At 31.7% G+C, this 144,179-nt stretch overlaps 4 protein-coding genes and 1 long non-coding RNA gene across 5 annotated transcripts; 3 read left to right on the plus strand and 2 right to left on the minus strand.

Annotated features, from left to right (window-relative positions):
* Positions 1-8,886: 8,886 nt before the first annotated feature.
* Positions 8,887-24,593, minus strand: LOC143045858 (uncharacterized). Its single transcript, XM_076218665.1, has 10 exons — positions 24,514-24,593; positions 23,140-23,242; positions 22,191-22,222; positions 19,745-19,873; positions 18,299-18,501; positions 17,530-17,700; positions 17,058-17,244; positions 15,745-15,899; positions 10,702-14,682; positions 8,887-9,167 (listed from the first exon to the last, which is right to left on the minus strand). Exons 1-10 carry the CDS (start codon positions 24,566-24,568, stop codon positions 8,940-8,942), a joined length of 5,244 nt encoding a protein of 1,747 aa, XP_076074780.1. The 5' UTR covers positions 24,569-24,593; the 3' UTR covers positions 8,887-8,939.
* Positions 24,594-32,469: 7,876 nt separating this feature from the next.
* On the minus strand, positions 32,470-52,480 carry LOC143045857 (NACHT domain- and WD repeat-containing protein 1-like). Its single transcript, XM_076218664.1, has 11 exons — positions 52,210-52,480; positions 51,527-51,573; positions 48,925-48,992; positions 44,711-44,751; positions 43,257-43,382; positions 42,712-42,914; positions 42,128-42,295; positions 41,372-41,555; positions 40,771-40,928; positions 35,873-39,856; positions 32,470-34,326 (listed from the first exon to the last, which is right to left on the minus strand). The coding sequence occupies exons 1-11, from the start codon at positions 52,253-52,255 to the stop codon at positions 34,099-34,101; spliced, it is 5,253 nt and encodes a 1,750-aa protein (XP_076074779.1). The 5' UTR covers positions 52,256-52,480; the 3' UTR covers positions 32,470-34,098.
* A 1,705-nt stretch (positions 52,481-54,185) lies between these two features.
* On the plus strand, positions 54,186-65,505 carry LOC143045859 (mitochondrial dicarboxylate carrier-like). Its single transcript, XM_076218666.1, has 9 exons — positions 54,186-54,465; positions 55,210-55,326; positions 56,091-56,251; positions 56,765-56,806; positions 57,182-57,296; positions 58,120-58,212; positions 58,944-59,015; positions 60,739-60,795; positions 62,554-65,505. The coding sequence occupies exons 1-9, from the start codon at positions 54,364-54,366 to the stop codon at positions 62,650-62,652; spliced, it is 858 nt and encodes a 285-aa protein (XP_076074781.1). The 5' UTR covers positions 54,186-54,363; the 3' UTR covers positions 62,653-65,505.
* Positions 65,506-68,261: 2,756 nt separating this feature from the next.
* On the plus strand, positions 68,262-74,068 carry LOC143045860 (uncharacterized). The gene is made up of 2 exons (XR_012969036.1): positions 68,262-69,014; positions 70,894-74,068. It is a non-coding gene; the product is annotated as an uncharacterized LOC143045860 (long non-coding RNA).
* A 2,508-nt stretch (positions 74,069-76,576) lies between these two features.
* On the plus strand, positions 76,577-134,819 carry LOC143045861 (protein HID1-like). Its single transcript, XM_076218667.1, has 21 exons — positions 76,577-76,734; positions 78,155-78,368; positions 82,924-83,033; positions 106,553-106,597; positions 107,165-107,218; positions 110,149-110,317; positions 110,799-110,856; positions 111,896-112,124; positions 112,768-112,824; positions 113,303-113,443; positions 114,284-114,374; positions 116,413-116,564; positions 119,322-119,400; positions 120,511-120,572; positions 121,261-121,363; positions 124,317-124,547; positions 124,845-125,035; positions 125,207-125,314; positions 127,125-127,216; positions 131,445-131,603; positions 133,078-134,819. The coding sequence occupies exons 1-21, from the start codon at positions 76,669-76,671 to the stop codon at positions 133,139-133,141; spliced, it is 2,475 nt and encodes an 824-aa protein (XP_076074782.1). The 5' UTR covers positions 76,577-76,668; the 3' UTR covers positions 133,142-134,819.
* The last annotated feature ends 9,360 nt before the right edge of the window (positions 134,820-144,179 follow it).

Here is a 144,179-nt window from a genome sequence, read left to right on the forward strand (position 1 = left end):
ATCAGTAGCCCGACAGATATGATAAACACCCTAAACTGGCCAACTCTACAGGAAAGAAGAACACGCACAAGATTAATAACGTTCTACAAAATAATACATCAAACCGTAGCTATACCATCTGCTATTCTCATACCATCAGACAGTAGAACCCGCAAAAACCATAATTATACTTTTAGACACATTTCAACCAAAAAAGATACATATAAATATTCATTTTTTCCATATACCATAACTCAGTGGAACTTATTGCCAATGCAAACACAAAAATATATGGAAATAAATTTGAGGTGCGTAATTTAACTTTTTAAAAAAAGGTGATTAAAACTATGTACATAGGCTAATAATGAGTTAGATGAATTTGTGGAGAACAGCTGGTGTGTTATGCATTTTCTACATCCAACTTGAAAGATACCCATGTCGTCGACTTGATAATGCAATCAAATGAAAAAAATCCAATGACAAAACACATCCAAAAAGCTAAGGTGAACTTGCTAAGCATCAGGAAGTTAAAACTTTAGAGAAACTTTAACTTAAGAGAGAAAATAATATACTTATTGGGATGCTCAACAATTTTTAATTCCATAAAGATTTATGTCATTCAGTTCTATTGCAGAAATACATCTGAAAACTATTGCATTTTTTTTCAAATACAAATAACTGAAATTAAAAGATTTGTATCTGAAATACAAAAGATAGATTTATTACATTCATTGGAATTTTTCTCGTTTGAATTGTTCTAAATTGTCATTTCAGGGACTTTTATAGCCGACTATGCGGTATGGGCTTTGATCATTGTTGAATGCCGTACGGTGAACTATAGTTGTTAATTTCTGTGTCATTTTGGTCTCTTGTGGACAGTTGTCGCATTGGCAATCATACCACATCTTCTTTTTTATATGTCTGGTTATCAATATTTATTAAAGTTTTGATTCATATCTAAGCAGCTACAATTGAGCAACATTTTCAGAAGAAGACTCATAATCTGTAAATGCTGTGACTTTCAGTAAAACTGGTTTAACCCCAACACATTTTATGATAGTACCATGTCAACCCATATGGACCATGCCTTGTTCCTTATTCTTTGTTTTTTGTTTTCTGTTAATTTTTAATTCATTGATGGTTGATGTGGTGTGCTAAACTGTGCAGTAATATTTTTTGGCAAATAACTTAAATTGAAAGACTTTTGAAGGGCCTACATGGAACATGAATTCATGGAAAATTGGATCTACTTTTGTTATGAGAAATAATTTTTGTTGTATGTCATATTTTATCTCAGTATTGTAAGCCATTCTCAAATCACAACAGTGACTTAATGCATCAATACAAGTGTGATGCAGAATAATATGAATTTGTCAATTCTGCTCAGGGGTCATTCTTTTTTTAAGTGATGGTACTGTTACTTGTCAGTTTTCTCCCACAGTCATGTTAACTGTATTTCTTTTCTTCGTTTTTGTGATGATGACCTCATCATCTTCATGTATTGAAATGGTTTGAACCCTTGTAGCACCTTAGATTTAAAACTTGAATTTTGCTAAAAATTATTGTCCTGAACATGCATGAAATATTTGCCACCAGACATTAAGAAAACACTAAAAATCGGGTCAACTGGATGCATTTTGTGGTAGATGTAGAAGCATTTATATTTAAATACCGTGGAGATTGATAAAAGTCTGTAGCTTGAAGGGGTATCACCAAAAAAAAAAACAAATATAACAATATCAAAATAAAGTCTTTTAATCATTAAATAGTTTTAGTGTAAATATCAAATTTATAACAAATAAATTAAATGTATAAGTAGAAAAACTTTAAGTCGAGCTAAAGTTAATATATCCACAACTCCAAATACTTTTATATACTGAATTATAAGAGCAAAAAGGTTAGCAATCCTGCAAATGCCTGAGAGGAATTGCCAATACAAGATGTCTCACCCTATTCATATAGATGTGAAGTTCTGTCTAAAAATAAATGTATTTCAGATAAAAATATGAAATAAGTTGCATTTTGTAATTAAGATTCAAAGAATGTTCCCCTTCACAATTTAAGATGCCTATCCACATCAGTATATGGGAAAGTCCAACCTTTGTTACGGGAAACCCAAAATTTCATATGTATAGAAAAGTAAGGAAGCATAGACTCATTAGGTCTCAGAAGATATTCTATAAATAGCTGTTTTTAGAGGAGTTGTGGATTAAGAGTGCAAACAACAAACGGAAAACAGATAAACACAAACAAACACAAACAATGATAAATACATATCCCCCACTTCACTGCAGTGGCGGATCCAGGGGAATGGTTCCGGGGGTTGAATCTCCCTTTTTTTTGGACCATCAATGCATTTGAATGGGGACATATAATTGGAACACCCCCCCCCCCCCCCCCCTTTTCAAATGGCTGGATCCACCACTGCACTGAATGGGGATATAAATAATATCACACGACATAAAAAAACAGTTATAAAAAATATAACATCTTTTATAAAATATGATCAGCCATATTCTTTTATCCATTTCTCAAAAAAAATTAAAAAATCTATAAAGTGCAAGTGAGTTTGCCACAATTTGTGGTGTACTAGAAGATATCACATTCACTACTGGTAAGCATTGCTGTAACCTTAACAATATCTATAATGGCACCATGATTAAATTTGTGTTTTTAAAATAACCATGACTGTACAGTCAGCAAAGTTGATGTAAAAATTACTGATAGATTGTTGCTTACTTATTATCAAATGAATATAATTGGATGCACTCACAGGATTAGAACAAAAATCATGAATTAGCAAGAAGAACAATAGTTAGGTTCTGGTAAGTGGCTTATTCAGGACATAAAAAAGAAGGAATTTTGGCACATAAATCGAAACATCAAAAGACAAAATGCTTAATAGTGGCAGAAATTTTGCCTTGCAACAGGCAAACTAATATCTCCTCAAAGAGTTTATGCAAGAAGTCTCATTTAAGAGAGAGGAAACATATAGCATCTAGACAAGCATACTTAATAAAGGAATGCACTGGGAGATGAATCTAATAGCATCAAGGTGAGCATTTACAAGTAATAAAGGTATGCATTGAATGAGTTGTAATAACATTTGAGTAATCCTTTTATGATACACATTTATAATGTGCAGTATTCAACAATGTCCAGAATCAGCCATTTCAACACACTTCCTTTCTGTGAAATGCTTTTGATTTTTTCTAAATATTAAAGTAATAAATGCACCATTCAGTACAATTGAATAAAACATATTAGAAAGAAAAAAACTACACACAAGACCATCCTTACTTTTCGTAATTCAAGAATTTATCTCCCAATTCTCATATCTTTGGAGTTTTGAGAGTCAAAATTTCAATTAAGAACACAAACAAACACATATTAGTATGATATAAATACAAGTACCAAACATCATTACAGTAACAAATGAGACATTAAAAAAATGTATATATAAAAAACTTACTTCTTAAGTTCTCTGAAAATACCTTCTTTTTCTTCTTCAAATTTGAAGGTTTACAGTAGTTATAATTTCAAATAACAAAGCAGTTTTTAATGTTAAGAAATGCAAATTTTCTTACCCATATTTAATAACAATTATTTTAGGAATTTCTTGTATTTTTTTTTTAAGTTTGAGTTCTTTACTAAAAAAATAAGGAAAAAAAACTTGTTGTTTATAATGAAAAATATATGAACAGATGATGCTTTTTAATTTATAATAAAACTAATAACCTTTGAAGACTTGATGTAAACTACAAATACAAAATATTAATGATGTAACACCCAAAGGCTGCCACCAGTCTCCTAATGTATTTTTAATTTCAGTATTATTTAATCAGAAACACAATTACTTGCAATTTTTGTAACAATGAATAATATTTTTAAAGAGTCTTGGCGTCTCTTTTCATTGTACATACAATTCTAATTTATTACCAAATGCATTGATTGCCCTCGCATCAGTTATCAAAGTACCCAAATTGGGATAAAATTACTCTAATTCAGGGATGCTTCAATAACCTTGATTCATTCACCTAAAAACAGATCAATTTTTGACTGACTGTCTATAATCAAAATGACTTGATGTGTTACCTTTTAGAGTGTTTAGCAATCACAAGGAATGCACCATGTCACTAAAGGATGAAATATTTAAAATAAGTAATAAAATATAATTGATTCAAATATTTGTTAAGCTATAAAGAAAAATATCCGATAGTTTTTTAAACAAATTCTACACAAAAGCACAACTGCATGTCATATAGTAGGCGATATTAAAACCATTTTAATATAACATTTACTTTGTTCTGGAGAGTAAATGTTTCCTGCACAACACTCACCAAGAACTTGTCATTGAGGTTATATTCTAGTATAACTTATAGCTTATCTTTTCATATCTAGTCACTACTCAAGGGAAAAATTTCAAAATTAAAACTGGAATTTTTATTTTTTAAACCAATTTACCAAATTTCGGAGACCATCTTAGTATCTATGGAAATCATCCGACAATAAAATGAAACAATGAAGACACTGTAGAAGCCCAATAGTATTCAATAAAGACAAAGTAGAAGCCCATTTTTATTGTAGTTAAACATCTGTGGAGATTTGTAAAAGATTTAAAAATGATATTTCCTGACTGGGACTTCAGGGTCATTAGAGGCTCTATAAGCACAGGCACTTGTCTATGAAAAAATATTAAAGTATACAGGAAATTTGTTTCCAGAGACAAGTGTTTGTGCCTAGTAGTAATAAAAAATAATATATTCAAAAAAATATTTTCTGCACTCAATTTGTACGCAAAATTTAAGTTTATATATACTATACTATATCTAAATTCTATATAATTTTCTATTATTTAACTTGACTATATGAAAGCTGCTTTGCATTGAAATTAATACATGTAATAGCAATTCCATGTCCATTGTTGTAATATTTAAGGAAAAACAGAGCTGTATTTGAAAAGCAGGCCACCATCAAATCAAAATCTAACATTAGCGACTCTTCAAGTTTAAATGGTCCGAGACCACAATTGTCGTCCCTTGATTTTTGCTGTTCACAAATATAGTCCCTAGTGTTGACAGTGGGTTACTTGCCATTAATTTTTATACCCCTTCCAAATTTATTTCTCCATGTTTAATGCCTCAAATTGCAAGTAGGGGGTGAAATTACACTAAAAAAATTTTGGTCCAGAACTTTAAAGGAAAGTAGTGATTTGGTCCAGCTGAAAAAGGTTTAAAATTAGCACTTCGGAAGCTGTCAAAAGATTTCAAGACGCCCTAAACATAAAATTGTCCATATTTTGAGTTAGAGCCGATGAAGTTTTCTATAATTTTGATATAATTTGTCCCAAAAGTAGTACAACACACTATAAAAGTTTCTTTGAGAAAGCGCAGGTGGGATTTTTTTTTTCATTTATGTCCTAATAGAAATGCACTACGAAATAATTGTGGTCTCGGACCAAATACTGTACTGCCATTCCTATTCTAATAGAATAAATACCTTTATTAAGTTCAAAATTATACATTTCTAATTTTCCATAATATGACTGCGATTGAGGAGCATTTGTGCCCATGATTCATACAGTCAACTGTGGAATTGGTTGCAGACAGCATCCAATCAAAATTGTTGTTACATGCAAAGTTTCATTAGAATTGGATATATCTTACCAACAAAAAAAACTTAATGTTAAGGATTCTAAATCATATTGGTTAAGTATATTTAAGTACATATACTACTAAAAATAAATCAAGTATCAACAGTCTACAACACATTCTTTATAAGCAGTACTTATTAGGTATCTAAAAATTTCAACCATTTATTAATTTGAGTCAGTAAAAATTATAATTTCAGATGACCCCTTACATAAAAATATGTTGAAGGTTTACCAGTTGACAGGCAAATATCTCAAATATTGTCTGTCAGTTACATTTAATCCAAGTGAAAACAATCCATATACAATTTTATTTTAATACTAATCAAATTTTAATTATATTGGGAATTGTACATGTACTCCCACTCAGTTCCACAGAAAGTGAATCCTTTGGACAGTGGTAATACAATGAACTACTGTTGCCTTTATCTATCCACAAGTACCTGAGTTTTCAGTTTGGACACATGGGTGCTAATGCAACATGTTACCAAATATATTCTTTTAAATAACTAAAATAAAAACTTGTATCATCTGAATATAACCATGACATGAATCAGGACATATTGTTCATATTGCATTTAAAATGTTAAGATGGAAATGGAAAATCAAGACAAAGAAAAACCAGAGGTAATAAGAAGTATTAACATTTTAAGTAGTCATAAAATATCCATATTTAATTGAGAACAACAAATCAGTGGAATTTCATATTTTATACTGTGGATTCATGTATTTTGTGGATATCATTTTTTTGTGGATTGAGAAAAAAACTTGTATTTTAATGGATATTTTATGTATTGGTTTTGCAAATCAGAAAACTGTGAAGACAATATCAATGACAAAAACTGAAGAATAGAGAGTATTTCCTTTAGTGTTGAAAAAAAGTTTTGATGGCACATTGAACTTCCCTTTATTATATCATTGTATGTTTCAGTTTGTTAAATATTTTATATGAAAATTATCATGCTTAAATAAATTAGTAAATTTGATAAATGGAAAAATTAACCAAAAAGAATGCAAGGTAACTAAGACTACTAGGATATAAACCTCTTGATAATACAATTTACTTCTTTTTGTCAGATTACTTAAAATTATTCTTAATTCTGAAATTACTAAAACACTACAGTTATTGTTCTTAACAATTAAAAGTAAAAATATTGAATTCATATTTTTATTATAAATTATCTGAACATCAAAAAATTTTACAAAAGGGGAACAGAGTAGCAGAATTTAGTTTTTACATTTTTTATATATTTGACCATTTTCTTATTTTTTTTATCAATAAATTTCATCAATTCTTAATTTTGATGGAGAAGACAAGTAAAATCCAATTCTTGCATCTATGAATGTTAATGCCTGTATTTCAAAAATGATGTCAAAATCATGGTATATAACATCTGTACTGCAAAATCCTTATAAAAAATGGTTGTATAACAATTTATCCTCCAAGAATTATTTTTCCCAACATATCTACCACAGCTGTGCCACAGACATTCGCATTGGACAAGATGACAAACTGTATAAAAATTCATAAAATTTGATATAAAACTATAACATATGTGACAACTACTGCTAATAATATAAATAAACAAGACTAAGTAAAAATTATCATATTTCTAATATATACCTGAGAATTCTAGGAAATAAGTTGGTAAAAACACTAAATCGCCACTGTCATGAAGATTTACATCTATTTTATATTTTTTTTAATATATCGGTACTTCAAGTTTATAACAGAACTATTCCTTATTCATTAAAGAATGACTGTTGATTTGAAATAACTATCAAGACATTTGGTCTTTAAAAAATCTAGATTTTCCTAAAGTCATTGAAGCATTAGATACAGTTTATTTTCAGTAATATGGGTTGGGCTATATAAGAGGGCTGAAAAAAATGATATACATGTAAAATTTTAGGTATGGTAAAAACTTTAAATATAAAATATATATTCAGAAATGGTTGACTTTTACTTGAGTATTTCAGGAGTGAAATTCATTGATATACCATATAGCAGGTTATTTTCGCAGGTGTAATATTTCACGATTTGAATTGAATAAGGTATACGAAATATTTTATGGTTATTATTTTGGCAGATTTAAAACTTTTATCAATACCTTTGCATGAACACTTTTAAATTGGCGGAATTTATTTTGGTGATTTTGTTCTATTGGCAAAAATAAGCGAAAATAACCCACTATACAGTAATACTTTGGGTATAAGGTATTAGAAATATTAACCAAAATAATGTTACTGAAACCATTAAAGCAAAGGGACAAATATTAAATTGATCAAAAATGGTATCACAAATAGCAAATGTTCTCACATAACTAAATCATTCAAAACTAAGTGTAAAAACAGCACACAAAAAACTGTGCTTAATCTTAAATAGTAAGTTGTGTAGGAAATAATGCAAAAAAAATCATGCTGTAATAACCAGCATATTGCATAGTTTTAAATGCACATTAAAATAGATATTCTAACAAAATAATATGTATTACAAGTCAAATAAATTAAACAAATAAATACAATTGTTTTTGTATATATTATATTCGAAATGTGGTTAATTAAACAAGAAAATGAGTTAATCATATGTAAAAGAGAAAACAGACATTTTTAGATTTTTTTTTAATTTTTTTTTTTTTTTCATTGCCAATACATGTGATCACAATTTTTTTGACAATGTTAACAATGAATAACATTTAGTTATAGATACAAGTTTATCTGGATAGATGGGTCTATCCTACATTCTTCAATATTTTTGTGATTCAAAAAAGAGTAAAAAAAATAAATAAAAGGCAAAAAAACCAAAGAAGACTATTTAATTACCTTTCCAGCAATGTAAAATAAATAGTTTCAAATTCAAAATAAAAAAAAAAAAGTCTGGTTTTATCAAATTTAGTTGTACCAACAATTTTCTCAAGTTGAACAATATATTACAATACTGAAAATCTGCAAACTTATATGTTGTATTTTTTTTTAAATAATAGTATTCCAAACTGACTATAGCAAATTACAATAGAAATGGACTAGTTCTGTAATAACCTGCTTGTCCCAAAATCTCTGATACAAGTGATAATTAAAAAGATTCTCCACATCTCACACCTTTTTATATCAACCACAGAATCCTCCAGCATCACTGTGTTAATCAAATTTGTGTCTATAAGCCCTTGAGTTTCAACACTCAAAGATTTCCTTTTTAGAAAATATCAAACTCAGACAACTGTTTGATTTAAAGATTGTGAGTTTGTAGAGTTTTAAAAAAAAAAACACAAACTTTTGAGCTAAATAACATTGTGTAAACTTTTCCTGTGTATTACTGTTGTCCGGGATGAAGTCTGTATACTAACATTCTAGTATTATGAACTCCTGTATTGATAACAAGGTGTTTAGAATCAGCTGTGAACTTCATCTGTTGGACATCTAAGGGTATCTTCAGTTTGACGACGTCTGTTCCTGTAGTGATGTCCCAGAGAATCAGCATGTTATTCAGACACCTAGAGGCAACCCATTTACTGTCTGGTGATATAGCAATGGTGACCACCTGCAAATCATATTACATGTCTTTTAAATTATGAAAAACATTTCTACATTATTTTTTCTGGCTCTTGAGATTTTTTTGACTCACGAGTCATATAACTCAATTATCTCTTCACATTCAAGCTCAAAATTACTCTTTAAAATTATATTATAGTTCAACGGTAAATATATAAAAATATATTGTTTGCATTTATTTATGATGACTGAGATGTGAACTTTACTCATGCAATTTAGATATATCTTTTACTAAACAAATGCTGAACTGAAAAACATAGGTAATCAATTATACAAATTACAAAGTGTTTCTTGTTCTGCACAGTATGTTAAGTAATTTAAAACCAGAAAAGCAAAACAAATATTGAGTTATAAACTCATATGGAGTTATAAACTCATATGGAGTTATAAACTCATATGGAGTTATAAACTCATATGGAGTTATAAACTCATATGCAATTCTAATTTCAAAGTCAATGGAGGAGCATGGACTATTAATCATAAGAGATATTAGATGGTAACCAGACCTACTCCACTGAATCCTTGTCATAGAATAAATTACTGGCAAAAATTGAAATGTAAATCTTGCATTATTGCATTAAAAAAATAAGGAGATGTGGTATGTAATAAATAGAAATTAATACATGGCCTTTTCCATATCAGCCTGAGTATCATCCCGAGACCCCCATATCAGCCCAAGACGGAGTCGAGGTGTTGATATGGGTCAAGGGATGATACCCAGGCTGATATGGAAAAGGTCATGTATTAATCGCTTTATCATATACTTCCGACAATAGTTTTATGTAAGGCAAATAAACAAATGCAATAACTAAAACAGTCAAAAACTTTATAAAGAAAATAAATTATGAATCAAATATACTATAATTGTCCAACAACAGCATCACTACCTCCTTATATATGTATGGAAACATTTCCTATAGAGGCATTTTGAAAAATTTAAAGTTTGGAAAAGTTTTATGATCATTACTACTCCATGTTTGTTGTACTCTAAAATGATTCATAATTGTCAATGGCATTTGTTAGCAAGTACTAAACTATCCCCACAAAAGTTCCCGTATAGTTTGACGTCGTCATAAAAAACATCTGACGTTACAATGGAAAAGTAAACAACCAATATCGGAAACACCGGAAGTAACTTGCAAGAGAGGCACTATTATGGGTTTTGTGCACGAGATGCACCTGATATGGTTTATCAGCCCGGGTGGGAAATTATGGCTTGTGTACTTTCGCTCATTACACATATGCAAAAGCTATCATATTAATGCTAAGTATATGATAAACAGTAATAAAAATGCATTAAAGTCTGAATTTGCAAAGTATTGATGATAATGCTTATATTTATATCAATTATTGCAGCTATATGGTAAATTCTTATACCAAACTGGACATTACCAGAAAAGAATATGCAACCACACTGACAACAATAATAATGTCAATCATACTTGAAAACAATAACCAAGTCTTTTTCTTGCACATAATTCATTGATTGCATGTGACCCAATTAAATAAAAAAATATTCTTACCGAAGCTGTGTGCCTTTTCTTTGGTTCTTTTCTTCCCACTGGAAAGCCAGTGTTGGCCTCCCACACAATCATGTAGCCATCTTCAGATCCTATAGCTACATAAAGTCCATCTTTACTTTGTTCCACTGCTAGACTTGTCCCTTCACACGATTTACTCAAGTGATCGGCTCGATACATAAATCCAAGTTTTACTCCCTTTGTCACTCTCTGATCAGATTTTCCAGTAGGAATATCCCAGAACACAACCCAACGACGAGTGGTGACCATCATGACATTTCCTTGATAGGGGCAGACAACTTCTCCTAGATGTGGACTCTTTGTCAGAATTCGATTACATGGCATTAGTCCTCCTGTAGCTTGTGTTTTGTCTATAGCATAAAACCTGTGTTTATGAGACTGTGGTAAAAATCCTCCACCTTGTTTACGCCATGATGTTTGGATATCAGCATATTCTTTTTCAAGAATTTTAACTCTTAGTATGAGATAGCGTTCTGAATCATTTATGGACAGGTCTATTCTCTCATAAGCCAGCTTCTGTTTCAACAGAAATGATGTTTTTACTTTGAGAAGACTGATATCTATTATTTCAATAAAATGAGTCTTTTCACAAGTTTTCAAGACATATAATGTCTTATGATCTTTTCCTTGGCAAAAACTTTCTACATGTCTGATGCTCATTTTCTCCAATCCTTCTTCAAAATCATACACTTTTAAAGTATGAGCTTGACTGTCTAAAACAATACACATTGAGTTTATAGTTGCTGATACTTTGTGACCAGTGATTCCCATGTAGATTTTATCTTGAAGTTCTACCTTATCCACGGACCAGATCCTCAAATTTTTGTCTTCTGAAGCAGTTATGATGCAGTGTCCTTTGAGGTCAACATCAAAACCAACAATATCCTTCTGTGCCAGTAACTCTGAACCCCCACCACTGACCTCTGTTCTAGATGATTGATCACCATCAGTATTAAGTAATGTTGTCAGCTCCCAAATTTTTGCTGTATTCTTTTTGCTCACTGTGACAACTTGATCTTCAAGCACTGCCACTTTCATGATTTCATTTTTTTCAGCCTTGAAATCCCCAAAGTGTTTCCCTGTCTGTGCTTTGTACATAATTATCTGCCCTTGGTTGTCTCCAATAAAGACTAAATCGTTGATCCAGCTCACTCCAAAGCTTGTTATAGTATTATTTATGTTTAACTGTTGGACAACCTCCCCATTAGAGATGTCATACACAGCTACAAAGCCTTGTTCCAACCAAATGGCAGCCAGTGCATGGGAATGTGCTACAGATAACTGCAGTAACTTAGAAGAGCAGTCCTCAGTGATAGTTATTTTGACCTCATCTAGGTCAACGACTGTCAAAGTTCCATCTGTTTCTCTATTACTACTTCCTACAAGCAGGTTCTCATTAAAACCAACTGCAGCAAGACCTCTGGTAAAAGGATGACTAGTTTTCACCATTTTTCCATTTTCTGCAGCACCAACCACATGGATTCTAATAACTCCATCTTTTTCATTTTCCTTTTCACTAACAACAGTATTTATAGTGAAAATAATCTTTAAATTGTCAATACTTGTAGTGATAATGTTAGAAACATCATTTGCCTCTTCTCTCAAGGTGATGAAGTCAACTTTCTTGAAGCTGTTTGTATCCAATATTAGAACATCACCATTGCTAAATAATATTGTCAAATGTAAGAAATCAGTACTGAGACAAACTATTGTGGGATACATCTCTTTCCCTAGATCTTCAAAAATATCAGCAAACTTCTTCATGTTTGTAAGTTGATTATGTAAATGGAATATCTGAAGGCTGTCCTTGCCTAAGTTTATTACTCTTTTCTCAGAATGATCCATTATGGGTGGCATTATTGGCTTGAAGTCTTTGTCATGGCTTAGTTGGTTAACATCATTATTAATGGCATCATAAACTAGGTACCCTTTTTCATCATCATCTTCCTCTTTCACATTTGTCATCAAAACTGACTCTGAACCACTTGAAATGATATCGTTGACATCGTCATAGATCTTCAAAAGAGCTGATGAAGCATCTTTTCTTGGTGCAAGACATGGGAATACTGGTATAAGTAAAGGAGTCTTACTGGAGTAGACTGTATCTTTAGCTTGCTGCAGTAATTCCTTTAGATATTTCTGATCCTCATCTACATGTAATTGTGAAAGTAGATTAATTGCAAGGTTTGTCCCACTTTCATTTCCTGATTTTGAGACAAGGAAGTAATTTCTTAATAGAGCCACCTCTTCATCATCTGTTTTGTCCAAATATTCTGTCATGTCGTCCACCAAGGTTGATAAAGGCAGGGCTTGCATTCTCATTGTCAAGAAATTCAAATTACAAAAGCATTCTGACTTGGCAATTGAAGGATCTATCTGATCTCCAGCATGGGTAATGTGATATGGGGCAGCTATCAGTTTTCTTTTATTCTTCACAACAAGTGGTTGTTTTGTGACTTGTCTGTCTGCATTCTCCACTGTCAGTTTTCGCCTGTGAAGAGTTATGTCCCTTTGAATACCATCATTGGCAATGAAATATTCTGCTAAAACCTTGTGTAATTTTTTGCCTGCACTCCCTGTTGCATATCTTCCACGAGCTGTCTCAATGAACTGCCTATGATACCAGTTCAGTGTTGTTTTACCAAATGATCTTCTCTCTACAATATATTCTCTGAGATCATATCTTATCCTTGCTACAATTACTGGTGGCATTCGTACAATGCAGGGGACTGGTGGATTATGATAGCGGTAAATATCATCTAGAACTTCATCATCACAAGATAACACATCCTCCCATTCAATATCAGAAATACCATTGTAGGCAACTGTAATGTAACCTAGAGCATGGCTTATCAAAACTTCTCCAAATTTCTTTTCCATGTTGTCAAACAGCTGGTTAATGGCCCCTTGTACAGAATCTTGCAAAACAAGAGCATGATCTAGTGTGTATGAGTTCCAGCTGACAGCCTCGTCTAAGATAAGTTTTAGAAACAATGGACCTCTGCAATTTCTGAATGCGCTAATTATCTGCTTAGTTTGAATTTGTGTAACAGCTCTCTCTTTTTTTGCAAGATATTTGTCAATCATTTCAAATCCTGTATCATCAGGTAAAGACGGAACTTCTACAAAGTTTGTAGTATCTGGAAACAGTTTCTGTAATGTGTCTAAAATTTCATGTTCCCTAGGTAATGTAGATACAATTATCCTCAAGTTTGATGGGAGGATTATAGGCAGCCAATTTAACAAGTAGGAATCATCTTTTGCTGTAAGCTGATCTAGAGAGTCCAAAAGAATAACAATTGGCTTTTTCACCTTGCTTGACACTCGACGTAAGAATCTTGGCATATATTCTATTAGGTTTTTCATGTTTTTGTACCCAACTGGCTCCATCAATAGTTTTGCACAGTCAGCAAGTTGTCCACAAATTCCATATAGTACATCATATATGTTCAAACTATAACCAGATGTGCCTAAAAATCTTATGATTCCAATGTGAGGCTCCATTTTAAACCATTCTGGCAGACTCTGCAAGATTTTGGCCATAACAGATGTTTTTCCAGCACCTGACGGAGCATACAGAATAAGAGGCCTTCTGGACTTGTCCTTTAGAATATATTCTTTGGCCTTCTCCAAAACATCAACTCTACCACAGAAAGTCTCGCATTTTAGTTTACAAAAGTGTTGATGATGCAGTACTTCTTGATAGTCTGAGTAATATTCTGAATCTCTAATCAGACCTTTCTGGTCTTCTCTGGCCTTATCAATAAGTTTGCAAATGTCTTCGATAAGATCAGCACAAAGACGCCTGACATAATCACGTTGCTCTGCATGTTTTTCAGGATCAATTCCACCACTATGCCATTTAACTTGATACTTATGGATTCGGCCAGATTTCTTCAATACAGATGGAATTTGTTGTCTTACTTTCTCTCTTAGCAACTTTGCTTCTTCATCAATTACCATCTAAAAGTAGAGTTTTCAACAATATTGTATTAACCACTTGTACTTTAACATTTTAAATACTTTGTACTAATGATTCTTAAAAGTTAGAATATTTCATAATACTGTGGATTCATTATTATTTGTTGGATATCAATTTTCGTGGATTTCGTGGGTAATGGTGAACCACGAAAAAGTTCAACAAATGACAAATGTTCTTTAGGCTTGTATGCAGACTTTCACAAAACCACGGAATCAAACATCAATGAAAAATGTATGTTTTCCTCAATCCACGAATATTGGTACCCAAGAAATTAAATGAGTTTTACTTAAATATTTTAATTACATGGTGCATTTGATGATTCATAACTCAGGTACAAAGAATTATTTGTCTTTGAAACTTTCAATATTTGAATAAAAAAGAAAATACATTACAAGTGAAATTGATATGTAAAATTGAGAATGAAAGTGGTGAATATGTCAAAGAGACAACAACCCAACCAAAGAGCAGAAAAGAGCCAAATGCTACCATGCATGTAATTTATACAGATATTTGATTTGTTTACATTACCTTTGTGGCAATAAGAACAAAAATATGAAGTTTATGTGCAAACATAGTTAAATTCAGTTATAACAAATAGTCTATTTGTTTAAGACATTCTTAAATTATAACTTAGAATGTTTATGAAACAGTTTTTAATTTCATTTTTTTTTCTTAGGTAAAAGTATAATTACATTTTTTTTCTTATGGATATCTACTCAAGATGCTTGGAGATCTATTAATTTCTGTTTTGCCAATATACATGTAGCTGCCAATATCTTTATATAATCACCCACTTGGTTGCCTCTGGGTTATGTGTTTGCCTCCAGTGCAGGAGGTTGTGATTTTCAAAACCACTGCTAGGTCTAATCAGACTTAAAATATTGTTTCTGATGCTTCTCCACTTAACATTCAGCATCCTCCAGAATATGCATATTAATTTGCCACTGAATGTTAAGCAGCCATCAATCATCACCATTTAAAAAAAAATGTAATTATTTTTTTTCCTGCAAAAGCATTGAAAGGTATTTCAATTGTATGAGTACCTTTCCATTTTTCATTTTAGTGTCGAAGTATCTTTTAGCTGTATCATCTGTGATATTATTGCCATCCAAACCACGTAAATCTCTCTGATAGGTACTGGTATGAAGATTTGGTTCTTTAGCAGTCAAGATTCCTTTATCAACTTCAATCTCAGTAACTGTAATGTAAATGGTTATCATATTGAAGAAAAATATGTTTAAGAAGTGTAACACAGGACACTGGGTCTGAAGGGTTACACAGGACACTGGGTCTCACCTGTTTAAGAAGGGTTACACAGGACACTGGATCTCGCCTGTTTAAGAAGGGTTTCACAGGACACTGGGTCTCACCTGTTAAAGAATGGGTTACACAGGACACTGGGTCTCACCTGCAATTGCAGAGTCCTGTTATCAGTTAAATACAGCAAAATATAAAAAAAAAGACTAATAAATGCATGAATTAAAAGACGGTTTGGGCAGATAAGAATGCTGCGCAAAATTTTCCAATTTGACTATCTGTACATTATTTCTGCTATGTCAAGGTTAAAACTGGAACTGTTGGTTCAGTAAAGGGTTTTCAATATGAATAAAAATTTAAAACTTTTATCTTTAGAGTGGGGTGCTCATTTTCGCCATATCTTTCCATGTTTTCTTCAGTTTATGTTCAGGTCCTTATGTTTTTGAAGTATACTGATATTTCTATATGAAGATAACTTCAAATGCAAAATATTCTTAGTTTTAAAACGTGTTTGTTTTGAGAAAAATCATTTAAATGTTGGATTAAAGGGTGTTTGAAATTTCCTGATGTTTTGTCAACCAGGGACACGTATTCGCCGTTGTTACATATCAATTTAAAATCAAATAACTGCAACTTTAAACAATATGTATCAAATAAATTTCATTATAGATGAATAGCAGACATTTGAAAGGTGTAAAAAAAACTGAAATTTAGGGCAATCAGTCAAAGAATTACTAAAGAAATACTTCTTTGAAATCGTTTTTTTCATTCAGGAAATTGGCTGAAAATCGTTGTCCGTTTTTTCGGTCCTTTGCGGTAAGTGCTGAAAATTGGTCTCATTTTCAAAAATTATCATATTTGTAATAAAAATATAATTTACCTGCATATTTCTTCAATTTCAACCATCCTTTCAAGTTTTTACACCTCAAAATCATAAAACAGCGAAATTGTGTCCAAGGCGAATATGAGCGCCCCACTCTACATGTTATATAAACTTACTAAAATAAATACTAGAAACTTAATTTTAATCTATGAATGCCTGGTACTTCTATGTTCTAAAATAGAAGTTTTTTTCATTATCAATTTAAAGGATTATAACCTGAATAAAAGTATTTGTGTAGTTTGTCCTTGTTGAGTTGTTTAGTATTACAGGCTAAAGTTGCTGCTTTCCTCAGAAGTGTCTGTAGAGATGTAAAGGTTTCCTCCCAACCCATTGTGTCCTTAGCTCTTGGTTCTTCACATCCAGCAGAATAATCTCCATAGAATGTAAACTGTGATCTGATTGGCTGAAAGTATTACAATTGTCTTGAAAACATTTACAAAGGTTAAAGAGTAAATAATACCTATTAAGTCACTGCCATTGAAAGCTTGAAATAAAGCAACCATTCAAGAGGCTTCACTCATAAATTGGTTACCTGTACCTCAACAAACAATTCTTATATCTAAATAAAGTCCAGAACAAAGTTTTAATACTGCAGGCAAAACACATTTTAAGCTGTAATGTGGAATTTAATCAAAACTGAGGTTATTCATATATGATTTTTTAAGCTCAATAGCAAACTCAACAATACCTGTAAAATGTAGAGAGGTGGTTTAGCATTTTCATCCAGTAAATACCAAACATCCAATAGTTTAATATCAGGTAGAGAGTTTTCCATAGAAACTTTCTTTATGATATCAAATTCTTCCATATCAATTTCTACTGGGATTGGTCTAAATCCATATCTATCACCTGATATAAACTAAAATATAAAAAACAAAATTGTAAAAACTATAAAGCTTAGCAAATAAAATTCCAATGCATTTTACATGTCTATTCCTACATTAGAAACCTGGGTAGTGATATTCTAAAGACCAATTCTGTCTCTTCATTTTTATTTAATTTAACTTAATTTCTTGCATTTCAATTTTTTTTTATTTTGCTTCTTACTTTAGGTATACAACTGAACTGAGACCTTTCATAGGAATATCTCTGTTTTCAAAAAGGAGTTACTTCCCCTCTCATGATATAATAATAAGTGAGTCCACATTAGTTATTGAACTGTTAAGTTGTGATATCTCTTTTTGTCATTATACAGTTACTTTCTTAATACTGCAAAAACTAATATAAAAAAAGAGAATCTATAAATAAAACTTTCACCAATAATGAAATAAACACTTGTCATAAACATCAAATGGTATCATTACACAAACTTTTAAGGAAAATGCACAAAAAAAATCAATTAGTTTGAGTGCCACCATCCCCTCACTTAATAAATTTTGGAAAGCCCTTTGTTTGTTAAAGCAAAAAAAAATTGAAATGTTGGTAGTAAAGTCTTGATTGAAAGTTATTCAACTTACAATGAAATTAGGTCCTAGAGAAAGGTTCTGACAATTTTCTACTTCTAGCAAACAAATTTTCTCTACAGAATGGTCGTTTTGGCTATCTTCTGTTACACCCCAACGCATATCTACTATCTGAAAGTCGAGGTCATATTTGGCACAATATTCCTTCAGGAGTGGATTCACATCTCTGACAATGGCATTTCTTTCTGCTCTCATATCTGAATAATAAACATTAAAATAATGATGTCTTCCTTTTGCATAAAATCTGAAGGCTATATACTAACCCTCAATGGATAAGTAGGGGCTCAACAGTAAACCATATGTAAACTTATAAGATTGTTCCTTCTGACTGTCAACTATTTTATACTAATGGTATTGCAGTGGGGTTTAAGGAGAACTTACGGCAATATTTCTGATAAACATTTATCACTTTCATTCAAGTATTTATTGATTACTGCATATTTATTTTTTAAAGCATACATGGAAGTATAGCATGAATTTAATAGAGTCATTGGTAAAATAGGTAGAAGCTTGTTAAGATGTTTTGACATATGCTGACATAATAAATCAAATGTCCATTTGGGGCCACATAAGTTTAATTGAGGTCTCTGTAAATTAGCTTTGGTGGTGATATTTTAAAAAGTAAATTGTCAAGTAGGACATAAAAAATGTTCTTACGATTTTTATTGACGAGCATTTTTTTTCAAAAATCTGGACATTTGGGTTATTTTATTGTTCCCAAGAACACACCTTTAACTAAAAGTCAAGCTCTTTTTTGACAAAATATTCTTTTATAAGTCTCTTCGTAAACGGCATTGTTTTCAGCCAGTATTTTTTATATAAGTGCATTTCTTTTTGTATAGGCAAACAGTTCAGTATTTAATTTTGCATTTTAGAAGAGGAGAACATATTTCATATTAATAAGGATTTTTATTTACATGATTTTCAAAAGAACAATAAATATAAACAGTAAATACAGCAATAGGAATCTAATACATGGTTCATATTCAAGTTGAGTCTTGTAATTTCAGAGATGATTTATTATTCTAGTCAGACAGCCATTTCTTCCATTCAATAGAAAGCATGTTCATATAGACCTTACAGACATTATTCATCTTCTTAGGTCAGACTTAAGAAAAGATGAATAGAAATTCTTGTAAGTTCTGTGCAATATATGAGGCGCCATGACTTACATCAAAGGTTGTTTAGTGCAATGCTCTAACAAGTTCTAACATCCACTACAAAATTTATAGCTTCTGAATGTCTTGACTAAAGAATGAAGAAGTCTATGAAACTTTTCCCTTAATAACCTCCGGCTGCTTTGCAGAAATACATATCAGAAAATAAGAAAGTTTCAAATATTCTTTTCTGATTATGAAAGGAGGAAGGTTTGACAAATTATTTATCCCTCCCCCCCTTTTGTTAGTTTTATTTTACAAGCTACATGAGTGAGATTCTTACCAGAAAATGTTGAGCTCATGAATATCCTGACTGTAGAGTGAGGTAAATTAGGTAGATCATCCAAACATCCTTCCAATAACTTCTCAAACTTAGCTTCAGCTTTCTTCATCTGTTCTTCTGTTGTTTTGTCTGAAATAAATCCAGCAAACTTATATTTGCATGTATTAAAGCATTACACTGAAGCTAATCAAAATCTAAAAATTACATAAATAGAACACAAATGGATTTATTTCTTCTTACAAGTATATCTTTTAAGAATATTCAATGTATATTTGGTCAAAAATACTAAAGTGCATTTTACTTTTTGGTGCCAAGTGAGATACCATTATACTCTCTCTGAGTGAGATACCATTATACTCTCTCTGAGTAAGATACCATTATACTCTCTCTGAGTGAGATACCATTATACTCTCTCTGAGTGAGATACCATTATACTCTCTCTACTTGTAACAAGCTGAGTGAGATACCATTATAATCTCTCTACTTGTAACAAGCTGAGTGAGATACCATTACATGTATACTCTCTCTACTTGTAACAAGCTGAGTGAGATACCATTATACTCTCTCTACTTGTAACAAGCTGAGTGAGATACCATTATACTCTTTCTACTTGTAACTACCATTATACTCTCTCTACTTGTAACTACCATTATACTCTCTCTACTTGTAACTACCATTACACCCTCTCTACTTGTAACAACATTTTGTATGCTTTCATTTTTGTAAATGGTGTTTTTTTTTACAACTGCACGTCATTTGTTATAATTGATGATTGAAAAGTCACTCAAATTCTTTATTTGCCTCAAGCTCTGTGCACTGATTTTCCTTCCTATGATAAATGGTACTGCTGATTTCCTTTCCAAACACTTTCAAATTATTGTGAACAGATTTGATAACTTGAGTGCATTTTGACAAATTTCAGATTCCCAGTGTAAAAATGGTATTATCTCCCCTTGCTACTATATCTCATACCTTTCAGCCACAGTTACATGATTGTTTGTTCTTTGAGTTATTGAGTCATAAATTTTTGATTATTACTCATTCTACAGCACAGGATCAAAAATTGAAAAATATTTTGTTTCTGTTTTGAAATAATTCTAAATTTTTGTAAGATTAGAGCATCCATTTTTTTTTATATTAGTGTAACTCTTTTACTTAATTCAAAGTTGATAGTATACAATGTAGGGATTTAGACCATTATGCTTATGAGATATGAAGTAAAATATTTTTTTATTGTATTGAATCTTTTATTATGAGGGGGGATGGACCTTTATCAGGTGTTTTCAAGCTCGGGATTTCGGGATTGATCCATTCAGGATCCAGGAATTCTTTTTTCAAATTTCGGGATGTCAGGAATTAAATTTCCCTCAATTTGAGACTTCAGGATTTCATGTTTTTAAGAACACGATTTCGGGATCCGGACCCCTATGACCTGCCCTCTATTATAACTTTCACAGAAAATTTATTCAACACAGGAATAACATAGATCCATGTGCTTGAAAGTAAGTTTATTTATATAGATGTTTATGTATGTATTTCAACAAAATCTGTCCTACTAAGACTTCTAACCTATACAGAAATTATTTTATCAAATTGACAAAAAACACTCAAGACTCAAGGTATCATCAAATGAAAGTAATTCAAATTTATATACCTTAATATATCTTTTTTCTTTTAATAGTTAAGAAAAAATTATGATGTTAGAATAGAAAACCAAATATACCATTTGTTCAACAAGTGAAGATAACACATAGTGTAAAACATTTATAAATGCTTTATTTCCTCCATTAACTAAAATAACACTTTTTATCTTAAGACATGAAATGAATCATAGAAATTTCATCAAAAAAAGGTAAAATCTTTGATCATAAATTATATTATGTAAGAAGAACTATATTTTAAAGTCTTGCTCCTGTTGATGTATATTGTGTAAGCTTTGGATAAAACTTAAACAATGTCAAAATTAAACAAGATTTTTTTACAGTTATATATAGAATAACTATGCATTTACTAGAAATATAAGATTTATTTGTACAAGGCTTAGAAACAAGTTGTATAGGAGGCTATGCCAAACATTTCAATTCTATTTCCAGCTGAGTACAAATCAAATTTTTATTTCAGGCCATGTACATGTAAGTTATTTCTCTTTATACTGCAACTCTTACAACAGTTTCAAATCAAATATTTTGGTGAAGATTTCAAAATTTGCTTATGAAGTGGAAAATTTCAGCAAACTTATTATATTCTTAATCAAACTTCATAAATAAAACTCTACAGAGTCAAAGTCATAAACAAGGGGATATAAGGTCAGTGACTGTATATCGCAAATTAATTTATGGTCAGTTGCATTTTTGAGAACAATTGTATATTGTTTATAATGAAATAGATTCCATTTCATTTTATTTTTTTTACAACACAATATTATTAGAAATATATATCAACTAACTTTCTTCCTTGCTTGCTGTGGGCTGTACATTTCTGCAAAAGAAAATATTTTATTTTTATTGTGGTAAAATTAAAGTAAATAACACAATATAATATACAAAATAAAGACAAGATGTACAGTAACTTATATCTATGCTCAATGTTGGGGACTAAATATGAGGATCTTTTTTTGATTTGCATAACACTTTAAATAAATTTTTTTCCTCTAACAGAAAGCAGAACTTAAAAAGAAGTGAAATTATCATATGTCACATTATATGGTTTAACCAGATGAAGCTTAGTGTCATAAATCACAAAGTTAAAACTTGTTAAACTATTACTGAACAGTGACATGACACTACAGTATTGTATTAAAAAAGTGTGTAGAAACCTTTCAGAGTCGTGGAAAAGAGTACAAGAACATTGATTTATTGTTGTTTGCTTTACATCCAGTGGCAAATATTTCATGTCTGTCAAGGACAAAATAATTATCAATTTATAAAATAATGAGGTTCTGTAACATGGGTCAACTTAGATGAAATCTCTCTATTCTGGCAGGATAAGGCTGAGAATTTATGCATCATGCACAACCAAACAGACCATATTTCTTTCATAAACCCAGTCACCCTTGGGTACGGTAAAAAGATGTGATGTAATATGAATTTGTAAGAAAAGAAAAAAGTTGCTGATGTGATTAATTTTCTTCAGTCTTCACCTTCTTGAATAGGCTAATTTTTATTTTAGTTTCTTGTGTATAATTCGGAGTTTAGTATGACATCCATTTTCACTGAACTAGACTAGATATTGGTTTAGGGGCCAGCTAAAGGACGCCTCCGGGTGCTTGAGTTTCATGCTGCATTGAACACCTATTGATGAACCTCTGCTGTAGTCTTTTCTATGGTTGGGTTGTTATCTCTTTGACACATTCCCCATTTCCATTTTCAATTAAAAAGTTTTTCCCCCCAACATACTTGGAAGTTTTTGTAACAGGTTTTGTCACTTTTGGTTTTGTTGGCTGTATCTTCTTGACCATCATATTTCCTGTATCCAAAAAGGATGACTGTCTTGTTATACCTTGACAAACATAGAACACAAATAAATATAAACATTTCATTTTTCAAGTTCAGATTGAATAGTGAAAAAATATTAAAAACATTATGTGATTCTTTATTTTTGTTTATCTACTGATAAATATTTTTAATACTCATAAACAAAGCAAAATAATTCAATTTTGGATGTAACACGTCTTCTGATTGGCTGACGTTTTTTTGTTATGAGCCCATAGACATAATGTTGTCATGTGACGGTGACGTCATCAACGTTTTTTCATAGTTTTCTACGGTTTAAAATGGAATTTAGAATTAAATTATAAGAAGTGACTGTAATATTTTTTCTGTCTATTCGAAATAACATAAAAAATGTGGTGCACACTGTTAAATAACCCGCTACACTTGTTATTCAGTGTGCACCACATTTTTAATGTTATTTCTTCATTGACAGAAAAAATATTAGTCATTCCTTTAAAAGTGAAACTTTAATATCAGGAAAAAAGGTCATTGATTTCTCTTTTGAATTGTTTTACATTCTGTCATACATGTGCCGTTTGAAGCTTTAATAGAAGAGAAAACAACAACACTGAAGCAACATAATCTATATTTTATGTATCTTGCAAACCAACATGGCATTTGTGATGTTTAATAATTTTCTAATTCAGATAGTGTGATAAAGGGAGAGAATCAAAAATTGAAATTAATTCCATTGCTAATATACATCTGGTACTTTGGTTAAGTATAAGTTAGCTTGAACCTCCAGAATTGCCTACTTTAAGGTATGGGTTTTATAGGTCATATGGTGACCTGTAATCGTTCACATCTTTGGCCTTTTGTCTTAATGGATAGTTATCTCATTGGCAATCATGCCATATCTTTTTGTTTGTGTTTTGTACATAAAAAATTCCAACTGGATAGAAGAATCAATCATTGTAATTACTGAACCAGAACACCTCACAAACAAGAAACATTAACTGAAAACATCATTTATGTGTGCAGCAAAGATTAACATCTCATACCAGTGACTTTTCATTTGAGCAATGTTCATATTAAATACAAAACAATGCAACAAAGGGAGATAATAGCATAAAAGATAGAGGCTGCTATTCTCTTTTCAAAGGCAATATAGACAAGTCAATTTGAACACATTTTAAAACAACTATCTTTCAACATATTTATGTCACCATAAAGATAAAAGTGAGTTTTAAATGGTAATATCATTTCTTTAGAGATACAATGTACCAATTAACAGTTTCTAAACTATCAAAATCAATATACAAAACATTAAGCTTATACCTTGCTTTTTTTTAGACACAGATGTCCTGTCTGTTTTAGCAGAAGTTGTAGCCATAATTAAATGTTAACCCATTACTCTGAAAATGAAAAAAAAAAATTATTTTAGCAAAATATTCAAAAATCCATTTGATTAGAATCTAATCATAAGGCCAATATTAATAATTATTTTTTTTTCAAAGAAACTGAATAATCTGGTTAGATAATTAAAAAAAAAAAAACTGTTTTTTTGGACTGAAGTCCATTAATGATTTCTTATCCCTAACCAACAAGCATTTTCAGTATATCAAAATTTGAAGTGAATATTGCATGATTGGACTCTACAATGTATATATATGTCATCCTTTTTGGATTTCCGACTTGAGTGATTATGTGGAGATCAACATAAGAAAACCCCACACAATTTAAGATGGGAATAAGCTATAATGAGCTTTTATTTCTTTGATGAAAGGGTTGCTGCTCTTCAAGGAAGATATCAAACCAAGAATTCCAAGTGGCCAAGTTGAAATCATCCCCTGAAAATTTTACAGATGCCACTACAAGTAGGTTGACCGTAACTTGTGGATTATCTCTTTCACAGATGGGAATGAATATGCTCCAATTGTAATTACCCATTCCTGTGTCAATGATGTGATCTGCAGAGTCAAATTTTCACAAGGTTTGTGTTAACTTGCCCAACACAACAGGTGACACTATATTATCTGCTTAATTACCCTTCCAGGGCACCTACATGTAGCTCAGATCACCCCAAGTTTTTGGTGAGGTTCATAAAGATTAGTCGTTAGTATTCTTGTTTTGTTTTGTTGAATGTTGTCAGTCTTTAGGTCTTATATCTTTTTGGCCATGGCATTGTCAGTGGGTTTTTTAATTTTTATTTAGGTCAGTTTGAATATCCCTTTGGTATTTTTACGCCTCACTTTTAATTATAAAGAGTAAAGATATTTCCTTTTAAATTTTACAAATTGAATTTAAGTTTCTTCATTAATACTAGTAAGAGCTGTCTTAAATTTACAGGCAATACAGATGAATATTTCTACATACACAATTTCAACTTCTATCATGAGTTTTTGATTTTTTATTGGTCCCAACCTGTTTAATGTTTAGTACTACTATCTACTGTATCCTTAGGTTTTTGCATATTTAGGACTTTATGGAAAATTTTAGAACTAAATAATTAAATTATAAGTGAATTGGTTGCTAAAGTTTCTTTCTTTCTTTTTCTAATGTGTTAAAATTAAAACCTTCCAAAGTTTGTTTACCCAGGAGACAGAAAAAGGAACTTGTTAATTTAATACACTTCTCCCGAACTCTTTAGTTTTACATATGTCTTTCACCTTTGAATTGGAAGCATATTTCTTAATGTAAAATGCAAAAAAATGAATTAATTCTTAGTTGGGAAAATTTAAAAAGATATTCGTTTAAAGATACGCTTAATATTGTTTATATCCTAAATTGTCCGGAACAGTTAGTCACAATTTATGGATTGCCAAAGCTGTGTCGGTGCTCAAAGGGAGATAACCAAATAGAACAACTTAAAATTAATCAAAGTCAGTGAAAGTACTATATGCATGTACATTAACAATATGAATCGTTTTGGTATTAATTTACGATATATTTAAAAATTCTTTGTTTTGGGATCCAGCTTAAAATTTGGATCATTTTGTTATGTTGATTTAGGTGAATGGATTATTTTCTTGGCATATGAATCAAGTATTTTTTTTAAATTTAAATTGGAGAGAATTAAAAGATTGAAATTTATACACACGAAAACTAAGTTAAGATTTTTTTCTGAAGTCACAACCACGGAACAATTTGCTTAACTAAAGTTGCATTTAAGGTGGTATGGGAGTCTAAAATAAAAATGATAAAATTTGTTCATACTTTGCCAAAACGTAGTATCTATTGATATATGTTGAAAAATATAATAAAAATTATAGGTCACCGCGCATTTTCTCAAGCTACAAGACGTGACAAAATGACACATTTTGTATGGATTATACAGGCAAAAACACCATTTTGGGATTAGAAACTGAACCAAATGATAGAATTGTTAACATATGATACTTAAGGAAAAGATAGCTTTCAGACAATGCTTTGAGAATATCAAAAGAAAAGATATGGTCACCGTACGTTTTTCCCGGCTAAAATACAAAATAGGAAAATTCCATGTAGATTCCTTCAGAAAATGCACTGTTTTAGAGTTACCTCCCCTTTAAATGCCAATAAAAAAAAAACCAACCAAAATTAATCAAAATTTGCAAAGATATTAATATTTATAAGTTATATTCTTATAAATTGGTTCTTTTAAATGAAAATTTTCATTAAATATCTGCATTCCTGCATCAAATTTTGCTGATAGAAAATCTGGACCTTTGGTTCTCTGTTTTTTACAATCCAAGATGGAGGAAGACACCCATACTACCTTAAATCAACAAAACTATACGTCTTAGCATAATGCATAAAGCATAAAAGATTTATTTTAAGTCGGGTATTCGTATAACAATACGTTTTTACGTAAAATATCCCTTTCTTTACATTTATCAATTGTTTGGCTACTAGCAACAAATATGCAAAATGAGTTCGCACTGGCTATATGGAATAATAAATGATAAGTTATAATAAGTAGAACATCTCCCAATCTGAAACTTGTATATCAAAGCAATTAAATGTGGTTCTTAGCAAGTCTTAGCTAGACAATTAGAAATATACATTTGTTGGTGCCAGTTTACATTTAAGAATATTATGTACCAATTTTGTTAGTTTCAATGAACATTTGCATATTTACAATAGAAACCGCATTCAGCAGATATAAAAACAAGGAAATGTGGGATGATTGCGGCAATTTGCCAATAAGACAGCTATCCGCCAAAGTTCAAATGAAGACATGCATATGGACGTCTGACCTCTAGATTTCTTTTGTTTTGTATATCGTCGCACTGACGTTAATCTTTGATAGATATTTACTCAACAACTTGTGTTATTATATGTATGACCGACACCATGCTGGACATTCAAATATATGGAAAAACTAAATAGCCATTCAGAAAAAGCATGAATATTTAAAAGCACGAATATCTGAGTCAGAAAAAGAACGAATTTCTAATTCAGAAAAAGCATGAATATCTAATTCAGAAAAAGCATGAATATATAATTTAGAGAAAGCATTATTATAAATCATGACACATGTAGTAGTTATTGAAACTTGACGACCTGCCTTTGGCCTGATGAAGTATTTCACACGATATTTATATAAAATTTGAATATTTCCGAATCAGTTCATACAGATAAAACCTTTTATATACAATGCATTTAGAAAATACTGTTTTAGTTAAAGAATTGAATGATAAAGTTGAAAGGAAAAAGGAAAAAACAACAACAACCGGAGTTTTTTTTAAAACCGGTATTATGTCATGGCTTATTTTATTGTTATTTTCTTTTCGTCTATGTCCTTTCATATATTTTACACATATATCTTTACAGAGTTTGTTACAAAAGATTTTATGTCGATGACCCCCATTTTTTTAGACTCCTTCGTCCAGAAGATGGAACTAAACAACTAAATGGGGCTCACTATTGTTTTATATGACTGACATACAAGTGAGAGGTTAAGGTAGCTATAATCAGTTTAATCCACCATTTTCTACATAAGAAAATGTCTGGACCAAGTCAGGAATAGTACAGTTGTTATCCATCCGTTTGATGTGTTCGAACTTTTGATTATGCCATTTTATTAGGGACTTTCCGTTTTGAATTTTCCTCTGAGTTCAGTATTTTTGTGATTTTACTTTTTATCTTTTATATTAAGGTAAATAAGGCAAACTGCCATATGTTTCCACTGAAGATTATAACGGTTTATTGAAGCTTATCATGATCTATCATGATTTCCTTGATTCATAGAGGGTTGCTGTTTACAAGGAAGCTATTGCACCAAAGGTTTCAAGTGATTAATTTGAAACCACTCCTTCGAACCCTATTAACGTTTTTATCTACTCTCCACTGATTAAAAATCTATGATGTCATGGTAACTAATACATATCATTTATTCGTAGACTTAATACAGAAGCTTCTTCATAACAAAAAAAAAAAAAATAAAGAAAAGAAGCTGGCTCTATCCTTTAATTTCACTTTCCTGTGTACAGATATGTTGACTTTAACACAGGCTTCAAATAAAGTATACCACAGATACATTTAAAGATACAATTATCTTGTCTATCGTACTTTGTAAAATATCACTCGGATTAAAACTAAAAATTATCTGAAACTGAACTCCTCTTCTTGTCGACTTGTTTCATATGATGCTAATTTCATGCAGAAACTTCAGTCTTCAGAAAAGTTAAAAGAAGCTAGCATGATATCCTTTAACTTCACTTTTTGCTGTCTTCCAACTAAATAATGTAAAGTTTGGTGACTATGTTGAACAAAGCTATCGCATCGAACTTGAAATAAAGGACACACGAGACACAGTTCAGTGTGCCACATATATTGACTAACATCCAGAATTGACGATCAGCATCGATTAAGAAGAAAACTTTATGACAAAAGCGTCTGCATATTGACTTTTATCCCTCTCAGATGAAACACTATTACTTCCGTACAGATATGAGCCCCACGACTGGTAAAGCGGGATCTGCTAACCTTCAGATCACACCCTGTTTTTGTGAGGTTTGTGTTACTCAGTTTTTCATTTTATATGTCGTATTTCGTATACTCTCTTTTTTTTTGGGGTTCTTTTTTTGGCCATGGCATTGTGAGTGTTTCTTCTTGTCGACCTGTTCCTGCTGTCATATGAGGCTGATTTCATGCAGGAACTTCAGTCTTCAGAAGAGTTAAAAGAAGCTAGCATGATATCCTTTAACTTCACTTTCCACTGTGCTCTTACTAAATAATTTAAAGTTTGGTGACTATGTTGAACAAATCTATCGCATCGAACTTGAAATAAAGGACACAACAGACACATTTCAGTGTGCCTCATATATTGACTAACATCTAGAATTCACGATGAGGATCGGTTAAGAAGAAAACTTTATGACAAAAGTGATGATTTCAATGAGTTTTTAATTTCTATATTGCAACATTCCAGCAGCGTCTGCATATGAAATATCTTTCTCTTAGATAAAACAATATTCCTTATAGAGTATGAGCAACAAGACGGGTAAAGCAGGATCTGCCAACCTTCAGATCACACCTTTTTGTTGGGTTTGTGTTACTCAGTTTTTTATTTTATATGTAGTATTTTGTATACCCTCTTTGGTCTTTTTATGTTTTTTTTCTTTTTTTTTAGCCATGGCATTGTGAGTTTATTTACGACTCAAGTTTAAAATTGAGAATGGAAATGGGGAATGTGCCAAAGAGACAACAACCCGACCATAGAAAAAAACAACAGCAGAAGGTCACCAACAGGTCTTCAATGTAGCGAGAAATTCCCGCACCCGGAGGCGTCCTTCAACTGGCCCCTAAACAAATATATACTAGTTCAGTGATAATGAACGCCATACTAATTTCCAAATTGTACACAAGAAACTAAAATTAAAATAATACAAGACTAACAAAGGCCAGAGGCTCCTGACTTGGGACAGGCGCAAAAATGCGGCGGGGTTTAACATGTTTGTGAGATCTCAATCCTCCCCCTATACCTCTAGCCAATGTAGAATTGAATGTTTAAATACCACAATACTGTATAATATTAAGCAGAGACGGACATAATTGAAAGAGATCAAGTTTATTCACTTCAATTTTACTAAAAAAAGTTTGAATGTTTAAATACCACAATACTTTGAATGTTGTATACCCTCTTTGGTCTTTTTATGTTTTTTTTCTTTTTTTTTAGCCATGGCATTGTGTGTTTATTTACGACTCCAGTTTGAATGTTGTATACCCTCTTTGGTCTTTTTATGTTTTTTTTTCGTTTTTTTTAGCCATGGCATTGTGACTCCAGTTTGAATGTTTAAATACCACAATACTGCATAATATTAAGCAGAGACGGACATAATTGAAAGAGATCAAGTTTATTCACTTCAATTTTACTAAAAAAGAAAAAAAGGCTATGTTTCTGTGTTGATTATCGCCTGCAAAACACATTTTCCCAAAAAATATCCATACCAATGCCTATATAACCAAAATGAAACAAAATAGTTTCAACTTCCAAGTTAAGTAAAACATAAAAGAGTATTAAAATTACAATAATAGGTTGTTATTGCATCAAACACTGTACTATATTTTTCATTCATGACAGCATTAAAACCCTTCAGTGAAAAAGGTGAATAGATTGAACAGAGAACAAGAGAACTAAAAATATCTGAGAAGTTTTGCACATATGAATGGGTTAAACTAGATTTTCAAGAAATCCAAAATGATGTAGAAATGTTAAAGTTCTATTCCATGTAACCTCTTGATCTACTCTTTACTGCAAGTTATATACATGATTGGTCGGATTCCCCTGATTGTGATAGCGTGTGAATGTGTTTTTCCAACTAAACTTGAAATACACATGAATTAAGAGACAATAGAACCATAAGCACATTTACCCAGATCCTTATATTACAGCGAAGGTATTGAGAATGAAAATCAATTACTGAAAAAAATAACTTCACAAATTCTCCAATGTGAACTTTTCATTTATATTTGTAACAACATTTCATAAGTACTTGAATATAAAAAATGTTATTTGATCAAGCCCAGAAGAAGAGCCACTATCATATAGTATGCCATATTTTATTCATAGTTCTGGCAATGATTCTTTTTTATTCAAGTAGTATGCTAGCTAGCAGTCATATGGATATAACACTCAGGAAGTTATTTGGACACTTTCTCCATTAACTATAGATGGCTTAAATGTAACACCAGAAGTCCTGTGAATTAGTAAATACTTTATTGGTAATAAAATATACCATAACAGTGGAATAAAACAAACAATGTTTAAATTGTGATGGAGGCAGTTTAAGTGAGTTATTTTTTAATAAAAAAAAAAGAAAATGTTGTATGATTGATAAATGAGATAACTGTCCACCAGACTTCATGCACTGTGCTAGGATTTTTTGTTTTATGGTATCATGACAACTAATTAATATCAGAGTTCCTGCTGCAAAATATGGACAAAATGATGAAAGATGTAAAATGGGGAATATCATATTAATTTTGGCAAAATTATTTGAGTATACTTCCAGTATCAAATATGATGAATTGATTTACAATACATGTTATATACAATTTCTTTACACATGAAAACTCTAACAATGCTTTTTTTTTTATTTTATCTAATTTTCATTTCTAAAAAACATAACTCCTGAAAAAAGTAATTCAGGAGAGTTGACTTTTGAAAATGTTCCAGACATTGCTGATATAAACCTTTAAGGATGGACACCCGTTTTCCTGTGATTACAGTCGTGTGAAGGAAAAAACATTTCAAAAACTGAACACAGTGTTATATATGTTGTGTACAAGTTGTAATGTTGTACAAATTATAATTTGTACAGACTTTTTGTACAAGTTATCAGTGTTTTATGACCTGCTGAACAAAAATGGATGATGTAAGCATACAGTCTTTTTTGCTTCGCATATTTCTGTCATATTTTCAGAACTTCATGATACAGTCTAATACTGAGCATTGATACAAAAACATTATAAGACCACACAAAGATTTTGTATGGATATGAATATGGTATATGGAAAATAATAAAATTAGAATTTAAACCATTCATGTATCATCATTTGCAGTTTGGAGACAAGGAGAATATCACTAAATGTTAGGTTGAAGTATATTCATTTGAATTTAAAACATTACATTGGTACATTTTATAAGACTAACCTGTATCACCTGTTGCAAGAAGGTAGGTGTAAAAAAACTTATAACTAGTACAAAAATCATGTACAAATTATAATTTGTACAAACTTACATCTTGTACACAACATATATACATACTATTGCTTGCTCATATAATGTGCATGATAACAAAAAAAAAACCAAACCAGGAGAGTTTAATTTTACTTAGGACTGCCTGAAAAAATGGAACATAATAATATTCAAAATCTTGCTCATTTTCATAGCTTTCTTTAAAGTTTCTTGTAGTTTTCTGCAATGGATGCTTCCAATGACTTATCTTAATATGACATAAAAATAAGATTACAAAACAACACACATTTCTGAGTTTAATGATGCAAATTTCATGAAAATAGATTTTTTTGGAACATTTAAAAAAAACTTTTTATACATTATTGATGAAAATACTGAAAAGGGAATAACATTTGTCAATGTGCTGTTTATCTATTTCTAGTAGGTGAAAACCATAAATAAATTGGACTGTGAAGGGTTTAAACTATCAAAAAAAACCAAAACATAAAAATATGACAGTTTCAAAATTAAGGAAGTTTGCTGGTCATGTTTTGGGATTTTTGTCAGATTTTCGAAATCCTCTGGTTTTATCCATTGGAATGTCTTAAAATAATTTGTCCATTGACACCATTTTTCTGTTTAAATATCTTTTACATGTATAATGATAAGCCATCTATTAAAGTCTTATAAAATTTTAATTATTTTTTAATAGGTTTTGAGAACTAGAACTTGATAAAGCTATGAAAAGTCAAGAGAGAATATTATCCAGCCCAAAATTCAATGGCTAATATCTCAAAAACAAGCACATTGACTTAATTTTTTTTTTGCTCTTTTGATTCCTTTATTAATCCCCTATCAATATAAACTAGTGTTTTGAAAGTTAATTATTTTGAAACTGAGAAGCAAACTCCCTTAACATAAAAATACTGGTTATACATGGAAGCTAAGATACTATGGAATCCTGTTGTATCATTTCATATGTATATCCTAGCCAAATACATGTATAAAAATAAATAACAAATTTGTTGCATTACAAAATTATTGTTATTTCAGCTTGAATGAATTAAACAAATTTCATTCCACAGATTCTTATCCTATACTAAGTAATATTTATATTTTTTTGTCATGTTTCGCCATTATGAAATGTACACTTACATTCTAGTAATTCTGTATTGATTATCAGATGTTTAGAGTCATGATTCACCGGTTTTAAGTCTGTACACTAACATTCTAGTATTAGAAAACCCTGTAGTTGAAAAACCCACAAACTTTAACATGACGTCCTGTGGACGTCGGTAAGGAACTTTTATTGTAACTTCAGGCGCGGATCCAGAGAGGTTGGAACCCCCCCTTTTTTTTGGACGATCAATGCATTTGAATGGGGACATGTAATTGGAACCCCCCCTTTGTCCTGGGTTAGGAACCCCCCCTTTTTAAAATGGCTGGATCCGCCCCTGAACTTCATTCTATTAAGCTGTTGTCACTCTATACCTGAATGTGGCTACTACAATACAATCATACAGCTTACAACTTTTGTTTCCTTCACAATATCATGGTGCCGTGACCAGGATATAGCCTGTATTTATAACCAGGTGTTTAGAGTTATGATTCACCAGTATGAAGTCTGTAAACTAACATCCTAGTATTACGAAATTCTGTATTGATTACCATGTGTTTAGAGTTATGATTCACCAGTATGAAGTCTGTAAACTAACATTCTAGTATTACGAAATTCTGTATTGATTACCATGTGTTTAGAGTTATGATTCACCAGTATGAAGTCTGTAAACTAACATCCTAGTATTACGGAACCCTGTATTTATTACCAGGTGTTTAGAATCAGCTGTAAATTTCATCTGTTGGACATCTGAGGGGATCTTCAGACTAGCCACATCTATTCCAGTAATGATGTCCCAGAGAATCAGCATGTTATTTAGGCAGCTAGACACAACCCATCTACTATCTGGGGATATTGTGATATGAACCACCTGCATAATAAACATCAAAACTTATCATTTGATAAATTAAAGGCACAAATGAAATTATTTATCTTATAATTAACATGAAAATGTGTCCAGAAGGCAGATCATGTCTCACTCACATCATCACACTTTTAGTTCAGTCAATCATTTAATTGGGACCAAAACCATAATAAATGGCTTAAAAGTAGTATTCTAGGGCAATGAAACCAATAAGAGTTTATTTTTGTCATTTTGACTTATTTGTAGATTATATTTTGGTGAGCTCTTGGCTTTTACAATTTCTGTCATAGTATATACTAAAAGTGCAAAAATATGTAAAAAAATCGTATTTGAGGGGAAAAACTCTTAAAGAAAGTCAAAGGTTGATTTTGTCCATGTGACTTGTTCGAAGATCTGATTGTCCTGGTCATTTTTCCTGTTCAGAATTTTTCTGTTTTTTATTTTTTTTTATCCAAGATAAAAACACTTTAAAACTTGGTAAAAATTGTTATATAGGACAAAGACTCAATAATGAACTGTCTAAAGTTTATGAAAATTTCAAAGAAAATAGAACTTTACCTCCTGAGTATTGTACGGATGTCAGTTATTTTTTCATTGAACAGTTTTGGTTTTTGAGGTAAAGCCCAAAATTATGAAATTTAAAAAATAAAATTACATTTCAGGGGCAATAACTCCAAAATTATTTCTCTAAAAAAGAAAAATTTTGAATTTTTGAGATATGAGCAGAAAAAAGCATTTTACCCCTATGTTCTTATTTAAGCAAAAGCAGCCATATTTGTTGATGGACCAAATCCTTGGATACAGTTTAATATAAGATACCCTAGGGACCATTCAGGTACAGTTAAGTAACATTTAAAGATGTTTTCATACAAAAATAAACTGTTATCACAGAGATATGTCTCACCTTTTTGTTATTTTGATAATGCAAATCTTGAAATTAAAATATTAATACATTAACATGTAAGTTATGCAAATATTCAAAGTCAATAAATCATGACAGTCACTGAAAGTACATGGCTACACAATCTCCATGGAAATGAGATATGCCAATGCCAATAAAAACAACTGCATACCAAATACAATTGACTTATTGTAAGTCGATCCCTTTAACAGTCAATGAGCCATGATGAGAGGGTAGGGATGTATACTAACCATAGTAATGATACTTGCAAATGCCAATAAATTTGCATACAAAATATCAGTGACTTAACATTAGCAGTTCATCTTAAGCTGATCTAATCACAAACTAATATATGTAAACTGAAAAAAATTTCAAAGTCAATAAACCATGACTGAGGTGGAAAGTCCAAATAATCACCATGCAAATGAGATGTGCCAATGCTTATACAACTGCATACCAAATATCAATGACCTACCACTTGTGGTTAACTATAAACTAGACCTAATCACAATCAAATACATTGTTGACACCCCACAGGAAACAGCATTATTCTATGTCTAGCTTTTTGACTCCATAAAAGCAAGACTATAAGAACCAGCAATTAGAAAATTATATTTTTAAAGTTATTCAAGATCAAAGAGTTTAACCTACCGAAGCTGAATGCCTTTTCTTAGGTTCATTTCCTCCTGCAGGCAGACCTGTTTTGGTTTCCCATATAAGCATGTATCCCTCCTCTGAACCACCTGCAACATAAAGACCATCTTGGCTACATTCCATATTTAATATATAGGGAGGTTCATCCAAATGTTTTGGCTGATACAAAAATCCAAGCTTTTCTTTCTTGATAATTCTATAGTCACACTTGCCAGTAGGAATATCCCAGAAACAAACAAAGCGACGTGTAGTGATCATCATTACGTTGCCTTTATATGGCTGTATAATCTGTCCTAAATGTGGAGTCTTGGTCAAAACTCTATTGCATGGCATTAGACCACCTGTAGCTTGGGGTAGATCAACAGCATAAAACCTGTGTTTATGAGATTCAGGCATAAACCCAGCATTGCGCCAACTTTGTTTTTGCCATGCTGCTAAAATGTCTTCATATTCTTTCTCATTAACTTTCACCCTTATTGCTAAAAAACGTTCAGAATCATTCAATGCGAGATCAATTCTGTCAGTAGTAATATTTTGTTTCAACAGGAATGATTTTTTAATTTTAAGAAGTCCTACATCAATGATTTTTATAAATTGGTTGTTTTCTGCAGATTTCACTAGATACAATGTCCTACAATCTTTTCCTTGGCAAAAATTTAACACATTGTGGGTGACCATATTTTCTGCTCCTTTTTTAATGTCCACTATTTTCAGGGTCTTGGTAATTCTATCCAAAACAATACACATTGAGTTAATTGTTGCTAATACTTTTTGACCAAGGATTCCAATGCGGATTTTATTTTGTAGTTTCACATTATCTACAGACCAGATCCTCAGATTTCTGTCTTCTGAAGCGGTTATTATGGAGTGTCCTTTTAGGTCAATATCAAAACCAACAATACCTTTCTGTGCCAACAAATCAGATCCCTCTGTACTGACTTCCACAATGGATAACTTATTGACATTAGCTGTAAGTAATGTTGTCAACTCCCAAACCTTAGCTGTATTTTCCTTGCTCACAGTAACAACTTGATCTTCAAGTACTGCGACTTTGATGATTTCATCCCTATCAGCTTTGAAATTTCCAAACTGTTTCCCTGTCTGAGATTTGTACATAATTAACTGTCCTTGGTTGTCACCAATGAAAACTAAATCATTCATCCAGCTCACTCCAAAGCTAGTTATAGTATTTATTACATTCAATTGTTGGACAACCTCCCCATTAGAGATGTTATACACAGCTACAAAGCCTTGTTCCAACCAAATGGCCGCCAGTGCATGGGAATGTGCCACAGATAACTGCAGTACTTTAGAAGAGAGATCTTTATCAATAGCTATACTGGTATCTTCTAAGTTTATAACCGTCAAAGTTCCTCTATTTTCCCTATTACTACTTCCAACAAGTAGACTTTCATTATATCCAACTGCAGCAAGGCCTTTAGTAAAAGTATGGTTAGTGTTTACTATCTTTCCATTGTCTGTACTTCCAATAGCATGGATTCTGACACAACTACTTGTATTCTTTCCCTTTTTTTCTGCACTTATACTCAAGATAACCTTTAGATTTTCTTCATTTGTAGTTATGATGTTTGAAACACTATCTGGTTTTTCTACCAGTGTGATCAAGTCAACCTTTTTAAAACTGTTTGTATCTAGCGTTAGCACATCACCATTGCTGAACAGTATTGTTAAGTGTAGGGAATCAGTACTGAGACAGCTCATTATTGGATAACATTTCTTGGTTCCAATATCTTTACTAACTTTAGAAAACATATACTGGTTTGACAGCTGATTGTGTAGATGGAAAGTCTGCAAACTATCTTTCCCTAACTGGATTACTCTTTTCTCTGACTTATCAAGTATGGGTAGCATTATGGGTTTGAAATTTTTATTTTGATCCAATTGGTAAATTTCATTATTGATTGCATCATAAATTGAATAATATGCTCCATCTGAATCTTTGACTCTAGAATTTGTCATCAAAACTGATTCTGTACCATGAGAAACGATATTATTTATATCATTATAGGTCTTCAATAGAGCTGTTGAAGAGTCTTTTCTTGGCGCCAAACATGGAAATACAGGGATAAGTAGTGGAGATTTACTGCAGGACACTGTATCTTTTGCTTGTTGAAGTAATTCCTGAAGATATGGTTGATTCTCAGCAATGTATAACCTTGACAGTAGATTTATGGCAAAGTTGATACCATATAAGTTTTCTGATTTAGAGACAAGGAAGTAATTTCTCAAGAAGGCCACCTCTTCATCATCTGTTTTGTCCAAATATTCTGTCATGTCATCCACCAAGGTTGATAAAGGCAGGGCTTGCATTCTCATTGTCAAGAATTTCAAATTACAAAAGCATTCTGACTTGGCAATTGAAGGATCTATCTGATCTCCACCATGGGTAATGTGATATGGGGCAGCTATCAGTTTTCTTTTATTTTTTACAACAAGTGGTTGTTTTGTGACTTGTCTGTCTGCATTCTCCACTGTCATATTTCTTCTGTGTAGGGTTATGTCCCTTTGAATACCATCATTGGCAATGAAATATTCTGCCAATACTTTGTGTAATTTTTTGCCTGCACTGCCAGTTGCATATCTTCCATGAGCTGTCTCAAAGAATTGCCTATGATACCAATTCAGAGTTGTTTTTCCAAATGATCTTCTCTCTACAATATATTCTCTGAGGTCATATCTTATCCTTGCTACAAGTACCGGTGGCATTCGTACAATGCCAAGGACAGGCGGATTATGATAGCGGTAGATATCATTCAGTGCTTCGTCATCACAGGATAACACATCCTCCCATTCAATATCAGAAATTCCATTGTAGGCAACTGTAATGTAACCTAGAGAATGGCTAATCAAGACTTGTCCAAATTTCTTTTCCATGTTGTCAAACAGCTGGTTTATGGCTCCTTGTACTGAATCTTGCAAAACTAAAGCATTATCTGAAATGTAAGAACTCCAATTTACAGCCTCATCTAGGACCAGTTTAAGGTACAAAGGCCCTCTGCAATTTCTAAATGCATTTATGATTTGGTTAGCTTGATTCTGAGTAACAGCTCTCTTCCTTTTTGCTAGATATTTTTTCGTCATTTCAAATCCTGTATCATCTGGAAGTTTAGGCAGTTCTATGAAGTTGGTGTTATCTGGAAACATTGTCTGCAGAGTGTTCAAAATTTCATGTTCCTGTGGTAATGTTGACAAAATCATCTTTATGTTTGTTGGTAGGACTGTTGGCAGCCATTTTAATATAAAAGCATCATCTCTTGAAGACAGCTGATCAAGAGAGTCTAGAAGAATAACAATTGGCTTTTTCACCTTGTTTGACACTCGACGCAAGAATCTTGGCATATATTCTAGCATGTTCTTCATATTTTTGTAGCCTACTGGTTCCATCATAATTTTAGCACAGTCAGCAAGTTGTCCACAGAGTCCAAAAAGTACATCATATATGTTCAAACTGTAGCGAGATGTGCCTAAAAATCTAATAATTCCAATGTGAGGCTCCTTCTTGAACCACACTTGTAAATTTTCCATAATTTTGGCAATAACACATGTTTTCCCACCACCTGAAGGAGCATGCAAAATAAGAGGCCGTCTAGATTTGTCCTTGAGAATATATTGTTTGGCTTGCTCTAAAACATCAACTCTACCACAGAAAGCCTCACATTTTAGTTTACAAAAATGCAGATGATGAAGTACTTCATTATAGCTCATGTAAAATTCCCGTTTTCTTATTAGGTTTTTCTGGTCTTCTCTAGCTTTATCAATAAGTTCAGAAACATCCTGAATGAGATCATCACATAGCTGTTTGATGTATGAAGAATGATCTTTATGTTTTTCAGGATCAACTCCTCCTTCATACCAATTAAGATTATATTGATGAATTCTTTTTGATTTCTTTAAGGCAAATGGAACTTTTTCTTCAACCATTTTCCCTCTTAGTAACTTGACTTGATCATTTATTATCAACTGAAAAGATATTTTTAATGCAGTATGTTAAAAAGGGTATTGAATGCTTTTTGAGATCTCATATACATACAAACAAGAATGTGTCCAAAGTACACAGAGCGTGACAGATGCCCCACTTGAACTATCATTTACTATATTCACAGGGTTGTAAAATTAGAGTCAAAACTCTAATTTGGTATTTAAATGAGAAAGATCATATCATATGGAACATGTGTACTAAGTTTCAAGTTGATTGGACTTCAACTTTATCAAAAACTACCTTAAAATTTACCAAAAACTTTAACCTGAAGTGAGACAGATGGACAAATGAATGGACGAATTAACAAATGAACGGACAGACAGACGAACAAATGGACACGCATAATGCCCCTAGGTGGGGCCTAAAAATTTGAAGACCACATAAAGGCATATATGTCTAAGCCAAACCCAGATACCAAATCAATATTGATGAACTTAAACAATGAATAAAAACAAGACATATCAAGCTAATTAAGTTAAGAATGAAGAATGATATAGGGATATACAGTTGATATTGTTTGTATTGACACCTTTAGCAGATGAACCAAGATAAACTAAATTGCTATAAAGATAACTGTAGCAGATAGACATTTGATTCATAATTTGTTGATATCTACTTAATATGGTCAATGTCATCGATATCAAAACTTTATGGTGTTTTGTACAAAGTCCATAAGGGTAACCTATTGCTTAATTTGTATTGTTTACTAAATAGATATGAATTATTGATAATGAAAGTGAGTTAAAAGTTCATTGACTTTCTCTATTCAAGAAATTCATCAAAAATGTACTCCTAATTATAAACATTGGTTAGTTTAATGTTATAACAGTAGAATTTACCTTGCCCTCCTAATTATAAACATTGGTTGTTTTAATGTTTTTACAGCAGAATTTACCTTGCCATTTTCCATGTTAGTATCAAAATATCTCTTTACAGCTGTGATATCTCTACTTTTGTCAATGTCTAATCCCAACAATATTCTTTGGTAGACACTTGTGTGCATTTCAGGTTTATCAGCAGTCAGAATTCCTTTCTTTACTTCTAATTCAGTAACTGAAAGAACAATGTTGATATAAACAAAAATAAATCTTCCCTGGTACATAAATTATTATAAGAGTTAAAAAAATAATTTTGCTTCTTGTACTTGACATAGTGACTGTTTGACTATGGAAAGTCATAAAAACCAAAGGTATTTGAATGAAAGAAAAAGATGACAAATGAGCAATTTCAACCCATTCTAGTTCATATTCTAATACATGTATAAGATGCCATAAATTCATCAAAAATTACATCTTCAATGGTTTTCCCTTTTGATTAGAAATACACTAGTAATTTTTGGGGCCCTTTATAGCTTGCTGTTCTGTGTGAGCCAAGGCACCGTGTTGAAGACTGTACTTTGATCTATAATGTTGGTTTTTTTTACAAACTGTGACTGGAGAATTGTCTCATTGGCACTCATACCACATCTTCTTATATCTATTATTGGAAATAATTACCTGATTTAAAATAATTATGAAGTTTCTCTTCACTAAGTTGTGCTGCATTACATTGCATTACTGCTTGTCTTAGAATATTTTGTAGAAGCATGAAAGTTTTCTCCCAACCAAGTGTGTCTTTAGCTTTCAGTTCTTCACATCCAACAGAATGATCACCATAAAATGTAAACTGTGATCTGATTGGCTGAAAAGGAAAATATTTTTCTCCAAATTATCTAATTAGAATAAAATAAGATGAGTTGGTACATTTTGTATATGTCAATGTGACAGCAACCCAATGACATAAAAAAAAACACCTAGAGGTCAACACACAGTTTTCAACAATATGTCTTTCTCTAAATTGTCCTTAGTCTAAGAAACAAGTGATTGCATTGAACAGATATGATAAAAAATTGCAATCAACAACAAATTCTACTAATGAATAAGCTAGAAGCTCTAAAGAGCCTGTGTCGCTCACCTTGGTCTATGTGCATAATAAACAAAGGACACTCATGGATTCATGACAAAATTGTGTTTTGATGATGGTGGTGTTTTGTAGATCTTACTTTACTGAACATTTTAGCTGCTTACAATCATCTCTATCTATAATGAACTTGGCCCATTAGTTTCAGAGGAAAATATTTTGTAAAAATTTACAATAAATTTACGAAAATTGTTAATAAAAATTGACTATAAAAGGCTGTTCACAGTATATCTCTATCTGTAATAATATTGAAGATAATAAACCAATAACTGCCACATTTTCTTATACACTACCTGTAAAATATATTTGGGTGGTTTAGCATTTTCATCAAGTCGATACCAAATATCCAGCAATGCAGCGTTCTCTGCTTCTTTCTCTGCAAATGTTTTTATAATTTCAAACTCTTCCTTCTCAATTTCTGTAGGTATTGGTGTAAAACCATATCTGTCTCCTGACAATAGCTATTATAAATAAAAGACAAACAACCAATAAAAATATACCTCCTATGCCCCCAAAGACAATTACCCAGTATTTAATTGGGCTGGATAAGCTAAAGTATTTTCAAAAGATATATGTTTTCTTGCATTTCTATATTCATGAAACTATATGCTTTAAACTCTATTTAATTATATTTAAAAAGGAGGTACAAGGCATTCAAGTGATTTTAATGAATGCTGAGTGATAGGATTCCTTTGTCAAATCAAATTATCTAAGTTATCTCCCCTTATATAGAATAGTTTTCAGACTTTTTGAATAAATCAAAACTTATTTCATAAAATCTCATAATTTTCTCATTCAAAACTAAAGCAAGGAGAAGACATGATAAGCCTTTCAGTGCGATATGATAAAATAAATATCTCTTCAGAATTTTACTTACAATAAAGTTAGGACCAAGAGAAATCTTCTGACAATTTTCTACTTCCAACAAACAAATTTTCTCAACGGAATGGTCAATTTGGCTATCTTCTGTTACACCCCAGCGCATGTCTACAAACTGAAAGTCAAGGTTAAATTTGGCACAGTACTCCTTCAGCAGTGGATTGACATCTCTGACAATGGCATTTCTTTCAGATCTCATATCTAGTCAAAAAAAGAAGATAAAACTTCAACCTCATGTCAGTTTTATTTAGATTATTAAATTATCTAAATATTACTTATCTATCAATCAAATTTTACAATTCAAGAGCATCAACTCTGAGTTAATGCAATGGAAAATGGTGAAAATTGAACCTGAAAAGATTTATGTGAAAAATAACAATATAACAAAATCATCAGATCTTAGCTCATAGCCAACTTAGTTATCATCCCAAAACCTTTTAATTATACCATGCTTACACAATTCTATAAAAATCTAAAGGTTATTTGAGGCAACACTTATAATTCAACTTGACAAAATCAGATATCAATATGGGAGTAACATACCAGAAAATGTTGAGCTCATGAATATCCTGACTGTAGAATGAGGTAAATTAGGTAGATCATCCAAACATCCTTCTAACAACTTGTCAAACTTAGCTTCAGCTTCCTTTATTTGATCTGTTAGTTTGTCTGAAAATGAAAGCATCAATAAATATGTAGGACTCTAAAGTGCGATGGGGACGCTAAAGTACAATGGTCACCTAAAGTGCGAAAGTCTACGCTTAAGTCTGATGCCTCCATACGCTAAAGTCTGATAGTCCACGAAAGTATAGACGTATGAAGCGTAGTTGTATTACGACGTTAACAGTCGCTTATACTAACCAAAAATGAACATGCCGGAAGATGAAATAAATAATGGAAGCAAACAGATTCAAATTAATGTTTACGTTTACGTTAAAATATTGTCGATTTTATTGAAGAGTATAAACGTTGGTAAAATAAAGGCACACGTTTTCAAGCGTAAATCATAAATTGTCCATTAAAACATCAATGTGTACATACATTGTAGTAAAATATAACATGAATTAATACTCGCTATGAAAAAGGGGAAAGCTTGAACAACAACCCCTTTCTCTTGCATTTAAATTAAAGCTTGTACAAATAGATTTTATTTATTCCGACAATGACCGAATTTTGTATTTGCAACTGACAAGGGGATGTGTTAACATTAATAGGATGTGTAAACGGCAAGCTACCTCAGTTATCCAATACGACCCTTAAATTAAAAGCGTATCGCATTATATGTTATATCATAGCAAAATAGATTTAGCAAAAAGACTTGTTTTTAACATTAGTGCCCTTGAACCTTTCTCTTTTGTTCTATCACACTTTAGCGTGCTATACCATCGCACTTTAGCAAACAAACAACCATCGTACTTTAGCGTAGACCATCGCACTTTAGCATGACTATCCCACTTTAGAGTACAACAAATATATTTTGGATTCTTCTTATGTAACAAGATTCAAGGGTATACTTAAGTGGTATAAAATAATACAGTTGTAGTTGTACATGTTCAAAATTATATGAATAAAAGACTATAAAAAAAATTATACTAGAATTTTGCATAAAAATGGAGAATCTGGGTTTCTCTGTGTTAAAAAATAAAAAAATAAATCTACATATTTGATATAATGACAGCTATAATATAGCCTATATCAGTATATATAAAACCATTAAAAAATACGCTTAAAAATTCCTTTTCAGTACAAATTTTGGTACTTTTTTCTAGTAACTATGATCTTCATCCTAGACATAGGGGTTTCAAAATCAATAGGGATCTTTTTCTAATCATACATTACTATATATTTAATTAAGGTTGCAATTCAATTAATAAAAAGCATTTTTTATTATCCAGAAACCACTTTCATACACACATTTTTTGTCTACTTTTAGTAACTTTGATTTTGGTGTTAGCCTTAGTTACCTCATAATTAAATTTTGTTAATATTGAATATACCTGATCTTGTTTCTTCCTTCTTTTCATTGTTCTGTAAGGATCTTTAAATACAGAAAAGATAATAAACAAATATTTTCAAACCATTTCAAAACACAGAAGAAAGATGGACTACTTGTAAATAATAAAGCTATCAAATATTTTATATTGGTCTTGCAGACAAAAAAAAGAAAGTATCCCAAATTCTATTACTTTGATTAAAAAATGGTAACCCATAAAACAAATTGATAGATGTGCCATTGTACCAATGAATTGAGTGATGCACCTTATGAATATGTGATGCATATTAAGAATTGAGTGATGCACCTTATGAATTGACGGATGCACCTTATGAATTGAGTGATGCACCTTATGAATTGTGGGAAGCACCTTATGGATTGTGGAATTCACCTTTTGAATTGTGTGATGCACATTAAGAATTGAGGGATGCACCTTATGAATTGAGGGATGCACCTTATGAATTGAGTGATGAACCTCATGAATTAATGGATGCACCTTATAAACTGAGGGATGCACCTTATGAATTGAGGGGTGCACCTAAGAAAATGAAGGATGCGCTTTATGAATTGGGTGATGCACCTTATGAATTGAGGGATGCACCTTATGAATTGAAGGGTACACCTTATGAAATGAGGGCTGTACCTTATGAATTGAGGGATGCAACTTATGAATTAAGGTATGTACCTTATGAAATGAGGGCTGCACCCAATGAATTGAGTGATCACCTTATGAATTTTGTGATGCACTTTATGAAATGAGGGCTGTACCTTATGAATTGAGGGTTGCACCTTATGAATTGGGTGATGCACCTTATGAATTGAGGGATGCACCTTATGAATTGAGGGGTGCATATAATGAATTGGATGATGCACCTTATGAATTGAGGGATGCACCTTATGAATTGAGTGATGAACCTCATGAATAGAGAGCCGTGGTGTAGTGGTTAGTGCATCGGACTACTAACACAAAGGTTCCTCGTTCGATTCCCGTTTGGGATGAAAATTTCAGGAACTCAATTTCCGGCTCTCCCTTGACACCATCTGCGAGTATGGTCTTGAGGAAACGATGATAGTCCGTCGGAAGGGGACGGTAAATGGCTGGCCCATGTTAAGAGAGAGCCATATCTCTTCCACGTTAAAGACACCCTTGTAGATTTCAAAAAAGAGTAGGCTAATGCCGCTACAAGGCAGCACTCGCACCAAAAATGGGAAAGGGATTAATATAAGTTGCAAAACTTGTTTCCCAATCCACTATAAATAAATATGTTTAAACTAACCTAATGAATTAATGGATGCACCTTATGAATTGAGGGGTGCACCTTATGAAGGATGCACCTCATGAATTGAGGGATGAACTTCATGAATTGAGAGATGCAAACTATGAATTGAGGGATGAACCTCATGAATTGAGTGTTGCACCTTATGAATTGAGGGATGAACCTCATGAATTGAGTGTTGCACCTTATGAATTGAAGGATTCACCTTATGAATTTAGGGCTGTACCTTATGAATTGAGGGATGCACCTTATGAATTGAGGGATGAACCTAATGAATTGAGTGATGAACCTCATGAATTAATGGATGCACCTTATAAACTGAGGGATGCACCTTATGAATTGAGGGGTGCACCTTAAGAAATGAAGGATGCATCTTATGAATTGGGTGATGCACCTTATGAATTGAGGTATGCACCTTATGAATTGAGTGGTGAACCTCATGAATTGAGGGATGCACCTCATGAATTGAAGGATGCACCTCATGAATTGAGGGATGCACCTTATGAATTGAAGGATGCACCTCATGAATTGTTTGAAGCACCTTATGGATTGTGGGGTGCACTTTATGAATTTATGGATGTACCTTATGGATTGTAGGGTGCACCTTATATTGAGGGGTGCATCTTGTGAGTTGAGGGATGCACCTTGTGAATTGAGGGGTGCACCTTAAGAAATGAAGGATGCACCTTATGAATTGGGTGATGCACCTTATGAATTGAGGGTTGCAACTTATGAATTGAGTGATGAACCTCATGAATTGAGAGCTGCACCTTATGAATTGAGGGATGCACCTTATGAATTGAAGGATGCAACTTGTGAATTGAGGGATGCACCTTGAGAATTGAGGGATGCACCTCATGAATTTAGGGCTGTACCGTATAAATTGAGGGATGCACCTTATGAATTGTGGGGTGCACTTTATGAATTGAAGGATGCACCTCATGAATTGAGGGATGCACCTTATGAATCAAGGGATGCACCTTATGAATTGAAGGATGCACCTTATGAATTGTTGGAAGCACCTTATGGATTGTGGGGTGCACTTTATGAATTTATGGATGTACCTTATGGATTGTGGGGTGCACCTTATGAATTGAGGGATGCACCTTGTGAGTTGAGGGATGCACCTTATGAATTGAGGGATGAACCTCATGAATTGAGTGATGTACCTTATGAATTGAGTGAAGCACCTTATGGATTGTGGGCTGTACCTTATGAAATGATGGATGCACCTTATGAATTGATGCATGAGGTAAAAATATTAATTCCCATGCAATTATGATGGTTCAGGTAAAAAAGAAGAAGAAGAAGAAGAAGAAGAAGAAGAAGAAGAAGAAGAAGAAGAAGAAGAAGAAGAAGAAGAAGAAGAAGAAGAAGAAGAAGAAGAAGAAGAAGAAGAAGAAGAAGAAGAAGAAGAAGAAGAAGAAGAAGAAGAAGAAGAAGAAGAAGAAGAAGAAGAAGAAGAAGAAGAAGAAGAAGAAGAAGAAGAAGAAGAAGAAGAAGAAGAAGAAGAAGAAGAAGAAGAAGATGCTTTATTTCCATAAAATGGGCTCACAAGGAGCATAATATAATATCATTGTAATATAATATTCTTTTACAAATATAATAAACAACACATAGTTACAAACACAAATAAGAAACAACAGTTATCACATATTAGTATATATATAAAACCTTTGTCTCAGGCACACCTCTGGAAAGTAACAAAAAAGAATACTGTGAGTAGGCTAAATATATCTAGCTGAACTGCAAGAGGCACCAAGGGACGGTGCTATATGGCATGGTGGGTGCATATTAAAATGTGTATCGGGACATTAATGATATTGTAAGATATTGTAAGAAGTCGAACATAAATGGTATGTCATCCTCGTGCCTGGTGCAGAGGAGTCAGTACTATTTAAAGTGACACAACTGCAAGAGGCACCAAGGGACAATGCTAATTGACATGCCAAAGTGCACAAATTACAAAAAAGATAAAATATTACCAGTTTAATAAAGAAAAATAATATCACAAACAAGAAGGTAATAGAACTTGTATGATGTGTCCTGTACCCCACCATGCCAACCTCGTGCCTAGTGCAGAAAGCCTGATTAAATATTTATCTTTTAAGTTATATTTTATCTTCATCAATTAACTCACAGACAGATATCAAAATATCAAGATTCTCTACATTAAGAAGCCATATCAGTTTTTGACTAGGAATCAAATGCTTAAAGTTTGGGCATAGTAAGTCAATAGTGGAATTCAAATAATTTCTCTTATCTTGTGATGATGTACATGAGACTAAAAAATGTTTTCATCATCAACTTCATTTGAGGTGCACCTGAGACATATTCTGTCTTGTCGGAGAGTACCCTGAAAGCGACCTTGTTCAATTCTTAGTCTGTGAGAAGAAATACGCAATCGAGTGAAATTTCTCCTCTGCTCAGGACTCAGGTGATTGTAATATAGTAAGGTATCTTTCAAGACCAAAATGAGTCTTAAAAGTGCTATAGCTACAAAGCTTCCCATCAGCACAATTATGCATTTGGTTTCTCCACTGTATTTCATAGTGCTCATACAAAAACTTTTTAATTAAAATTTTGAATCTAAAGTTGCTTGCAAAGGTTAGACTGTCAACCCCATTAATTTTTTTTTGCAAATAGTTTAAAGATCCATACCAAGAGGGAATTTTTTATTCAAATAATAGCTTTGACTCTAAATATGCATCTTTTAGTAAGGGAAAGGATGAACCCAAATTTTCAAGCCGGTGCCAGTATCTGATCATAGATTTGGTGATATCAAAATGTAAAGGAAATCTCCCAAGTTCTGAAAGAGTGGCAAGGTTTGTTGCTCTTTTCCCCACACCTAGTAATAATTTACAAATTTTCATATGTAATCTTTCTGAAAAAAGTTTAGGATAGGCTTGATCAACTGTAGAAGATATAAGTTAAAACATACTTCAAGATTTGTGGTGCAGGTTTTGTCACTTTTACTGTTGTTGGTTTCTTTATCATCATCGCTGTTCTCTATAACAGAAACAGTAGCATATTAATTTAAGATTTTTTATTTGTTTAATGACATCAATATAAAAGTTAGTAAATCATCTAAATCACTCATCTTTTGTGCACCTAAATGGGAATATTTTTTTCAACAGCAAAAATTATCCAATTCAAAATGAGGAAGCAACATGATCCATGTATTGACTTGTCAAAGATGAGACAAAAAATGATTTACACACTTAAGGTCAAGTTAGAGTAAATTGCTATGTCACAGATTTTGGCAATCTTTTTTCCAATTTATGCTCTTTCTCAACAAATGTTCACCTACTTTGAAAGAATTCAATCAATAATATTTTAGAAAAAAAAATAAAATAAATGCATTATTTTTCCAATTATCATGTGTGTTCACCAAGCATAAGTTGTATGCAAAATGTTACTAAATCATATCTCTTTATTTCATATCAATTAAATAAAAAAATAAAAAAAATAAGTAAAGATCACATGAAACTTGTGAGATGCAAACATACTTTTTTTAATGAACAAAAAATACCTAACCTCATTGGATGACTTCTATATACAGACTAAAGCCAAATAAACTGTTATCACAGAGATCACCGTGTATCATCGTACAGCGGATATAGGTACTAACCAAGCGGGCGTGAGCGATTTTGATCTTACAAGGTAACGAAAAATCTTTGTTTTGTTCACATAATATCAATGTGTACTTCAATCTAAACATAATTGCTGTTTTTAGAAATTATTTGGTCATAGGTTGATGATTAGAGATGTCTCATTATTTTCCAAAAACAAGAGGGATTACTAAAAGCATGTGCAAATACTTGTAAGAGAAGTTGGCCCTCGTCTCATCCGATATAATTCTATATTCATTGCAACTCTTTTTCTGATAGAAGCTAGGTCAATGTGTGTGTGTAATATAAAGTATGGCTGTTTCAATAATTGGCATTGAAATCTTTTATACATATGTTATTTTTCGATATTTTATCCCTAAAGAAGCGTTGTGTACAGTGTTTAGCTGACCACATAAATCCTTAAGTACGGTGCATAGTTAAGTTGTTGTACACCGTACACAAAACTTTATTTTCATACTCGTTTATTACCCAAAAAGTTTCAAGGAATGAGTAGTCGCAGGTAGTTTTATGATAGGTAACTATTACTTTTGCCCTGTATTAGGTTTCTTTCAGATAAAACATGTAAATTTCGCAACAACTGTATCGAAATTGAAAGTTGGTGTTGACATTCACAACTATTTGCGCATGTATAAGTTAATTGTTCTTATTAGAATATCAAAGTTGTTTTATGAATAGGAAAAAAATCGAAAATTATTTGGGAGCAGGAATTTCAAATGTTGAGAAATGTACATTGAATATTGATAAATCAAAACATAGATTTTCGTTACCGTGTAAGGTCAAAATCGATCATGCCCGCTTGCTTAGTACCTATATCCGGTGTACTGATGATACACGGTGGAGATATGTCTTGCTTTTTTGTAATTTTGATTATGCAAATGTCGAAATTAAAATAGCAATACTTCAACATGTTACACAAGTTAGGCAAATATTCAAAGTCAATGAACCATGACTGAGGTACATGGCTAATCAATCTCCAAGTAAATGAGATGTGCCAATTCTTATACATCGATACCAAATATCATTAATTATAAGTTGTTCTCTTTAAACAAACCAAAACATAAGCATTAACTTGTAAACTATGTAAAAGTTTCAAAGTCAATGAACCATGAAGAGGGGGTGGGGCTATATAATCTCCATGGAAACGATACTTGCAAATGCCAATAAATGTAAATACCTAATATCATTGACCTAACATTAGCAGTTCATCTTAAACCGATCTAATCACTAACGAATGCATGTAAACTAAGCAAAAGTATCCAAGTTGATAGACCATGACTGAGGGAGCGGGGCCAAATATACTCCATGGAAATGAGATGCACTAACGTTTATACAACTGAATAACAATCAATAATGGCCTGCCACTAATGGTTCCCCTTCAACTGACCTAATCACAAACTAATACATGTTAATTAAGCTAACTTTTGAAAGTCAATAGACCATGACTAAGGGGACGGAGCCAAATAATCTCCATGGAAATGAGAAATGCCCATTCTTATACAGCTGCATACCAAATATCATTGACCTTACACTAGTGGTTCCCAATAAACACACCTAATCACAAACTAATACATGTACATGTAAAATAAGCAAATGTTTCAAAGTCAATAGACCATGACTGAGGGGACATGGCCAAATTATCTCCATGGAAATGAGATGTGCCAATGCTAAGACAACTGTAAACCAAATATGATGACCTACAACTTGTGGTTCACCATAAAATAGATCTAATATCACTAACTTATACATTGTTGATGCTGTCGCCACCACCCTGGAAATAGCATACCTATGTCTCTCTTTTCGACTCCATCAAGCAAGACAAAAAAGTCAATGAATACAATAACCTTGGTCTTGGTTATGGATCTGAGAAATTCAGATATACATACATTTGTATCATAAAACATAATGGTATACCTTGCCATTTATAACTGCACCAAAAGATGATTTGTGCTTCAACACACCTGTAAGAACATAAAAAAAGTTTATCATGTGTTTTATCTAATTAACAAAAGGTTTTAATATTAGTTCTTTATACACATTATTTCATTCAAAAAATAAAGAATCTGAATTTCCAATGAAGTTCATCTCAGCAGAAAAATAAAAATGCTTGGAATACGAAATGTATTCATTATTTTTTAACAGTTGTGGTGTTTTTATTCTTAAGATAGATTCTCTCATATAGCTTTCTCATTTTCTTGCTGCAGCCAGTTTGTTTATTGAAATTACTATGCAGACCATACTCATATTTGTCTTTTCCTTAAGTTATTTCCTGCTAAGCTATCTAACCTATATCTTGATGTGACCTGTGGTTGCCTTTATGTTTGTTTTGTTTCTGTGGTTTACAGTAAAACAGTTGTTCAAATTATGACAGAACTTAATAGATTGGTTTGACGAAAAAAATAATACAAAATATGTTGATTTAATAATGTAGATATACCGGTAGCTAAGATAGCTTGGCAGGGGAAAAAATGGCAACGTAGATAGGTCAAGATGATTTTAAGATTTTTCAGTATTTTTCTTCTTCATAATTTCAGCTATGCATCTACAGGCTGTAACAAGTAAAGAAAAACCTTCATATTACATAATAAAAGTGTTACCTGGCATGTTGGCAGACACAGGAGACTTCTTTGAACCAGCAGACATTATGACCAAATTAAATTGTTAATTCATGCCAATTGTGTAGTTTCAGTGAACCTGCTTAAAAACAACAATATCAGCATTCAAATATAGTTATTACATTAGAACCAGTAATTTTTCAGATTGGTTCAATCGAGATAGTTATTAAATTACAAAATTTAACTATTGACTATTAAGATGGAATAAATCAGATAATCCACGAGTAACAATGTAAGAATCTGTTTCCCCAATGATTATCAAATAAATTTAAATTATTGATTATCAAAATAACAGTGTAGGGACTTCCACATTCCTGATTTCTATGTCATATGCTAATATAAATTTGTCAATTTCTCTAACACCTGTGAGCACAATTTGATTCATCCAGAGAGCTGATAAAGGTTATGAAATGTCAACTAAACCAATCATTCAATAAGATCATCTGTCAGGGTTATCCAATAATCATATATTGTGTATTTGGTTTATGTACTAGCCTCACTTTTGTGGTTTAAGGGTTTTAAAAAATACTTTATGTTCTATTGAGGAACGGATGGAAACATAAAATCTTAATATGATGTTATGGAAAAAGTGCTCAGTTAAAATCCCATAGTGCTCTAAGAAAAATACAGAAGTCTGACTGTTTTTCATACTTAATCTACTGAAACAATTTCATGCCCAAACATTTTGAATATTTTGATATTCATTTATTTAAAGAAATCTATTTATGCTTTTCTTTAATCTCACCAATTTGAGCTTCTAGGATTACATTGTGTGATCAGTCACCAGGCATCCAATCCAAACATATCTGTCCCACAAGTGCGGGAGTCATATTGACAATGGATGTTCATCTATAAATTTTAAAACAAAGCAATAGAGTTCAATTTTCTCTTACTTCTTTATCAAAAAAATGTTGAACTCACAAATCATTTTTTTTATTTTTTGAATTTTCTTCAACTATTAAAAAAGAAATTCTTGGCTGTAAAATCATTCAGAAATTTTGATACAAATTCTTATTGTGATTGTTAGTCAGCAGAAAAAAAAGATTACATGAAAAGATGTATTAAAAAAATAAAATGATAAAAATCAATTAATTATTTATGGCAATACGAATACTGCAAAAAATACCAATGCTAAAGCCCTGAACATTATCTGTTTAAATAGGAGGAATGAGGTATATTTGTGATCAATGGGCACCGGTGAGAGAAAGTACCTATATATGATTATTTCAGTAAGACTGTTCATAAGAACATGATTTGTTTATCCAGACAACAACCTATAAAAGCACTAATTTGTGTCCGATAGTCCCGAACATGTACATCTTAACCTATTATTATTTTAATACATAGATCTTATTAACTGAAACCTCCTTTTAATGTACATTTTATGCATATTAAAAAGCAAATTCAAATGAAACATAATTTTAAATATAAATAAAACTAAATCACATAATTAATTTAAATGAATATACTTGACTTGTATGGTAGAATAGTTTGTAATAAAAAGGTCCATGTAAATATGCCATGCATGACATTTCTATCGTTTATTTATATGTGCTGTACATATGTTGGAAAGTTTTGTTTTATCATTTTAAAAAAAATTTAAGTTAAGGGAAAACTCCATATATATTTGGAGGTGCTCCTAATTAAAGGAGGCTTATACCAAGAAGAAGAAGTACGTACTGTGATTTGCATGATTTGATGTTGTAAATGGATAGAAAATAATCAGATGAATACTTTAACAAAATTCTAGTCAAAGAATAAAGATATGATTTGGATGGTGACGAATAGTTTGGTAGTAAGAGAAAAGGAATGATCAGATTGGCAAAGACATAATTTAGGTATTTTCTCAAGGACAGGTGCCCGAAGGGAGATAATCAAAGGTTGTCTGCTATCTTCAGCCAGAAAAAAACAGGATGAAATAAATTGTATTTTGTAAAATTTGATACAATTTAAGCGTGACTGCCACTGTTTATTTATGTGATTCCCTTCATTTACTTAAAAAGAATACAATGAGTGATTCGTTATAAACTGATAAAGTCACATAAAAAATTGCAAGGCAAATTGTCACAGAAAATAATTTAATTGCTAAGATACGTGACCATTCACCTGGCATTCATTAAAATTGAATATTCAAACATGTCACAGGTTGACAAGACAAAAAGAGTTGGAAGATGGTATTTTGGAGGAGTTGCAAGTGCCATGGCAGCTTGTTGTACACACCCACTTGATTTGATGAAGGTTTGTTAGTGTGTACAATCCAGGATATAACTCTTGAGTTGGTCCTCTCAGTTGCATATATATTGAAATAAGTAAAACTGTGGAAAAAAATATTGTTAAAAGTAGAAATAGTGATTTTGGCCATAATGAAAGTAGGGTAGAAATTAGCCGTCATTATTTATTCAAGATTTAAATTTTGGCATGTTAATAGGGCTCTCGAAAGAAAAAGCACAGATAGATTGTTCTGGGACAAGCATATTTTATTAGAATAATAATGGTCTATAAGCAGTTTAATTTATTTCATGTTTGACAACGATTTTTTTTTCAACTTGACTTTAACTTAAAAATGCACTGTCTAGCCAAGGGGAAGAAAAATTGTGTTCTGAGGCTTAGGATGGTAAATGAGATGTTAAATTTGCTGATCACAGTTCACAGGAAATAAATTTTCCTCATTGCAGCTCACAACTAATTTGATAATCATTAAGCAGGTTGTTAACTCATTTCCTGGATAGTTTTAGTACATTTACAATATTTTAAATCAGTTTGAATGTACCTAAGAAAATTACTACTAAATATGATTCTTTTATGGAAAGGCTGACAAACAGCCAGTTGGGAATAACAATATTGGGGAAACATGCCATTCAGCAATTTCGTGGTCTGTCTTTTAATCAGCAAAAGTGGATAGATATTCATTTCACCAATAAAAACTACTAATTTTAATGATAAATGTATGATAAATATTTCACAAGTAAAGTTATTTTTCAGGTGCATCTACAGACCCAGCAGACTAAAGTTAAAGTCACAACATTAATAGGAAGACTGTATAAAAGTGATGGAGTTTTAGGATTTTACAATGGATTGTCAGCATCTGTTACAAGACAGGTACAATATGAAAATAAGATGATGTGGTATGAATTCTTATTAGACAACTATCCATCACAGTTCAAATAATGTTGAAGTAAGCAACTTGTGTAACAGCACAACATTAGAACAATTCTGTTAAAATTAGTTCCAAATAGCTCAACTAAATAGGTCAAAATGATATATAAAAAAAACCTGACATGAAATAAAACCAATTGACACAAAGCACCAATACAAGAGTACTCTCAATTACTAAAAGCTAGTTCAAAGCAAATTACAACTAATGAATAAATCATGTTCTCCCAGACTAAAGTTCATTTCTGTTGAGAAATTACCTCAGGAATAAACAGATATTATGAAAGTTGGGAAGAAACAGAATACTATAAAACATTTTTGAGTAAACCTAAGAAAAGCAGGTTTTTTTGCCAGTTTAGTAGTCTTCAAAAAATATTTATAATACAATTTTTGAACTGCTACTGGAAAAGCAGGGTATTTTGGAAAGAAACAGACATTTTGCTTTGCAACAGAAATCTTACCATCAAAGAGTGTCTGGTCTGGAAGTGGTTCTACATAAAAGAGAATAATGGAAAAAAATCTGCAGAATAAATTACAAGAAAAGAGAATATGCGGGTACTCAAATTTAAAGAATAGAGAATAACGGGGTACAATATATACTAAGGTATAAAGAATAGAGAATAATGGACAAAATATATCTAGAGTCCCAGACCCTCAGCAAGGAATAAATGAATATGTTGTTTTATTAATATTCATTATGTATTTGACAGCTTACATATTCAATGACCAGATTTGCTATATATGAAACTGTGAAGAAAAACTTAACTAGTGATGGGAGTGTGATGCCACTGTATCAGAAAGTAGGTGTTGCTGGTTTTGCAGGGGCCACTGGAGGATTTATAGGGACACCACCAGATTTAGTCAATGTTAGGTAAGTGTAGTATGATAACATTTATATATCAAAGATGTCTTTCACATCATTCAGTTTTTGACATACAAACCTCAAGGAGTTCTAAACTCAGTTATTGAATATGAAAAAGAAGATGGGTTGTGATTTCCAATGACACAGATATAAACTGCTATCGGTCATCATGCAGCCTCCAACAATGAGCAAAACCAATACCACTTAGTCCGCCATAAAAGGCCCTGAATAAGGATACTTTGAATAATTAAACCTATTTTTAAGTAAAAGTTTTTATTTTTTATCTCAGATTTAGTGCATGGAAGTAATAAATATAATTTTAGTTAAAAAAAATTAATTTAATACTGTTAGACTAAGTCCTGACATTGAATTATCAGAGGGAAATAAAAGAAAACAGCATATTGTTTCAAAAATTCAAAATGCACTCAATGAAATGTTATTAAGTTTTGATAACGAGATATAATGCAATATTCAGCATCAAAATGTCTTGTATTTCCCAGTAACCATTTCATTTTTTTTCAGAATGCAGAATGATGTGAAACTGCCAAAGGAACAAAGAAGAAAGTATGTATTCAGTATTTTTAATTGAGTTAAATAACTGTAGATAACCTCAGAAGAAACTCCTAGCACATTTAGGTGTAATACATGTACCACCAAATCAGGCTATAATGTGGTTTCATACCAAAAAGAGTTGAAAAATATTTTTGTTGAATTTGAAAGTTGTGGATAATAAATCCTGCATTGCAGAAAAAAAAATACTGAGTCATAAACATATTTCTTTGATATTTTAAAGCACTTATCTTTTTCTCTTCTAATATGGAAATTATACTACTTCACTCAAATATCAGCTGTTGTATGTCCAAACAGATTTTATACTTAATGTAGTTATCATAAGTTTAACGTTATCTATGTTTATGAAAAGTTTCCTTCTTCCTTTAGCTACAAACATGCAATTGATGGTCTAATCAAAGTATACCAGGAGGGAGGCTTGGCAAGGATGTTTAGTGGAGCTTCTATGGCCAGTTCAAGAGCTGTCCTGGTGACAGTGGGTCAGGTCAGTTAGTGATATATAGTAGTTTTTCAAATGTAATCAAAAGTACAGTTGACTGATAACAGTAAAACATTTTCCCCTTCAAAAGAGATTGTGTAAACATAATTGTTGTTTAAATTTTCCTGATAATTTTCTTTTATGACACACCTGCAATAGAAAAAGGGGAGGGTTTTTTTTCAGTTTGTGTATCCTTCGTTAAGTCTGTCCATCCATCTTTTTGCCCATCCCTTATCAAGTTAAAATTTAGTTTAAAGTAGTTTACTATGAAGTTATTGTTTCGTCAAATAGTTTTACTCCGGTACTTAGGATGCATATTCTTTTGATGTGGAATGATTGACATATTATATGCCAAATTAGGGTTTTGATCCAGATTTCAAAGTTTACAAAACACAGAAAAATGAGTTGGTCTTGAATCCTGTAGACATACACCAGTATGCATGTTATATTCTTAAAAATCTTAATAAGTTGGCATGAAAAATATAAGAGAAAGTGTCAATTCTAAAAAAAAAGTATATCAATGTTTGAAAATTGTAATATCATAAGTTTATACATGTATAACAATGATAATTTTAGTACTGTGAAAGATGTTTTCTTAAAATATGCTCTATTTCTGAAATTCCCTAATGATTTCTGAAAATTCAAAGAGCAGTCCTGCATTTACTATGACAATTCTCTTGATGACTTGAATACTTCTGTAAATGGTTTATTGAAACATAAAGATTTATACCATAATGCTAAAATCATTTATGAATGTCATAGTCATGATCATCAGCAATAACAATAATTTCAGAGCTTTCCTAAATTATAAATTTGTTATTATTTATAGCTTGCAGGTTATGATCAGATCAAACAGCTGTTAATGAAGTCTGGATACTTTAAAGATAACACAGTGACACATTTAACCTGTAGTACTATGGCTGTAAGTTTAATAGGTCAAAGTTTGTTCAAAAGGAAACCTCATTACGTTTTCCTATACTGTGAAATAATTATAAAACATTTTTTTTATTTTATTATTGCCTAGTCTAATATAAGAGACCATTCAAGTTCATGCATATTTATTTACTCTCATGTTATGTATCTTTAATTCTTTTTATTTTAATTTCAATTAATGTATTCGTCTCATTTTGAAATGTATTAGATGTTAACACACAAAAATGTCTCCCATGCTTTATTGGAATTTTTGAAGGTCATAGTCAACTATTGCTGGTTTGATTGCAAATATTTATGTGGGTATACTTGTAAGTAGGTTAAATTCAAAATATTTTAAATTTGTCAGTTATGAATTCTGAGAAACCGAACTGATCAGATCCAAAAACTGCAGCATATAAACAATATTTGATGAATTTTGGAATTATACAGAGACATTGTTCAACATGTAAATGTTTTTGCGTAATTGGCTTATCATTATTTTAAAATAAACGTGACAACTGACATGTAATACTAGAAATATTTGTCTTTTCCTTGTTAAGAGACAGCTGCTGAGCAATATATCTAGCACATATATGACACCCTTGTAGATTTCGAAAAAAGCAGGCTAATGCCCCTACAAGGCAGAACTATCACCAACAAAGTGATAAGGGATTGATATAAGTTGTTATAAACAGTTTCCTCATCCATTATAGATAAATGTTTAAACTTGTTTACTTTCAGGGATGTTTGGCGACAATGCTGACAATGCCATTAGATGTCATGAAGACAAGAATGATGAATAATCCATATCCTGTAAATATTGATTAATATCCAATTGAATAACCAATTAAATGAACATACACATATAGCATAGCTTGCTGTATGATATGGGTGGGTTTTGCTTCTTGTTGAAGGCTGTAGGGTGACCTATGGTTGCAACCTTCTATGTCATTTGATTTGTAACGATTGTACAAGGGCTGTATAGTCAGTCAATGCACTTTAAAACTCCCGTAATCATTTTGTCTCTGGTCGATAACTGTCTTTATAACAATCATATCACATCTTCTAATTTTTGTATTTGTAAATTTCAAGGAAAAAATCGAGACAAACCACACAATTTAAGAAAAGAAACACTTTTGTAACCATTATGACTTAACTATACATAGATGTAAGAAGATGTAGAATCAGTTCCAATGAGACAACTCCCTAACCAAGTCACAATTTTTAAAAGTAAACCATTATAGGCCAAAGTACGGTCTTCAACACATAGCCTTGGCTCACATCAAACAGCAAGCTATAAAGTGCCCAAAAATTACTAGTGTAAAACCATTCAAACCGGAAAACCATCAGTCTATTCTACATAAAAAATGAGAAACAAGAAACACTTATGAACCACATCAACAAATGACAACTACTGAACATCAGATTCCTTAGGACAGGTGCAAACAATGCAGCGGGTTTAAATGTGTTTTGATCATTTTTAAAGTCATAAGAAACCTCAAATTAAAAAAAATAATGCATATGTTTTTTTATAACTCAATGGATAGTTTTCATTATAAAACTTATGTACATATACTTTTTTCTGAAGAAAATTCGTTAATTTATTCATATTTAGAAGAAGTTTACTTTATTTTAATTGCTTCCTTCCAGGAAGCAATTCCCCCGACATATTTTCCGTATGCAAAGTGACCTCAGTGTGACCCATCTTGTAAAAACCCGGTGATCGCAATATGCATGGATGTCCTTAAAATAAATCTGAATTTACATGTTAAACACGTGCTCAATTTCCATGCTTTTTGTTGTTTTTTAGTCGATTGTTGACAAACAGGTGACAATCGTTAAACTTCGGCTTCAAAACACAAACTTTAATTACCTGCCATATTTTCACAACAACACTGACCGATTGAAAAAAAAATTGACGATTATACCAAATTTACACGAAAAAAATGATAAATTCGTGCACAGAAGACCAAGTTTATGATGTTTGTATGCATTGGTTCAAGAATTGGAAGAACATTATTTTTCACCGGGCACTCGTTTCTTATGACTTTAAAGATCATAGGGTGACCTACAGTTGCTTTCTTCTAACACATTCAGTTTGAGGTGTAGAGTTGTCTCATTGGCATTCATGCCACATCTGCTTATTTTCATATTTATGAATTTCAACGAACAAATCACTTTGAAACCATAATAAATTAACTATACATGAATGAATTAAACCTGTTACTGATATTGTGCAAACAACATCAGACTTATTTAGATATATATTTTCTGCCCCAAGTATGGTTGATAAGTTTCAGACTGTGAGTGACTATATGAATGTGAATAATTATAAACATTTCTACACCTTGGTTAAACAACCTGAAAGTGGTCAATATATTTTGCCAGTATTTATGAGAATTTAGGATGCAACAATGAAAACATAAAAGTAATGAAACATTTTCATTCGATGATTGTCTCATAAACCAGCATACCACATCTCCCTATTTTTATATTAATTACCCTATAATATAAATAAATTTTATGCTAATTACAGAGTATCTTAGCATGTGCAGTTGATATAGCAAAGCAAGGTCCTATAGGATTTTTCAAGGTAAGTTTTAAGAATAAGTATATATTTTTTTAAGAAATAGTTGTAAGGGTTGAGTTGACTGTAAGCATATAAGATTTGTTTGTTTATTTTGGTAAGTTCTAATAGATAAAAATAGTGATGATATGATATAATCAGTATGGGAATTTGTGTAAAATATAGAAATCCCTTAAATACCATTGTTCTTCTTAAAGCAATGTGATAACAGCAATAATCATGTAATAGGTCAACCATATTTTGTATATAGAATTATGTCAATGTCCACATGTATGTAGTTCAGACACTGTTCTCTTAATCTTGAATGAAACCAAAAATGGCATGAATGTTCCTTATGAGGTGCTGACCAAGTGTTGTTACTTTGTAGCCGATCCATCATCCAAGATGGCCGCCAGCGGGGACTAAGTTTTACATAGGACCCTATGGGAAATGCATACAAATAACTTCTTTTAGTGAACCACTGAATGGAATGAAACCAAACATGGCATGAATGTTCATTATGAGGTGCTGACCAAGTGTTGTTACTTTGTAGCCGATCCATCATCCAAGATGGCCGCCAGCAGGATACTTAGTTTAACATAGGACCCTATGGGAAATGCATACAAATGACTTCTTTTAGAGAACCACTGAATGGAATGAAACCAAACATGGCATGAATGTTCCTTATGAGGTGCTGACCAAGTGTTGTTACTTTGTAGCCGATCCATCATCCAAGATGGCCGCCAGCGGGGGACTTAGTTTAACATAGGACCCTATGGGAAATGCATACAAATGACTTCTTTTAGAGAACCACTGAATGGAATGAAACCAAACATGGCATGAATGTTCCTTATGAGGTGCTGACCAAGTGTTGTTACTTTGTAGCCGATCCATCATCCAAGATGGCCGCCAGCGGGGGACTTAGTTTAACATAGGACCCTATGGGAAATGCATACAAATGACTTCTTTTAGAGAACCACTGAATGGAATGAAACCAAACATGGCATGAATGTTCTTAATGAGATACTGACAAAGTGTTGTTACTTTGTCCCCATTGCAACATCCAAGATGGCTGCCAGTGGGGGACTTAGTTTAACATAGGACCCTATGGGAAATGCATACAAAAGTCTTCTTCTAAAGAACCACTGAAATGAATGAAATCAAACATAGCATGAATGTTCCTTTCCTTATGAGGTGCTGGCCAAGTGTTGTTACTTTTAGCCAAATTTTATATTTTTTTTATATGATTTCAAAAACCCAAGTAGAATCAGGTGAGCGATACAGGCTCTTGAGAGCCTCTAGTTTTATACCCCATTTTAAAAAAGTGGGGGTAAACTGTTTTTCCTCTGTCTGTCCATTAGTCCATCCATCCCCCCGTTCATCTGTCCCATGAATATTTTTCCTGACATATTTCTCAGGAACTACATCATAAGGATTTCTGAAATTTGGTTCCAGGGTTTATATAAGTCAGCTATACCATGATGTGTGTTTTCAGGTTCATCACTCAACAACTACCTGTATACGGAACACCTTATTATTTTACACATGATAGCCAAGTTGAAATGTTTTGTTGCATCTTTCTCTGGAACTACAATACAAGGATTTCTGAAATTCGCTTTCAGGGTAAATATAAGTCAGCTACACTGAGTGATGCATTTTCGTATTCATCTCTCAACAAATTTCTGTTTACCGAAATATTTGAGCTAGGGTATCATCAGTGACCAGTAGCTCACACTTTCACTTATTCTTTCTAATTAAAATGTTTAATAAATTGTTTATTTTCAGGGCTTCTTTCCAGCATTTGTGAGATTAGGACCACATACAGTGTTCACTTTCCTCTTCTTTGAACAAATTCGTCAGAACTTTGGAGATGACCCCAAGTAAATTTCTAGTCAACGAAAGAAACAGGATTTAGAAATCACAGTATTACCTCTGGTTTAAAAATCAGCTTGCTTTAATAAGTTGATTGTAGAATGTTTGTCAAATTTCATGTAAAATGGATATGAGGTGTTATTTGGTCAAGCTATGCATTCCTAATAATGGTTCTTAAAGTTCTGTAAGTTATGTTTGATATGTTTTTATTTTTATGGGTAAATAGTATTCAGTAATGTGCCATATATACAGCAGCATTTTTACAACAAACAAAAAAGCACTTCAGAACTTTTTTAACTAATTTATTATGTGATTGTCAGTATTTTGGACTATGGTTTTTATCAGTAAACATATCAGTTTTTGTGAATTTTCACATGGTTTTGTGTAACTTTTTTAATTTCTCTCTATACAGATTACAGATCATGTACAAATTTTGATTTTAAGCCATCTGGGAAAGCAACATCAGAAGTGTAATTTGTAAAATTTAGAATGTTGTTTTGAATATTATTTAAAGTGCTGTCAAAAAAATGTTTTTGTTTGTCCATTCATTGTAAGGTCTATGTGCAATCTGCCATCTAATATTTATTCCATTTGTTAGCAACTAGGTGATATATAATATGGTTATATATCACATATATACACTTTTTCAAGAGAGGACTACATGTGTCATATTATTGTTAGGCAGTATACATGCTTTGTCTTTATTGCTATTTGTTTATGCCAATCAGAGGTTTCAGCTTCACTTTAATTTACACTCCAATAATTCATTTAAATTTTCACGATTGACATAGTCTAATTCATTTATAACAAGATGTGGCGTTATTATATCAAACTCACAAATTTCGGCCTTGGACCAAATAAGAAATAATTAACTTTAAAAACTCATTTTTAGAGTAAATTAGATAAATACCTTTAGTAAATTTCACATAAAAATAATTAAAAAAAAAATATATTAAAAAACTTAATTTGTAAAATGTAATAATTTAGTCATTAATTATCATTTTAAAAGTGGACTGCAGATTTTGGAATGTATGTATGAATATGCTTTATGGCAATCAGTTATATAGGTATCCAAACTGGAATGTCCAGTCTAAACAATTACTTTCAATCAGGGACTGCACAGAAATGTCTCACCAATTGATTGCTTAGTTTGGTGTACATATTATTCTTGAATAACATTTGACCTGTTAGTGTAAACAATATTTTAATCAGAAACAGATAAATAAATGTGTACATAAATACAATACAATGGATTGGAAAACAAGTGTCAAGTCACTTATACAAATTCCTCTCCTTTTGAACGGCAAAATCAATTACAATGGACAGAAAATGTACAATTATATAATATAATGACATAATACATTTGACCTGTTAGCAATTGATTTGGTGTAAGTCTTGTGCCAACCCCTCCTCTTCAATGAGCCTTCCTTTGTATGAAATTATGGATGATAACTGAAATTCATTAAATTTTGTACTTTTGTGATGATAATTGGAAATAAGATGTATTGTTAACAAAAGTATAATAACAGGCTGTTAATGCAAGGGAGAAAAAAGATTATTTAATACAATTTATATTTGATATATTTAGTATTTGTACCTATTTATTGGTATGCTGGTCATTGTTAATTACATTTGTTAATTTATTTTCGAGTGAAAATATCTTTTACTGTTTCTTTTTAATATTTTAGGTGTATTTTGTATGTTGATTTTTTAAAATATTTATAAATGTGATACAGTAATAGTGCTTTATGTTTTAATTTTCTAAGGAGTAACTTAAATTAAAGTTTAATAGAACTTAAAACTTTTTCTCTTGACAAACTGCTACTTATGTTAGAATGATATTGTTTTCTTAAGGTAGTCCTATAGCCGATGTAATTTGCTTTTGACATTCAGCATGTCTGGGACATTAAGTTTGTCAGATATATAGATATCTATCTCAATAGAAGGATAAGGTATTTCAATTTGTGTTCATTTTAGTTGTATATTTGTAATTATGGATTATATAATCTTTGAAGATTACATTTTTTTATTGAGTAATATAGAAAAAAAACTTATTTTAGATTAAATTAGATATAAGAGGTTGATCCTGATAGAAAATATCAGAAAATGTTTAGTTTGTTTTAGAAAACCTTAGTGAACCTCTATCGTGGAGAAGGAATTATAAGGATGTACAATTTTCTTTTAATTCCTTTTTTGGTAGTCATTTATCTTTTGTCACATATATTTCACATTATTCAGAGCTTGTTTTAAATGTCAATAGCATGTTTTTTCTATTATATTTACAATTTATCAATAAGAATTGGATTATTAGAATTTTTCTAATTACTTTTGATAGTTCTGTAATTGAAAACAGATTATAATTTCTTTTTATGAGGCATATTTTTAATATTTTTTCAATATAGATTATTTTCTTAATTAGAAATTGCTAATAATATACAAAAATTGTGCAAAATTATAGCAAGAACAGATAGGAAATATTGTATAATAAGCCTAAAAGTGTATTTTCTGTAAGACTGAACATTCATATAATGGGAAGTAACTCTATATTCCTGAGAAATTGTTTTTATCAAAGTTTATTTGACATTTATAAATTTTGTATGCAGATAGTATTAATTACAGGTAATTGTCATAATCCATGTTCAGAAATTGTTAAGATTCAACTTGCTTTGTTTATGTAACTCACCAGTCTACTATTAACAAATCTGTTTGTATAAAAGATTTTCAGAGAATAGATACTTGATTAAAAGTTAATATACTGTACTATTTTGTATTAAAGTACTGAGTGCTGAAGTTAACCTATATTTGTTTAACGTTATGCAGCCATGCTGAACTTATATTTTTATCTTATAAAAAGTTAAACATTGAGAGTTTTTTCTTTTTACTTTGGCCTTGCTTTATTAGTCAGTGAGCATATTCCTCACAAAAAATAACTACAAAAAATAAAACCCCATGGGTAACATCTGAAATATGAAAATTAATGAAAACCAGAGACAGACTCTATAAAAAGTTGAAAAAGTCTTGAAATGTCAACATGAGAAACAAATATAAGCAAATTATACATAAGGTACAAAAACAACTCAGACAATCATACTGGCAATACATAGAAAATATTGTAACACCAAAACCTGATGAAAATAAATTTTCCAACATGAAGAAATTTTGGTCTTATATTAGAAGCCAAAAAAACTGACTTCAGTGGAATAACATTACTTAAGCAGAATGGGACACAAAACAGAAATCCAATGCACTCAACAGGCAGTTTCAATCAGTTTTCTCAGAACCTAACAAAATTACTGCTACTGAATTTGAAAACAATCAGTACATGCAGCAGAAAACAGTTTACCCTACCATGCAAAACATAAATATAACCATCCAAGGTATCTGCAAACTACTTTAAATTTAAATCCATCAAAGACAAGTGGACTAGACAAACGTGAGCCACGCATCATTAGGGATTTAGCACACGAATTATCACCAATACTATGCCTTATATATCAAAAATCATTAGACACTGGTGAAGTCCCCACTGACTGGTGAACCACACATGATTCTCCAATCTTCAAGAAAGGGTCCAAATATAATCCAGAGAATTATAGACCTATTTCTATGACATGCGTATGTTGCAAAGTTATGGAAAATGTTGTAGTTAGTCTAATCATGACACACGTAGACAACCATTACATCCAGTATCCCCTACAACATGGCCTTCAAAAAAATAGATCTTGTATTTCATTCAGGTAGTCTTGACCTATTTATTTGTACAAAAAAACATGCCAGTAGTCATTGGATACTGTAGATCATTTAGGTAGTCTTGACTCTTGACTTATTCATTTGTATTAAAAAAAAAGACCAGTCAGTTGTCATCTTCACTTCACACACTCATATACGAATATCAATTATATGCTTACGAGACATGTTGCAATGTTCAATTTATTACTGTATGTGAAAATCAAGACTTGCATAAAAAATATCCCAATATTAGAGGCAGTGGCGTCATTTTTCCTCAGAGCTTTCAGCTCTTTGATTAAAGTCATAAGAAACCTCAAATTAAAAAAAAATAATGCATATGTTTTTAGCTCACCTGGCCGAAAGGCGTCCGTCGTCGTCCGTCGTTGTCGTCGTCGTCCTGCGTTAACTTTTACAAAAATCTTCTCCTCTGAAACTACTGGGCCAAATTTAACCAAACTTGGCCATAATCATCATTGGGGTATCTAGTTTAAAAAATGTGTCCGGTGACCCGGCCAACCAACCAAGATGGCCGCCATGGCTAAAAATAGAACATAGTGGTAAAATGCAGTTTTTGGCTTATAACTCAAAAACCATAGCATTTAGAGCAAATCTGACAGGAAGTAAAATTGTTGGTCAGGTCACGATCTATCTGCCCTGGAATTTTCAGATGAATCAGATAATTGGTTGTTGGGTTGCTGCCCCTGACATGGTAATTTTAAGGAAATTTTGCTGTTTTTGGTTATTATCTTGAATATTGTTATAGATAGAGATAAACTGTAAACAGCAATAATGTTCAGCAAAGTAAGATCTACAAATAAGTCAACATGACCAAAATGGTCAGTTGACCACTTTAGGAGTTATTGCCCTTTATAGTCAATTTTTAACCATTTTTCGTAAATCTTAGTAATCTTTTAGAAAAATCTTCTCCTCTGAAACTACTGGGCCAAATTTAACCAAACTTAGCCATAATCATCATTGGGGTATCTAGTTAAAAAAATGTTTCCGGTAACTCGGCCACCATGGCTAAAAATATAACATGGGGGTAAAATGCAGTTTTTGGCTTATAACTCAAAAACCAAAGCATTAAGAGCAAATCTGACAGAAGTAAAATTGTTGATCAGGTCACGATCTATCTGCCCTGGAATCAGATGAATCGGATAATCGGTTGTTAGGTTGCTGCCCCTGAATTGGTAATTTTGAGGAAATTTTGCTGTTTTTTTGTTATTATCTTGAATATTATTATAGATAGAGATAAACTGTAAACAGCAATAATATACAGCAAAGTAAGAACTAAAAATAAGTCAGTATGACCAAAATAGTCAATTGACCCCCTAAGGAGTTATTGCCCTTCATAGTCAATTTGTAACAATTTTCTTAAAATTTGAAGATTTTCAATAACATTTTCCACAGAAAGTACTGTTATAGATAGAGATAATGGTAAGCAGCAAGAATGTTTAGTAAAGTAAGATCTACAAACACATCACCATCACCAAAACACAATTTTGTCATGAATCCATCTGTGTCCATTGTTTAATATTCACATAGAGCGACACAGGCTCTTTAGAGCCTCTAGTTTTATAACTCAATGGATAGTTTTCATTATAAAACTTACGTACATATACTTTTTTCTGAAGAAAATTCGTTAATTTATTCATATTTAAAAGAAGTTTACTTTATTTTAATTGCTTCCTTCCGCAATTCCCCCGACATATTTTCCGTATGCAAATTGACCTCAGTGTGACCCATCTTGTAAAAACCCGGTGATGGCAATACGCATGGATGTCCTTAAAATAAACTATTATCTGAATTTACATGTTAAACACGTGCTCAATTTCCATGGTTTTTGTTGTTTTTTAGTCAATTGTTGACAAACAGGTGACAAAATTAATCGTTAAACTTCGGCTTCAAAACACGAACTTTAATTACCTGCCATATTTTCACAACAACACTGACCGATTGAAAAAAAAATTGACGATTATACCAAATTTACACGAAAAAAATAATAAATTCGTGCACAGAAGACTAAGTTTATGATGTTTGTATGCATTGGTTCAAGAATTGGAAGAACATTATTTTTCACCGGTCACTCGTTTCTTATGACTTTAAAGATCATAGGGTGACCTACAGTTGCTTTCTTCTAACACATTCAGTTTGAGGTGTAGAGTTGTCTCATTGGCATTCATACCACATCTGCTTATTTTCATATTTATAAATTTCAACGAACAAATCACTTTGAAACCATAATAAATTAACTATACATGAATGAATTAAACCTGTTACTGATATTGTGCAAACAACATCAGACTTATTTAGATATATATTTTCTGCCCCAAGTATGGTTGATAAGTTTCAGACTGTGAGTGACTATATGAATGTGAATAATTATAAAGTTTCTACACCTTGGTTAAACAACCTGAAAGTGGTCAATATATTTTGCCAGTATTTATGAGAATTTAGGATGCAACAATGAAAACATAAAAGTAATGAAACATTTTCATTCGATGATTGTCTCATAAACCAGCATACCACATCTCCCTATTTTTATATTAATTACCCTATAATATGAATAAATTTTATGCTAATTACAGAGTATCTTAGCATGTGCAGTTGATATAGCAAAGCAAGGTCCTATAGGATTTTTCAAGGTAAGTTTTAAGAATAAGTATATTTTTTTTTAAGAAATAGTTGTAAGGGTTGAGTTGACTGTAAGCATATAAGATTTGTTTGTTTATTTTGGTAAGTTCTAATAGATAAAAATAGTGATGATATAATATAATCAGTATGGGAATTTGTGTAAAATATAGAAATCCCTTAAATACCATTGTTCTTCTTAAAGCAATGTGATAACAGCAATAATCATGTAATAGGTCAACCATATTTTGTATATAGAATTATGTCAATGTCCACATGTATGTAGTTCAGACACTGTTCTCTTAATCTTGGCAAAATTTTATGGGGTAGTGATCAAGGTTTTGTTTTCATGATGACAGGTCAGCAATTTTGCTATGATAAAGTTGATATGAAAAGTATAATAAAACCTTTATCTTTAAGACTTTCACATAATTTCAATCATGATAAGTATTGCAAACAAGACAATTCAGCCAGTGCCCTCTTTTTTAGCTCACCTGGCCCGAAGGGCCAAGTGAGCTTTTCTCATCACTTGGCGTCCATCGTCCGTCGTCGTCGTTAACTTTTTACATTTTGAACTTCTTCTAGAGAACCACTGAATGGAATGGAAACCAAACATGGCATGAATGTTCCTTATGAGGTGCTGACCAAGTTTTGTTACTTTGTGGCCGATCCATCATCCAAGATGGCTGCCAGCGGGGGACTTAGTTTAACATAGGACCCTATGGGAAATGCATACAAATGACTTCTTTTAGAGAACCACTGAATGGAATGAAACCAAACATGGCATGAATGTTCCTTATGAGGTGCTGACCAAGTGTTGTTACTTTGTAGCCGATCCATCATCCAAGATGGCCGCCAGTGGGGGACTTAGTTTAACATAGGACCCTATAGGAAATGCATACAAATGACTTCTTTTAGAGAACCACTGAATGGAATGAAACCAAATATGGCATGAATGTTCTTTTTGAGGTGCTGACCAAGTGTTGTTACTTTGTAGCCGATCCATCATCCAAGATGGCCACCGCGGGGGACTTAGTTTAACATAGGACCCTATGGGAAATGCATACAAATGACTTCTTTTAGAGAACCACTGAATGGAATGAAACCAAACATGGCATGAATGTTCTTAATGAGATACTGACAAAGTGTTGTTACTTTGTCCCCATTGCAACATCCAAGATGGCTGCCAGTGGGGGACTTAGTTTAACATAGGACCCTATGGGAAATGCATACAAAAGTCTTCTTCTAAAGAACCACTGAAATGAATGAAATCAAACATAGCATGAATGTTCCTTTCCTTATGAGGTGCTGGCCAAGTGTTGTTACTTTTAGCCAAATTTTATATTTTTTTTATATGATTTCAAAAACCCAAGTAGAATCAGGTGAGCGATACAGGCTCTCTCTAGTTTTATACCCCATTTTAAAAAAGTGGGGGTAAACTGTTTTTCCTCTGTCTGTCCATTAGTCCATCCATCCCCCCGTTCATCTGTCCCATGAATATTTTTCCTGAGATATTTCTTTCTCAAGAACTACATCATAAGGATTTCTGAAATTTGGTTCCAGGGTTTATATAAGTCAGCTATACCATGATATGTGTTTTCAGGTTCATCACTCAACAACTACCTGTATACGGAACACCTTATTATTTTACACATGATAGCCAAGTTGAAATGTTTTGTTGCATCTTTCTCTGGAACTACAATACAAGGATTTCTGAAATTCGCTTTCAGGGTAAATATAAGTCAGCTACACTGAGTGATGCATTTTCATATTCATCTCTCAACAACTTTCTATTTACCGAAATATTTGAGCTGGGGTATCATCAGTGACCAGTAGCTCACACTTTCACTTATTCTTTCTAATTAAAATGTTTAATAAATTGTTTATTTTCAGGGCTTCTTTCCAGCATTTGTGAGATTAGGACCACATACAGTGTTCACTTTCCTCTTCTTTGAACAAATTCGTCAGAACTTTGGAGATGACCCCAAGTAAATTTCTAGTCAACTAAAGAAACAGGATTTAGAAATCACAGTATTACCTCTGGTTTAAAAATCAGCTTGCTTTAATAAGTTGATTGTAGAATGTTTGTCAAATTTCATGTAAAATGGATATGAGGTGTTATTTGGTCAAGCTATGCATTCCTAATAATGGTTCTTAAAGTTCTGTAAGTTATGTTTGATATGTTTTTATTTTTATGGGTAAATAGTATTCAGTAATGTGCCATATATACAGCAGCATTTTTACAACAAACAAAAAAGCACTTCAGAACTTTTTTATCTAATTTATTATGTGATTGTCAGTATTTTGGACTATGGTTTTTATCAGTAAACATAGAAGTTTTTGTATTGAATTTTCACATGGTTTTGTGTAACTTTTTTAATTTCTCTCTATACAGATTACAGATCATGTACAAATTTTGATTTTAAGCAATCAGGGAAAGCAACATCAGAAGTGTAATTTGTAAAATTTAGAATGTTGTTTTGAATATTATTTAAAGTGCTGTCAAAAAAAATGTTTTTGTTTGTCCATTCATTGTAAGGTCTATGTGCAATCTGCCATCTAATATTTATTCCATTTGTTAGCAACTAGGTGATAAATGATATGGTTATATATCACATATATACACTTTTTTCAAGAGAGGACTACATGTGTCATATTATTGTTAGGCAGTATACATGCATTTGTCTTTATTGCTATTTGTTTATGCCAATCTGAGGTTTCAGCTTCACTTTAATTTACACTCCAATAATTCATTTAAGATGTTCACGATTGACATAGTCTAATGCATTTATAACAAGATGTGGAGTTATTATATCAAACTTACAAATTCCGGCCTTGGACCAAATAAGAAATAATTAACTTTAAAAAACTCATTTTAGAGTAAATTAGATAAATGCCTTTAGTAAATGCATACCTGCTATCTTTTCAAAATGCCCATGGGGGTTTTGCATGCAAGATGGCTGACATAGTCCTAAAAAACCTTCAAAAGGGGTCTGCTAATATATTTTAATGTTGTTTTTTGGCTTCTTCATACTTTTATAAGCCTAAACTCATTGTAAAATTAATTGTTTTGTTTAAAATTGTGGACAAATTTGCTCTTTCAAAATTTCAATTTGGGAGACCCCATGGCAGGTTTGTAAATGTCACATAAAAATAATTGTAAAATGTAATGATTTAGTCATAGATTATCATTTTAAAAGTAGAATGCAGATTTTGAAACATAGGAATGTTTCTATGTATGTATGAATATGCTTTATGGCAATCAGTTATATAGGTATCCAAAGTGGAATGTCCAGTCTAAACAATTACTTTCAATCAGGGACTGCACAGAAATGTCTCACCAATTGATTGCTTAGTTTGGTGTACATATTAATCCTGAATAACATTTGACCTGTTAGTGTAAACAATATTTTATTCAGAAACAGATAAATAAATGTGTACATAAATACAATGCAATGGATTGGAAAACAAGTGACAAGTCACTTATACAAATTCCTCTCCTTTTGAACAGCAAAATCAATTACAATGGACAGAAAATGTACAATTATATAATATAATGACATAATACATTTGACCTGTTAGCAATTGATTTGGTGTAAGTCTTGTGGCAACCTCTCCTCTTCAATGAGCCTTCCTTTGTATGAAATTATGGATGATAACTGAAATTCATTAAATTTTGTACTTTTGTGATGATAATTTGAAATAAGATGCATTGTTAACAAAAGTATAATAACAGGTTGTTAATGCAAGTGAGAAGAAAGATTATTTTATGCACTTTATATTTGATATATTTAGTATTTGTACCTATTTATTGGTATGCTGGTCATTGTTAATTACATTTGTTAATTAATTCTCGAGTGAAAAAATCTTTTTCTGTTTCTTTTTAAAGTTTTTAGGTGTATTATGTATGTTGATTTTTTAAATATTTATAATTGTGATACAGTAATAGTGCTTTATGTTTTAATTTTCTAAGGAGTAACTGAAATTAAAGTTTAATAGAACTAAAAACTTTTTCTCTTGACAAACTGCTACTTATGTTAGAATAATATTGTTTTCTTAAGGTAGTCCTATAGCTGATGTAATTTGCTTTTGACATTCAGTATGTCTGGGACATTAAGTTTGTCAGATATATAGATATCTATCTCAATAGAAGGATAAGGTATTTTCAATTTGTGTTCATTTTAGTTGTATATTTGTAATTATGGATTAAATAATCTTTGAAGATTACATTTTTTTTATTGAGTTATATAGAAAAAAAACTTATTTTAGATTAAATTAGATATAACAGGTTGATCCTGATAGAAAATATGTTTAGTTTGTTTTAGAAAACCTTAGTGAACCTCTATCGTGGAGAAGGAATTATAAGGATGTACAATTTTCTTTTAATTCCTTTTTTGGTAGTCATTTATCTTTTGTCACATATATTTCACATTATTCAGAGCTTGTTTTAAATGTCAATAGCATTGTTTTTTTATATCATATCTACAATTAATCAATAAGAATTGGATTATTAGAATTTTTCTAATTACTTTTAATAGTTCTGTAATGGAAAACACATTATAATTTCTTTTTATGAGACATATTTTTAATATTTTTTCAATATAGATTATTTTCTAAATTAGAAATTGCTAATATTATATAAAAATTGTGCAAAATTATAGCAAGAACAGACAGGAAATATTGTATAATAAGCCTAAAAGTGTATTTTCTGTAAGACTGAACAGTCTCATAATGGGAAGTAACTCTATATTCCTGAGAAATTGTTATTATCAAAGTTTATTTGACTTTTATAAATTTTGTATGCAGATAGTATTAATTACAGGTAATTGTCATAATCCATGTTCAGAAATTGTTAAGATAAAACTTGCTTTGTTTATGTAACTCACCAGTCTACTATTAACAAATCTGTTTGTATAAAAGATTTTCAGAGAATAGATACTTGATTAAAAGTTAATATACTGTACTATTTTGTACTCAAGTACTGAGTGCTGAAGTTAACCTATATTTGTTTAATGTTATGCAGCCATGCTGAACATATATTTTTATCTTATAAAAAGTTAAACATTGAGAGTTATTTCTTTTTACTTTGGCCTTGCTTTATTAGTCAGTGAGCATATTCCTCACAAAAAAATAACTACAAAAAAAAAAACCCATGGGTAACATCTGAAATATGAAAATTAATGAAAACCAGAGACAGACTCTATGAAAAGTTGAAAAAGTCTGGAAATGTCAACATGAGAAACAAATATAACCAAATTATACATGAGGTACAAAAACAACTCAGACAATCATGCTGGCAATACATAGAAAATATTGTAACACCAAAACCAGATGAAAATAAATTTTCCAACATGAAGAAATTTTGGTCTAATATTAGAAGCCAAAAAAACTGACTTCAGTGGAATAACATTACTTAAGCAGAATGGGACACAAAACAGAAATCCAATGCACTCAACAGGCAGTTTCAATCAGCTTCTCAGAACCTAACAAAATTACTGCTACTGAATTTGAAAACAATCAGTACATGCAGCAGAAAACAGTTTACCCTACCATGCAAAACATAAATATAACCATCCAAAGTATCTGCAAACTACTTTTAAATTTAAATCCATCAACGATAAGTGGACTATACAAACGTGAGCCACGCATCATTAGGGATTTAGCAAACAAATTATCACCAATACTATGCCTTATATATTAAAAATCATTAGACACTGGCGAAGTCCCCACTGACTGGTGAACCGCACATGATTCTCCAATCTTCAAGAAAGGGTCCAAATATAATCCAGAGAATTATAGACCTATTTCTATGACATGCTTATGTTGCAAAATTATGGAACATGTTGTAGTTAGCCCAATCATGATACAGGCAGACAACCATTACATCCAGTATCCCCTACAACATGGCCTTCGAAAAAATAGATCTTGTGAAACTGAACTTTTCAAATTTATAGATGATGTCACTAAAAATATTGAAAACTCAAAACAAACAGGTACTCATAATGGACTTCTCTAAGCTTTTGATAAAGTCAGTCATAACTTGTTAACACTCAAACTAAATTACTATGGGATACAGGGGAAAACAAATGAATGGATACAGGGCTTTTTATCATGTCATACCCATGCAGTTATCCTAGAGGGTGAGACTACAGGCTTTGTCCTTGTGAAGTCAGGAGTGCCTCAAGGATCTGTTCTGGGCCCCAAGTCTGTTTTTATTTTACGTAAATGACCTACCTGTTGGGTTAAATTCCACCATATGCCTAATAACAGACGACAATTTTTCATATCTGGTTATAAAATCAAATAGTGATAGTGAAACTCTTTAAAAAGACCTTAACACACTAGCCATTTGGGAAAATACATGGAAAATGGCTTTTCATCCTGACAAGTGTAATGTTATGTCCATTAGCCAAAATAAAAATTCATTCACATACAATTACACTCTACATGGCCACAGTCTTGAACATGTTGATAAGGCAAAATATCTAGGTGTGACAATTCAATCAGACTTAAAATGGCACAGTCACATAAACACCATCTGTAATAAAGCCAACAGTACACTAGGTTTTCTTAGAAGGAATCTTAACATCAGTTCCACCTCAGTAAAGGAACAGGCATATAAATCTTTAGTCAGACCATCACTAGATTATGCTTTTAGTCTTATGCCCTTACTTTACTGAAGATATTATTGCGAACCCAATAAAAGTTTTCCACAGTGCCATTTCTATCTGACCAGGCTATTTAAACTTTTGTAAGTTCACCTGTTCTATTGAAGGAATACAATAGGTATTGTTCTTTGTGTAGTTTTTTTGCTAGGACCTTTAAATTTCTTCTCAGAGAAATAATCAAATTTATCACTCATTGAATTATTTACCTGAGTAAATAACAAAATAGAAAAAGTGCAAAGAAGGGCTGCTAGATATGTCACTATACGACGCAGAAACACCTCTAGCGTTAGTGACATAAAGATCATCTAAAATGAAGAGACCTTGCACACAGAAGAACAGATGCACGACTGGTCATGTTTTATAAAACCACCTATCATCTCATTGCAATCACAAAAACAGACAGAATAATACAACCTCTCAGACAGTCCAAGAACATGCACACACTCTCATACCGAATTCCATCGGCCTGCAGAACACAAATAAGGCAACAATTATTTTTTCCATGCACAATTAAAACTATCAGCCTTCCCCTGAGTATTGCGATGAGCGACTTATAAAGTCGTTCAAAGCATATGTCTTAATCTAAAACTACAGTCAGTAAATTCATCATGTGTAAATAGTTTTATTGCAATAATAAAAATCTGAGACTACTATAAAACATGTGTTATAGTAGTCTCAGTAAAAATTAAGAGATTAAAAATATGCACTGCCATTATGTAAAAATGTTATTATCAATTTTGTTTATAATCATAATTTTGTTAACTTTCACTGTATATATGTCTTCACAAAGCAATGCACCATACATTTGATGGAAACTTAAACGTGTTGAAGGCGGTCATTACAAGGAAAGTAGATATTGGGAGAAAACAGTGTTTCAGTACTTTGATTATTTCCTCTACAGAGTAATCTCCCATTATTGCGGTTTTCATCATAATCTAATCGATTTTCTGACAACAACAACATTCTAAAATATGCCAAAATCTTAAAGAAACAGCCAACAATGGGAAATACAGACACTAAACTCAATTTCAGGAAAGCTGTCATACAGCTTACTACTAAGACACAGGTGAAACGATGAAACGAGTGATCAACACATAAAACACCATTCATACGTGTCACATATCGGAACAGAACAGCAAAAAAAAATCCTCTAAAACAACACGCATGACCAATTTTATTAATTACAATAAAAAGATTCTGTAAAATGAGTTTTTTTCTAAAAATTTTGAAGGCTGGTTGGAACCATTCATTGATAGGAATCCAATAAAACAAATTTACACCCAGTTGTTGCTCCTCAGGGTCTGACTTTCATAGAATTATCATATATCTTGTGTTGTCTTTTATGAATGAGTTCCACCAGTTACCCTAGTTCAGGGACTATAATACGTCATGTAACTGTCAGTATGATAGTACCTGTCAAGAGGTCTGTCAAGGTTGATCTGTGAAAAGAATACCATGATGTACATTTTTAATTTGCTTAAACATTGTGACAAAGGAAATGACAAATGTAGTCCACTGTGATGTAGTCTTGAGATTACTCTGATGTCGAATGAAATGAAAAATGAACAAAATGATGCCTGATTTATATAGATCTAAGGCTGTCAGTCAGTTCCAGAGGCAACGAAGTAGGGCATCTATTTTTGATGGGCAAACATCCACTTTTTTAAATGGACAAACTCTGACATCCCACGGCCCCAGCTTGTCTGGCAAAACAGCTGTTGGACGTCAGAGTAATCTTGAACTAATTAAAGGAATGTAAAGGAAATGCAGAAATATTTTTTTATGGTGACACAGGGCTTTGGTGGACGAGTGGTCAACTCTCCCCAAAGACCTGAAATTCACAACTATAGGTTACTGTACATGTATGGCCTTCAACAATGAGCCAAAACCACATAGTAAGCCATAAAGAACCCTGTTGACAGATGTAGAATAATTCTAAAAGTCAAAAAACAAAAACTAACGACTAGATTTTTGTACAAAAAAATGAATGAAAAAATGTGATATACATGTGCATCAAAATGCAGCAACCACTGAATTGCAGGACCTGACTTGTGACAGGCACATACAAAATTTAATGGGGTTCAACTAGTTTGCCGGCACCTAACCCTACTCCTAAACTTATACAGTAGTGTAAAGGTACAACATGAGAGCAAGCTATAAAAACCAGTTGGAAAGAGCTCAAGTTATCATATCAAAACAAAGCAGACAAACAACTAACAAAACACAGACCTGAAGTGGCAGGAAATTCATACATCCCTCACAGCAAAAAAGACATTATAAAGTACAGATGTGAGTGTACTCACAGTTACTGAAAATAAGTTCAAAGCCAATAACAACTGATAAAAAAATTTATGAATCTTAGACTTAAATATCAATCTGGACAGATTCACCATCTAAATCTAAAAGGCTGTTAGGACAATACTGAGAAAAATAGTTGCAGAAACACAGAGAACTATCAATCTTATTATTTATTTCTCTTTCAATAGCCAATAGAAGCCAGTGATGAATCATTTTGGGAACAGTTTTGGTCTGACAGTGTCACCTGTGTACAAGATGTGTTTACCCTAATACCTGCCGCAGAGATACGAGCTCTGCGTGAAGAATCTCCGTCAAATCTTGCAACATTATGTTACAAAGCTGTGGAGAAACTTGTAGCAGCTGCAGAAAGTGGTTGTCCTTCACAAAAAGAACAACAAATTGGTAAAGAGAGTTTATAAAGTTCAAAGTTCAAAGTTCTTTATTTTCAAATGAAGGGCCCCTGACGGGACATAATGACAACAATACACAATACATTCTCATTCTTAACACATAAACATATAATGAAGATAAAATTAAAATTATAATTCACATGAAGAGGATGAGATAATATCATAGAAATATATAATCATATGAAATATCACAACATAAATCAATTGTTATTGTTATTATTTATAAGTTATTTTAGTTCTTTCAAGTTTCATATCTTTGATTTTACTGCCATGCCAGAGTGCCAATAAAAATAGTTTAATAATTTATTAATTCACCATATTAAATTGAGAATGGAAATAGCTTGCTAACAGTTTATATGTTCTTATTTCTGTTAGAAATGTGATAAAAAACAAAATTTATAATCAATACATAAATACTTTTTGTGTAGATATAAGAAAATATATTTGAACATTCACATTAAGTGAATTGCATATTAGGTAAAAACAGATATTTTGAAATACATGTGCATGTGTAACATGTGTAAAGAAATTGAATATCTTTTAAGAGGCTTTGAAATTCTTTCTTTAATTCCTATAACTATGCATATGGTTTACTTTTACAAGTTGTGACTTGGATGCCAGGAGAGTTGTCTCATAGGCACTCATATCACATCTTCTTATATCCAGATATTGTATAAATTTTATTTTTTCTGTTATTTAGTGCCGATTTCATTTGGATGCTAATCCTGCAACATCAACTCTGTAATAAGCAATTTTAGTAAAAGTTATTAGTGCGGTGACTGAAGGCAGATTTTTTTGAATTTAATCTCCCCACCGAACACACACCTATATAATATATCATTGGAAAGAGGAAATCGTGTACTATAATAATATGCCTGTCGTCAAGACTTGATATGGTCACATTTTTTAAAAATTGAGGTCAAAGGTCATATGTAAAAATCTGTGAAAATTTGGGAGGGTTTCAATTTTGACATTTTTTTATATTTCTAAACTCTACCTAAATACAAATGATACTGTTTTGGCTTTAGCAATGTTTGTTATTATACATAAACCTTAATCATTGAGATTTTTTTATCAAAAAAATTCATAAAACGACGTTTTATAAACAAAACTTCAAAAATCAAGTTTTCAACCTAAAAAATGTTTAGAGCACCTTAACCTTATGACAAATTTCAATTTCAGGTAAACATCAAGTGTCATGCAGGACAATACTTTAAAATTATTTTTTAAACCATCATATTTGGTGAGGTATCAAACCAAAGCAATAGAACACTACAGTCAAATATGACCTCAAATTGAATTTGCTGATACTTTAGGTTTTTTTTAAAGACTACTCGTTGCTTTTGGTTTTTTTCACAATTATTACTGCTTCCATAGTATTATCTGTTGTTGTGTATTTTACTCTGGTTAAAATCTATTACATTATAGGTTTTGTACCTATATATCCCCCCTTTTTTTCCTTACAACAAAACCACAAACTTCAAAAGTATTCCATATAAAAAAAGAAGATGTGATATGATTGCAAATGAGACATAAATTAACTTACAATTATAGGTCCCGTACGGGCTTCAACAATGAGTAAAATTCATACTGCATAGTCTTCAATTCCCGAAACAAATAACGTAAAACAAACAAAAAATCTAACGGCCCGATTAATGAACAAAATGAATAAGAAACAACTAGAAACAAACGACAAACACTGCATTACCATCTCATGACTTGAAACTGACTCATACAGAATGTGGCCGGGTTAAACTTTTTTAAGGGCGCACCAACACTCCCCTAACCTGGGTGTACCAGTGCAACAAGCTTTATACCAAATCAACCGTTATCTTCATCATCTTCATTTTCATCAACCGTCACAAGACATGTTTTAATATTTCTACTCATTTCACTCATGGCCACATGTCTGCACATGAAAGGTTCTGCTCACAGCAAACACGTTATTTTGAGTTTTTCTTTACAAGTATAGACAAGGTATTGTAGGAAGTCCGAAGACATTTGTTCCTAAAAAAATACCAGCTTCAAACCATCCCTATCAATTCATCCAAGATTTAACAGAGATCTAAAAGGGGGTTTAGGAAGGTGTGATGACATCCATATGCGTGTCTGCAAAGATGCTGAGGAAACATTATACGAGATGTACACACTATATATCTTGAATTCGCTCAATTTCATGGTTGGCAATACATTAGATAGCGTCGCACTTTACTTTAAGAAGCATAAAGTCCATTGGCATTCAATGTTTCAACAAGGTGTTTTGAACCAAACTCATGGTACATTTGTAAAGCCAATCCTAAAAAAAAAGAGTAAAACAAAATTGGCCACACACACGATTGACTTAACAATTTCTTAGCATTTACGCAATTTCTCTGGTGCCATTTCCTGAGAATAGTCTTGGCTGTATGCAGTTTCATCGAGTAACTATAAAATGAATTGCAATAAATACGAAGGCATTGACTGAATTGAAGAAGGAAGAGACAATTCATCCGAAGTTGGGTATTCTTCTTTAGAGTTTCGATGTCTTTTCTAAGTATACTTGCAGCGGAATGAAATATCTGTCCGTTATTTGTGTCTATTACCGTTTACATTGAGATTTTGAGGTCAGTTTTCAATTGCTTAGCAGCTGATATTAAATCTCAAATAGTTATTTTGCTACTATAAATTATGTTATATTTGCCTTGAACTTGTTGTTTGACAACTGAATTTCTATAGAAATCAATAAGTTTAGACCACATGTTACAAGTACAATATTTTAAATTAGAGTAGATCTGTATTTATCAAGTAACAGTGTCACGAGGAATGACCATTAAATCGTTGTCAATAGCCAAAATAAAATTAGTAAAAGCGGTATCGTGATCTGAGATATCTGCTTCCACGGGTTTGGATTTTTTTGGGTCTTTTTTCGTTTTTAGCAAATGATTTGTAATGCAACCAAAATGACAGAGAGCTTGAAGTTTAAAAGATGGACGGAAAAACTATTTCAATTTTAACTTTGTCTGACACGGATAAAACATTCTTCATACGCTCATCTGATTCAAACTTGCGTAGTTTTTTTGATATTTCTAAAATGTTTTGTTGCAACAAAATGTACAAGCGCTCCAGTTGAACGACTGCATTCTAGAACGCATACAAATACTCGAAACTGTGGGACAACAGTCCGATAATTGTATGTCGTCATTAAATTCAGATAAGAAGCTTCCTCGCTCTAAAAGGGGGCACAACTATGTTAACTTGTGTAACTTTTGTAGCATGAACGATGGTAAACTGCCTGCACGGAGTTCTTCGAATTAACAGCTATCGCATGAAATCATAGGTACTTGTTTCTGTCAATATGGGGTTTACTATCCATACCCGTACGGGTGATTTTTCGTACGGGTATGGATAGTAAACCCATATTGACAGAAACAAGTGCCTTTTCATGAAACATGTTCACCTCATCCAATCTTTTATTCGATGCAGATACAAAAATCGACTTCCCTATATGGTTAAATTGACTGAGAATTCCAGTCGAGTTATTTTTTTGCATATTAAGCACTGCATAAAATTGAACGACTTTATTCTTTTCTTTGGACTTATTGGAGCAAGTTGCAACGGACTTCACATATCACGGAATATTTACTAAAACTATCCGTCAATTATTTTGATTTTACAATAAGACTTTTCTGACAAAGTATTTTTGATGTTTTGTAACAAAAAACATAGAATATAAACATATACAAACAAAGTATGTGGCATATATGTGCACTTTAATTGAAAATATGTGTATATAATAGCGAAAAAGGTAGTAATTCCATATATCAGTTGAGAGCAAATTATTGACTAATACACAAAATGTGACGGAAGGCAAGTGATTAAGTTCCGTGTTGAAATTGAAGTTTTTAGTCCATTCTTTTTCCATTGATTTCTTAAGGTTTTTTTCATATTTTGGTTCCGAAATTTTTATCACTTATTAGTTTTATGAAATACTATATGCTTAAATTATTATGGGATAATTTTTATTACTGCTATGAAGAAGAAACCAAAGTTTGTGTCTGAATTTGCAATTAAAATTACCTCAATTTTAAACAGTCCAAACTTCGCAAATTTTATAGATTAGAAGAAAATAGAATACTAAATAGAATATTTTGACATATAAAAATGGCTTCAGGAAAAACTATTTCAATTAAATGTGAGAAAACATACACATTTTTTCATTTTGAAAAAGGGGGGTTGAAACTCTCCAATATACTACTAGTCATTTAAACAACTTTTTAGAAAAATGTGACCGTACGAAATTCTGACGACAGGGCAAAAACTAAAGAAGACATATTTGTCTTTAAGTTAAGACCATTTTTAGCCGTGTGTTATTTGGAGAGATTAAACTCGCGATCTAGACGACTTTTTACACTTCTGTCACCGCACTATATTCCTAATCTTATAAATTTATATATATAATCTTTATTTTAAAGTTTGATTAGGGTACAAGATTCCAGACATAAGTTTTCACTGTTGAAATTTACATTTTTTGGCCAACACAACAGTTATTATTTCTTCATTATTTTCAGTTTTAAATTGTATACGGTTGTTGACAAGGGTACTACCATATATATTTGAAGACCCAGATTGGAGAGGATTCTTCTGGTCAACTTTACCTGGTCAGTCAGAAGACTCAGAGGTTTGTTTTTGATAAATTTTGACTCATCAATATTAGCTAATCAGTCAAAAAGCTGAACTTATACCAATCTTTGCTGCTTTTATGGCACTAAATCGACGATATGAAACAAAACATAATATGATAATAAGGGTTTGCCAACAGCTGGGTCGAAATAAACTAAAAAAAATTGCAGCTGCTATTACTGGTAATAGTAAAGCTTTATGAACGTCGGGTCAAAATAATGTGTCTAGGTAGGTAAACATGTACGCTTGTACATCAGGAATATTTTACTTTTACTAGTAGTCTTTAAACATCTGTTTCAATCTGTTTGGTTTGGTATAAAGCAGAGTAAATTCATATTACTGTAAAGTGTTGTCATTCTGAACATGCATGTAATATTTGTTGCTGGATGATTAGCCCACATTAATCAATCTAGATGTTTCTAATTATTTATACATGCCAAACAGCCAAAGGAATGCCCCTTTTTAGCTCACCTGGCCCAAAGGGCCAAGTGAGCTTTTCTCATCACTTGGCGTCCGTCGTCTGTCGTCGTCCGGCCAAATTAAATTAAACTTGGCCACAATCATCATTAGAAAAATGTGTGGCGTGACCCGGCCAACCAACCAAGATGGCCGCCATGGCTAAAAATAGAACATAGGGGTAAAATGCAGTTTTTGGCTTATAACTCAAAAACCAAAGCATTTAGAGCAAATCTGACAGGGTAAAATTGTTTATCAGGTCAAGATCTATCTGCCCTGAAATTTTCAGATGAATCCGACAACCCGTTGTTAGGTTGCTGCCCCTGAATTGGTAATTTTAAGGAAATTTTGCTGTTTCTGGTTATTATCATGAATATTATTATAGATAGAGATAAACTGTTAACAACAATAATGTTCAGCAAAGTAAGATTTACAAATAAGTCAACATGACCGAAATGGTCAGTTGACCCCTTTAGGAGTTATTGCCCTTTAATAGTCAATTTTTAACCATTTTTCGTAAATCTTATTTATCTTTTACAAAAATCTTCTCCTCTGAAACTACTGGGCCAAATTAATCCAAACTTGGCCACAATCATCTTTGGGGTATCTAGTTTAAAAAATGTGTCCGGTGACCCGGCCATCCAACCAAGATGGCCGCCATGGCTAAAAATAGAACATAGGGGTAAAATGCAGTTTTTGGCTTATAACTCAAAAACCAAAGCATTTAGAGCAAATCTGACATGGGTAAAATTGTTTATCAGATCAAGATCTATCTGCCCTGAAATTTTCAGATGAATCGGACAACCTGTTGTTGGGTTGCTGCCCCTAAATTGGTAATTTTAAGGAAATTTTACTGTTTTTGGTTATTATCTTGAATATTATTATAGATAGAGATAAACTTTAAACAGCAATAATGTTCAGCAAAGTTAGATTTACAAATAAGTCAACATGACCGAAGTGGTCAGTTGAACCCTTTAGGAGTTATTGCCCTTTATCGTCAATTTTTAACCATTTTTATACGACCGCAAAAATTTTAATTTTTTGGTCGTATATTGCTATCACGTTGGCTTCGTCTTCGTCGTCGTCGTTGTCGTCGTCGTCGTCCGAATACTTTTAGTTTTCGCACTCTAACTTTAGTAAAAGTGAATAGAAATCAATGAAATTTTAACACAAGGTTTATGACTACAAAAGGAAGGTTGGGATTGATTTTGGGAGTTTTGGTCCCAACATTTTAGGAATTAGGGGCCAAAAAGGGCCCAAATAAGCATTTTCTTGGTTTTCGCACTATAACTTTAGTTTAAGTGAATAGAAATCTATGAAATTTTGACACAAGGTTTATGACCACAAAAGGAAGGTTGGGATTGATTTTGGGAGTTTTGGTTCCAACAGTTTAGAAATTAAGGGCCAAAAAAGGGCCCAAATAAGCATTATTCTTGGTTTTTGCACAATAACTTTAGTATAAGTAAATAGAAATCTATGAAATTTAAACACAAGGTTTATGACCATAAAAGGAAGGTTGGGTTTGATTTTGGGAGTTTTGGTCCTAACAGTTTAGGAATAAGGGGCCCAAAGGGTCCAAAATTGAACTTTGTGTGATTTCATCAAAAATTGAATAATTGGGGTTCTTTGATATGCTGAATCTAACTATGTATGTAGATTCTTAATTTTTGGTCCCGTTTTCAAATTGGTCTACATTAAGGTCCAAAGGGTCCAAAATTAAACTTAGTTTGATTTTAACAAAAATTGAATCCTTGGGGTTCTTTGATATGCTGAATTTAAAAATGTACTTAGATTTTTAATTATTGGCCTAGTTTTCAAGTTGGTCCAAATGGGGGTCCAAAATTAAACTTTGTTTGATTTCATCAAAAATTGAATAAATGGGTTCTTTGATATGCCAAATCTAACTGTGTATGTAGATTCTTAATTTTTGGTCCAGTTTTCAAATTGGTCTACATTAAGGTCCAAAGGGTCCAAAATTAAACTAAGTTTGATTTTAACAAAAATTAAATTCTTGGGCTTATTTGATATGCTTTATCTAAATATGTACTTTGATTTTTGATTATGGGCCCAGTTTTCAAGTTGGTCCAAATCAGGATTCCATATCAAGTATTGTGCAATAGCAAGACATTTTCAATTGCACAGTATTGCACAATAGCAAGAAATATCTAATTGCACAATATTTAGTTTACATATTTTATTGAAATCTTTACATTTGTTAGTTTAAAACATCGATTACCGGTACCTTATCCCGGCCTCGTTAACATTAGTAATGATATTTATATATACAGGAGTTAGTGGTTGTTATTAATATTCACCAAATATATATATATAATATACCGGTATAAATACATGTAAGTTATAAATGCTAACAAATATAAAGATGGTTCGATATAAATGTCTAATGTCTAACAAACAAAAAATAAACAATTCTTCATAAATGACATATTATTTAGTTTTGGATTTTAAGGAATCAAACAAAGATTATAAATCAAGAGTAGTTTCATTTCTTTTTTCTCTTTCTTCTCTCTTCCCTCCCTTTTTTAAAGCAATAAATGTTTAAATGATTTTATTAAATTTTAACTCCTCCCTCACAAGAAAAAAATATAAATAAATAACTAAGATAAGCTTTAAAACACACTGAAAGTAATTAAGAAATAAGAAAGCCAAAAAAAAACAAAAAAAAAAAACGGAAAGGGTAGAAATTTATGAATATATAAATAAATATCAGGAAATACCAATGTAAAGAGGTAAATAGAAAAAAGAAATGAGAACCACTTGCCTTCACTTTCACTTTCTCTCAGTCTCTCATACACACATACAATTCTTACTTACATACACACATACATTACTTAATTATGTACATAATTATTGTTTACAATTATATGCATCAAAGAATAAACAAAAATTTGCTCACAGATTAATATCATACTCTATGGTGGAAATATATATTGTAATGGGGTCCAAAATTTTTCATACACATCAACATTATTATTTTTCTTTGCAATATAATATTCATATGACTGATATTGTTTTATTCTATTTTTAAAACCAAAAATATTAGGAGTAAGTTCCTTAAACTTACATTTATATATATAATTTTTTGCTACTAAAAATAAAAGATTCATGAATAAGCTTTCTGAATAGAAACCAAGGAATATCTGCTTTTTACTGATGGCAAAATCCCTGCTATACAATCTTATTTGCTGTAATAATGATGATCAAAATTGATATGTTATTGGACAATCATAGAAAAAATGTACAATAGTTTCGTCATCAAGTTTACAAAAAGTACATGAACTAGAATCTTTCTTCTTTATCTTGTACAAAAAAGAGTTTGTAGGAATTATTTGGTGAAGTATTTTGTATTGAAAGTTTTTTAAATAGGTATCTTTGCAAGACTTCCTTAGTAGCATACAATATTTTTGCCAATTTTCAATTTCTGAGTCTATCAACTGCTCCCATTTCTGAAATTTTTCAAGGGGAGGTTGAAATATATGATCAATAAGACTCTTATACACAAATTTTGGTTTCTTATTTACTTATATGTAATTTAAGTATTGTTTATACAAACAGAAAAGTCTTTTCAGTTTTCAAGTAATTAATTTTATGATAAAGATGCTGACATCATGGATGCAATTAATTAACATACACGGACCACTTGTTATATCTTGAGGTTAATTTGTCTAACATTTGACACTTTGAAGTTACAACTGGAATCTCACTAGGAGGCACACTAATCTTGTCTTAATCAGATACATGTCACAAACAATCACTGTGGGAGAGGAAGCAGAATATGATACCAGATCTCTTTAATACTGATTACACAATAATAGTATATTATTTGAGGGTCAGTAGGTCAGTCTCCTCCCCTGGATGTTAGATGTACCCAATCTGTGTGTAAAGCCAATTGCATGGTCTTTGTATAATCAGTTTCTTGGTTCATAGCAGCCTGACTAGTTGATGGAGTTTTACAGTGCTATTATTCAATTTATTCACTGGACTTCATTTGTTTTTTAACTTTTACCATTATTATGTCACAATGTGGCTGCATTATTTTTCAACCGCTACCATACTAATTTTAGATATCTACTTCTTGCGATATGAACTATCTTGTTTATTTCACCTTTGGATCTTATTTACTTATACACAGCTGAGTTTATATTGTTTGCAAACTTGTGTAGTTTTTCATGTGAAGTTTATAACCATGTTACTGTGCTAGAGAGTATTATGTGAACGAGCAGGATCTATATATCATCAGATCCTTATATATTTGTGACCATACAGAGATTTCCACGAGTGTTATATATTGAAGTGGCTTTACATTCTACACAACTGTTCTAGGCAAGTATATTTGTTTGAACTTTTATTTCTTATATACAGATGTATGGTGCTTGGAGTTTCTTTGCATTATTATTATCTGAAGGCAATTAAGAGACGAGCTTGAACAAATATTCACTTTTGTAATTTAAATATTATTCAGAAACAGCCACTTGGAATTTTACTTACCCTGATTTTTATTTTTTTTTTTAAATTTTTGGATTAGTATATAGTGATCAAAAAATGCTTTATTTTATTTTTATTTCTTTTTTATATTATTTTTACTTGCTGTCTTCTTCATGCATTCTGCAAATAATTATTTAGTAGTTCATGATCTTAGATAGATAAGATATAAGATACTTTTAGTATATTTAATTCAGTTTTTGAATTATTCTAAATAAGTCAAACTGTTATTTTCTTGTTATACAGTTTACATTTATAGAATTATTACATAAGTACAGCTTTTGATATTGCCTATTACTGACACCTTTCTTCATTTCTTATATTGCATATTTCAACACTGAGGAAATGGAGACATAGACACATCCTGTATGCACTTTGGTTTCATCAGGATTACTACAAAGGATTGGACATTATCAACATGATCAAGTTCTTCATTTTACTTTGGATGTGGCATTACAGCTTGACTTACTTGGCATGGATATACTTCCACTCTTGTTTTAAACTTTACATTTATTCAACTGTACCTCAGTCGTACCTACATATTATACAGAGCATGAACATTGCCAGTATTCTTATCATATTCTACCAGCTTATGTGGTTTAAAGCACATTCAGCACTAGTTCTCACTTTTATCAAGTTCAGAATGATCCCATGTTTTCAAACAGGATTACATTACAGACATGGCAGATATTCAACTTTGAAATGAGACTTTATGCATTTCAACATTGACATAAGTGTATTTATCAGTTCCGTTATCTGTGTGGACATATTATTTCTCCAACCTTCCAATGAGATCATGTAGCACATTAGCTATTGACTAAAAGGCAGTAGTACAGCCTCATCAGTGCCAGTGCAAACATTCCAGAAGTATGTTACTGATTGTGAACCAAAATTGTAAACCTACTCCGTAATTGTGATGCATCATAAAGGACAAACTACAGCCTCATCAGTGCCCAAGCAGTCTAGAAGTATATTATAGCGAACCTTATTGTAAACCTACTCCATAACTCGGGATGTAGCTATTCCAGCAATTTGAATTCTTAAAATTGGACAACATACACTTTTTAAATAGAACTTTACATCTAAAATATGTCAAAACCAAGGATCTATACAGTTTTCCTATTTATTTAAGATATTATAGAGATTGTTTATATCGTCTTATTGATGTTAAAGATATTTATACTATGGGATATAGTGATATTTTCTGTAGAGTATAATGTATTTTAAACTTTTATTTACTCACATAATGTTAAATTGCAGATGGAAGTATACATAGCTTTAATACTACATATACCCTAGAATCTAACTATACTTTATAGCTGTGAAATTTGATACACCTCGTTAAAAAATTATTAAATATATAACTGCATATAATAACATCATATTCAATGATGAGAATTTTTAAGCCTGAAAAGTATTATTTTATAATTGCCTTAACTGAACAGAGTGGCATTTTCTTCACAAATTTGTTTAGGAAAATTTATTATGTTTGAATTTTGGATTTATAGTTCTCATGCCTGTATGGTAATGTACTAGCATAGGGATATCCCCAAGCATTCCTTGCATACAAACATCTACAATGAGACGCCATGTCTCACTCTTCGTGGAGAATCCTCGCTCCACATTCCCTAAACTAGCAGATTGTTATACAGGCAGTTTCTCCCCCACTCTGATTGAAAACTGAATGCATTTCTTATAAGGTTCAAATCTTATCAACCATCTGGTGCAGCTGTTGCATTTCAGAAACTGATAATGACACACTCTATCATTGAAGCATTCTCATCATTGATATACTGAATATAATTTTTTATAGCATTCTCGTCATTGAATATACTGAGTATCGTTTTTATAGCATTCTCATCATTGAATATACTGAGTATCGTTTTTATAGCACTCTAATCATTGAATATACTGAATATCATTTTTATAGCATTCTCATCATTGAATATACTGACTATGGTAGTATAATCATGTTTGAATCTTTAAACATATAATTTTGAATTAATCTTGTTTGGACACTGGATTACATTTTTGTACAGCATTTTTTTTTTTAAATTGGAATACTGAATATCATTTTTTATAATATTTTCAAATTTGGGATACTGAATTCTATGTTAATAGCATCACTTAATGTTTCTAATACTGGATACCATTGTTTATAAAATTCTCATGTTTATTTCCTAACAAGTATGCAGTTTTGTTAAGAAATTTTTGTCATTAACTTCTTATCTTTAAATACTAAATATCATTAGTAATACATGTAGACATTATTATGAATCAGTATGTAACATATATTTTCATTATTTTTTTTTTATTTTTCTCATGACTTTATTGAAGGTGAATAATCCAAACTCCTAAATCCTTGGGGGCACTCATATGTTTCCATCTGAGTTTTTGGACCTTAATGGAATTTTATCACTGGTCATTTCTAAAATTTCATTCATCCCCAAGCATTTCGGGGACAAATTTTATCAAATTTATTCCAGTGCCAGTTTGATAGACCCCTGCTACTTCACGAGTACATGGGCTATCCCCCAGGCAGACCCTTGCACTACCTGGCTGCCGATGAGACGCCTAGTCTCATCACCTAAGTGGAGAACCCTCGCTTCACATTCCCCGGCTGGCGCATTGTCGGGCAGGCAGGTTCTTCCTTACACTGAAGGTTGCAAGCTGACTTGCTCAGGCAGGAACTCAAAATTGCGTTTGTATGCTGAGTGTTTCTCAAGGGCCAAAATTAAATGATTTTTTAATAAATATTATTATTATTCTAACTGTCTTTCTGCTTTAAGCCAGTATGATTTGCTGAGACTATGTTTTGGTTTACACACAGAAACCCCTTATATTTGCCTTGGTTGTAGTTTGTTTTGGGAGCAGTTATTTGGTCTTTTTTGCTCATTTATGTGGGCTAGCTATCATATTGCCATGCTGACTTTATTGAGATTTGCTATATCAGGATCCCTCAACAGTTACACAAACAAAGATTACACAAACAAAAGATTACACAACCTCCTACTAAAACTACAGAAATAATATTTCCATACGAGACTACAAGAAATAATATTTCCATATGAGACCACAAGAAATATATAATAAGAGTCTACAAGAAAATACAATAGATCACTACAAGAAAATACAATATGAGACCACAAGAAAATACATATGAGATCAGGATACAAACACCTTTGAAGTTTGTATAAATATTTACTTATATGTAATTTAAGTATTGTTTATACAAACAGAAAAGTCTTTTCAGTTTTCAAGTAATTAATTTTATGATAAAGATGCTGACATCATGGATGCAATTAATTAACATACACGGACCACTTGTTATATCTTGAGGTTAATTTGTCTAACATTTGACACTTTGAAGTTACAACTGGAATCTCACTAGGAGGCACACTAATCTTGTCTTAATCAGATACATGTCACAAACAATCACTGTGGGAGAGGAAGCAGAATATGATACCAGATCTCTTTAATACTGATTACACAATAATAGTATATTATTTGAGGGTCAGTAGGTCAGTCTCCTCCCCTGGATGTTAGATGTACCCAATCTGTGTGTAAAGCCAATTGCATGGTCTTTGTATAATCAGTTTCTTGGTTCATAGCAGCCTGACTAGTTGATGGAGTTTTACAGTGCTATTATTCAATTTATTCACTGGACTTCATTTGTTTTTTAACTTTTACCATTATTATGTCACAATGTGGCTGCATTATTTTTCAACCGCTACCATACTAATTTTAGATATCTACTTCTTGCGATATGAACTATCTTGTTTATTTCACCTTTGGATCTTATTTACTTATACACAGCTGAGTTTATATTGTTTGCAAACTTGTGTAGTTTTTCATGTGAAGTTTATAACCATGTTACTGTGCTAGAGAGTATTATGTGAACGAGCAGGATCTATATATCATCAGATCCTTATATATTTGTGACCATACAGAGATTTCCACGAGTGTTATATATTGAAGTGGCTTTACATTCTACACAACTGTTCTAGGCAAGTATATTTGTTTGAACTTTTATTTCTTATATACAGATGTATGGTGCTTGGAGTTTCTTTGCATTATTATTATCTGAAGGCAATTAAGAGACGAGCTTGAACAAATATTCACTTTTGTAATTTAAATATTATTCAGAAACAGCCACTTGGAATTTTACTTACCCTGATTTTTATTTTTTTTTTTAAATTTTTGGATTAGTATATAGTGATCAAAAAATGCTTTATTTTATTTTTATTTCTTTTTTATATTATTTTTACTTGCTGTCTTCTTCATGCATTCTGCAAATAATTATTTAGTAGTTCATGATCTTAGATAGATAAGATATAAGATACTTTTAGTATATTTAATTCAGTTTTTGAATTATTCTAAATAAGTCAAACTGTTATTTTCTTGTTATACAGTTTACATTTATAGAATTATTACATAAGTACAGCTTTTGATATTGCCTATTACTGACACCTTTCTTCATTTCTTATATTGCATATTTCAACACTGAGGAAATGGAGACATAGACACATCCTGTATGCACTTTGGTTTCATCAGGATTACTACAAAGGATTGGACATTATCAACATGATCAAGTTCTTCATTTTACTTTGGATGTGGCATTACAGCTTGACTTACTTGGCATGGATATACTTCCACTCTTGTTTTAAACTTTACATTTATTCAACTGTACCTCAGTCGTACCTACATATTATACAGAGCATGAACATTGCCAGTATTCTTATCATATTCTACCAGCTTATGTGGTTTAAAGCACATTCAGCACTAGTTCTCACTTTTATCAAGTTCAGAATGATCCCATGTTTTCAAACAGGATTACATTACAGACATGGCAGATATTCAACTTTGAAATGAGACTTTATGCATTTCAACATTGACATAAGTGTATTTATCAGTTCCGTTATCTGTGTGGACATATTATTTCTCCAACCTTCCAATGAGATCATGTAGCACATTAGCTATTGACTAAAAGGCAGTAGTACAGCCTCATCAGTGCCAGTGCAAACATTCCAGAAGTATGTTACTGATTGTGAACCAAAATTGTAAACCTACTCCGTAATTGTGATGCATCATAAAGGACAAACTACAGCCTCATCAGTGCCCAAGCAGTCTAGAAGTATATTATAGCGAACCTTATTGTAAACCTACTCCATAACTCGGGATGTAGCTATTCCAGCAATTTGAATTCTTAAAATTGGACAACATACACTTTTTAAATAGAACTTTACATCTAAAATATGTCAAAACCAAGGATCTATACAGTTTTCCTATTTATTTAAGATATTATAGAGATTGTTTATATCGTCTTATTGATGTTAAAGATATTTATACTATGGGATATAGTGATATTTTCTGTAGAGTATAATGTATTTTAAACTTTTATTTACTCACATAATGTTAAATTGCAGATGGAAGTATACATAGCTTTAATACTACATATACCCTAGAATCTAACTATACTTTATAGCTGTGAAATTTGATACACCTCGTTAAAAAATTATTAAATATATAACTGCATATAATAACATCATATTCAATGATGAGAATTTTTAAGCCTGAAAAGTATTATTTTATAATTGCCTTAACTGAACAGAGTGGCATTTTCTTCACAAATTTGTTTAGGAAAATTTATTATGTTTGAATTTTGGATTTATAGTTCTCATGCCTGTATGGTAATGTACTAGCATAGGGATATCCCCAAGCATTCCTTGCATACAAACATCTACAATGAGACGCCATGTCTCACTCTTCGTGGAGAATCCTCGCTCCACATTCCCTAAACTAGCAGATTGTTATACAGGCAGTTTCTCCCCCACTCTGATTGAAAACTGAATGCATTTCTTATAAGGTTCAAATCTTATCAACCATCTGGTGCAGCTGTTGCATTTCAGAAACTGATAATGACACACTCTATCATTGAAGCATTCTCATCATTGATATACTGAATATAATTTTTTATAGCATTCTCGTCATTGAATATACTGAGTATCGTTTTTATAGCATTCTCATCATTGAATATACTGAGTATCGTTTTTATAGCACTCTAATCATTGAATATACTGAATATCATTTTTATAGCATTCTCATCATTGAATATACTGACTATGGTAGTATAATCATGTTTGAATCTTTAAACATATAATTTTGAATTAATCTTGTTTGGACACTGGATTACATTTTTGTACAGCATTTTTTTTTTTAAATTGGAATACTGAATATCATTTTTTATAATATTTTCAAATTTGGGATACTGAATTCTATGTTAATAGCATCACTTAATGTTTCTAATACTGGATACCATTGTTTATAAAATTCTCATGTTTATTTCCTAACAAGTATGCAGTTTTGTTAAGAAATTTTTGTCATTAACTTCTTATCTTTAAATACTAAATATCATTAGTAATACATGTAGACATTATTATGAATCAGTATGTAACATATATTTTCATTATTTTTTTTTTATTTTTCTCATGACTTTATTGAAGGTGAATAATCCAAACTCCTAAATCCTTGGGGGCACTCATATGTTTCCATCTGAGTTTTTGGACCTTAATGGAATTTTATCACTGGTCATTTCTAAAATTTCATTCATCCCCAAGCATTTCGGGGACAAATTTTATCAAATTTATTCCAGTGCCAGTTTGATAGACCCCTGCTACTTCACGAGTACATGGGCTATCCCCCAGGCAGACCCTTGCACTACCTGGCTGCCGATGAGACGCCTAGTCTCATCACCTAAGTGGAGAACCCTCGCTTCACATTCCCCGGCTGGCGCATTGTCGGGCAGGCAGGTTCTTCCTTACACTGAAGGTTGCAAGCTGACTTGCTCAGGCAGGAACTCAAAATTGCGTTTGTATGCTGAGTGTTTCTCAAGGGCCAAAATTAAATGATTTTTTAATAAATATTATTATTATTCTAACTGTCTTTCTGCTTTAAGCCAGTATGATTTGCTGAGACTATGTTTTGGTTTACACACAGAAACCCCTTATATTTGCCTTGGTTGTAGTTTGTTTTGGGAGCAGTTATTTGGTCTTTTTTGCTCATTTATGTGGGCTAGCTATCATATTGCCATGCTGACTTTATTGAGATTTGCTATATCAGGATCCCTCAACAGTTACACAAACAAAGATTACACAAACAAAAGATTACACAACCTCCTACTAAAACTACAGAAATAATATTTCCATACGAGACTACAAGAAATAATATTTCCATATGAGACCACAAGAAATATATAATAAGAGTCTACAAGAAAATACAATAGATCACTACAAGAAAATACAATATGAGACCACAAGAAAATACATATGAGATCAGGATACAAACACCTTTGAAGTTTGTATAAATATTTACTTATATGTAATTTAAGTATTGTTTATACAAACAGAAAAGTCTTTTCAGTTTTCAAGTAATTAATTTTATGATAAAGATGCTGACATCATGGATGCAATTAATTAACATACACGGACCACTTGTTATATCTTGAGGTTAATTTGTCTAACATTTGACACTTTGAAGTTACAACTGGAATCTCACTAGGAGGCACACTAATCTTGTCTTAATCAGATACATGTCACAAACAATCACTGTGGGAGAGGAAGCAGAATATGATACCAGATCTCTTTAATACTGATTACACAATAATAGTATATTATTTGAGGGTCAGTAGGTCAGTCTCCTCCCCTGGATGTTAGATGTACCCAATCTGTGTGTAAAGCCAATTGCATGGTCTTTGTATAATCAGTTTCTTGGTTCATAGCAGCCTGACTAGTTGATGGAGTTTTACAGTGCTATTATTCAATTTATTCACTGGACTTCATTTGTTTTTTAACTTTTACCATTATTATGTCACAATGTGGCTGCATTATTTTTCAACCGCTACCATACTAATTTTAGATATCTACTTCTTGCGATATGAACTATCTTGTTTATTTCACCTTTGGATCTTATTTACTTATACACAGCTGAGTTTATATTGTTTGCAAACTTGTGTAGTTTTTCATGTGAAGTTTATAACCATGTTACTGTGCTAGAGAGTATTATGTGAACGAGCAGGATCTATATATCATCAGATCCTTATATATTTGTGACCATACAGAGATTTCCACGAGTGTTATATATTGAAGTGGCTTTACATTCTACACAACTGTTCTAGGCAAGTATATTTGTTTGAACTTTTATTTCTTATATACAGATGTATGGTGCTTGGAGTTTCTTTGCATTATTATTATCTGAAGGCAATTAAGAGACGAGCTTGAACAAATATTCACTTTTGTAATTTAAATATTATTCAGAAACAGCCACTTGGAATTTTACTTACCCTGATTTTTATTTTTTTTTTTAAATTTTTGGATTAGTATATAGTGATCAAAAAATGCTTTATTTTATTTTTATTTCTTTTTTATATTATTTTTACTTGCTGTCTTCTTCATGCATTCTGCAAATAATTATTTAGTAGTTCATGATCTTAGATAGATAAGATATAAGATACTTTTAGTATATTTAATTCAGTTTTTGAATTATTCTAAATAAGTCAAACTGTTATTTTCTTGTTATACAGTTTACATTTATAGAATTATTACATAAGTACAGCTTTTGATATTGCCTATTACTGACACCTTTCTTCATTTCTTATATTGCATATTTCAACACTGAGGAAATGGAGACATAGACACATCCTGTATGCACTTTGGTTTCATCAGGATTACTACAAAGGATTGGACATTATCAACATGATCAAGTTCTTCATTTTACTTTGGATGTGGCATTACAGCTTGACTTACTTGGCATGGATATACTTCCACTCTTGTTTTAAACTTTACATTTATTCAACTGTACCTCAGTCGTACCTACATATTATACAGAGCATGAACATTGCCAGTATTCTTATCATATTCTACCAGCTTATGTGGTTTAAAGCACATTCAGCACTAGTTCTCACTTTTATCAAGTTCAGAATGATCCCATGTTTTCAAACAGGATTACATTACAGACATGGCAGATATTCAACTTTGAAATGAGACTTTATGCATTTCAACATTGACATAAGTGTATTTATCAGTTCCGTTATCTGTGTGGACATATTATTTCTCCAACCTTCCAATGAGATCATGTAGCACATTAGCTATTGACTAAAAGGCAGTAGTACAGCCTCATCAGTGCCAGTGCAAACATTCCAGAAGTATGTTACTGATTGTGAACCAAAATTGTAAACCTACTCCGTAATTGTGATGCATCATAAAGGACAAACTACAGCCTCATCAGTGCCCAAGCAGTCTAGAAGTATATTATAGCGAACCTTATTGTAAACCTACTCCATAACTCGGGATGTAGCTATTCCAGCAATTTGAATTCTTAAAATTGGACAACATACACTTTTTAAATAGAACTTTACATCTAAAATATGTCAAAACCAAGGATCTATACAGTTTTCCTATTTATTTAAGATATTATAGAGATTGTTTATATCGTCTTATTGATGTTAAAGATATTTATACTATGGGATATAGTGATATTTTCTGTAGAGTATAATGTATTTTAAACTTTTATTTACTCACATAATGTTAAATTGCAGATGGAAGTATACATAGCTTTAATACTACATATACCCTAGAATCTAACTATACTTTATAGCTGTGAAATTTGATACACCTCGTTAAAAAATTATTAAATATATAACTGCATATAATAACATCATATTCAATGATGAGAATTTTTAAGCCTGAAAAGTATTATTTTATAATTGCCTTAACTGAACAGAGTGGCATTTTCTTCACAAATTTGTTTAGGAAAATTTATTATGTTTGAATTTTGGATTTATAGTTCTCATGCCTGTATGGTAATGTACTAGCATAGGGATATCCCCAAGCATTCCTTGCATACAAACATCTACAATGAGACGCCATGTCTCACTCTTCGTGGAGAATCCTCGCTCCACATTCCCTAAACTAGCAGATTGTTATACAGGCAGTTTCTCCCCCACTCTGATTGAAAACTGAATGCATTTCTTATAAGGTTCAAATCTTATCAACCATCTGGTGCAGCTGTTGCATTTCAGAAACTGATAATGACACACTCTATCATTGAAGCATTCTCATCATTGATATACTGAATATAATTTTTTATAGCATTCTCGTCATTGAATATACTGAGTATCGTTTTTATAGCACTCTAATCATTGAATATACTGAATATCATTTTTATAGCATTCTCATCATTGAATATACTGACTATGGTAGTATAATCATGTTTGAATCTTTAAACATATAATTTTGAATTAATCTTGTTTGGACACTGGATTACATTTTTGTACAGCATTTTTTTTTTTAAATTGGAATACTGAATATCATTTTTTATAATATTTTCAAATTTGGGATACTGAATTCTATGTTAATAGCATCACTTAATGTTTCTAATACTGGATACCATTGTTTATAAAATTCTCATGTTTATTTCCTAACAAGTATGCAGTTTTGTTAAGAAATTTTTGTCATTAACTTCTTATCTTTAAATACTAAATATCATTAGTAATACATGTAGACATTATTATGAATCAGTATGTAACATATATTTTCATTATTTTTTTTTTATTTTTCTCATGACTTTATTGAAGGTGAATAATCCAAACTCCTAAATCCTTGGGGGCACTCATATGTTTCCATCTGAGTTTTTGGACCTTAATGGAATTTTATCACTGGTCATTTCTAAAATTTCATTCATCCCCAAGCATTTCGGGGACAAATTTTATCAAATTTATTCCAGTGCCAGTTTGATAGACCCCTGCTACTTCACGAGTACATGGGCTATCCCCCAGGCAGACCCTTGCACTACCTGGCTGCCGATGAGACGCCTAGTCTCATCACCTAAGTGGAGAACCCTCGCTTCACATTCCCCGGCTGGCGCATTGTCGGGCAGGCAGGTTCTTCCTTACACTGAAGGTTGCAAGCTGACTTGCTCAGGCAGGAACTCAAAATTGCGTTTGTATGCTGAGTGTTTCTCAAGGGCCAAAATTAAATGATTTTTTAATAAATATTATTATTATTCTAACTGTCTTTCTGCTTTAAGCCAGTATGATTTGCTGAGACTATGTTTTGGTTTACACACAGAAACCCCTTATATTTGCCTTGGTTGTAGTTTGTTTTGGGAGCAGTTATTTGGTCTTTTTTGCTCATTTATGTGGGCTAGCTATCATATTGCCATGCTGACTTTATTGAGATTTGCTATATCAGGATCCCTCAACAGTTACACAAACAAAGATTACACAAACAAAAGATTACACAACCTCCTACTAAAACTACAGAAATAATATTTCCATACGAGACTACAAGAAATAATATTTCCATATGAGACCACAAGAAATATATAATAAGAGTCTACAAGAAAATACAATAGATCACTACAAGAAAATACAATATGAGACCACAAGAAAATACATATGAGATCAGGATACAAACACCTTTGAAGTTTGTATAAATATTTACTTATATGTAATTTAAGTATTGTTTATACAAACAGAAAAGTCTTTTCAGTTTTCAAGTAATTAATTTTATGATAAAGATGCTGACATCATGGATGCAATTAATTAACATACACGGACCACTTGTTATATCTTGAGGTTAATTTGTCTAACATTTGACACTTTGAAGTTACAACTGGAATCTCACTAGGAGGCACACTAATCTTGTCTTAATCAGATACATGTCACAAACAATCACTGTGGGAGAGGAAGCAGAATATGATACCAGATCTCTTTAATACTGATTACACAATAATAGTATATTATTTGAGGGTCAGTAGGTCAGTCTCCTCCCCTGGATGTTAGATGTACCCAATCTGTGTGTAAAGCCAATTGCATGGTCTTTGTATAATCAGTTTCTTGGTTCATAGCAGCCTGACTAGTTGATGGAGTTTTACAGTGCTATTATTCAATTTACCTCCCACCTTCCCCTTCCTTATAACACCTTCAATATTGTTTCATGACTAGAGAAACAACTCAGCTTAAACTAGTGATATATTTTTTCTTTATTTCAGTTTTCCTTAATGGAATTTTATCACTGGTCATTTCTAAAATTTCATTCATCCCCAAGCATTTCGGGGACAAATTTTATCAAATTTATTCCAGTGCCAGTTTGATAGACCCCTGCTACTTCACGAGTACATGGGCTATCCCCCAGGCAGACCCTTGCACTACCTGGCTGCCGATGAGACGCCTAGTCTCATCACCTAAGTGGAGAACCCTCGCTTCACATTCCCCGGCTGGCGCATTGTCGGGCAGGCAGGTTCTTCCTTCCATTGCATATAAATAGTGTAATCTGAAAGTGGCACAAAATTTAAAATATCTAGCGATAATATATCATTTGTACAAGCCTTAGTATAAGGCTTTGCAGTATGTAAGCAAAATAAAACATCTTTCCAAAAAGGATTCTTAACATAGCCATGAATTTCTAGCAGTTTTTCTTTTTGTAAAGAAAAGACTCTGTCACCACCAAATTTGGTTAATTCAGACAGTAATAATGTCTGCCATGATCCCTCTAAATTCAAAAGAAGTCTTCTGACCCAGCTTATTTTTAGATATGTACTAAAAGATGACAAATGCACCATGTTCAAACCTCCCTGCATAAAATCCCCAATTAGTGTATTGCGTTTTATACGTTCTAATTTCCCATTCCAAATAAAGTTATAAAAGAGAGTATTTAACTCTTTAATTTTAATCTGGGATAGATTTGGTAAAGCTGTGAGCAAATGAATTATCTTTGGTAATGCCAGAGTCTTTACAACAGTAATTTTTTGGTTCCAATCCAAACAGCTTTGGTCTTGGATGCATTCATTTTAAGCCCAGAGACCCTTTTAAAAGAATCAAAACATTTTAAAGTCTCCTCTAAAGATTTTTCCTTTCCATCTAAAACAAGAAATGTGTCATCAGCATACTGGCTCAACAATAATTCTTTGTTGTGAATAGGAATACCATGGATGTCAGATGTAGATCTTAGTTTTAGAGCTAATAATTCAACACCTATAATAAATAAATATGGGGATAGGGGGTCACCTTGTCTACAGCCTCGCTCAAGATTGAAGAAACTTGACAAATTACCATTATTTATTACACAGCTTTTAGCTTCTGAATAGAGAGTCTCAAACCATTTGCATATAGATGGTCCGAAATTAAAGCTTTTTAGAGCTTTTACTAGAAAATCCCACTCAACAGAATCAAATGCTTTCTCAAAATCAATAAGTAACAGTAAACCAGTCATATTATGCTCTTCCAGATAGTGCATAAGATCATATAATAAGCGAATGTTTTCCCCAATGAACCTATCTTTAATAAACCCGTTCTGAGTGTCACTTATAATAAATGGCAATACTGGTTTGAGTCTGTTAGCTATAGCTGCTGAAGCTATTTTAATGTCAGTATTCAGTAAACTGATGGGTCGCCAATTACTCATATATCTCCTATCTTTTCCATCTTTTGGAAGGCAAGTAATGACACTCTGATATTGAAAACTAGAAAAATTTCTATGCTCATACCCAAAATATAAAGATCGATATACAAATGGACCGAGATCTCTCCAAAATTTTTTATAAAAATCAACTGTAAATCCATCGGAACCAGGACTCTTACCATTTGTCATATGTTTCAGTGCCAGAGCACATTCATCAAATGTCAAGTTACCCTCACACAGATCACTTTGTTCCTGTGTGAGTTTAACATTATGGTTATAAAAAGAGTTGTCTTCCCTGTCAGATCTTCTGCTTGAATACAGAGTTTTATAAAATTTCTGTTGTTCAAAAAGAATGCTTGACTGTTCAGAAATATGTTTACCTTGGTCATCAATCAATTCAGCAATTGTCTTTTTAATGAAATTACTCTTCTCTAATTTGCAAAAGTATTCAGAGCATTTTTCTCCATTTTCATGCCAGTTTGCTCTTGATCTGAGGAGTAAACCTTCAATCTTTTGTTCCCTTTTATTTTCTAGCTCTAGTTTCTTCCCATATAAAGTAGCTTGAACATTAACATTTGGTGACATATTCATAATATTTTCTAATTGTTCAACCTCTTTTTCAAGCTTAGATGTATGTTCTCTATCCTCTCTATTTTTTTCAATACTATAAGAAATGGACAAAGTCCTGATCTTCATCTTCAGGATTTCAAAAAATAATTGATCATTACATGTAAGTTTAACATCGAGACAATTTTGAATGTCACCTGAAAGATAATACTCAGAAATAGTGTCTTTTATACATGTCTTAATTTTTTCAACATACTCAACATCTCTTACAAGTTGTGAATTAAATTTCCAATACCCCTTTCCCCGTTTAGCAAGACTGGCAGAAAAAGTAAAGACAATGGCAGAATGATCTGTCTTATAACCGGGTATTATCTTCGTGTTCTTCATAAGAGAATATATGTCCTCAGTGACTAAGAAATAGTCTAGTCGACTTTGTTTAATAGGAGATGGTTGACGCCAAGTAAATTTTCTGTCAGTAGGGTGACATGTTCGCCAAGGATCTAATAATTCTAATTTTTCAATAATTTCTTCAATCTTTTCACGAGATTTGGGATTTCTTTTATGTAAAATGTTATATGTATCTAAATTGCAGTCCTGGACAACATTCCAATCACCACATAATAAAATACTAGTATTAGCATACAATGCTATTTTATATAATATATCATCAAACAATAATGGTTCATCCGTATTATATCCATAAAGACATACTAAAGTCAATCTCTGTTCAAATAAAGTGATATCAATAACAATATAACGACCATTCTGGTCAAATTTAGTGTCATGAATAGTAAAATCTAAACCCTTTTTAAACATGATACTAACTCCAGCGCTTCTATTGTTATGATGACAAAAAATGCAAGTATTGCCCCATTCTTCTTCCCATATTTTTTCAACATCTTTACTGCTATGTGTTTCTTGAAAACATATAATTGAAGCATGTTTGCCCTTTGCCCAATCAAAGACATCCAATCTTTTCTTTTTATTAGAAAATAAACCCCTTACATTCATAGATAGTATAGTAATATTATTATCTATTCCCATAGGTTATGTATATATAACAGATAGAACATAAACCGGAGAGCAAATAAGTTAATTGTAAAACAGTAATAAAGTACATATTGTAATCACATACACACAACACACATACAATAAAATGACACTGGTGATAATGTACAAAACACATCAGATTGGTTTCACAGTATTGGCGTAAATTATGAACCGTATAATATTTAAAAATTAATAAAAAAAAAAAACACAACAGAAAAAAAATGTATCAACATAGACTTGAAGATTATCTTACTCAAAGTTACATAAAAAATAAAAAATAATTTTGTAGTCTAATAGTGATTTAAAGCAAGGAATGAATTGATTGCTTCTTTATTTCTTTATTTATTTATTGAAGTCACAGAGGTGTAGCTTGAATTGAAGGGGGAAACACCTGTTTGTTATCTTGAAAAATATATTGAATTATCTCCCTTATCATCAAAACTTTCAACTATGCTCATATACAATGGAATGAAAATGTAACATAAACAGATGAGACCAACATTTTTACAATTTAAAAAAGAGTTAGAGTTATCTCCCTTCTTAAGATCAGTATTTCAAAACAACTCATGAAGCTGTTTTCTTTCTAATTTTCTCTTCTATATTGTCAAACAAGTCAAACTTTATTCTTTGGTTACCACTTTTACTGTTCTGGAGCTTCCCATAAACACTACAGTTATAAAACCAAACATTCTCTAGTTTCCCAGTTAGGTTAAGTCTTGACATCAGTCCTAGGTTCTTCTGGGTGATATCATCATGGAATTTTATATCTTTTTTCAATCCTTTTTTGCTCCTCATGATCTTAATTTTCGTATCTGTGTTTCTTACTTTGGCAATGATTGGTCGTATTGCCCCATCTTTTCCAGGAATGCGATGTATGGCAATTAAATCAGTAGGCTCCAAATTAATCTTCAAGTCTTTTTTGACGAGGTTGATAAATTCAGCATGTAGATGTTCATTGTTTTTTTCTGGATAGTTCACAATGCGAATGTTGTGCTTCCTTGAATACTGCTCATTGTAATTTGCAGATTTCAAAGCATCCACACTTCTTAAATTACAATCCTCCACTTTTTCATCCAACTCCTTTATCTTAATTTCTTTCTCCCTTAGTTTCTCCTTCAGAAGGTGATTTTCCAAGTTTAGAGAATCAACATTGTCTTGCAACTGTCCTTTTTTTTCTCTTAACTTACTATTGAATTCTGCAGTGATAGAATCTTTTAGTGTATTCAATAATTGACTAACAATACTTGTAACAAGTTCTTTATAAGTCGCTTTGTTTGACTAACGACTCTAAATCAGATTTGATTACTGTGTCCTGAAGGGATTTTTTAATATCTTTTAGGTCTGAGTGAATGCTCATAATGTCAATGTTGTCAATACTTTCCTCAGACACATCTGAATGGGTTCGTTTGTCTCGCTTTGGTGGTTTTTCTTGTTGATCTTTGTTGCCTCCAGGTTTTTTGGCAGCTAACAATGATTGTACAGTCTTAACACCTGCCTGGTTTTTGCCTAGAGACATACTGTGGTAGTAATGGATAACAATGGATACTAATGAAATTAAATCCAATTTTGCACACTAAAAAGTTTATATCCTCTGTATCTTTTTCAAATGAAAATATTTTTCACAATTAAGTCCAGAAACAGATAGTCCATCAAAAACTGAACATGCACATATATTTTCTGTTTATGTTAACACTCTAAAATCACATCAAAATGCCAAAAAACTGCAGAGCTAAATTAGCTCACAACTACTCTAGTGGCCATCTTGTTCTTTTTTCCTTATCTTATCTAAAATGTTTTTAGATATATATGTTGGACATTTGCCAGACATGACTATGATGTCATTTTCTATTTTTATTTGCCAATAACTTTATGTAAATAACTTCATTGGAAATTTGCCAATATAAAATGTTGCTGATGAAGTTTTTTTTATTGTTTTACACAATAAACAATGTATATTCACTTTTACTACCAACCAATCTTTACCATTCAGTGATAACAAGCACTTTATTTTACATTTTAATATTTTATGATGTATTTAAAAGAGTAGTTATTGTTGCAAACTCCATTAGAAATTTGAATTGATATCAGTTTTGGAAAAAGGGAAACGGGGATGTGAAAAAAAAGGGGGGGGGGGGTTAAATTTTCCCATTTCAGATTTCATAAATAAAAAGAAAATTTCTTCAAACATTTTTTTGAGAGGATTAATATTCAACAGCATAGTGAATTGCTCAAAGGCAAAAAAAAACTTTTAAGTTCATTAGACCACATTCATTCTGTGTCAGAAACCTATGCTGTGTCAACTATTTAATTTTAGATTTAAAAAGTTTGAAGAAGAAATCTTTAATTGATTTGTAAAATCTTGACATTTGTTTTGTGTAAAAAAAACCCATGTAATGTCAAAAATTTGATCACAATCCAAATTCAGAGCTGTATCACGCTTGAATGTTTTGTCCATACTTGCCCCAACTGTTCAGGGTTTGACCTCTGCGGTCGTATAAAGCTGCGCCCTGCGGAGCACCTGGTTCGTAAATGTTAGTAATCTTTTACAAAAATCTTCTCCTCTGAAACTACTGGACCAAATTAATCCAAACTTGGCCACAATCATCTTTGGGGTATCTTGTTTAAAAAAAGTGTCCGATGACCCGGCCATCCAACCAAGATGGCCGCCATGGCTAAAAATAGAACATAGGGGTAAAATGCAGTTTTTGGCTTATAACTCAAAAACCAAAGCATTTAGAGCAAATCTGACATGGGTAAAATTGTTTATCAGGTCAACATCTATCTGCCCTGAAATTTTCAGATGAATCGGACAACCCATTGTTGGGTTGCTGCCCCTAAATTGGTAATTTTAAGGAAATTTTACTGTTTTGGGTTATTATCTTGAATATTATTATAGATAGAGATAAACTTTAAACAGCAATAATGTACAGCAAAGTAAGATTTACAAATAAGTCAACATGACTGAAATGGTCAATTGACCCCCTAAGGAGTTATTGTCCTTTATAGTCAATTTTTAACAATTTTTATAAAATTTGTAAATTTTTACTAACATTTTCCACTGAAACTACTTGGCAAAGTTCATTATAGATAGAGATAACTGTAAGCAGCAAGAATGTTCAGTAAAGTAAGACGTACAAACACATTACCATCACCAAAACACAATTTTGTCATGAATCCATCTGCTTCCTTTGTTTAATATTCACATAGACCAAGGTGAGCGACACAGGCTTTTTAGAGCCTCTAGTTTGGGTTGTCATCCCCCCTAGAGAAATTGGGACCAAATTTATAGCATTCAGAATTCACAAACCATGAAAGTTAGAATCCTTGAATAGAAGTACTTTTCATGATACACCAAATTATCATAAATTACGATTATCTATTGATTACTATTAATTATTTATTTGAATACCACAGAATAACATAATTGGGTACACCTAATTCCAGGATATTTTGTTCATGTCTTATACCAATATGTTTTATTTTACAGACTGAGAGTCCTCCACTAGCCCAGTCACTCCTTAATGCTCTATCAGTAAGTTATCACATATCACTTTGTGTATATATAAGATAGGGCTGTTTGTGGTAAAACAGAGTTCTCTTTTAATAAGGAATATGATTTTGGAATCTAAATGTAATATCTATGTAAGTAGTCTTTAACTTTTAGAAGATAATAAATCCTACAAATTCTTTAAATGACATAATTTTATTATGAATAAAACGGATATGTATGTCACTCAATACAATTTTCAAGAAACCTATCAGGTGCTCCAAAAAATATATTTTATTAAAGGGTTTAATTCCTGTAAACTTGTTTGATAAAACGATACTATATGAGTGATTGGTACAAAAATCTTATGAAAAAATCATTATTCAAAGGAACATAGCGCTCACTCTTACAAGACAAATGTTGGTTACTTTTATTTCTAAAATCCATTGATAAATTATTCAATTTTCTTTTTGAAACAAAAGTCAAAAAATTTAAACAACTGTATGGATTAAACCTTGTGAACATATATTAATTGATTAATCATTATTTAATATTGAAAATGATTTTATGTTTTAAGAACTTGTCCACTACTTATTATTTTTGTCTCCACAGGATCTGTTGTTTTGTCCAGAGTTTACAGTGCAGTCGAACAGAAAGTCTGGGCCTGTAAGTATGTCTGTTGGAGGAAAAGTCAGGGCTTTTAAAAAAATGTATCTGACTTTTATACCGTACTACAATATAATTTTGAGTAGTGAAAATATTGATATTATAATGTAGATAAATACATTGAGGATTGAAGATTTATTTTAAATCAACTTTGTATTTGAGTTTTTTTAAGAGAATCTCTTTTATACAACCGCAAAAATTGAAAATTTTTTGGTAATATATTGGTATCACTTTGGCGTCGTCGGCATCCAAAGACTTTTGATTTTCGCACTATAACTTTAGTATAAGTGAATAGAAATCTATGAAATTTAAAAACAAGGTTTATGACCATAAAAGGAAGGTTAGGATTGATTTTGGAAGTTTTGGTCCCAATAGTTTGGGAAGGGCCCAAATAAGCATTTTCTTGGTTTTTGCACTATATCTTTAGTTTAAATAAATAGAAATCTATGAAATTTTGACACAAGGTTTATGACCATAAAACGAAGGTTGGGATTGATTTTGGGAGTTTTGGTCCCAACAGTTTAGGAATAAGGGGCCCAAAGGGTCCAAAATTAAACTTTGTTTGAATTCATCAAAATTTGAATAATTTGGGTTCTTTGATATGCCGAATCTAACTGTGTATGTAGATTCTTAATTATTGGTCCCATTTTCAAATTGGTCTACATTAAGGTCCAAAGGGTCCAAAATTAAACTTAAGTTTGATTTTAACAAAAATTGAATTTTTGGGGTTCTTTGATATGCTGAATCTAAACATGTACTTAGATTTTTGATTATTAGGGCCCCGCCGACGGCGGGTCGCCCTATAGTGATCAGTCTGTCCGTCCGTCCGTCCGTCCGTCTGTCCGTCCGTAACACTTTCGTGTCCGCTCCATATCTAGAGAACCGTTATGATTTCATACTTAATACTTAACATGATTATTAACCAACACCAGAGGGTGTGTCATGTTGTATGTACAACTTCCTAGGTCAAAGGTCAAGGTCAAAAACTTTGGTTTCAGTTGACAACCCCGTGTCCTGTGGTGAAGATCGTGTCCGCTCCATATCTAGATAACCATTATGATTTCAAAGTTTATACTTGACATCCATTTTAACAACCACCAGAGGGTGTGTCATGATGTATGTACAACTTCCTAGGTCAAAGGTCAAGGTCAAAAACTTTGGTTTCGAGTTGACAATCCTGTGTCCTGTGGTGAAGATCGTGTCCGCTCCATATCTAGATAATCGTTATGATTTCAAAGTATATACTTGTCATACATTTTAACCACCACCAGAGGGCGTGTCATGATGTATGTACAACTTCCTAGGTCAAAGGTCAACGTCAAAAAAACTTTGGTTTCAGTTGACAACCCTGTGTCCTGTGGTGAAGATTGTGTCCGCTCTATATCTTGAGAACCGTAATGATTTCAAATATTATACTTGACATCCATTTTAACCAACACCAGGTGTGTCATGATGTATGTACCACTTCCTAGGTCAAAGGTCTGTCTGTCTGTTGGTCTGTCCATCGCTAACAAATTTGATCCACATTATATTTTGAGAGGACAGCTGTTATTATTTCATACTTTATACCTGACAAACATTTTCAACTTAACATATATATTAACCAACACAAGAGAATGTGTCATAATGTATGCATCCTAGGTCTAAGATCAGTCTGTCGGTCTGTCCATCCGTTCGTTGTTCTTAACAAATTGTGTCCGCTCTACCTCTCGAGAACCATTAATATTTCATACTTTATACTTGGTGGGTCATAATATATTGAAGGCATAATTCTAAAAATATGTGACAAATATCAATTGGGCAGCACCTTTAAACATATTGTTCAAACATCAATCCATATATCCAGAAGTCACCTTAGAGTAGTAAACAATGAGTTCACATCATGCAGTCATATCACTATTATACTATGAAAGTAAGATGAGAAAATTTATCAGTTTTAACTTAAAATCTTAGATCAAAATCACACATGAGACTATGTAATAACTTCAAATAATGCTTCATATCAGATTATCCATACAACTTATTTACCCCACGTTATTGACAGCGGGGCCCACAGAGATGGCTCCCATCTCAATGATATCTAGTTGGTCCAGTTTTCAAGTTGGTCCAAATTGGGGTACAAAATTAAAATTTGTTTGATTTCAACAAAAATTTAATCCTTGGGGTTCTTTGATATGCTGAATCTAAACATGTACTTATAATTTTTATTATGGACCCGGGCCCAGTTTTCAAGTTGGTCCAAATCGTGGTCCAAAATTAAACTTTGTTTGATATCAACAAAAATTGTATATATGGGGTTCTTTGATATGCTGAATCTAAACCTGTATTAAGATTTTTGATTATAGGCCCAGTTTTCAAGTTGGTCCAAATTGTGGTCCAAAATTAAACTTTGTTTGATTTCAACAAAAATTGTATATATGGGGTTCTTTGATATATGCTTAATCTAACCATGTATTTAGATTTTTGATGTTTGGGCCCGGTTATCAGATTGGTCCACATTGAGGCCTAAAGGGTCCAAAATTGAACTTTATTTGATTTCATCAAAAATTGAATTCTTGGGGTTCTTTTGATATGCTGAACTATTAATCACAATCCAAATTCAGAGCTGTATCAAGCTTGAAAGTTGTGTCCATACTTGCCCCAATGTACAGGGTTCGAACTCTGTGGTTGTATAAAGCTGCACCCTGCACAGCATCTGGTTTTCTTAAATTTCACAATGGTTTCATTATTAACTTTATTTTAGAATATTGCCATTAGATGTAAATCGAAAAAGGCTTACATGGTTATATTACTTGTCTTAATTTTGAAATCAAGATATAATTGCTAATAAGACAATGATGTAGACTGAAATCAACAGACATGACAGATTTTGCAGCATTATTGTGGAAGTATAATTCCTTGTTATGAATCAATATTGTTTATATTTGTAGGACAACCCAGAAGATATGACATCTATAGATAGTTGTGAATATATATGGGAAGCTGGTGTTGGATTTGCACACTCTCCTACGCATAACCATACTCATGATCAAAATCGTACAGAAATAATCAAACTTCTACTCACTTGTTTCTCAGAAACTATGTACTTGCCTCCTGTTGGTAAGTGCCTACATTCATTCTTTATTTCAGCAAACTTCATGCATATGAAAATTAAATCTGATGCTCAAAACACTTGTTTTAGAATAAAATCTACTGCTGTCCTGAAATTATTCATTTAATAAAAAAAAAAAACAATGAACCCATTGTTTTGATTATGAGATTCCCGTCTGTGAGTAAAGGGAGATAATTTCATTTCATATGTTTTAAAATCCTTAGGAGTTGTAATCTTTTAAATGACAGTTATTCGTTTCTCTCATTATAATTTCCTGAAGTAAACTTATTTAATTTTCGATTGATAAGATCAAGAAACAGTTCCTTCAATTTTACAATATATTCATGTCAATATGATGAGTCGTTTGATCCTTAAAAAAATGTTTGTCTTCATAGGGATAAAATTTAGAATATACAAATTACAAAAATATGAGATCTATTCACTATTTTTGAACTGTAGAAAATATTTCATTTTGTTGTTATCTTACAGCTGATGCCCACACGTCGCCTAACCAATGGATTCATTACTTCTCATCAACAGATAACAGGTAACTGTGTACACACACCACCTTACCAATAGATTCATTACTTCTCATCAACAGATAACAGGTAACTGTGTACACACACCACCTAACCAATAGATTCATTACTTCTTATCAACAGATAACAGGTAACTTTGTACACACATCACCTAACCAATAGATTCATTACTTCTCATCAACAGATAACAGGTAACTTTGTACATCACCTAACCAATGGATTCATTACTTCTCATCAACAGATAACAGGTAACTTTGTTCACACATCACCTAACCAATGGATTCATTACTTCTCATCAACAGATAACAGGTAACTTTGTACACACATCACCTAACCAATGGATTCATTACTTCTCATCAACAGATAACAGGTAACTTTGTAAACACATCACCTAACCAATGGATTCATGACTTCTCATCAACAGATAACAGGTAACTTTGTACAAACCAATGGATTCATTACTTCTCATCAACAGATAACAGGTAACTTTGTACAAACTATTCTCTTAAGGTTGTGGCCAGTTATTTATTTCTGGCATGAAGAGAATTCCTTGAAAGAAGAGATATTTCTAGATTATACTGCATGGAGTGTGATTCAAAAAAGTGATATGAATATTTTGTTACTTATATTTGACTATCCAGCAACATGAAACAGTACTATGACATTTCCATTAGCTCTTCCTTAGGTCAGTAATGACTTTGCATGGTCAAAGAGATGTACATTTCTATCATTGCAACATAGATATGTGATTTCTTCAATAATATTCCAGACATTAACACTTCTCACATCTAAAATCTCCTTCTTGTCAAATGTTATTTACTGACAGTTGGAAATCCAATTAGTTCCTCACATATATTGTAACATGACAATAATTTTGAACATAAAGATTTTGTTCTGAAAGCTGGTTTTTCAATGAAAATGAAATGTTAAGTTGTTTTTCTTTGCTTGTGCAGACTTTCATTGCTTTTCTATGCATCAATAGTTTGTATAAGATGGGGGACACAGAGCAGCATTTTTATTTGATATATCATAACTTATTTGTTTCAGACATGCTCTACCATTATTTACCTCCTTACTCAACATAGTATGTTCATATGATCCTGTTGGTTATGGTCTACCATATAATCACCTGATGTTCACAGATTCTCGGGAACCACTCGTGGAAGTAGCCCTGCAAGTGTTATGTGTTACTTTGGAAAATGAAGCATCCAACAATCAGAATGTATCTGTTGATGGAACTTCTGGTGGAACTGCAATGGAAAATGGACAACCAGATGTAAGTAGCAAATAAATTCTACCACTGCATCGAGTGTGATATAATATTACTCCGCGAGACAGTTAGGTTCAACTGTAAGATGGGAGTCTAGTTGGGAGTTTTGAATATATTTAAATTTTAACTTTCAAAACAGGAGAAATTAAGTATCGCTTGAAACACTGTGGTGGAATCCTTTTGATAAGTCTATGTAGGTATCTTGATGTTTTACTGTTTCAATGTTATATATTTTGTCATTTTATCTTGCATTAAAAAGTGGGGAGAAGATACCAAAAAGCAATTAAAAATATATATAAAAAAATCAATAACATGTGACCATAAAAAAGATTGATGATCCTTTGCATTAAAAATATTACACAGAAAACTAAACTAAAGATTACACAACTTCAACCCAATAAGAGCATTGGGCGTGTTTCATGAGTGTAACAGTTCCTGCTACACAAGTAGCACCCATTGCTCATGACAAGAAAACTTTGTTGAAGGCCATACAGTGACCTATAGATGTTAATTTCTGTGTCATTTGGTCTATTGTGGAGAGTTGTCTCAGTGACAATCATACCACATCTTAATGTTTATATATCTGGTGATAAGTTAAAAACTGATAGATATAAGAATTCTATATTTGTATCTTTCATGGATATTTCAGGCTGCTGGTCCAGATAATCTGTTTGTTAATTACCTGTCCAGGATACACAGGGAAGAAGTTAGTATACAGATTTAAGTTGTTTATAAATGTTTTCTCAGGATTTGACAAAAAGCAAATATACAATAGCATAACTCTTATATTGGAAAAAATGGGTCAACAAAATGTGGTATGAATATGTTGAAATTGTAGGGATAATACCACCAAAATAAATATTACAATTTAATTTAATGATGAAAAATTTAGTTTTTTGTTCATATTTGATTTCGTGGTTATGCCAAAGTCTGCACACAAGCTTATTAAATGTGTATTTGTTGAACACTTAAATTAGTCCTGGTTAACCTGTACCCACAAATTCAGTGAAAATTGGAACCCAATAAATAGTATGAATGAATCAACAGTATATTATTTTACTCAATACTATACTTGCTCTGTAAATATTAAAAAAAACTTAAATCATCTCTTCAAGAATTTTATCAAACGAAGGTAATGAAGGGGATCTCTAATATACATATATTATACATTCCTTTGTTTACAGGATTTCCATTTTATATTGAGAGGCATTACAAGGTTGTTAAATAATCCACTGGCACAGACTTATCTACCAGGTTCTACAAAGAAAATACAGTTTCATCAGGAACTGCTCGTTATGTTCTGGAAAATGTGTGATATAAATAAGGTAAAATGATACTTTATAAATAGCTTTTCTTGTCTTAAACATGCATCAAATATTTGCCACTGGACAGTCAGCAACCAATAATTAATTAATCAATACATAGCTTTTCCTTTTGAAAGCACAAAATAATTTTGTATATTAGTTAAACTTTAGAAAACAAAGAAGCAGATACACTGCATAAAGTAGTATTGTTCCTCAATGTTTTTATTGTAGGCCAAGTTCGAATGGAACTCGAGTTTTGACTAGAGTTCTATATGAACGGTAAATAATTTTGAAGAGTAAGGTCTCTAGATTACGGGAAGTACAAGGCCCCTACTCTGAATATGTTTACATTCAAACTTGATTGGATTGACGTCATAACGAGTTGATCTCAAGGAACCCTGCCACAACCCAGGGCTCTTCGAGTTCTAATGGCGGAAAAAGCTGTATCCAATCATAACAGGTGTTATATATGACCATGTCAATCCCATCTACTCTAGATATCCATTCGAACTTGGCCGTAGATCTTCAAAATAAAGTTCCTTCTGCTCATTAGAAATAGTCATCTTGTTTCATTGACGTCACAATGACAAAACTTGAAAATATATTTTATTTTATAATCAAATGATCTGAAAAAGCAGATTGCTTGTAATTGTAATAAAATCAAAATAACAGGTTAAAAATGGTAAAAATTGTCCAAGACATAGAGAAACCCAATTCTTAAATTATAAAGTCATTCCCTATTCTTGAACTCTGACTTTATGGGGCATGTCAACTGACAATATTATTTTTTGTGACAGAGAAGGAAAAAATGAATAATACAGGGTTCCTCTTTTTGCCAAATTTGTGTATTTATATTTGCAGAAATTCATGTTTTTTGTTCTGAAGAGTAGTGATGTATTAGATGTATTAGTACCAATACTGTATTTCCTTAATGACGCACGTGCAGATCAATGTAAGTTAATTGTATTGTTAGAAGTTTATTAAAATTCATGTTCTGAGGTTTTCACATCATATATTTTGTTGTCTCACTTCAGTAGATAGTTTTGTTTAAGTCATTGTTTATATTTTTATAAGTTATTTGTTTCTTTTATTCAACATTTGATATTAGGAATGTCGTTACAAAATATAAATTTCAACATGTATCTCCAATGTTTTATGTTTTCAGATTCAGGTAATAATAAATTTATTGACTGTAGATGAACCTAACAATCTCAGGAAACACACATTTCTTTTCATGCATGCTTAATGTAGGCTTTATTTATAACAGTGTTGGTATTTTTAAACTGCCAACATCCAAGTATAAGTTTTGCTTTAATATCTAATCTTTATGTTAAATTATTTATTATTTCAACAGTAATAAATTAAAGAGTATGGAAAAAAAATGGAGAAAAGTTGTTTACGACTTTGAATAAATTATGATTTTTGCATAGCCTGTTAATATACATATATACATGTATAAAGATAGGAAAAGTACTTGTTGGTCAATTTTTAGTCAAATGGTTTCGAGTGAAACAGATCTTTAGATATAAGAAATCACTGAGTTTATGGCTTTGAATATATTCATATATAAACTAATACTTTTTTTAAACCTTAACCACTCTAGTGTTACCCTTGTCTGTCCTTGAGTCATTTCATCATTTGGCCCTCCTGTAATCAAACAGAGCATTAATGGATCAAGTATTCTTTCTGTTCTGAGTGATTAACTTTTCACAGAGTTATAGACCTTAGACTTGTACTAGTCAGGACTGTTTTGTTACGTCTTCAGTTCCATAGCTGATTTTTGGTACATTTATTTGTAATGATGACGTACAGATCAAGTTTTGGTTGACCAACTTTTCAAAATTAGGCTGCAGACAGAAGAATCCATGTTTTTCTGACACATCTAATGTAAATGTGTACTTTCCTTTCAATACAAGATAGCTAAACACACATTTTTTTAGCACCAAAAACTGCCTAACAGAACTTGTAGTTGATTTGCAACACTTGCACATCGCAGAAATTTATTAGCTCCCCTTTTTCTCTCTAAAAAAGAACAGAAAAAAAATCATTTCTATTGAAATAGAGCTTGCAAATTTCTGAATAGCTTCTTTGAGAAAGTACCTTATTTCTTATCATTCTCAATCTTATTGTGATATAGTTATACAAAAGACAGAAATTGTGTGGTTTCAAACATATAAGTTAAAGTCATAAGTTTAATGCCTGGTATGGCTGTTACGTAATTGAAAGTGACGAACTTTTCAATATGTTTATCATGGTTTTATATTTATGAGTAAGACAACATATTTTAAGTTCTCATAAGACAACATATTTTAAGTTAGACTTACATATTTAATTGTATTTATAGAAAGGGGGATCTATTAAATGAAAGATATGATGGTCACACTTATAATGAAAAATTAACACATGGATCAAAATTAATTTTATTATTTTACTATGAATGTTTGAATATTCCCTCCCTTTTCATGAGATGGCACACTTTAAAAATTATTCAGATAACATATGTCTTGAGGCCCAGGCCGGTAAAGATGTAATTTGTAGAATAAAAATATAATAGTATTTTATTTTATTTTAGAAAATTCTATATTGTCACAAAATGATTTTGTGATTTTGATTATAACTTTCCATTACACTGATAATAAACTTTTGCATATTAAAAGACTTTCTCTATGAAGTATAAGTATAGACATAAAAATAAGTTCATGAATGAACATTTTTCAAGCTGGCCTAAAAAAAAAATCATTCAAAGTTTTATCTGTCAGACAAATGGCAGTGCAATTATCTGTTGTGAAAATACAGCCTGTCATCATTTAATATTGTCTCCAAAATAATTAGTTGATCAAGTGCTTACAGTTTGGTTGTTGCTTGTGTGAGATAAAGAACTTAAAAAATCACAAGTAATGGTGGAAGGAATTAACATCATGACTCCTTGAAATCTAATGTCTATACATGTAGTAGTTATTTACTAAATATGAAATGTATTATTTTGACAGCTCGTGTTGGTTTAATGCATATTGGTGTATTTATTTTGTTACTTCTGAGTGGAGAGAGGAATTTTGGTGTTAGATTAAACAAGCCCTATACTGTAAGAGTACCAATGGATATACCAGTATTCACTGGAACACATGCTGACTTTCTTATAATCGTAAGTACTAACCCATAGCATGTAATGATTAAAAATGGACATCCAAGCAGATCTTGTTTTACAATTATAATCTGACATTGTCACGTAGGAATGAATAAAAAAGTGATGAAGATAAGATTTTCTAGATCGTTTTAAGTCCTCTTTAGAAAAAAATTATCTCTTACTAACTGTCTTACAAAAACCTTCAAGTCCATGTGAGTTGTAAAATCTGTCCTAAAGTTAAAAGTCAGTGTAATGTGATTGTCAGTTCAAGTCTGTTGGCGTGTTGCAGTTTAAGAAAATTATTGCTAAATTAAGGAACCACTTGTTTAAACTTCAAAGAAACACACTTTACTTTTAAATCTACTAGTAAAAGAGGAGAAAATGTCAACCTAGTCTATTGATGTTTGATACACAATTACAGAAAATTAGTATGATTTTAGTCATTTGTACAAACAAAAAATCGTCATAATTCTAACATATAGAACCAGATGGAATAGGACTCATACTTCTGTCATTGGAAGGGAATAGCCCTGCATTGTTTACATTATATATTAATTAACAAAAGTTTGTTCTTAATATAACAGCTAGAGGACTTTTGATGACATTTTTTTTTCACATATTTTACAGTTTGTTTATGAGTTAAGTAATATGTAAAAAATTAATTCTCTAGCAGCGTTTCTTGGGAGATTGCTTCTTTTGTTGATTTTACTAACAAATGGTCAGAATTTCCCTTTCTTCTTAAGGGGCTGTTCCATAGAAAAAAATAAGTAATACAATTGTCAATATTGTAGATGCAATAATATTTCTGTACTCACAAAGTGAACATTTCAAATGCATTTATCTATCTCTTGTTTTCTTTAATTTATTTCTGTATTTATATAAATTGGCAATATTTTGAAGATTATTCAAAATTTTACCTAATTATGTATTCTTTGCTTTAAAGTTTATTATGATTTTTATATTCTATCTTTAGTTGTATGTATTATAGACATCTATAGATATTCTAACTTCATTCAGACTATATTGTTAAACATATGCTTTGCTAGCTGATCTCCAGTGTAAAGATGTACTTTCTCAAGGTCATGTGTCTTATTTTATTGTAAAACAGATAAGACTATCAATTAAAACAGTGATTTGTGTACTTCAGTTCAAAGGATATTGACTTATTTATCTGTTCATCTTTTTCATTGACTGAATCGAAGACAGAACAACTCACTTCATTTAAATTGAATTTTGAATACTAACATTGCCTTTTTATTATGGGCTGTTCCTCATTTCTTTTTCGACTTGTTTTTTCCTATGTATCACATGTTTTTGTTAATTTTTAGCATGGCTCTTCACCCAGCAATTCATCTCATAAATTGAAACGTTTTAATAATGCTTATTAATGGAACAGCCCAAGGGTGTGGAATTTTTTATTCTAATTATAAATAAAATCTTTTGCATGATTTTACATATTTTTATTTTTTAGGATACTATATATAGAAATGACCCTCTATAATAATAGAAGTTAAGGTTCTTAATGCTGGATACTATATATAGAAATGACCCTCTATAATAATAGAAGTTAAGGTTCTTAATGCTGGATACTATATATAGAAATGACCCTCTATAATAATAGAAGTTAAGGTTCTTAATGCTGGATACTATATATAGAAATGACCCTCTATAATAATAGAAGTTAAGGTTCTTAATGCTGGATACTATATATAGAAATGACCCTCTATAATAATAGAAGTTAAGGTTCTTAATGCTGGATACTATATATAGAAATGACCCTCTATAATAATAGAAGTTAAGGTTCTTAATGCTGGATACTATATATAGAAATGACCCTCTATAATAAAAGAAGTTAAAGTTTTTAATGCTATCTTAATTTTGTTTCTTGAATTTGTAGTTATATAACTTATTATATAAAGATAATGACATGAACATAGTATGTTGATTTCCTACAACAAGCATAAAGAAAAAATAATATAAGGTCAAGTAATAGATTCTGGCATTCATTATATCAAGTTCAAATTTGGGTAGTGTTACATTTTGTTCTTTCACCAGTCTTGAGTTATGTCGCTTTATAACGTTACATGCAAGCTCAGCATGGACACATTCCACATTTAATTGTTTACCTTATTTTATAATGGTATGCTCTCCAATTTAGAATGAAAGAGACTTTGATGCTTTTAGGATCTGGGTTCCTGCTTTGAAAACTTATATCTGCCTTTCTCGCCCACATTGCTAGGAAAAAAGGGCAGGGACAAGGCCTGAGCTTTTATATTACTCATAATTCATTTTAACTTGTATATTGAGAAATTTTCACAATTTTGCATCATTACATTTTATCAGATAATATTCTTTTCACCTCTTCAAAAATCCATGTATGTAAATGGAAATACTTGAGATACAAATACCATTTTACATTTCAAAATATCATATTGAAAATAAATGTGTGAGTAAGGATTACTTTTGAATGTTATTTAGACTTGAGATTCACTCATTTATGTGTCACATCAATTCAACCAATCAGCATCGAGAACATATATATATATATATATATATAAGTGTAGCCATATTCTGACAAAACACCGACTGTGCAAGGGCTGTTAGCCATAAGTTTTTTTGTTTAACAGACTAGGATATTTATGATTCTAGTGAAGTTTCTTGTGGTAAAATATTTAGAGACCGAAAAATATGGTTGATTATATAGGGGTTAATTGGTGGTATGACACCTATAATGAAGCTGTATTACTCATGTAATGAAATAATTTTGTTTTCCAGGTGTTCCATAAGATAATTACTACAGGTCACCAAAGGTTACAGCCTCTGTTTGATTGTCTGCTAACTATTATTGTAAATGGTAAGGAGAATATATTGTTAGTTCTAGAGGTTTCAGTCTTGTAATTGACTGCTCCATAGGCTTACATGCAAAACAGCTGATCTTTGAAAATAAAATAATAAAAAATGCTACATAGAAAATATTTTTCATGTTCATATCATGTATGTACTAATGTGAAATTGTGATTTAATCAGAAAAAAAAGTGGGTCAAAAAAGAATAAAAAGTTACGTAACCCTGAAGTCAAAACATTTTTTTTCTACTTTCTGTTTGCTGTTTTTACTAGGCCGCACCACTTCCAGTAAACATGATTTCCTTCCACTTTCCTGGATTGATATCCCCAAAAAGATGCAAGATTTTTTTTCAATCTACATGTATATATATGTTTCAATTCAGCATAACCCTATAATCAAACAGAAAAAATTGAGTCCAGAAAAAAATTCAAAAAAAAATGGACTATTTTGTTTCCCTCCATGTTTTGACATGCACCGGAAACTGGAGTTGTAATACAAGACTGGTACCTAGAGTTCAGAGATATAATGCATATATGCAAACTACATTCATATTTGAAATAATAAAATAATGATTGAATTTGCTCCTTAAAAAAAATGTTATAAAAGACTGGGAATTAAAAGTTTTTAAATAGCCTTAGAAATGTACATTTTTAGGTTTACTTAGGTCAGTATGTTTTAGGTTTACTTAGGTCAGTATGTTTTAGGTTTACTTAGGTCAGTATGTTTTAGGTTTAATTAGGTCAGTATGTTTTATGTTTACTTAGGTCAGTATGTTTTAGGTTTACTTAGGTCAGTATGTTTTAGGTTTACTTAGGTCAGTATGTTTTAGGTTTACTTAGGTCAGTAAGTTTTAGGTTTACTTAGGTCAGTATGTTTTAGGTTTACTTAGGTCAGTATGTTTTAGGTTTACTTAGGTCAGTATGTTTTAGGTTTACTTAGGTCAGTATGTTTTAGGTTTAATTAGGTCAGTATGTTTTAGGTTTACTTAGGTCAGTATGTTTTAGGTTTACTTAGGTCAGTAAGTTTTATGCTGTGGATTTTTTATAGGCAAACTTATCACCAAATATTTTTTTTAACCAGAAGCTTAAATTTTCTAATCAGTATACATTTCTATTTCAGTATCTCCTTACCTGAAAACCTTGTCGATGGTTGCCAGTACAAAATTATTACATTTATTAGAGGTAATGCTCAATTTAAAACATACAACTACTGTGTAATTATTCATTTTTATGGATAACAATTTTTGGTGGATTGAATGAGGGAAATATTGTATTATCGTGGATATTTGATTTCATTGTTTAGCCAAATTCTCCTTACCAGTGTATAGAAACTTTGTGCCTCATTGAACATTTAAATTCATTGTTTACCTTTACCAATATATTGTAGCAAGGTAAATATATGCCCATGTCAAGCTATTGATTAATAATATATGCAAGGAACTAAATGATATGTATTTGTGTACCATACAAAAAAATATTTTTTAAAATTACATTAGTTACAGAAAGTAGTGCAGGGCATATGCAGTTATCTTTTCTACCTTTAATTATTGCCAAAGGGAGACTTTATTCAAAATATTGTTTAAATATTTTCTGATGCATAGTACAATGATAAATGAAAGCAATCTTTACCCACAGTGGTGATCACAAGTGCTTTGAAAAAAAGGGGCGAAAGATACCAGAGGGACTTTAAAACTCATAGTTACAAAATAAACTGACAACGCCATGGCTAAAAACAAAAAGACAAACAGACAAATAATATTAAAACAAAACACAACATAAAAAAACAAAAGACTAAGGAACACAAACCCCACCAAAAACTGGGATTGTACCAACTGTGAGTTCAAAATAAATTGTTTGATTTGATTTGTAGGCATTTAGTACTCCCTGGTTTCTGTATGCCAGTCCTACTAATCACCATCTAGTCTTCTTTATCTTGGAAGTCTTCAATAATATCATACAGTATCAATTTGATGGTGAGTAACATAATATAATTATATCAAACAGTATCAATTTGATGGTGGGTAATATAATATAATAATATCATACAATATCAGTTTGATGGTGGGTAATATAATATAATAATATCATACAGTATCAGTTTGATGGTGAGTAACATAATATAATAATATCATACAGTATCGGTTTGATGGTGAGTAACATGATATAATAATATCATACAGTACCAGTTTGATGGTGAGTTACATAATATAATAATATCATACAGTATCAATTTGATGGTGGGTAATATAATATAATAATATCATACAATATCAGTTTGATGGTGGGTAATATAATATAATAATATCATACAGTATCAATTTGATGGTGGGTAATATAATATAATAATATCATACAATATCAGTTTGATGGTGGGTAATATAATATAATAATATCATACAGTATCGGTTTGATGGTGAGTAACATGATATAATAATATCATACAGTACCAGTTTGATGGTGGGTAATATAATATAATAATATCATACAATATCAGTTTGATGGTGAGTAACATAATATAAAAATATCATACAGTATCAGTTTGATGGTGAGTAACATAATATAATAATATCATACAGTATCAATTTGATGGTGAGTAACATAATATAATAATATCATACAGTATCAATTTGATGGTGAGTAACATAATAAGTACTTGTTGCCATGCATTTCTTAATTCATTAGTAACAAATTAAAGTCAACGATAATAGGTACATATTTATGTATATCTTTTTTAATACTTTATTATTTTTATTAGATTTTTTACAGGTTTTTTGTTTAAATCACTCTCATATTTTTATAACATTCTTATACTCAGAAATATATTGCAATTGTTTGAGTTTACATCTGAATTTTGTTGGTCTTTGTGTTATTATTTGTCTGTTCCTCTGCTATCTTTATTTGGCCAATATCTTGTCTATCCGTCGTCCGTCGTCGTTAACTTTTACAAAAATCTTCTCTAAAACCACTGGGCCAAATTTAACCAAACTTGGCCACAATCATCATTGGGGTATCTAGTTTAAAAAATGTGTCCGATGACCCATCCAACCAACCAAGATGGCCGCCATTGCTAAAAATAGGACATAGGAGTAAAATGCCCTGAAATTATCAGATGAATAGGACAACCTGTTGTTAGGTTGCTGCCCCTGAATTTGTAATTTTAAGGAAATTTTGCGGTTTTTGGTTATTATCTTGAATATTATTATAGATAGAGATAAACTGTAAACAGCAATAATGTTCATCAAAGTAAGACCTAAAAATAAGTCAACATAACCAAAATGGTTAGTTGACCCCTTAAGGAGTTATTGCCCTTCATAGTCAATTTTTAACAATTTTCATAAAATTTGTAGATTTTCACTAAAATTTTCCACTGAAACTACTGGGCCAAGTTCGTTATAGATAGTGATAATTGTAAGCAGCAAGAATATTAAGTAAAGTAAGATCTAAAAACACATCACCATCACCAAAACACAATTTTGTCATGAATCCATCTGTGTCCATTTTTGACCAAGGTGAGCGACACAGGCTCTTTACAGCCTCTAGTTTTATTTCAACCTTGGTCTCTTCTGTCCTCTTTTTCTGACTCTGTTTTCTTCAAAAGACAAAAAGATTTTAGCTATACAGACATCAGGGTTGAGTTTAATATCGTAGCAGCTATATAGCGGCTACATAGCTGCTATCAATATCTATGTAACAACTAGTATATAGCTACATGTTCAATAGTCAAAATCTATGTAGTGCTACGTAGCAGCTACGATATTGAACGCAACCCTGAATACTAGGCTATCCCTTAGATGCTTTGTTTTAGAGGTTGGTGTGAGTTTTGTGCAAATGATTTGTACAAAAGATGTTCAATGGCATATTAGATTTGTAGTTCTGTTTTCGTTTGTCTTTGCAAGTAAAAGATAACAGAGTTAGTGCAATCAAAGAAAATTCTCTTTTTTACAATTTTAAATGATTGCAACTGAACCTTATAATGATTTCAAAAGCACAATAGGATTGATTTCTATTTTTGATCCTAAACATGATATAAATATATGTAATGTTTAACTCTCAGCCAAAGTTGATTGAAATACATATAAAATGATTAAAATAAATCCCATTTTATTAGTGATTTGGATCAACTTGTCCACATCTTTTATAATTAACAAGCACTAGATTTAAACATTTAAGATTCTCATCTTTTGTCATTCTAAGGGATGTGTTCTTGACATTTTCTGAAAAGTTAAGATTACAACAGCTTTAAAGAAATTTGACAAAGATTACAATTGTCTACTAGATAAATTATTTTACGTTTACAAATGGATTAGCTTATGTGAATGCTACTAATTATGACATAGATTTACAATTTCTAATTTGTTTCTATACATTAAAATGCTGTACAATATGTTCTTTTTCTTACAAGGTAATAAAACATCAAGATTGAAATATTTTGTATAAACTCAACACAGTTAAACACAAATATCATCATTTTATAGCAAAAGTTTAAAAGTAATCTGAATTTAATGTCATTTCATTGCGCTGTTAGGACATGGAGACTGAAATATTACATTATATTGCAATGAAATATCTTTTCCTTGCTGTTGGACTCACCATGACCAAAAATGATGAGTCCCTGAACTCGCCTTTAAAAATTCTTAGTGAGAACCCTGAGCAAACTACATTCATACTTGAAATAATGAAATTTTTGACCAATTTGATTCACTCTCTATAAAGATTGAAATAACAAAAAATACGGCACCTCTGATAGAAACTTTGAAAACATTTAGCTGTGAAACCATAGCTCATAGGTCCTAATGATATTTTTTTACTATTTGGGGACCATAGATGGTCAGCAAATAGTCCAAACATAACATACGGACCTATGAGCTACAGTTCAGCATCTAGAAAACATAATGACATAAGAATGAGCTAACCACTTTTTTATAGGCAACTCCAACCTTATCTACACAATAATCAGGAAGAGAAATGTTTTCCACCAGTTGGCTAATCTACCTGTAGAACACTCGGCTATAGCTAAAGCATTGTCTAAGAGAGGGAAGAAGTTTGTTAACTTAACTGCTGGGGCAGATCACAAAGAACCACAAACAATGGAGGGAGCTATTCCTGCCTCAGAAGCTGAGCCTGGCACTCTTAAAACATCATTAGCTGCTACGCCTAGTAAGAATAGTATAATGTATAATTTATATAGTGTAATTCTACTTGTTTTTATTGTTTCTATTTTTAAGAGAACAAATAAGACAAATGGTCAAACCACAAATTTAAATATTTAACGAAGTACAAATTTTCTTAAGGCTTGAATGCACTATTGATAAAACAACAAATGTAACATGTAATTGAGGGAATGTTATAAGACTACATAAGATACAATTAGTTGAAATACTAAAATCATCATATCTGTAATAATCTTTTCATATAAGACAGCTAAGTGTAATGTTCATAAAAATTCAATTACAGGAATTGACAAAATGACTGAGAAGGCAGCTCCAGATGAAGCACATGCTGATGCTCCACCTCCTATACCACCTATGCAAGATCTGGCCACACCCAGTGGCACCCATAGTATTCAACCTCCAAATGAAATACACAACCCAACAGAATCTGAAGAACAGGAAGCCAGAGGAAAACTTCAAAAAGCGAAAAGTTTGGTAAGTAAATTGATTTTTAATTCAGATTTTAGTTAGAAAATCATTTTTTTATAATCTTGTTTTATCTTTTTAACATTTTTACAAACCATCACAGTATATCGTTTTTATCTGTCCATTTAAATTAATTTTTGAGGGATCATAACTTAATGTTACATAATTTTCCATTTTCAGCCAACTCCTCCCTCCAGTCCTACGCATTCTGTCACAAGTGAATCAAGCAAGCCTCCACTCTCTAGGATGGGATCCACAGCCGGTGGCTGGGTGGCTACACCAGATTGGGTTTGTATATTTTTTATGAATATATACTATACAACAAAGATTTGGTTATCTGAAAAAACTATAAAAAGTGCAACTTTCTGAATTACAGCCGAATTCATTGAGTGTGTAGATAACGGTAATATCTTTGGTTAGCTTGCTTGCTAGCTGAACCTTGAAGTCATTATAAGGTTAGGTAAACTACCCTCTTTTAAGAATCGACTTGTCCAACTGATTATTAATCTATCTGTCTGTAGGACTAGGCTACTTCCAAAGGAGGGTAGTATACCTTAACTTATAATGACTTCAAGGTTCAGCTAGCAAGCAAGCTAACCAAAGATATAACCTTTAGCTACACACAATATGAAATCGGCTGTGAGGAATAGTTGATGCAAGCTATACTTTATTGTAGTTTTAACATGGGTAAGCATTATATTCAAGATTATTTTTGCCCGAGCGATAGTGAGGGCTAAAATAACACGAATATAATGCCTACCCATGTTAAAACTACAATAAAGTATAGCTTGCAACAATTATTTGATTCTGATTAGGACAGTTAAGGTTATTTCTATGTCCCATGTGTATATGTGTGAGCGTGTGTGTAGGCTTTTCCATTAAAACTGCTTTTTTTGTTTGTAAACAAGCAGTTAAACGACTGGCAATGTGATTTTTCAGAGGGAGGAGTTTTGAACAGGCTTTACAGTCATAATAAATGAATTAGTGACAACATGGGCATCATTTAAGAGTTTGGAAGTGTTTTAAGTTATTGAAATATTAAATGCATGTCAATTTGATAAAATTCATTATTCTGCAGTAGTCAATCTACGCATGTGCAAACACATTTTATTGGATTTATGGATTTGAGCATGGGTTTATTCACAAAGCGACAGAAGCAAGAAGCACGACATATTAGAATTAAAATTATCTTTTGTCACATGCATGCAGTGAAGTTGTAACAGACAAAGTCTTTATTCATCATGGGTCTCGAATTCATGAATGAAAATCAAACATGTCAATCTGAATAGTAAAATTTTAAGGGATATAATTCATCATAGAAAAACAAAGGATATGGGGTACCCATCCATGATACAAAATCGGTACATGCACAGCAAAAAAACACACAAAAAGCAAAGGCACAGCTCTCTTATAACTGTTCTCAAAGTCACAATTAGGCCTTTAGCACTAGGCAAACAAAAACTCACCTCACAGCAAGTTTAAGACAGTCTTTAGCACTGGGCAAACAAAAACTCACCTCACAGCAAGTTTAAGACAGCCTTTAGCATTTCATGTAAATTAATGCATAATTGTTCTGTCTCAGTATTTCACTATTGTTCATTTAAGAATTAAATGCTTCTTTTTGTAACTTTATTGGGGTGTAAAAGCGTTGACCGAAGTACATTTTGAATGAAGCGCAGAAGCGCTTCATTCTAAAAATGTGCGCACGGTCAACGCTTTTACACCCCTATGAAGTTACAAAAAGAAGCATTCAATACTTATAATTACATTTTTTAGATATGATCATGAAAACACCAATTTTATAATTGTTTTATTTAATTCACCTGTGCACTTTATTGTGGGACCACGTGTTATCATGAATGAAAAGTTTTATTGCGTAATGCAATTGCTTAAGGAATAACATGTGATGTGCAGTTAGCCAAACAGAATAAAGTATAATAGTGAAACAAACATCTAATGTAATTATTTATATATACGATTCATTATATAAATTTTAATACAAGTTAGATTTGTAGTTTAGAATTGATATTAACATTATTTGTAAACAAAACAATAAACAATAGAGCTACATCAATGTCTTTATTTTAATCATTTACAGGTACAGTCTTGGAAACAGAAGTTGCCCTTGCAGACAATAATGAGAATGTTACAAGTATTAGTACCCCAAGTGGAGAAAATATGTATTGATAAGTAGGTTTACATTTATAAAATAAAACATAATATTAGTCATTAATGGCAAATTGTATCAGTATTAATCAATTGAAAGTTTTTTTTATTTTTGTTAAGCTTTGAATCTGACTTAGAATTACAAAATCGACTAATTTATACAAAATTCTCAGAAATGATCCTGAATATGTTTCACGGGGGGGTCTCAACATGGGATTTTGGGTACAGGTGTGCAGCTGGGATTTTAAAAACACCCCCCATTCATATATTGAATAATTGTGAAATCCCTACCTATACATATATTTCACAGCGAAATCATAACCCATTCATATATTTATCACCCATTGATATATCACAATCGGTCAATTACTACCTATTGATATATTTCCTCGGTAAAATTGCACCCCATTGATATATTTGACGGATCAAAAAAGGGACCCATTCCAGCGGCACATATGTATATACCTTTATATAGGAAGAGACCCCCCCCCCCCCCCCATGATATGTTTAATTGTCATTTGTTCCATGTTTGTATTGTGTTCTGATTCTTTGTAAATATTTTTCGGGTAAATTTATTTCTGTTTGATGTGATGCTGTTCTAATCTTATTTTAATTGTCTGTTGTTTATACTGTATCTTTTCTTTGGTAATCTGTTATGTAATAGGGAAATGTGTGTTAACACCTGAGCAAACATCCAACCTCATATCTTTTTGCAAATTCTTTGACCTGACAATTAAACCATCCTGATGTAACTTTCTGCCCTATATTTCAATTTCGCTAATAAATGTGTCAGTGAACAAAATCCTCAAAGTCACACATAATGAGTTCATAGTAATTTCATAGTAATTTAAATAATTTAATTACCCCTGATTTCTTTCAGAACACACCATTTGAACTCATGATATGTAAAATTAAGGATTTAGTGCTCACATTATTATCGACCTAATTTTTCCTGCTATAACCTATCTTGTAAATAAACTCCTGGGAAATACTGTGTAGCAATGCCATTGGTATCCATGTTTGAATTAAACATAAATTATAATTTAATTACAACTTTTATTTTATATATATACATCACAATTATAATTTGGCCCTTGGGGAAACTACTCAGCTAAAAAATTAAATTTTTTGCTCCATGCCTAAACCAAGAGCCTAGCTATGTGCATACTGAAAGTAGCAAAGTATAGACCCCTGGCTTGACATCACACCAATCCAATTGGAACGATGATTCAAAATAAATGCATGAGGCTATCAGGAAGCCTATGAGGCTATCATTCCTAGAGGCTATCATGCCTATGAGGCTATGAGGAAGCCTATAATGAGACAATGAGGAAGCCTATAAGGAGGCTATGAGGAAGCCTAGTAGTGTTGATGTTGAATTGGTGTTGGAATGAATTTGTATGAAATTTGACAGTTTATCCCCAGAAATTCTTGGGGGATGAGTGAAATTTTTGAAACAACCAGTGATAAAATTTCATAAATGAAATCTATAAACCGTGCTGAGATTGATTCCCCTGTCATGGCAATATTGAAGGCGAAAGGAGGGGTCGGTGGGAGGCAAGTTTTTAGCTAAAACACTATTAGAGCCAATATTATTCTTATAACTGCTTAATCTGCATTTAAATAAATGAATACTCAAGGCAGCATACACAGGTTTTTAATACACAACTTCTTAATGGGATACTCCTAAGTGGGAGGAGTTAAAACTGCACCCAGATTAATGTATCAAGAAACAAAGGACAAAGGAAGCCAAATGCCACAAGTGGTCACTAATTAACAAGACATGTATATTTGTATTGGAACTGATGTAATTAGACCTCCTGCTAAGAACATGTGATAAACTTCACATCCAAAAAATATTAGACATTTTAAGTCAATGGTGTAACACTAATGATCTTGTTGTAAATTTAAGCAAGTCAAAAATTGTTCATTTTATACCCCAGTCAGTACAAAGAACAAAGTTTCAATTCATGTTTAATGATAATAGCATAGATATTGTAGAAAAATATACATATCTGGGACTAGTGTTAAATGAATATTTGAATTATATAGATATGGCAAAAGCTGTTGCTAAGTCTGCCAGTAGGGCATTAGGTTTGTTAATTGCCAAAAGTAAAGCTAATGGTGGTTTTGAGTTTTCAATTTTTACAAAACTTTTTGATACACTGGTTATGTCAGTTATTGAATATGGTGCCTCAATATGGGGAGCTAGGGAATTTACATTTTTGTCAGCTAATGTTCCTTGACACAGATAACAACGAGAAAACCTTGTATAAATGACCAAGATCAAAGAGTCTGAGCTATGTTTGCTGTTAATAAAATACAAAATGAGTAAAATGTCATTTATTCAGAAATTAATTTAAAATGCAACTTACATCTTAACAATTATAATAGTACTGCATAAATGACAATGACTTTAATAAGCAAAGGTGGGGTTGAAAAAGTGCCACACCGTAACAAAATAAACATCATAAAAATGACAAAAATAAAAGTGAGTTGAAAAATTAACTCACCAACATATGTATATACAAATTATATAAACAAGTATACATGAATATTGTAATTAATTCATGTTTAAAGAAAAAAATAAATGTCCTATATAATAACACTTAAAAGGGAGGGAAATGGGAGGGTTTTCAGATAAATTCAACACGATCTTTTCTTTCTCCCAAAATAAAGGCGAATGACCGCATGTCCAAGCACATGTAGAAATTTGATATTAATTACCGATTTTAAGAACTGACCAATCAGATAATGTAATTAGACGATCATGCATTGAACATGATGTAGTCCTTGACCTCATGTTGATATACTTAAACAAAGAAATGCCTTCTACACACATGGCATTAATAAAATCAATATTATCGGAAATTCCAGCCAAAAAATCTTTTATTTACAATAAATGTTAGTATTAATGCAATTAAAAATAGAGCCATGAGATTTTTTATGGGTGTTGGAAAATATACCCCAAATTTATCATTATATGGAGATACGGGCTGGATGCCATGTATAATTAAACAATGGTCATGTATTTTTAGAAATTGGTCAAGATTTTTGAAAATGAATGATACCAGACTTAATAAAAAAGTGTTTTTATGGGCAAATAGAATATGTAACAGTAAAATTAAAAACTGGAATTTTAGAGTTCATAGTAAATTTAGAGAACTTAATATTGAAAATTTTTGTAATATAAACTGTACTTTTAGTAAAAATGATATTAAGAATATTGAAAGTAATGTTTTTGATATGTACAAGAGAAAATGGTGTAATGATTTAAACACAAATGAGCGCAGTAAACTGCGTACATATAGATTATTTAAACAAGAATATTATAAAGAACATTATTTAAGTGTTCATATGCCAGGAAAATATAAAAGCGCCTTTGCTAAATTTCGATGTGGTGTGGCGCCAATAAGAATTGAAACAGGCAGATATGAAGGGGTTTTAAGTGAAAATAGATTTTGTTTTAATGATTTATGTATGCAACAGAAACTCATTGAAGATGAGAAACATGTTTTACTCAAATGCCCTTTATATTCACATGCAAGACAAGAGGTTTTTACTAGAGCAGTTTCTTTTAATATTGATTTTTTAGACTTAAATGATGAAGAAAAATTTATATTTTTATTTACAAATGAAAATTTGTGCTTTTATTCTGCCAAAATCTGCCATGATATTTTAATTCAAAGGAAGAATGTTTTATATAGATAAAAAATGTTTTGTATTTTTATCGAGCTGACCTTTTTATGTAAAAGTCTCTCATAACTCTTTTGAGAGTGGCTCTCGAATGTTTTTAAGATTGTTTTGTACTTTTAATTAAAACATGTTGTATATATTGTATTCATGTTTGTATTGTACATGTAGAGAGGTGAGACTATAATAAAATATTTGATTTGATTTGATTTTGATTTCTAACTGATTGACATATGATAATAAATCTGTTTCATCTCAACAGCAAAGAAAATACACATCCTGGGAAAATCCTAAAATAATGACTACTGATTAATTAAAATCAAACTATTAAACCTAACTTATATAACATATAAGTACCTATTTCAATAACTTTTTTTAAAATTAAAAGAAATATGTTTAAAAAAATTCTTAGTTATAGTACAAGAATGATTAAAATGTATTTGTTTCTTTAGATTGTTAAGAGATTAAAATTGTATATTAAGTGAAGGGAGAACATCAACAATTTAAAATAGAAAAATTATAACAAACATGAAACCGTACATGATTCTTTTATTTACAGGGGATTAACAGATGAAAGTGAGATCCTGAAATTTTTACAGCATGGTACATTAGTAGGACTGTTACCTGTACCACATCCTATTCTGATTAGGAAATACCAGGCTAACTCTGGTACTACCATGTGGTTCAGAACCTACTTATGGGGAGTTATATATCTCAGGTAAATATGCCAAGGAAACAGTGGTACATGGTTCAGAGTTTTATATATTAATTTGATATACAAGTGAAATTATGATATAATTTAGATCTGATTGTGTAGTTTTTTTTTTTTAAATAGATCAAATAAATTGATCTACATTAAAAAAAAAATATATGACTCTGGTGTCTTTCTCACATTGTGTATGTAGCAAGCAGTTAAAATTTGTTTTACCATTTGTTGTCTCATGGCAAGATTTTATAATTATGTCACCTTTTGGTAAAATCCAACAGAAAAACTAACAATAAAGATAAGGGATTTTTTAAAATTCTGTTTAAAGCAGTTAAGATTTCTCTCTATATTGATAAGTAAGTCCATTTGAATGAGTCCAAATCACTTCACATTTAGGAAGGATATAATTTTAGGTGTTTGTTTTGGTAATGGTAAGTTAATGTGTATAACAATATATTGCTTAATATATGAGGTGCATAGGATAGAAATTAACCTACTTCAAGTAAATGTATGCATGTACATGTATACAACTTTAATTGATTTTGGAACCTTCAAATATGAAATAAAAGATAAATATTTGTCTATTTTGTAGGGCTCTTATAGCAATTCAATTTTTAAACAGTCACAGACTTTCGAGAGATAGTGTTTTCAACCTGAAATAAGTTAACAATGGTTTTGGTGTTCATTTGCATTAAGTCCTTTTCTATCCCTTGCAGCTCTATCTTTAATAAAATGTAAAAAAATAGACTAGCCTCATACTTGGATTGCTTTAATTTGATTTTTTTTTCACTCAACTTAGAGTTTCTGTTAGCTTATGAGGTCCAAATAGTCAGTGGGAATCAATTGCAATATTTCGAAACAATCTTGACTAGTAAAACTTTCGGATTACAGTTTTGAAACACTGGATTTTTCAAATAATTAATGTTATCTAAACTCATGTTGGATTTTTAAAATAAAGTTACCAATGTTTTTTATAGGTTTTTAAGTTCCCTCTTTCATAGAAAGTGTTGGGCACTATTGTAATACATAATTCCATTGACCAATCAGCTGGGTTGATACATTATTTATCAAAAGAACATTTTGAGAAAGACAGCTATTTGAAATGAAATCCATTTCTTACGCTTTCATATATCTTTAAGTATTTTACTGTAAAATACTGAATCCTAACTCTTTAGCAACATCAAAAGGGAATATTTAATTCCTGAATTGTAGCATCAATATCTGTTTTCATATTTGCTAAAATTGATGCAATCTTGTCTATGTTTACATATTTTATTATACTGTGAAGTTATAAATGTAAATTGATTGGTTTTTTTTCTAAATAATATTGACCCTTCCCATGTTAGAAATCAGAATTGGTATAGAAACAAGACATTTAAAGATCTTGTCTTTAGAATTGAAAATGTATACTAAAAACATGTTTTAGTTTTGTCAAAGTATTTCTTTGTGTATTTCATTATGCTTTACAACATTTTCTCTTTTTCAGAAATGTGGATCCTCCAATATGGTATGACACAAATGTCAAACTGTTTGAGATCCAGAGAGTATAAAAGTGAATACTTACAGCCAATGAAATCCTGTTACAAAGATCTGACATTTCCATGTAGTATTGTGTTTATGTTTTATGTAGTTGTTGGGGTAAAATACAAATCTTGGGGAATATATTCTTATGCAATGTTTTATTTGCATAATATTCATATCATTTAAAAACTAATCTCATATACAGCATAATCTTAATTCTTACTTAGTATTCATTATGTGTTCATCCATTATTAAAGTTATTTAGTGACATTTATTTTTTAAAACTCTTTGAATAACATTTCAATAATTTAGAATAATTTTGGACATCTATCTGAAGTTAAATGATTGGAAATATTTGCAGAGTTTATGAGCTAGTCAAAGTTCTCTATATTTTTTTTCTGTCCCAGGTATAAGCTTTTAGGAGACATAATATTAATTTTAATGCAATTGTTTTATTTACTTAGATTTTTCCTCATTTTTATGACTATGATTAATGCATATGTTAAACTTGGCTTATTTCTTTAATGGGTATTAAAAATAAGAATAAGGACAAAGGTCGTGATAAAGATTCTGTCATAACCGTCAGGAAGATAACCAAATGATCAGACTTTTGACTTGCTTGACTCTGAAACAAGTTGCTGTAAGGTATGCTCAGAGTTCACTTTTGTTCAGGTTAAAACGACACCAATCTGTGTATATTTTTGAAACACCCTTATTATAACATCATCCGAACTTGAATTTATCAATAAAATCATATATTATATGTTTATATCCAACTCACACTTAGTCCATTAACATATTAACATGCTGTCATTATACCTTTTTCCACATTGAATTAATAATCTTTCCAGCAATGAAACTGATTAAATTTTGTCAATTAAAGGACTTGTTATCATTATTTCAAAAGTTGGCATTTCCATTGGAGAAATTTCTGAAAATTGATGAATTCTATTTTAGTGTTTATGAAAAACCATTTCTGAAAATCTATCAAGCGTTTTTTGGTAAAACTCATTATTGATACTGCTCTGATAAGTACATGTATGAAATGTTATAGTTATCACCAACATGTCTTTAAGTATGTTTTTGGCTTACTACAGAAATGGCATTATTAACCAATTTGCAACTCAATGAAATGGCAACACAGTGACACAAATAAATACATCAAAGTGGGTTATTTTAGGGTTTAGAATTATGTATTCTGTATAGTTCAATGTAAATATAAATTTTATGGTCTTCAAATATATCATTCCAAGCAATATGTAAATATGGGCTTAAGAAAAACCTGTGATATAGATTAGAGTTGTGAAAAATATATATTGTAGTATGCAATATTACTTTTGACCCTGATATAGGAGTAATGGAAAGCAGTAAGAAGGAAACACTTTACAAATTTTCATTATTATATTGATTGAATTTAATTAATTCCAGCTGAAACTTTTATTAAATAACACATCTTGGCACATATGGCTGATATATTGTGGACATTTTTAAAATGATCTTTTTTTCACTTTGTAAGTCTACCCTTGCTCCTATGCCACTGTTGAAATCTAAGATATGAAATATATAGATATAGATATATTTATGAAATCTGGCCAAAAAATTTGTTTAAAGTTAACATCTGTTGTGATGATACATCTATTGATAGTTATTTATTCTGTTAATGTCTATGTTATATTATATGTCATTAAATATTTGTTGCGACTGAAATTATATTGTAATATTTGATGATATCTGGACTAACAAGACCCCTAATCCCTCAACATGTCATGGTATTTTCCACATACAGTCCGGTTTTATTATAACAAAACATTCCCCAAAATTGTGGTCAATGAATGCTTTCATTAAAATCAACAAGAGCTTAAAGGCCACTTCTATTTGATAATGTTATTACTGTGTAATTTCAATTTTCATGGATTTGGTGAGTATAGTTTAATCACAAGTTAAAGCATTCAACAAATTTCCCTCTATCTTTCCCATATATTCGTATTTATAGAATATTTACTTTGATACCTCTAGTTATTTCTTGTTAAAGTAAATCAGTGTTCTCACGAAGCCATTAAATCACAACTTCTTAATTTTTTCTTGAACATTTATTTTATATTTTTCGATTAAAGGGCATTTTTGGATAATTTGGATTGAGGATTGGTGCAAATCTTACTTGATATGCCAAACAAGATAAATATTTCCAATGATTTTGACAATGCATTTGCAATGAGTCATTCACTTGTGGTGTGGTCAAACGATTGTCTACAAAAGTTCATTTAGACAAAAATTGCAAAAAACTAAAAACTAACATTAAACTGCTGCGATCTGGAAGTGGAAACGGATTGCCAGCTGAACATACAATCCTGTCTATTGAGGCAGCTGTCAAATTATCTTAAAGCAGTAGTGAACGTACATCTAGGACTAGCAACACATGCATTGAGAGTACTTGTACTGTTTGATATTTTGGGTGATCATATAAGAAAAAGTTGTTTATTATGTTTATAAAGAGATTTAATTATTAGTCAACAAGTAGACAATTTACACCTTATGATGCTCAAATGTTAATCAAAGATGATCAGGTGTCATGCCATGCTCCTGATGAAGACCTTGGTGATCAGGGTTCTTTTTATACGACCGCAAAAATTTTAATTTTTTGGTCGTATATTGCTATCACGTTGGCGTCGTCGTCGTCGTCCGAATACTTTTAGTTTTCGCACTCTAACTTTAGTAAAAGTGAATAGAAATCAATGAAATTTTAACACAAGGTTTATGACCACAAAAGGAAGGTTGGGATTGATTTTTTGAGTTTTGGTCCCAACATTTTAGGAATTAGGGGCCAAAAAGGGCCCAAATAAGCATTTTCTTGGTTTTCGCACTATAACTTTAGTTTAAGTGAATAGAAATCTATGAAATTTTGACACAAGGTTTATGACCACAAAAGGAAGGTTGGGATTGATTTTGGGGGTTTTGGTTCCAACAGTTTAGGAATTAAGGGCCAAAAAAGGGCCCAAATAAGCATTATTCTTGGTTTTCGCACAATAACTTTAGTATAAGTAAATAGAAATCAATGAAATTTTAGCACAAGGTTTATGACCACAAAAGGAAAGTTGGGATTGATTTTTGGAGTTGAGGTCACAACAGTTTATGAATTAGGGGCCAAAAAGGGGCCCAAATAAGCATTATTTTTGGTTTTTGCACCATAACTTTAGTATAAGTAAATAGAAATCTATGAAATTTAAACACAAGGTTTATGACCATAAAAGGAAGGTTGGGTTTGATTTTGGGAGTTTTGGTCCTAACAGTTTAGGAAAAAGGGGCCCAAAGGGTCCAAAATTGAACTTTGTGTGATTTCATCAAAAATTGAATAATTGGGGTTCTTTGATATGCCGAATCTAACTATGTATGTAGATTCTTAATTTTTGGTCCCGTTTTCAAATTGGTCTACATTAAGGTCCAAAGGGTCCAAAATTAAACTTAGTTTGATTTTAACAAAAATTGAATCCTTGGGGTTCTTTGATATGCTGAATTTAAAAATGTACTTAGATTTTTAATTATTGGCCTAGTTTTCAAGTTGGTCCAAATGGGGGTCCAAAATTAAACTTTGTTTGATTTCATCAAAAATTGAATAAATGGGTTCTTTGATATGCCAAATCTAACTGTGTATGTAGATTCTTAATTTTTGGTCCAGTTTTCAAATTGGTCTACATTAAGGTCCAAAGGGTCCAAAATTAAACTAAGTTTGATTTTAACAAAAATTAAATTCTTGGGCTTATTTGATATGCTTTATCTAAATATGTACTTTGATTTTTGATTATGGGCCCAGTTTTCAAGTTGGTCCAAATCAGGATTCCATATCAAGTATTGTGCAATAGTAAGAAATTTTCAATTGCACAGTATTGCACAATAGCAAGAAATATCTAATTGCACAATATTGTGCAATAGCAATTAATTTTCAATTGGAGTTATCTTTCTTTGTATAGAATAGTAGTTGATAATATATGTTGGAAATTTGCCAGACATGACTATGATTTCATTTTCTATTTTTATTTGCCAATAACTTCATTGGAAATTTGCCAATATAAAATGTTGCTGATGAAGCTTTTTTTCCTTATCTTATCTAAAATGTTTTTAGATAATGTATGTTGGAAATTTGCCAGACATGACTATGATGTCATTTTCTATTTTTATTTGCCAATAACTTTATGTAAATAACTTCATTGGAAATTTGCCAATATAAAATGTTGCTGATGAAGTTTTTTTTATTGTTTTATACAATAAACAATGTATATTCACTTTTGCTACCAACCAATCTTTACCATTCAGTGATAACAAGCACTTTATTTTACATTTTAATATTTTATGATGTATTTAAAAGAGTAGTTATTGTTGCAAACTCCATTAGAAATTTGAATTGATATCAGTTTTGGAAAAAGGGAAACGGGGATGTGAAAAAAAAGGGGGGGTTTAAATTTTTCTCATTTCAGATTTCATAAATAAAAAGAAAATTTCTTCAAACATTTTTTTGAGAGGATTAATATTCAACGGCATAGTGAATTGCTCAAAGGCAAAAAAAAACTTTTAAGTTCATTAGACCACATTCATTCTGTGTCAGAAACCTATGCTGTGTCAACTATTTAATTTTAGATTTAAATAAGTTTGAAGAAGAAATCTTTAATTGATTTGTAAAATCTTGACATTTGTTTTGTGTAAAAAAAACCATGTAATGTCAAAAATTTGATCACAATCCAAATTCAGAGCTGTATCACGCTTGAATGTTTTGTCCATACTTGCCCCAACTGTTCAGGGTTCGACCTCTGCGGTCGTATAAAGCTGCGCCCTGCGGAGCACCTGGTTTTCATCTGAAAATGAATACTTGCCCTCCATTAAGAGTTATTACAAATAAAGGCAACAGTAGTATACAGCTGTTCGAAAGTCTTGAATCGATTGAGAGAAACCATAGCCGGGTTCCAAACTAAAACTGATGGAAACACATCAACAATAAGAGAAAAACAACGAAACAACAGAAACACTTGAGTGCAACAAAGGAGCACCTGGTCCAATTGAAGAATTACCTTTATTTATAAAACGACAACAGTCCTCAAGATAGAACTTGTTCCTGAAGGTCCAGCAGGTACTTGACTCCCTGCATATCAGCAAGATTTGAAGCTGGTACCATTGTTATGATGAAATATATGGAAAAGGAGGCATTGGAAAAAGGAGTTGTTCTTTGCAGGTATTTCACAGTTAAAAAATGTTAAAAATAAAAAAAATATCGAATTTCGAGGCAAATTCAAAACGGAAATTCCGTTATCAAATAGCAAAATCAAAAGCTCAAACACATCAAAAGAATGGATAACAACTGTCATATTCGTGACTTGGTACAGGCATTTTCTTATGTATAAAATGGTGGATTGAACCGTGATGATTTTAATGTTTTCAGTAATCCTCTGACAATATTGAGGACTACAATTCTCACAATTGCAAAAAAAATTAGATGACGATTTTCGTCGGATGTATAAAGTCAAGTGAACACAACTTTTGAGGCAACAAGTGAGGATGATAGGATGGAAGACGTTAGACACTAAGAACTATATTTTGGAGTATGAATCATTGTCAACAATAACCATGGCTAATTCAATTCTATTTAAAAGAAGCTCTTTTTTTTTTAAAGAAATATAAAAAGCAATATAGGTAAATTTATTGAAAAAAATATAGAGTTTGCAGTGTTTGGTAGTTAACCTTTTAATGGACCAGGTATTTTAAAACGCTGCAATCCTCTGCAGGGAATGTAAGTGATGATATAGAGATGCACAACTGTATAATAATTCAAGTAGTCATAACAAGAACTAAATGAGGAACGAAATATACCAAAGGGACAGTCAAACTCATAATTGAAAATAAACCGACAACGCCATGGCTAAAAATGAAAAAGACAAACAATAGTACACATGGCACAACATTGAAAACTAAAGAATAAGCAACACGAATCCCACCAAAAACTAATGGTGATCTCAGATGCTCCGGAGGGGTGAGCAGATCCTGCTCCACATGTGGTACCCGTCGCGTTGCTCATATTATAACAAATCCGGTGAATAGTCTAATTCGGTAGGTCACATTCATGAAAGAGAAGGGGATTACGACGTTAGGACTATAGTTATCAAAAGTACCAGGATTATAATTTAGTACGCCAGACGCGCGTTTCGTCTACATAAGACTCATCAGTGACGCTCATATCAAAATATGGAACACATCCGATATCATCTGTGAAATGGTTATTCCATAACGGTCAACCAACTCTTGATGGCGTCCGTAGACTTTACGAAGGGATGATTTCAACGTCACCATTTGGAACTCTTGGTTTAATAGCTTCTTTGTGAGCAGCAACCCTCTATCAAGAAAATCAGTTATGAAATACAAGCACGGGAATATGGTATCAATTGGGAGATACATACCCCGTATGCAGGTGCTGGTGGAATGTTGCTACTTACAAATGGAAAGTTCACAATTGGAAAGCTGAAATCGTCTCTTTTGTCGTAACGTTTTGTTTTCAACCTACCCTCGTTGTCAATTTCTAGATGTAAGTCAAGATATGAGGCCGACTTAACTGTATCTGTTGTATCCTTTAACTCTAGTTCGATGTGATAGATGTGTTCACCATAGTCACCAAATTTTGAATTTTTAGTGAGAGAACATCATCTATATAGCGGGAAGTAAAGTTAAAGAATATTGCTAACATTTTATTTTTCTTCCTAAGAAGTTCCTGTATGAAGTCAGCCTCATAATGATAAAGAAACAAGTCGGCAAGAAGAGTGGCTCAGTTGATTCCCATTGGAATGCTGACAGTCTGTTGAAAAACACGTCCTCCGAATGAAACAAATATGTTGTCAATCAAGAAATCAAGCATGCATCTTGATAATGTCAGTTTCAGAGAATTTTTTGTTTGAATTAGAGATATCCTTTACAAAGTAGGATTTATCCCTCCCTAAGACAAGATACTTATATCTACGTTGGTCATTCTTTTTTATGAAACCAAACAATACCAACTCTTTCAATTTGTCTTTTAGTTTGGAATGTGAAATACTTGTGTAAAGTGTAGAAGTTTTTGCTAAATGTATAGAAATGTGTCAACTCCTGCTAAGCAAAAACATATAGCTAACGAATGCAGAAGGAAAATGAAAGTTGACCAAGTTGATACTTCTGATCACCATGTGGGTTACGTTGCTGGGAAAACACAAGCAATTTTGATACAACAAGATAACTGTCGTGCAGGAATTTTTTTCAAGGAATCTCACGTTTTCTATGACAATAGCTGGGGACCTTAAAGATTTCCTATCTGGAAGTAAACAAGTTAAGAGACCGTATAGAATATCTGTTTCACATATGACGACATGTATGTTCTAATTGTCTTTCATCTTTCCCTTGGATTTGACATCACCGATTTGTACTTGCACGTGTAACACGACGACAGAAGACTAATATGGAGCAGGATTTAAATACTTAGTACCCTTTCCGGTTACCAAGATATCAGCCAGGGGTTGATAAGTGTTTAGTATCTTACATCTTTCCCTTGGATTGAACGTCATCGAGTTTGTACTTTCACGTGCAAAACGACGACAAATGACTAATATGGAGCAGGATCTAAATACAGTTTCCGGTTACCAAGATATAAGCCAGGGGTTGATAAGTGTTTAGTTTGATTTAAAGTATTTACTTTTGTTTTTCGTTTTGTCAGACTATGGCGATGTCAGTTTAGCATCGACTTATGCGTTTGAATATCCTTTTTGTATCTTCTGCATCTCAAAGTCCACATAGCGTATAGGGATAATGTGTTAAAGTATCACAACAAGTCGAAAGGATATTAAGTATCAGACAATTTACGAGAAGGGCTAAAGTTCTAACTCTTTCTCATACATTTAAGTTAGAAATCTTCGATTTTAGGGTGTTTTTTAAGTAATTGGAAAATAGAATCGTGTCAAATCTTGTTTGATATGCCCCATAAATATGAATATTTCGAATGATCATGGCATATCATTTGAAATAAGTAATTCCTGGTGATGTCTAAAAGGTTTGTATGCCCCATTTATGGGCAATATGTTTTCTAGTCGGTGCGTCCCGCTTCAGGTTAATGTTTAAAGTTGAGGTAGATTTTGATGAAGTTGAAGTCCAATCAAGTTGAAACTTAGTACACATGTTCCCTTTGATATGATTTTTTTAATTTTAATGCGAAATTAGAGTTTTTATCCCATTTTCACGGTCCACTGAACATAGAAAATGATAGTGCAGATAGGGCATCCGTGAACTATAGACACATTCTTGTTTTTTTTTTATAAGTAACTACTGATTGTACATATTAGTAAAAGAAAAATTTGTGTACGGTACTGTAAATTCAGAGATTTGCAATTTTTTTATGATTTCTAAAGAAAAGTGATACTATTGATGTTGCAAAAGATTAGACGCACAATTTAATTTAATTTCCAAAGCATTACTTGTATGCAGTATTTTGTGAAAGTGCAATAACTACCCATTTTCATGGTCCACTGAACATAGAAAATGATAGTGCTGATGGGGCATCCTTGTACTAGGGACACATTCTTGTTTAGAAGAAGATCATTGAAGTAATAGTTGTTAGATCATAAAGCTAATGATGAACAAAGAAGGGAGTCTACAATTTGAAAAAGAAATGAACCTTATGATGACTAAGAGAGGCGAAATATACCAAAAGGATATTCTAACTCATAAGTCGAAGTCAAACTGACTGCCATAGCAAAAAAACAAACAAAACACAACGAAAAAACAAAACAACAGTTTACAAAAATCAAAAACTAAAGACTGAGCAACACGAACCCCATCAAAAACACGTGTTATTCTCAGGTGCTCCCGAAGGTAACTGGTGGCGCCCGTCGTGTTGGTCATGTAAGTACAAACCCGATGATAAGTCATATTAGAGAAATAGTGGACGGGCTAGTAGTTACAACAATTGTAACATATACGACGTCATCTGTGAAACAGATATTCCATAACATTCAGCCAACTCTTGACGGTGTCTAGGATGATTCCAACTTCACCACTTGTACCTCTTTGTTAATAACTTCTAAGCACTAACCATCTATCTAGGAAATGCAAACTCTGAAATATAGTATCAAATGGAAGATATATACTCCAAACACAGGTGCTTCTGAATATTTGCTACAGAGCAAAGGTATAATTTCAACATTAGAGTCAATCATAGAGGATCCGGTGTCATGTTGAAAATCATGAAAAAAGGGCTCGGTTTTATATAGAATGTATACTGTGTTCCAGTGGATATACCACAAGGGACACCAGATGCATACGTCCAATTTAGGGAACTAATAATTATTAATAAAATAGCATCAGTCCTCAATATAGAATCTGAATCTATGGATGATACAGGTTATGTACTTGAGTCTTTCATATCGGCAAGATTAAACGCCAATAATATAAAATAAAAAAAAACACAAAAAATACACCTAAATATCCTTTAAAAGGTTCGTTTAGTATGTTGGAAAAAAGGTTCTGAAGCCCGAAACCCACCACACACGATTTACATTGCAAGACATCGAGAATATGTATCGCCAAGATATAAACTGTATGTGCTGAGACTGATGATGTGCAAAGTCAAAACTATTCAATCGATCATTCCAAACAAATAAAAGTTAGTGTAGAAAAACAAAATATTAGTCCCACTACTTCAATAACATTAACGGTAACATTTTCCTGCACCAGATGCGCATTTCGACAATTCATGTCTCTTCAGTGATGCTTCAACTATTTCTAAAGTAGCAGATGTTTTTAGGTATCTTTTTTCTGGAATATGTAATCCACAAACTATATCTGGTTATCAGTAAGATATTGCAGAGACTCGTAATGTTTGAAATAGTGGTTCCAAGACACCTCCGAACTATCGTTTTTGAAAAAGAGACTTTTTGATATGAATTCATTAATACGTTAGTTGAATACCTATTAAAATTTACTAGTGTGCAAAGTCAACTTTGACATCATTGTAAAGTAAGATTCCAAATCGACAACCAACTTGGTTGTTATTTCTTAGGTATATAAACCTCAAAATAGACGTCATGGAAGATGCAACTGTTTTTTTTTTTTTTTTTTTTTGGTTGAGGCTAATAAGGTTAGGTAAGTGAGATGTATGACAGCATCTCCATATCCTTTTGGAGCAGAACATAACAAGTGCTAGCCAAACCAAATTGGAATACAAGTAGATACCCTTCAGCAACAGTGTGTTACTTTTTTTTTTTGCTTTATAACTATTTTGATATGAGCGTCACTGATGAGTCTTATGTAGACGAAACGCGCGTCTGGCGTACTAAATTATATTCCTGGTACTTTTGATAACTGTTACTCCTGATTTCGAACTTCTTAAATGAACAAAATCTTAGAAACCAAACAGATCACTCAGACTCAGTAATAATAGTTGCTGATAACTGCATCCCTTTCTTAAACATTTACATATATAGGAAGAACAAATGTTAATAAACAGTCCATTAATATAAGAGCAATAGCTAGAATGAATATCATCACAAAAGATTACTGAAGTTAGCAAATTAAGAGATGGTAACTAAATATAGAGAAAGATATGTTTCATTTTTTTACGCAGCGATAACACATACAATACATTAGCAGATGCAAAACATTTTTCTAGTATTGACATTGCGTCTGGCTATTGGCAAGTGAAATCAACACGGGAGTATAGAGACATTTGACGTCTTCAACTCCATAAAGTTTATTTGGGTATCTAGACGATTGGTAAACCGTCAATTTCTGCAAGGCGTTGCTTGTCAACTAGATAAATTATGTTAAAAACTTAGTTTAAGATTTGGGACTTCTAGTGAACCAAACAGAGTCAATTTTGAAACCAAACCAAATAGAGAATACTTGGACGCTCTTTATGATTTAGAGAAAGGGGTAGCCACACCAACACAGACCAGATCGTACAGTATTATGGAATTAATAAAACATCAAATAAACGTCAGCAGATGACTTGTCTTCATTCATTTACTTATATCAATGGGTAGATTGCAAATGCGATTGGTTTGTAAGCATTTA

The sequence above is a fragment of the Mytilus galloprovincialis genome, chromosome 9 (genome assembly GCF_965363235.1).
Source record: "Mytilus galloprovincialis chromosome 9, xbMytGall1.hap1.1, whole genome shotgun sequence".
NCBI lineage: Eukaryota > Metazoa > Mollusca > Bivalvia > Mytilida > Mytilidae > Mytilus > Mytilus galloprovincialis.

Excerpts from the sequence above, each read along its gene's own strand:
- LOC143045857 (XM_076218664.1), bottom strand. The coding sequence starts at position 52,255 with ATGTCTGCTGGTTCAAAGAAGTCTCCTGTGTCTGCCAACATGCCAG. Across the intron at positions 51,574-52,209 it reads TGTGTCTGCCAACATGCCAG|GTGTGTTGAAGCACAAATCA; the intron begins GTAACACTTTTA and ends ATGTTCTTACAG. Across the intron at positions 42,296-42,711 it reads CTCTTGGTCCTAACTTTATT|CTATTGTCAGGAGACAGATA; the intron begins GTAAGTAAAATT and ends TATTTATAATAG.
- LOC143045858 (XM_076218665.1), bottom strand. The coding sequence starts at position 24,568 with ATGGCTACAACTTCTGCTAAAACAGACAGGACATCTGTGTCTAAAAAA. Across the intron at positions 19,874-22,190 it reads CACAGCAAGCAAGGAAGAAA|ACAAAACAACAGAAGAACAG; the intron begins GTTAGTTGATAT and ends GATTTATTTCAG. Across the intron at positions 17,245-17,529 it reads CACCTCTCTACATTTTACAG|CCAATCAGATCACAGTTTAC; the intron begins GTATTGTTGAGT and ends TAATACTTTCAG.
- LOC143045861 (XM_076218667.1), top strand. The coding sequence starts at position 76,669 with ATGGGAAATACAGACACTAAACTCAATTTCAGGAAAGCTGTCATACAG. Across the intron at positions 120,573-121,260 it reads AATTATTACATTTATTAGAG|GCATTTAGTACTCCCTGGTT; the intron begins GTAATGCTCAAT and ends TTTGATTTGTAG. Across the intron at positions 131,604-133,077 it reads TGGGGAGTTATATATCTCAG|AAATGTGGATCCTCCAATAT; the intron begins GTAAATATGCCA and ends TCTCTTTTTCAG.
- LOC143045859 (XM_076218666.1), top strand. The coding sequence starts at position 54,364 with ATGTCACAGGTTGACAAGACAAAAAGAGTTGGAAGATGGTATTTTGGA. Across the intron at positions 55,327-56,090 it reads CAGCATCTGTTACAAGACAG|CTTACATATTCAATGACCAG; the intron begins GTACAATATGAA and ends TGTATTTGACAG. Across the intron at positions 58,213-58,943 it reads TAACCTGTAGTACTATGGCT|GGATGTTTGGCGACAATGCT; the intron begins GTAAGTTTAATA and ends GTTTACTTTCAG.